The sequence below is a fragment of the Hyperoodon ampullatus genome (genome assembly GCF_949752795.1).
Source record: "Hyperoodon ampullatus genome assembly, chromosome: 15".
Lineage (NCBI taxonomy): Eukaryota > Metazoa > Chordata > Mammalia > Artiodactyla > Ziphiidae > Hyperoodon > Hyperoodon ampullatus.
Window position 1 is genome coordinate 54,129,652 of NC_136928.1, and position 128,194 is coordinate 54,257,845.

At 49.0% G+C, this 128,194-nt stretch overlaps 2 long non-coding RNA genes across 2 annotated transcripts; both read right to left on the minus strand.

The window, feature by feature from the left end:
* Nucleotides 1–9,246: 9,246 nt before the first annotated feature.
* LOC307064839 lies at nucleotides 9,247–10,304 on the minus strand. Its single transcript, XR_013811310.1, has 2 exons — nucleotides 10,270–10,304; nucleotides 9,247–9,482 (listed from the first exon to the last, which is right to left on the minus strand). It is a non-coding gene; the product is annotated as an uncharacterized lncRNA (long non-coding RNA).
* A 7,638-nt stretch (nucleotides 10,305–17,942) lies between these two features.
* LOC307064838 lies at nucleotides 17,943–120,523 on the minus strand. The gene is made up of 4 exons (XR_013811309.1): nucleotides 120,395–120,523; nucleotides 117,999–118,060; nucleotides 41,532–41,712; nucleotides 17,943–18,113 (listed from the first exon to the last, which is right to left on the minus strand). It is a non-coding gene; the product is annotated as an uncharacterized lncRNA (long non-coding RNA).
* Between the last annotated feature and the right edge of the window lie 7,671 nt (nucleotides 120,524–128,194).

Consider the following 128,194-nt stretch of genomic DNA (forward strand, 5'->3'; position numbering starts at 1 on the left):
AATCTTAAGTGAGACTGATTGCATTATCCATCTACCCCTGAACCAATCACTTGGCCAAGAGGATGGTGTACACCAATGGCCACTGGATCACACGCCCCCCTCTGGGTGGTGGTGAAGAGGCCCCATAAGAAATAGCTTCACCAAGAAGAGGGGTGGCTCCTCTAATAAAAATGGGAGCTATGACCAAGAAAAGAGAGAATGGTGCTGCGCAGGCAGACGGAAACAGCAGGCATCCCCTACACATAGTGTTGGGAGTTGAAGCTGGTGGGACATGTATTCAGTTAGGTTCAGTCATGGTGAGTGTTTCAATTAGGGTGAGTTAGCTGCTGTAACAAACAACCTCCAAATCTCAATGATTTAACACACCAGACTCACTCACATCACAGTCCAAAGCAGGGTGTTGAGGTGCTCTTCATGCAGTCATCTAGGGACCCTTGTTTTATTGCCTTCCTCATCCTCCAGGGATCTAGAGTCCTCCAGAGTTCTAGTTGCACAGATGGGGAAAAGGGGAGTGCACAGAAGTACATACAGGAAGTTTTTAGGGGTTAGGCCTGGAATTAGTATACATCACTCTGGCCGGATATCCATTGGTTGGAACTTGGTAACTGCACATACTAATTGCAAAAGAGGCTGGAAAATGTGCTCAGGAAGAAATGTACACAGAATTTGGTGAGTTCATAGTCTCTGCCAGATTGAGAGAGGGCCCCTCACAGGACCAAGGTGGGGTTTGGGAGGAGGTAAGGCAGGACGGAAGGGTGAGCTGGGCCTGGAACCGAAGGCTGCCAGCCTGTGCCCTCCAGGTTTTTCACCCTGGGCAGGTCACTCTCCCTCTCTGAGCCTCAGTCTCCCCATCTGTCAACTATAACCCCCTTTAAAACGCTATGCAAGCATTTTTTGCTTCTGTGATTTACCCCCTGCCTAAAGCCTCCATAGCCTTTCCCAGCAGAGTTTCTAAGATCTTATAACTCTGACCTCCCCTTTAACTTCACTACATCCCCCCATCCAAGTCCTTCTTTTCCCCCTTCTCTGCTTTATTTTTCTCCATAGCACCTATTATCACCTGATATACAAAGTGTTTTTCTCATTCATTCACCATCCCCCTGCATAATATAAGCTCCAAGAGGGCACAAATTTCTGTGTTTAGTTCACTGCTGTATCCCAAGTACCTAAAAGTGCTTGGCATATTGTACGTACTTAGTAAATATCTGCTGAATGAATGAAATTTAAAACTTTTCTCAGAAGAGAGGGTTGTCTAAAATTCATAACAGAGCAACACTGCCATCTGGTGCCAGACACTTGAATTGCAAGCACATAGTCTGGGTGGTTGCGGGGTGGGGGACAGAATCCAGGGACAAGACTTGTCAAATCAACCCTACTTCATTGCTTCAAACACCACGGTCTGACTTTGGGTGTTTGGATGGCTCAACAGGCCCATAGGGTCTGATTTTCTGTCCCATGCGTGCTTCCCTCCTGATCACTAGATGTGACCTCACTAACCATTCATAAGGTCCTCAGATGCACCAGGCACTCAATGCTTGCTCTGACACTGCTAAAATATGGGCAGTGCTATCTCTTCAGAAGACGAAAGATCAGAAAAAAAGATTCCAGTCCTGAGAGAGGATGAGAGAATACATGAGGTGAGACCAGTAAGAAGGACCAAAGGAAGAAGAAAAAGCCATTGGGAGAAGCCAGGACACTAGGCCCTACCTCAAACCTGACCTTGAATTCACTTTGGTTTCCTCATTTGTAAGATGATGGCGATGGACTAGATGAGCCCTAGCGCATACAGGTAGCCCAGCCCTAAAGTCCTTGAGAAGGCACAGAGAGGGTCATGGGTGGCTCCAATCTCTAGAGTTAACATCTAGAAAGAGAGGTAAGTGACTCGTCCCCTGGTCAGAAGCTGGTGTCCTCAGTTGGACACCAACTGGGGGTCTCCTCATTACTAGGCAATTGTCTCAGTGCTGTGGAGGGCCTCTCCTCTCCAGGGGAGGACCTGGCTGTTTAACCCACTTGCCCTCTCAGAACCTCACCCAGGCTTTGGCCCAGCCTTGGTGGGTGTGGCCCAGTGCCCTTAGTGTCATGGCAACCAGGAGCCCACTCCCTGCTCCCCCCTGGCCCCAACACACACACACCATGTTTTGTTTGCATTGCTCCTTTCAACAGCCTGAGGATTCAGTGCAGTTGATCTCTGATTTCCTTCAGCAAGGTTTGCTCCTCCAGTTCCCTCAGTTGGGTTGGCTGCCTTGGGGGATGAAGGGAAGTGGCTCTAGAGGGACTTCTGTCCCTCCTTCCATAGCCTTGCCCATCGGCGCGGAGCAGCCTAGGTGACTCTGCTGACATCCACGGACCTTTCCTTCTGGCTTCTGCCACAGCTCAGTCCAACCCAGATATATGGAGCACCTTCCAGGAGTGTGTGGGATTTTGAGATAGCTTGGGCCTCTGACGCCAAAGGGCTGCATGGGGGACACAGCACACGCAGTACAGCAAGCAAGCCATGACAGTGCATGTGTGAGCAAGTGTCAAAGCAGAGGGCTCAGGCTGAAGGGAGAGTGGACTGGGAAGTCTTCCTGGAGGAGGTAGGACTCCTATGGCCTTTTTTTTTTTTTAATAGTTTTTAAAATTGTTATTTATTTATTTATTCACCTATTTATTTATTTGGCTGCATTGGGTCTTTGTTGCTGCACACTGGCCTTCTCTAGTTGCGGCGAGCGGGGGCTACTCCTCGTCACAGTTTGCGGGCTTCTCATTGTGGTGGCTTCTCTTGTTGCAGAACATGGGCTCTAGGCATGCAGGCCTCAGTAGTTGTGGCACGAATAATCAGTAGTTGTGGCTCGCGAGCTCTAGAGCACAGCCTCAGTAGTTGCGGTGCACGGGCTTAGTTGCTCCGCGGCATGTGGGATCTTCCCGGACCAGGGCTCAAACCTGTGTGCCCTGCATTGGCAGGTGGATTCTTAACCACTGCGCCACCAGGGAAGTCCCTCCTATGGCCTTTAAGTTCAGAGAGTATCTGAGACCTTAGGAGCAACCACCTTGTTCCAGCAAACCTTAGCACCTAGAGTCAGGGGGAGGGACAACTGTGAGCATCCTCCCCCCTCCCCCCCCATGGGTGTTATCGAGATATAGTCCTGGCCACCTCATGACACTGGGGCATCTGGATGCCCAGAAAAATTTAGGGGCCCCACCATTCTCCTCCCTCCCTCCTCCTCCTCCTCTGCTTCCCCTACCACCACCAGAGACTCCTCTCCTCTTGGTTTATTCAGGGTCCCTGCTCTACCTACTGCCTTCTCTCCCTGTCTGTGCTCTGCTTCTGCTGCCCCTCCCATCTGGCAAGTCCTCCTACTTACTCCTAGGAGCTAATGGAATAATAGGCAGATCATCTGTAGTCAGCTCAGCATCACTACCACCCCACCTTAGGTCTCCTCTGTGGCACTGAGAGAGGCTGGGAACTACAATTCCCAGAATCCCCTTGATTGTATGGTTCCATCTCGGAAACACTAAGGAGAAGCTCTGGTCCAATATCTGTCATATTTGTAAGAAAAGGAGAGGTCATGATTAAATCTAAATGCAGATCAAGAGTTTTCTATGAAAATTTAGCAGCCAAACTGACATGTGCTATAAGTGTAAAATACATTCCAGATTTTGAAGACTTTGTACCCCCAAATGTAAAACACCTCATTAATAATTTGTATATTGGTTCCATGTATTTTTGATATACTGAGTTAAATAAAATACTAATTTTGCCTGTTTCTTTGTACTTTGTTAATGTACAAAAAAGCACTGAAATTCTTAAATTACGTATGTAGCTCACATATTTCTATTGGGAAGAGCTGGTTTAAAATGTGTGGAAAGTGGATGGAAAAAAAACACACAAAACACTGCATAGATGCATGAGACAATGAACAATGTCACAATGTTGAATGTGGATTAATGTCACACGAGAGAGATGCAGATGTCAAGAGTTAAGAGTTCAAAGGAGAAAAAGAGGTCCCCGAGGACTGCTGGGCAGGGAAGGGAGGTAGTGACGGCAGGACTGAGCCACACCCTAAAGTACAGGGAGGATGTGGACCAGGCAAGGGCGTGAGGCCATTCCAGGCAGTGGATTCAACATGCTAAGGGAGGAATAACTCAGGTATGGCAAGATGCAAAGGCCTTGGGGTCTCAAGCAAATGTGAAGGAAGGGTGATTGTTTCCACCTGTGTCTTCAGTCACCCCTCCATTCATTCCACCCTGTGGCTAGAGTGCTGGGGAGGGAGAGAGGCAGGCAGGAAGGTCCTGAGCTGTGTGCTGCGAACATGGGTACCATCACCTAGGGCACCAAAAGGGTCTTCGAACACCAGGTCACAGTGCAAACTCAAACCCAGATCCAAACACCTCCTCGGCTTTGTCTAGAGTGGGTTCCCTAAGGGACCAGGTTTTTCAGGGGTGCTGGGGTCAGGGTCCAAGCTCCAGCAGGGCAGGATGCTCTACCCAGGTCCCAACCCAAGCAGCCCCATGCCAAGAAGGTTCCTGGGGCGAGTCAGAGGGGAAACATGTGCTCCAGTCTGAGATGAACTTACTCCATCTAGGCAACATGGAGTTTGGTGGAATGAGGCCGTGGGGACAGAAACACGAAGCCCACGGCTTGAAAGTGCTTGCATTTGCATTTTGCAGAATTTCTGGCATGGCTGTCCCTGATCAGCAGCAAGATCTTTCTGAGAAAAGCTGGGACCTCTGTGGTCCTGGCCTGGTCCTTAGGGACTGGCCGCCTGGAGCCGGGGGAGGAGCTGGAGCTGAGTCCAAGTGGGATGTTGAGTCATTTCAGGAAGGGCCGCTGTGGTTTCCAGCCCAGGCCAGAAGATAGGCCCAGAGACTGGACCCAGAGGAGCGGAAAGGCCAGCCAGACCAGAGGGGGCGCCAGAGCGTCCATTGCAGCACAACCAAGATCAGGTAGCACGGTGGCCTCAAAAAAGCACTGATCCCCAAACCCTGAAAGTGCACTGCCTTGGACAGGCCTCCTTGTTGGGAGATCTTTGAAAACAGGAGAACTTTCCCACCATTGCCTCAAGGGACCTTCACTCTTGGTTCCAGAAAGAGGAAGCCTTAGCAGCTCAATAAACCCTTCCTAAGCACCTATCTGTTCCCCAACACTGAAGCAGGCACCACGGGGGAAATGAGAGGAAAAGGAGAAAAACTTTAAATCTCAGCGCAGAAAGAGCCTTAAGAGGTCACTTTAAAGCGACTTTCCAGGGACTTCCCTGAAGGTCAAGTGGTCAAGAATCCAGGCTTTCACTGCAGGGGGCACAGGTTCAATCCCTGGTCAGGGTGGGCAGTGGGGACTAAGATCCCGCATGCTATGTGGCATGGCAAAGAAAAAAAAAAGTGACTTCCTAAAGTAGAAATTCTTGCAACAGCATCCAGGGCAGCTCCATGTGGCCTTGGTGCTCTGAGAGCAAACAGTTTAACAAAATCGAAGACTTTGTAAGCAACCTTTGGAGGACTGGCCCAGTATAGGAAGGGGCACTAAAGCGTGCAGCCCAGACTGCAAGAGCCACAGAACCCTCAGCCAGGATGGCCGGTGACAGGGATGGCCAGGGTGATGGGGATGGCCAACTGTGCATGGGAATAGGTAGAGAAGGCCTCCTGGACAAGGGGACTGGAAGTGGGCCTTGAAGGACATGCAGGCTCTGGGGGTGGGAAGAAGAAAAGGGGATGCAAAATGGTTTAAAACATAAAAAAAGAGGAGGAGAAGGAGGAAGAGGAAGGGAAGGAACAGGAGAAGAAGTTGACAATAGTGATTTGAGAGGCAGCAGGAAGTTTTCCAGCCCCCGAATCTCTGTGGACTAAACTCTCACCATGAAATTTTCATGTGGGGGCAGATGGGGGGACGGACGACTAAGTTTTTCATTCTTTATTTTCATCTTTCAAAGTGAAGCTTTCCTTGCTGAGATAACATGTGAAATCCCTAACGGGACATCAGATGGTGACAATCAAATAACAGGCAGATAGGAACGGAATAAAGACAAACGCTGCCACTGTTTTGCCACCGGTTAGCCAGTTGGACCAGCGGCTAGTCATGTCCACAAAAACGCTATGGCAGTACGGAAGGGAGAGAGATTGGGTTGGTCCAGGGGGCAGGGTCGGTGTGGATCTCCACCTCATTGACTCAAGAAAACCCCGACTTTCTCCTTTCAGTCTCTATGAAGCTCAGCCCTCCAACCAAATCTCGAAGTGTAAAGAGAAGCAAGGTCTCTCCGAAGCGACGTGCTCTTGTTGGCCTGAACAGCTTCTGTGTGATCTCAATCTCCTTTCCAAAGGGCTCATAGGACAAAAGCCCTGAGAACGTTTCACAGCAAAATTGTTAAGTTCCTGGGCTCTGGAGTCAGGTGCCTGAGTCTGAGTCCTGGCTCTCCTGGCTGGATCTAAGACCTTGACCTCCATCTCTCTGAAGCCAAGTTTCCTCATTTGCAGCATGAGGCTGATAAGAGTACTTATTTCACAGGGTTGCCATGAAGGTTAAAATATATAATGCACTCGAAGTATGTGGAACAGCAGGCATTATGCTGGATAAATGTTGCTCTTAATATTCTCACAGATTTTCTGCAACCAACCAATACAAAGAATCCTTTGGGTGTTTCAAACAAAGACAGAGTCTACCCAACCAGGACAACAACTTTTAGCATCATTCTTCCATTTATTCACTTCTTACTTACTGAATACCTGCGATGAGCAGGATTTTATAAAGAGTATAAAGACACAAAGATAGTGTGGAGAGCTACCCTGTCTTGAAGGAATGTACAACTTAAGTAGGCACAATAAGACATGGTCTCAAGGCATGACACAGTGAACAGGGCTGTATGCTGAACTTACAAGGTCCCGTATCATTTAGGATTGGGTTAGGCTGCAAGTAACTGAAAACCCCAAATGATGGTGGCTTAACGAAGGTGAACATTTATTTTTCTTTGCTATAATTAAAGTCAGGAGGCAAGCAGTCTGGGCTGGTGTTTGTGGCTCAACAAACGTTAGGGTCCAGGCCACCCTCAACATACGGCTCTGCCCCGTCATCCGACATGTCCTTCAAGCTCCAGCCTGCTCATCCCATTCTTCATCTTCATCACCATCTTCCTCACCAGAGCCACACTTGCAGAGCACATACTATGTGCTAGGAACCATTCTAATCACGCTTCAAATTTCAATTCATGGACTCCTCACCCCAGCCCTATGACAGCAATATTATTTTTACTCCTGTTTACTGCTAAGAAAACTGTGGCACAAAAGGGTTTAAGTAACTTGCCCAAGGTCAGGCCCCTAGAAGGCAGGGCTAGGATTTCAACTCAGTCTGGCTCCAGAGTCCAGCTACGAGGAAGACGCTAAGAAGGGCATTCCCTGCCCTTTGATGACATTTTGGCCAGATCTTAGTCATATGGCTATATCCAACCACAAGGGAGGCAGGGAAATGTAGTCATCATTCAGGGCAGCAAAAACTGGGAGTTCTTTTACTAAGAAAGACAGGGACCGACTGCAGTCTGGGGTACGGATCCCCATAAATTCATCCTCTCTCCCACAGTGGGGCACCCCCAGCAATAATCCTGTATCACATGACCCCTTCCCTGCCCTTATCCAAGAGAGGCTGGTCAGAGTTCCTGAACTGGGACCAAGAGAGAGATTCTATCTTGCTGTATTGGACAATGGCATGTGCCCTCCAGGGCAGTGGGCAGAAGATTTCAGCCAGCTCTTCAAGGCTACAGTCTATAAAGAAAACACTTAAGTGGATGTTCTCAGAGAGAATGTTGCCCAAGCAATATTTCCAGCTGCCAATGCCAGGGCCCTCTGAGGTGCCACAGCACTCCTGCCGTTGGGTGCTATAAGACCCACCATATGCTTGTGATAAAAATCTCCTTGTTTGTTCCAGTGGATTTCTGACAATTTCCCAATTGTCATCAAAGAATTCTAACTCCATAACCAGGCAAGTGTGGTGAGTGCTACCAGCAGTGTCAACCAAAATGCTATGGAAGTATGGAGATTTGGCCCTGGGGGATCAGAGGAGGCTTCATAATCTGGGTTATTATTGTTGACTCATAAAGTGCTGACCACGTGCCAGACACTGTTCCACGTTACACAGTCTCACTTACTCTTCAAATACCCAGTGAGGCAGGTGTTACTATTATTATTATTATCCTCATTTTACAGATGAGTAAACCAAGGCACAGAAGGGTTAAGTAACCAAAAGCTCAAACAATAAAAGTAGTAGAACTGGGTCTTGTACACGGTCAGTCTGGCTCTAGCTTCCTTGTTCTACCTTTTGGGTTTGGGTGTTTGGTGCCTAGGCTGGGTCTTAAACAAAGGGTAGGACTGTGATCGGCAGAGGCAGCACTGTCCATGCCAAGCCGGAGGCACGTGGGAGCCACATCACGGAGTCAGTAAGGGCAAGGCTGACTCAGGAAATCTGGAAGAGTTGCAACACATGGGTTCTAATAAGCAAGAGTGGGCAACCAGGGGAGGAAGTGGGGTTGGGAGTTGATTCAAGGTGGGGACTGTGAATCTATGCTAAAGATTTTTGAGGACATTCTAGAGGTACTGGGGAGCCATCAAGAGTGTTGACATTGGGAAGTAACACGCTCTGGGCCCGGCTTGGGGATGACTGCCCGGGAGCTACACGACTGGAAGACTTTCAGGAGGCTCTTACAAAAAATGATCCAGTCCATGGGATTCTGAGAGGGATGGAGAAGGGACGATGGAGACGTGACCTCTGGGGTCTAGAAGCAGGACTTGGGGCCACCTGGGAGACCAGGGAGAGGGAGGTGCCAAAGGCAATTCCAGAGAGGTTCTGGGCCCACTGGTGGGGTGGGGTGGGGGACAAGGGGAGGATGAATTCGGGTTAGACAGCACGAGTTTGAGGTGCCTGTGGGACACCCTTGTGGAGAATCTTACAGGCAGACATGGAAGAGAAGTCAGGACTGGAGGGCTTCCCTGAGGGCGCAGTGGTTAAGAATCTGCCTGCCAATGCAGGGAACACGGGTTCGAGTCCTGGTATGGGAAGATGCCACATGCCACGGAGCAACTAAGCCCGTGCGCCACAACTATGGAGCCTGCACTCTAGAGCCTGTGAGCCACAACTACTGAGCCCGCACGCCACAACTATAGAAGCCCGCGTGCCTAGAGCCCATGCTCCACAACAAGAGAAGCCACTGCAATGAGAAGCCTGCGCACCACAACGAAGAGTAACCCCTGCTCGATGCAGCTAGAGAAAGCCTGCGCACAGCCAATAAATAAATAAATTAATTAGTTTATTTATTAATTAATTAAAAAAAAGAAGTCGGGCTTCCCTGGTGGCGCGGTGGTTGAGAGTCCACCTGCCGATGCAGGGGACGTGGGTTCGTGCCCCGGTCCGGGAAGATCCCACATGCCGCGGAGCAGCTGCGCCCGTGAGCCATGGCCGCTGAGCCTGCACGCCCAGAGCCTGTGCTCCGCAACGGGGGAGGCCACAACAGTGAGAGGCCCGCGTACTGCAAAAAAAAAAAAAAAAAAAAAGAAGTCAGGACTGGAGACACAGCTCTGAGGTCATCCACAGAGCGTGATTCCTGAAGCTGTAGGCACAGACAATACCCCAGGACAGAGACGCTTGTCTAGAACCTGGCGAGAGGCAGCAGAATGAGGCAGAGGAGATGAGAAGCAGCCAGCTCAGTGGTCTGAGGATAGTCAGGAAAGCGTGTGCCCTCGACGCCCAGAACAGGCTCTCCAGGAGGAAGGCAGGACCCTTGGCGCCAAGCAGGGTGGGGGTAGGAGGGCGGGAGGTGGCCCAGAGCTATGGCCTCCCCTGGGGGCCAGGCTTCCGCTTCCTGCAGGCCCAGCCCTGTTAGAGCTCCCGCAAGCCTTCCTGTTGCCCTGGAAATGGCTCCAGCACTGGGGCCCTGCAGAGTCCAGTTGTTCAGATTTATGATGGAAAATGGCCTCAGGGACTGGGGCAATTTACTGGTCACAAACAAATTCCAACTTGTCCATGAGCGTGCCTCATTCTGGTCCCCACACCCAGGCCTGTTCACACCTCTGGTAAGGAGTCAAGCCTGCCCGGAATATTAGCGTGTGGGCCGGGCTCTGCGGGGAGCAGCACTGCGTCTAAAGGAGGCCGGACAGCCCTCAGAGCCAGGCCTCTCTCCCCAGAGCATGACGGGGGGACGGGGGCTCCTGAGGGTGGGATCCCAGCACAGGGACCACTAAGCCATCTCCCCACTGCTTACATCCATCTCCTTCCCAGAGGAAGAGCCCACATTCCCCCGTCCCTCCCCTGCTTACCTCTGAGCCCATTCTCAGGCAGGCCTCCCTTCCAGGAAATGGGGTGTAGAGAGGGCCCAGCCCAGGGGAAAGCACCTGTTCACAGTCCAAACCTCCAGGCTGCCCAGGTGGAGGCGGAGGCAGGCGGGCAGGGCCAGCAGGCTTTGGAGGGACCGGGGCAGGACGGGAGGGGCGCCCTCAACTCCTTAAGTCGCTGGCCTTGCAGGCTAACGGGCAGCGCAAAGTATCCTCCCCAGGTTTACATTGTGTTTTGCTGTTTCTTCTCTCCTCTCTCATTAAAATCCCATTTCCCCGGCCATGCTGTCTCTACCAGTCTGTACGAATATGGAAGCAAGTGACCAGTTTCAAAACAACGCAGGCTTCTTCACGCTCTTGCCTGACGTTCACCTCCCTGGACTGCTGACTTCCCCCACCCTTGGCTCAGCCCCAGGCAAGCTTCTTTTCTTTGCTGTTCTCTTTTTTTGAAAATTGGGATTGGAGCCAGGATGAAGAAACAGATTGGGGATTCGACTGTTTCCATCGAGATGCCCGCCCTCCACCCCCTTCGCTGGAATCCACGCCGGGCAGAGTGCGGAAAGGCGCTTCCCGAAGGGAGACGTCACCCTCCTGCCTCCCGGCCCTCCGCCCTTGCACCCATCCCCACTGTGTGTGTGGGGGCTGCATCCCAAGATAGCTGATGAGGCAGATAAAGAAAGGTTAGATGTGTTCCAGTGCCCTCACCTGCCAGCCCTCACACAGACACCCTGGGACAAGGGTCCTTAGCCACCGTGGTGAAGGCCAAAATCACTCATCAGCCCCAACCCAGACCCCAGGTGGGTCGTGGGAGCAAAGGGGGTGGTGACCAGGGCTTGTGATGGGCAGGAAACCCAGTTCCTGCCCCAAGAAGGTTTTACAATGTGCAGCTAAAGAGATGAGATTGACAAACGTGAATCATTTAGAAACAGAATAAGATGTAGGATTTTAAAAGCTGAGGTTCTAGAGGCAAGTCCTATCCGTGTTTGCAGGGACCCGGTGGGCTCCAGGTAGGGCCCTGGAGGGGTTGAGAGCAGGGCAGGCCTGCACTGCTGCCGTAGCGGGCAGTGAATGAGGGAGGGCGGCTCGGGGAGGGAGGCTGTCATGACCACCCCGCACAGAGCCCCCAAGCACCCAGTTATGAGACTGTGTCTCAACACGGTGGCCAACCGTGACCTGCTATGGCTGAGGTGGGCCGGCTCCTCTCAGAGCCACTGGGGGAGGCTGAGGTTTGGGTTTTGTTTTGGGGAGAAGCTTAAACTTCAAGGAGGGTTATAAGCAGACACCTGACTTACCTACCCATGAGCCCCTCACCATGGTAGAGGCCCAGGGACGCCCAGAGGGGCGGGGACTAAAGGGGGACCGAATGCTGCCAGCACCAAGGGCCCCCTGCTGTCCCGGAGTGGGGATGGGTGATGTGAGCTTTCTTGGCTGGAGGAGGACGAGGAGATAAGTGGAGATAATGATCTCTGGGGTGGTGGAAGATGGCCTAGCAGATACTGAGTCCCACAGCCAGTTGCAGAAAGAACCCCAACCTCACTTCAAGCGACCCCAGAGGCCCTAGCATCCCTGATTAAAGAGCTCGGGTCCCCTCTTAACACCCCCATTGCCATCCCAAACTCAGCACAAAGCGCGACCAAGAAGGCTTGCTCCTGACACCCTTGACTGATCTCTCCAGAGCGGAGGCCAGAGGCCCTGGAATCACCCAGATGCACCCTGTCCAACGTGGCTCCCCTCTTCAAGCCTGCAAGGGCAGGAGCGGAAACCAAGAGCATGCCACCCAAGATAAAGGTTTCCGTCTGATTTTGCGGTTCTGCTGAAGTCGTGTTCCTAACTGTCCAAACAAACAGTTTTCAGCCTGGAGGCCAGGACGTGCCAAAACATGCCACTTCTATTTCCAGCACCAACTGGGTGCTACGGGCACAAACCCATTTTCTAAGTCACCGCCAGCACTAAACAGTGTCCAGTGGGCCTTGGTCGCCAGCAGGGAGGGCTGGCTACCAGCTGTGTGACCCTGCGCGTAAGGACATGAGGCAGGGCTGGGCAGTAGAACGTCCGCTGACAGGGAGGTGAGAATCCTGCCCTCCCAGCTGCACCATCACCCCCTGCTGACCTTGCTCAAGATGCTTTGTCCCACCAGGTCTTGGTTTCTACATCCATAAAATGGGAGAGGAGGGCTAGTACCATGGTTCTCAAAGTGTGTCCCCTTCAGCACAATCATCACTTGAGAACTTGTTAGAAATACAGATCCTCAGACCTCACCCCTATGAATCAGAACCTCTCAGGCAGGGCCCAGAAATCTGTGTGGGGTTTTTTGCTTTGTTTTTAAAATTTTATTCATTTATTTATTTTTGGCTGCGTTGGGTCTTCGTTGCTGCACGCGGGCTTTCTCTAGCTGCGGTGAGCCGGAGCTACTCTCCGTTGCGGTGCACGGGCCTCTCACTGCGGCAGTTTCTCTTGTTGCGGAGCATGGGCTCCAGGTGCGCAGGCCCCAGCAGTTGAGGCATGCGGGCTCAGTATTTGTGGCTCGCGGGCTCCAGAGCGCAGGCTCAGCAGCCGTGGTGCACAGGCCCAGCTGCCCTGCGGCATGTGGGATCCTCCCGGACCAGGGCTCAAACCCGTGTCCCCTGCATCGGCAGGCGGACTCCCAACCACTGTACCACCAGGGAAGTCCCCAGAAATCTGTGTTTTAACAAGCCTTCTAGGTGACTCTGATGCCAGCTAAAGTTGGGAGATCTATACATTTCTGTCCAGCTCTAATATCTAATGAGCTGTTTTCTTTTACCCAGAAGAACTATTTACCTCCCAGGTTAGGTTATACCCTTGAAAGAAGGACCAGCCCTTCTCTTGAGAGAGACTGAGCACTCAGCCTTGTCCCCAGCTCCAGCCTAGTCTGAAGTTGGCATCACCAGAGCTCTGGGCTCTGCAGGAACTCAGACCTTGGTCCTGCTGTGCTCTGGGAACTGGCCTGGGCTCAGGACTCTGGATTCTGGGTGTGGCCTGAGATATAATAGCCCAGAGGAACCAAGTTCAGCCCCTGTGGCTGTCACAGGGCAGCAGAATCTCATTTCCAGACAGACTACCAAGTCAGCTCCATCAGGAGAGTTGGAGGAGGCCAAGAGCTAAAAGGAGGGCTGTGCTAGCTCTGGGGATCACAGGCATTATAGTCAGAAACAAATTTTATTTCCTTGCCACCAGCCTTCACTCAGAAAATAACTCCAAGGAGAGCACCCCGCTATAGAGACACCAGCTATGTGTGTATACTTTCTCTGCAAGGAACTTCTAAATGCAAACAAGGCCTCTAGGCCCAGGAACGGTACTAAGAGGCATCCCTTCCTGGCTTAGATCCAAGCCTTAGATCTGTCCACAGGGACATCCTCAGACAACTGACTGTCCCAGCATGGTGGCCTTAGCTGAGTGGTCTTCAGGAGCTGGATTCCTGGGAAACACCAGCTCTGGGACTGGTGCAGGCCAGCTCACAGACTGATTGAAATTGAAGGGTAGACCCAGGAGGGCCGGGGCCCAGCCTGGACTCTAGGGGAACCCTGGGAGCTGGGCCCAGAAACAGAGGGCACAGTGAGCAGGGACAGGAATCTGAGACAGGAGCTGGACAGGCTAACAGACTATCATGGCCTAATAGGCCCCCTCGGCCTCTCTAGTACAGGAAAAATTTCGGGGGGGGGGGATTGGTGGCGTGGGGCAGGTGATGGGGCTGCTCTCTGGTGAGGATGCAGAGAGGTTGGCAAAGCCAGACCTTTGGTCCAGTCAGTAATATCTTCCTCCTTGGGCCCTGGGCCACTGAACCATAGGGCCCATTTCCACTGAAACACATTTCCTCCAAATTTCTAGAGCCTGTGATTAAGGTGACACAGTGAGTTACCAGCACTCAAGGAAGAGGCAAGGCTGGGAGAGGGAGGAGGGTGGGCCCGACTGACACATCTGTCACTAATCACAGGCCAAGGCTCAGACCAAAACTCATTTCGGACCCAGAGGCTCTGGGCCTGTTTTGGGAAAGTTGACTAATCCCGTAATCCTGCCCATCAGGCAATTTTTTCTGCCTGGCTTCCAAGTGGGAGTGGGAGAGAGCCCTGGGGGCAACTGTCCTGCTGAGGAATGTATTCTCTTAAAGGGGAAAAGCCACCTTAGTTAGGTTTTGTTTGTTCCACAGAGGCCTATGGTTTAGGAGTGTCAGTAGTTGGGCCTTGATGGCAGCGCCAGTGCCGGGTGGAGGCCAGCCCTCAATGCAGAGGACAAGGAAAGGGCGTGGGGAGCCCTGCAGGACCACTGCCGCCTCTCTGGGCCTGCTACTCAGACGTGGGCCAGGTCTAACAGCTCAGCCTGGCCAGGAAGCTATTACAAACGCAGACTCTCAGCCCCTGCACTGGTCCTGGAGCGGACACCTTCCTCCCTGGCCCGGGGCCACCTGGGGGATGGAAACAGCACCGCACCTTCCTCCAAGAACTGCCCTCTTCCCAGTCCAGACAACTCAGGTGGGAAATGACAAGTGTCCTCAGCTTGTCCACATCCCCCGTGCTGAGGAGACTCCTGTTCAGGGCAGAGACCCTCAAGGCAGCCATCTGGCACCCGTGCAGACTCGTGCACACACAAGCACACGTACACGCATGTAACCTCACCCCTGTCCCACAGTGAGTCCATGGCACCAAACCAGCAATACACAAATGATACAATTTAAGACCACGGCCTCCTCAAGTCACAAAGTAGCCAAGTTCCAGGCAGGTTGTGTGCAAACTAGATTTGTCCCCCTGATCGTATTTTCCCTTCAACTGATGTGATCACTTCAGAGATGTGTTCGCTTGGTGGTGGTGGGTGGGAGGTTTGAGATGAAAATATACATTTTTAAAAAATCACATTTGAAAAGGAAGGAATCCTTTTCAGATCATATAGACAAAAGAAAATAGTAGTCTCATGGTCATACCTCACCAGTACCTCAAGGCAGGGATCAGGGAGACCTCTGCTACTGCGAAACCCCAAGCTATTTCCTCCTGGTCTGTGTCCTCCAGCGAGGTGTGGGAAAGGAAAGGCATCTCCTAGGACACTTTTTTGGTAAACCACTTAAAGTCAACTTCGTCCTGTGAGTGTCCCGTTGTGACCCCTCGACACCCCCAGACCATCACACCTGGGTCTCTCACAGAGTGAGCAGGAATGAGCAACCAGCTGGCAATAAGCAGGCACTATCTCTTTAAGAGTGTGGCCTGAGAGTTTATTTACCAGGAGGTTTGTTTGGGTCTCAGTGGGAGGAAAGGAAGAAGATAAAATGGGTTGGGATACTAGAAAGACAGAAGACAAAAAAAAAAAAAAAAAAAAAAAAGAATGCAGAGAAAGCAAGATTAGAAAAACTAGGTCTAGAGGGAAAATTTATTTTTGCAACAAGGATTCCAGTTCCCCAGGGGCTGTTTCCACCGAGCAACTTAATCACCAAATGTGTAGGTTGGTCAAACACAAGTCACCGGGTGAGTCCGACTGAGGCAGCCTGAGCCTGGCTACTGGGAGCCACCTGCCCAGCTCAGGCTCTGGGCCCAGGGGCTGGCACTGCAGGTTGAAACGAGGACAGGGTGCGGGTAGCCTGGAGACAAACCCAGCAGCTGGGCCTGTGGGAGGGACAAAAGTTCCCAACCTGGGCTCTGGGGCACCCAGGATCCCTGCAACTGTTTGCATCTTTGTGTGGTGGACACACATGTGCTCTTGAGAGCCCACAGCCTTCACAGGCTCCCCTGATCTTTGGGACCAGCAAGAAGAGTCCAGTTGGGGTCAGGCCTGACTCAAGCCCCTTGTGATGTGAGGTAGGCCACTGGGACCCTCTGCTTTAGGTGTGCTGGTAAATCTGTTTCCCCAGAGCTGGGGAGCCGCTGAGGGTGACCAGGCAGAGAAGTGGTAAAATGAAAGCTGTCATTCCATGCGGAAAAGAGGGAGATTTTCTTTTCTTTTTTTTTTTTTTTAAAGCTGTGAATTTTTTTTTTTTAATTTTTATTTATTTATTTATGGCTGTGTTGGGTCTTCGTTTCTGTGCGAGGGCTTTCTCTAGTTGCGGCAAGTGGGGGCCACTCCTCATCGCAGTGCGTGGGCCTCTCACTATCGCGGCCTCTCTTGTTGCAGAGCACAGGCTCCAGACGCGCAGGCTCAGTAATTGTGGCTCACGGGGCTAGTTGCTCCGCGGCATGTGGGATCTTCCCAGACCAGGGCTCGAACCCGTGTCCCCTGCATTGGCAGGCAGATTCTCAACCACTGCTCCACCAGGGAAGCCCAAGAGGGAGATTTTCAGGTGGCTTTGCCAGAGGCCAGAGTCCAAAAATGGTTGACACTGAGTGAGCTTGTGGGACAGGGGGAACCCTGTAGGCTTGGACCCAGTCTCTGGTGAGACATTCTGGGTACAAAATAAGACTATCCACAAACAGGTTGGACACACAGCGCGCACATGTGCACTCACGCACAGATGCCATCCCCTTCCTCGCCCAGCCCTCCTGGACAGCAGGCTCCCTGCAGAAACGGATCTGCCCATGCTGGCTCTTTGAGGCCATGCCTCTGCAGGGAAGACAGCTGAGAGCTATGGGTCATGCTGAGGACACTATCCAGCCCCGCCTGGAGGGGCAGAGGCCACCAGGCCCTTCTCAGGGGACAGCTGGGCCCTGATGTTCCAGGAGAACTCCCAGAATTTGTCTTCATGTCATATTCTGAGGATTGGGGGACAGCCTCTAATTGGGATTATACCATCAAGCCTGCTTTAAACTCTAGCTGCACCGGCTCCAAAGCATGTTCCATCTCCTGGCAGTGGAGGTGAGGAGGAGGGGTGTATCGGGCAGTGACTGGGTCATGCCCAGGTCATGGGACTGGGCGGCCAACACCTCTGCCCCTTCACACCCCCCAGTCCCCCACAGACTCCAGCACCTAGAGTCCCCACTGCCACGTGTCACAGGCATAACTCCTTAAGTAGGGAAAAGTTGCAATTTGGGACCTCAAACCTCACTCACCAGGAAACTGGGTGATTACACTGCCTCAAAAACTCAAAGTGTTTGATTTCTCCTGGGGAAGCCAAGGGCAGTTTGCGTAAAAGTTTACTAGACTGCGCTTCTTGAGGGCAGGGGCTGTGCCACCGCCCCCCTCACAGAGCCCCATTGGCGCTGATGTCGAGCACACAGGCAACTTAATACGTGTGTTGGCTAAAAGGATGGGACGATGGGCAGGTGGACAGGCTATATCCAGTCTTCCATTTTGAGCCCTCCATGCCAGCCAGTTCAAAGGGAAGAGGCCAAAAGAGAGTGAAGCTGTCAGAGGGAGGCAGGGGACCCTCGGGTGTGTGCCCCTGGGGGAAGGAGAAGGGAACATCGACTGGTCAAATCAAAATCCCTACAGCCCCAGAAATCCCTGCAGGGCCTGGCAGGGACTAGGCTGCAGTGTCCACTTGCTCAAAACCTGCCTCAGGCTCCCATCCTCCTGCCCAGCTTTCAGGGTGCCCCTGTCAAGCCGCCTCTTGGTAAATAAACCTGCCTTTGTGTGTGTGTCCCGGAGGAGAGAGAATGGACTGGGGGTGGGGGAGAGGGTCTGTTTGTCAAAGTAGACCTCCTGAATGCTTTTAAGGGCCTGCAGTTTGGATGAGTAAATATTTTCCCTTTCGGATGAAAGGTGCAATCATCACCGTTTTTTAATTACTTTAATTAGAAAAGATTGCCTTAATCTTTTACTTATCTGTACTATTGTGGGAACTGCCGGAAAATGAAGTGCAGGGAAAACAGGTGGAGTTTGACCTTTGCTCTCAGCATCTTGAATTTCTTCTAGGCTGGTAATTACGAAGAATCAGGGGAAGTTCCTTGCAGAATCTAGGAAACGCAAACACACACACAATCGTGGATACGAGGGCACGCTGGCTCGCTCTCTCCCCTCCCCCCACACACAGGCACACTCTCACGCACGTGTGTGTACATGAGTGGAAGGGAAAATGGACCCCAACGGGGCAGACCAGAAAGTTCCAACTTTGAGAGCAGCGTTGCTCTCCGAGCCCTGAGATGTGGCTTAATGAGTTTCCCAGGGTGGCCTAAAATGATTAATTAAGCAGACAGCTCCTTACCCCCTCCCCAAACAACGGAAACCCAGTAACGGTCTGTTTGGGGAGGGAGCGGCAGGGGCCCCCTGACCCCAGGGGTGGCTGGGGACGTGATGTAAGAGCCAGGAGCCCAGATAAGGGACGATAGCAACGGCCTATAACGGCCACCAAGGCTCACCCTGCCCAAGCCCTGACTAAAGGGCCTCTCTCTGCTCCTGGCCTCTGGCCTCCTGCCCTGTGTCTGGGCACTGCCCAGGCCCAAGAGGACCCTTGGCAAAATGGCAGACTGGGGACAGTTGTCTCTGGCCTCTGTCCCTCCCACTCAGGAGCCCTCCTCCTGCCCATTTCTATCGTGCACCGTTCCTGGGCTCATAGCTGAACACTGGGAAGGGATTCTAGAGTCTGGCTGGGAGTCCAGACCCACAGGCGTGGAGCATGATGGAAAGGGATTCTAGAGTCTGGCTGGCAGTCCAGACCCACAGGCGTGGAGCATGATGGGAAGGGAAAGAGGAGAAGTGGATGGAAGGTTCCTTGAGGGCTTCCCTCTCAGACCACCCGTGTGTGTGGGGAAACTACTCTGTCCTTCAGAGCTGTCAGAGGGCCCCAAAGCCCAGCATCAGCCATTCACTGACTCAGCAAACACGTACTGAGCACTTCCGGTGTTTGGGATACAAGGGGTGAGCAGTGGTATAAAATGCAGACTCCCAGGCCCTAGCCACGGGGATCCAGATTTTGTTGCCTGAAGGGAGTCCTGGGATCCAGGTGATGCTTGTACACAAGCAGAGCTAGGCACTCAGGTGTCTAGCGGCACCTCCATTTTCTGCATCCATCACCAGGACAGGCTGCCTCCAGAACCTGGATGTTTCTCTTGGAAGGTGCCCCAAGGATTCAGCTGTGGTGCTGACGTTGTATTCTAACCTCTTTTCCACAGACAAGGGCATGGCCTTCCTTCCCAGACAGTCACATCCCCTGGGGACTGGGACAAGAGCGGGACAAAGGCTTCTCTGGAATAAGGAACACCCAGCTGGGGGTTTGCAGTCTGCCTTTGTAAACAGGCCTTGCAAAGGGGACAGGGGCTCCAAAGCAGGCCCAGACCGGGCCAGCCTGCAGGGTGGGAGGAGATGGAGGTGGAGGTGTGGGTCGGGCGGAGCCAGGAACAGTGTTTTCCTTTCTAAAACGCTCCGGGTGCTTGGATCGGATTTCCAGCCTTGTGTTTACAGCCGCGCGTCCATGACCGCGTCTGTCTGTACCTGTGTCTTTCTCCCCAGGTGTCTGTCTGTGTGTTTGCGTGTTCTATCTGAGTATCTGATCACACCTGTGGGCGATGGTCCCTCTGTGTCTGTAGGAGGCCTTCTGAGAAAAATGGCTCTGGCTTCCACTTGTGTGAGCTCTTCTGCCTCAAAACATGGCTAAAATAAACCTTGCTGAAAAAGCTTTAACAACAATTTTTTTTCCTGTCCCTGGCAGGGGCAATAACACCAGCGGGTCTCCACGGTCAATTTAGGAAGCTTGGGAAAACACTGCTTATAATTAAAAGTCTAGAAGGGCCTCAATTAGGGCAGTGTTTGCCCTGCCGGGCCCGTTCCCAAACCCCGCTCGGCAGCATTCCTCTCCTGGCTGGAAAAAGCCTTTGATTCGCACCAAATGTTCAGCGGTCACACTGGACCGGGCCTTGGCACTGCATCCCCTGCCAACTGCTCAGGGCACAGGCAGTCCTCTGCCCCAAGGCTGCTACCTGAGATCCCAGCCCTCCCCCTGCCCCCGACTTCTAGCCCCTCCGTCATCCTGAGCTCCTGAGGTCTGGAGGTGCAGACCCCCCTGGAGATGGAGCAGCCCGGCCCACACCGGCGTCGACTCCCTATCCAGGGTGGCAGTGCTCACCCTAAGAATTAAAAGCCGAACGTCAGGCCTATCTGAGGATGAGGCAGCTGTGTCAACGTGGAGAGAGGTGGTGTCAAGGCGCAGCAAGGGACACTCCAGTGCCCCTTCTTACTCCGCAGAGGCTGCCTGCATCTGAGCAGAAGCCGGCCTTGAGTGACCGCCACCTCAGGAAATGCAGCCAGAGGGCTCCAGACCGTTCTTCCAGGACCAGAAAATACAGGGCTTGGCAGAGAGGGTCAGGAAATAGCACAAGCCTCTGACCTCTTGAGTCCCTAAGGATTAAAGACAAGGATCTAACCGGGACGGGGCCCAGGGTGCCATGCCTGCCCCCTCCTTTTGGTGGAGGTGGGGCCTCCAAAGACAGAAACACGGGGGCCCGGGGTGTTGCCTCCTCCCTGAGGAAAGGCTCAGCCCCCTCAGCTGGGTGGGCGGGAAAGAGAAGTGCTGAGTCAGCTCCGGAGCAAGCGTCTTCTCCCTCCCAGGACACACTCTCTCACACTCACACACACACACACACACACACACACACACACACTCTGAGGCCACAAGTGGGCCCTTGGTGTCCCAGATCACAGCCACCCACACAAACTCACATTTCTGCACAGGCTCATACTGACACCCATTCACAATCACATACACGGCAACAGTCGGACACACAGCCACTGTAACAAAGGCTGGCAGGCCCCGGGCAGGACCAGGCTGCCTTCCGAGGTCCCTGAGTCCTTGGCAGCCCCCAGCACCCCTTGCGAGAGCAGAGGAATCATTGTGCAGGCAGATGGTCTGTGATGCAACGCCAAGGTCAGGTCCTCAACCCCACTGGCCCGCGCCCTGGGGGTGGGTGGGCGGGAGAGTTTGGGGAAATCTTGAAGAGGGCAGCCTAGGTGCCGGCCCCAGATCTGCTGATGCCCCAAAGAGAGGGCCTGGCCCCAGCAACAGGGAACGGCAGGGGAAGGGTTACAGGCTAACCAGAAAAAACAATTACTAACGGGAAAGGCAGCACATTCCAGCCCTGCTTAGCAGGGCCGCCAGGGCCGTGGGTGGTTCTTGGATTATGCATTTCCTTGAAAACAAAAAGGAAAGTTCAGGGCAGTTCAGCTGTGCCCTGAATCTCACTCTGGGGCCTTTGTCTCCAGCCCCCTCATAGCCCGCGTGACCGCGTGCTCACACACACACACACACACACACACACACACACACACACACACGGTCCCACTGGCCCAGCCAAATGTCCACTGGGAAAGTGGGAACATTAGTACCACTGAAAGCTTGCAAGAAAAGTGGGGAAAGGCTGGAAAGAACTGAAGCAAGAAAGGGGAAAGGGTAGGGAGTGGGGACCCCAGAGAACTCTCAGCGCCCGGAAGTCTCCATTCTGTGGGTACAGTTGTGGGGAATGTCTGTTGCTTCACTCAGCAAACCTATCTGGAGCCCCTGCTCTGTTCCAGACACCGTGCCAGGCACTGGGGTTATCCTCGAGGGCTTCCTGTCAGGAAGACCTGCTCTCCCATTTTCCCCACAGTGGTCTCTTCTACCCATTTCTACCTCAGATCCCAGCTCTCTCATCTATGAAATCTGGTCTCCTGACAGATTCTGATGATCGAATTCAGACTGAGAACTGCGCAGCTGATAAGGCTGAGAGGAGACCCTCCCAGGGTGGTTTACTTCTTAAGGAGCATGAAGATGGTGGCACCTCCCTGTGCAAGAACAGGAGGGGGCAGCCGTCTTGCCATAAACATGGGAACAGATCCAAATGGCCGCTGAGCCTGACTGGACATGTCCTTTCTCCCCGTCCTTCACCAAAGCCCTGTGAGGACACAGCTTCTCCACCATAAACGGGGAAACGGAGGCGTGAAGAGGGATCAAGCACCTCGCTCAAGCCCCAGCACAGGCTGCCTCCCCCCCGCTCCCTGGGATCTCTCTCCCCGCTCGGCTCTCTGAGTGGCACCTTTGAGGTCTTAGCTTAAACACTGTCCCTCTGAGAAGGCCTGTCTGACCACCCGTCTGAAGAAGTCTGCTCCGTATTGCCTCTTGTTCCCTTCCCCTTGGGAACGTGCTGATTTTGTATGTGCTTATCTGAGGTCTGTCTTCCTGGCCAGACTCTCACCTGGAGGGAAGGGCTTGCGTCCATTGTGTTCACCACCTATATCCAAGCTCCTGGGATAGGGCCAAGCACACAGTAGGTGCTCAATAAATGTTTGTGGAAGGAATAAAGAAATGAGTGGCTACACAGCTTGGGTAGGTGGAACCAGGTCAACGTCCAGGCCTCCCCGTAGATGTATGCCACTCTCCTCCATCGAACTCCCTCCAGAATGACAAAGTGAGCAGGAAGCTTGGGGCCTCTCCATTCCAGCCCTGGGCTGCATCGAAAACAGCCCAAACTTCAAAAAATAAAATCAGATTCCACAGCTGGGCCACATGTTGCTTCTGTTAGACCCAGATGCCTGGCATGTAGGGGTCCTGATGGGACCTCACCCAGAGGGAGGGCGGGGGGCACTGGCCCATGGGTTCCACCTGGACAAGCTCATTCATGTCTCTGCTCCACAGGCACTGACCAGGTGCTGAGCTGGGGTCTCACGTGTGGTGCCTGCCCTCAAGCTGCACCCAGGCTTTCCAGAAAGACAGTCAAAGAACCCTACTGGTGAACTGTGCTCAGACCCTGTGGAGAGTGAGATGATCTGGGGGCCACAGCTCTGCTGGGGACGTCAGGGACAAGGAGGTCGGGCGTGGGCTGAGAGAGGGGCTGACCAGCATGGGCGTGCCAGGGACAGGGAAGAGCATGTGCCAAGGCACAGAGGGAAGAGAGCGCCCACGTGGGCCTAGGTCACACCAGGAGTCCACTGGGCCTGCATCAGAAGGTTCAGGGAGGGGAGATGCCGGAGAAGGGGCTGGAGGAGGGATGGACCAGGTCACGGGGGGCAAGGTCACTGGGGGGCAAGCCCTGGCTCCTCAGGCGGACCCAAGGAGCCAGGGCTTTACTGGGTAGGCAGTGGAGAGCCCACCGGGGCTTTTAAAAGGGAAAGGGAAAAGACATAGGCAGCTTTGCATTTTAGAAGGCTCAAACTACCAGAAATTTGCAAAAGCCCTGGTGGGAAGTAAAAGTGGACAAGTTGGGAGTCTGTGGCTGTCACCCAGGCGAGCGCTGATGGCTGGGACTTGGGGCTGCAGGGTTAGAGGTGAAAGGGCAGATGTGAGAGGCGTTTAGGAGGGAGTGGGAGAGCCTTGCGACGAACTGACAGGAGGGAAAGAGGGCAAGGGTGCTGTCGAGGATGACCCCAGGGTTCTGGTCTGCTCAGCTGAGTGCAGGTGGGCAGGCAGGAATCCAGGGGGAGAGGATGATGTATCAGCCTTAGCCATGTATCTGGGGGCTGTTAGGGATGTGGGTCTGGAGGGGAAGGTGCTGGCCTGGAGCTCTGGAATTGTCTAAACCCAGACCTGGGTGTTGCCCAAGGAGAGGACCAGGCAGGAGGATTGAGCTGAGTGACAGAGGAGGGCTAAAGGCAGAGCTGCCCCTCCCTCTCGGCCAAATCAAATCCTAGCATCCTCTGAGATCCACTTCATGTCCTCCCACCCCATCCTATGTGTGAGAGACAGCATGTGGCAAAGACAGGCGGGAGGAAAGGAACTTGCACCAAGCCCGAGGGGCGGGATTAGGATGGGTGGAGGGCCTTGGATGGGGGAGCAAAGGTGCAGAGGTAGGATAAGGGGCCATGTTCCAGAACTGTAGGGGTCTCCCCAGCCCGGGCCTGGCCAAGGCTCCTGGGAGGCAGATGCTTAGAATGACCTGCCTTTGTTGCGGGGGACAGACCCCAGCCCACTCAGATGCAGTGGCCAGATGCTATGGGGGGCAGCCCTTCCTCGGGGGGCTGTTAGCCCAAGGCCTGCTGGGTCCAAGCCAGGGAGCTGGATCTCTGGTCTCTTGTTTCTCTCTACGTGGAGTCTCCACGGGCCGGGCACAGAGGTGACAGGGAGAAGTACGTGTCCGGAAACAGGAAACTTGAGCTGAGCATCGTTTTCCACTCCTTGTCCTTTCTGTGGTGTCGAAGAGAGGATTTTACTTCCTCGCATTCTACAGGCTGCACCCTAGCTTGTCCCAGCCAAGCGGGCCGTGGTCCTCAGGGATCTGTCACCAGCCCTCAGCTTCTCTCCCTGAGTCACTCCAGAGAGGTCAGCCGAGGCCTAGGACCCCAGCTGGCTCCCCGCTCCCTCTCTCCTCCCAGACCCCACTGCAATCCCACCTTTTACCTGGTCTCCCCCTCTTCAGCCAGGCACTCCCGGAAGAAGGCCCTGAGGACAGGGCTGTAAAGAACCCACATGGCAGCTGACAAGGCCAGCTTACCTCCCTTGGCTCTCCTAATGATGCTGCTGTTGCCAGTGGCCGGCTGCTAATGGTTCACCCTGTCCCACAAGCCTGTGCCCAGCCAACCTCAGATACCAGCAGATGGCCCATCCTCTTTGGTACCCTTGCCCATCCCCATCCATCTCTCCCTCATTTCTCTTTCTGATATTCCTTCCCCTCCCCGCTACTCAGCCTATGTGTGTATATGGGGCAGGGGGAGTGCCCCAAGCCTCGATTCTGGCCATCGAGGTGGAAATCATTGCAGTAATTAACAAGCCTCCTGGGCGGCGCTGGTGAGGGTGGAGAGGCGAGGAGACAACTAGGGCGGCTGAATCGTCTGGTGAGCCCCCTGCCTCCCACCCCTGACAAAGGCCAGTGCTTCCCAAGCCATGCTTGGGGTCAGAACAGAGAACGAGCCCCTTGTCCTTTGGAGGTGTCACAAGGCCTGGGATCCAGTGCATCCCTTGGGGCAAGAGAAATGGAGGCTCAGGGGGTCCAGTGGGGAGGGCCAACTCCCAGGCCAGAAATGGGTTTAGCCAGGGAGGTGGGTGCTGCAGAGATGCACCTAGGGGCCTGCTGAGTCACCACCAGCCCTTTCAAGGCACTGGTCTCCCACCCAAGATCCTGCCTTGGACAGCTGGGTCGGGGGGCCTGAAAGGGCCTAAACCACGCAGTCCGGAGGAGCTGGAGATGGGAAGCCAGCTGGCCCCCATTCTGCTTCCTCTGGAGCCACTCTGTCCTCAGCCCAGGCCTCCAGGTGTGGCCTGTCTCCCCCTTCTTAAGGCTCTAGCAACAGATTTCAAAAGTGGGAGCTCCCCGCTCCCAACTCAACTGCCCCCTCCCAGCGGTGGAATTAAGCACAGGAGAGTCATCTTCAAAACCTCTTCGCTGGGCTTCCCTGGTGGCGCAGTGGTTGAGAGTCCGCCTGCCGATGCAGGGGACATGGGTTCGTGCCCCGGTCTGGGAAGATCCCACATGCCGCGGAGCAGCTGGGTCCGTGAGCCATGGCCGCTGAGCCTGCACGTCCGGAGCCTGTGCTCCACAGTGGGAGAGGCCACAACAGTGAGAGGCCCGCGTACCGGAAAAAAAAAAAAAAAAAAAACAACCTCCTCGTCACCATGAGGCTGGCACCAAGGTCGCATGGGCTCTGCCACCCACCACCCCAAGCAGGACTTTGGGCTGGGCCAGGAGAAAGGGGAGGGGCCAGTAAATATTTATTGCTTTCGATTGAGATAAGCTAAAGTGGTGTGTGTGACAGCTTTTCCTCTGGCTCTGCTGGTGTGCTGTGAGTCTTCCTGCTTTTGGCCTCAGCTTCCTTCTCTGTAAAATGAGGATCTAGGATGAGATCTGTGGTCTTCAAACTCTGCTCTCAGAGCCCAAGCATTCTATAGGAAAGAATCAGGGCTAGAGCAACTCTGGTCTTATCAGTTGCGGACTGGGCTTCACCCCTAAGATTTCATGTACGGAATGAGTTCACAGCTGAGAAACATTCGATCACCTCCGGGCCAGGTGATACCTGTTTCTGTCCCAGCTTGAAGTTTCCAGAGACCGGCAGCACCACATCCACTGCAGGAGGGCCCGGGCTGCCTGGGGAGAGAGGAAGGACCCTAGAAGGATGAACCAAAGGGACTTAACTCCTCAAACCTTAGGTTGGGTACAGTACTGGACACATAAATACATATATATGTCCAGGACACAGAGGGACGAGGCTGCCTCAGGAGGGTCAGGGCAGACCCAGAGGAGAATGTGTACCCATGTTCACTCATACATGCTTATGTGCACACACACGCATACACACACGCATACACGTAGGCATAACACAGTTGACCCCTGCAGCCCTGCCTCCATGGCAAGGCTCCAGCTGGAGGAATTTCCTTCTGTCTCCCTCTGAGCCCTGCCCCACTCCCACTTACCTCCTCTTTGGACTCTTCAAGTTGACCTGGCTGAGCTCTGCCTGGAGATGAGGAAAATGTCTCTATCTGTTTTTCAAATATCTGGGGCTTGCTAAAGACCAACACTTTTTTTTTTTTAAAGTGTGTATAATTTGAGGGCAATTTGATCCATATGTTTCTGATTCTCTTGCACTTAAATCATCAAAATATTGATTTTTAAGAGCCATTTGATGTCTAAGGAACCTTTTTAATAAGCTTTTAAAACTCTTTAAACCCAGAGACTGGAGCCGGTGCCAGGGCCCAGGCTGGCTGCTGGCTGGTTGCAGCCCCTCCCCTGGGTTGTGATTACTTGGAGCGGAGTCTCACGTCCCCGCCGCAGGCCTCACCTCTGCCTGGACTCCCTGCCTCCCCCAGAACTAGCCAGGGGTTCCAGCTCCAGCTTCTTGCTATCCTGACAGAGCGGCTCACCCCCCTTTCTTTTCACAGACCTCACTCCTATTTCCTCAAAGCACCATTAAGACACAAACCAAGAGGAGCAAATAGGATTTTTCATTTTTAAAGCCTGCGTAATATTTTGCTGTAGAACTATGCTACAATTTATTTAACCAATCCCTACTGAAGAACATTTTGGTCATTTCCAGTTGTACACCTTACTGCACACTTCTGATTATTTCCTTTGGATATGTTTCTAGAAGTGAAAATACTGGGTCAAAGAGTACGCACGCCCTTAATGCTCTTTCCACACATGTTGCCACATCATTTTTCCGAAAGATTACACCAAGTTATACTGCCACAGGTCTCCCCTCCTGTACTCTTGAGAGGAACGCTCATTTTTATTCAAACAAAGCTGTCCCATTTGAACACAGAGAAGCTCTCTCACACAGCACAGATCCAAGAAGGCTCTAAAACCAGAAGGCCTGCGTTCGAATTCCAGTTCTGCTATTTACTAATTGGAAAAGTTACTTATTCTGTCTGTGCCTGTTTTCCCAACTATAATTTGGGGATAATGATGGCACCACCACATACGTTTATCATGGGGATTAAATGAGATCATGTATGTAAACTTAAATAACTTAGTGTCTGATATATAGTTGGTGGTGAATAAATGATGGCTAATATTATTACTATACCTTAGCTATTCCTTCAACCCAGAATGCCCTTCTCTTTCTCACCTGTTTTTTCTTTTGAATTTTATTTATTTTTGTATACAGCAGGTTCTTATTAGTTATCTATTTTATACATATTAGTGTACATGTCAATCCCAATCTCCCAATTCATCACACCACACCACCACTTTCCCCCCTGGGTGTCCATACGTTTGTTCTCTACATCTGTGTCTCTACTTCTGCCCTGCAAACCGGTTCATCTGTACCATTTTTCTAGGTTCCACATATATGCGTTAATATACGATATTTGTTTTTCTCTTTCTGACGTACTTCACTCTGTATGACAGTCTCTAGATCCATCCACATCTCTACCAATGACCCAATATCGTTCCTTTTTATGGCTGAGTAATATTCCGTTGTATATATGTACCACATCTTCCTTATCCATTTGTCTGTTGATGGGCATTTGGGTTGCTTCCATGACCTGGCTATTGTAAATAGTGCTGCAATGAACATTAGGGTGCATGTGTCTTTTTGAATTATGGTTTTCTCTGGGTATATGCCCAGCAGTGGGATTGCTGGGTCATATGGTAGTTCTATTTTTAGTTTTTTAAGGAACCTCCATACTGTTCTCCATAGTGGCTGTATCAATTTACATTCCCACCAACAGTGCAAGAGGGTTCCCTTTTCTCCACACCCTCTCCAGCATTTGTCGTTTGTAGATTTTCTGATGATGCCCATTCTAACCGGTGTGTCTTTCTCACCTTTTTGATGCCCTTTATTCCCCCACTCACCTTTTTTGATTCACTCACTACCCGGGTCATTACTTATCTCTACAGTTAGCTAAGTGCCATTTCAATTCAAATCAATTCAATTCCATCTCAAGAATTCTGGCATTGTGCAAGCCAAGGCCTTCGGAGCTGGGCAGAGACATAAAATAGACCATGTCTGAGGTACGGGCGAAGATGTGCTCTTTGAGATTTAGAGTGGCCCCCTCCCCAGCACACTCCATTCCTCATGCTTTGATCTCCTGTAATACTTTGTGTCCATAAGGTCATTATGGAAGAGACTATGTACGGCTCTCCATCACAACTTAACTGTGTGTATGTTTGCATGTGCATGCATGTTCTTGTACACACGTGTTTGCATGTGTGTGTTTCTGTGGGCACGTGTGTGGGTGTGCATGCTTGTGTGTGCGTGTGTGCTTAGAGTTTAAGTTCCTGGGGTGCAAAGATAACATGGTGAGTTTCCTCTGACTTTTCCACAGATCTTACCCAAGGCAAGGCACAAAGCTGCTATTCAAGAAACACACGAATGAATGAATGAATGAACAACCGAACGAACGAACGAACGAACGAACGAACCATAAACCCTAAGCTGGCACTCAGGCTGAGGATCTGGGAAGAGGGTTCCATTGGGAGTCAGGAGTTCTGTATCTGAAACGCGACAGGCCCTGTGTGACATGGGCAGGACTTGCCTTGCCTGTTCCTCCGTGTTCATCCCTGACAATTGCAGGGATTGGATTAGATAGTTCTTCCCAGTTCTGAGGACACTCTGAAGCCTCCATTCCCCAACAGGCTCTGTTCCCAATTGCCAGCCCCACTCAGTCCCTCCAGATGCAGACTTCATCAGACCCATGAAGGCCCCAGTCCAGCTTGGGGAGGGCCTCCTGCTGCCCTGCCTCATGGGGCTCAAGGATATTTTGTCTAAATTCTCCAGGAACAGAGAAAAAGCACAGAGGCTTTTGCTAAAACCCAATGAGCAGGTCTCTCTGAGGACAGGGATTAAGTCTGTCTCTGCTGATCTCCCCTCTAGTCGCCCCCCCTGTCTGGGAACCAGCTTTGGATTCTCTGGGGTTTATCCTCCCTCATATATGGTTCCACTCCCTTTGTGTTACCCTTGTGCCATTTTCAGCCATCCCTTGGGAGCGCCTCTGCAAAGAATCGATCCCCAAAGAACAAAGCAAATTTTGGTCCAGGCTGGTTCGAAATGAAGGCCCTCTTCCTTCGATAATTGCAATTTGGGAAAGAAATGAGACCCTCCTGACTCCCTGGCCTGGGGTAACTCTGCCAGACCTCTCACCAGACCTAAAAGACCATCTCCACTGGCGAGGAAGGGGACAGTCTCAGGGGCCCAGCTTCCCTTCATCCCAGCCCAGGACATTTCAGGCTCTGACGGAGCTGCTGGTGATGGGCTGGTGGCTTGACTCTGACAGGATTATCTGGATTTGGAAGGGTCTCTCAGGGGTCAGCAAGTCTGGGAGGATCGAGCCTAACTCCACACAGAAGAGGTAGGCAGAGGGGTCTCTATCTCTGAGTGACCCCTTCTGCCTCAGAACGGCCTCTGCTCAGGGAAAGAGGCCTGATGCCTCTCAAGGGTCTCACGCATCCCCCCCGCCACCTTACCTCCCAGATATCACTTTTGGGCTATAAGGTGCTACTTCTGTTGACAACACAACAACAGGAATGTGAGCTTTATGTAAAGAGTGGAGGATGCTTTTGAATAATTTATGTGATATTTTTAATCCAAGTTTTAAAAATCCTAATGTGCCAAAAACAGAGGAAACACTGACGCTTCAATATTCAAACTGAACAATCTTTTACTTTAAAAAAATAAAGCCTTGGAGTTCATAACCAATTGGCGGTCTCTCAGGAAGCCCCTTTAAAAAAAATTTTTTTTGGCCACGCAGCATGCAGGATCTTTGTTCCCCGATCAGGGATTGAACCCGGGCCCACGGCAGCGGAAGCGCCAAGTCCTAACCACTGGACCGCCAGGGAATTCCCAGAAAGCCCATTTTTAATGACCTTGATTTTGACTCACCTTACTTAGAATATACGACTTTTATGCCCCTCTTTTGTATACACACACACACACACACACACACGTGCACGCACGCAACACACTTGCTCTGTGATCCTGGGCAAGTTTCTCAATATCTCTGGGTCTCAGTTTACTAATTTATAAAATAAACATAATTTACATAATAAAAGATTGGATAACTATGTCCAAGTTCCCTTCCAACTCTTGAATTCTATGATATCAAGGGACTTCCGAGCATGCAAACTTACTGCAGCAGCTGTGTAGCAAGCAAACTATTTTGCCCTGGATAATCCTCAGGGCATCCCTCCAGCCATGGGCTGTGGATGGGTCAGAGCTGACTGAACTAGTGAGGGAGACAAAATACTGCTCATGCTTTCAAGAAACACCTCTGTGAGCTACCCGAGGGCAGCACCACATCTGCCTTGCTCACTGCTGAATTGCTGTCACCTAGCACAGGCTCCTGTACATAACAGCTACCCAAAACAGCCGTTGAATAAACAAGGGAATTAACTAACTACTTAATTAAGGCATGCATGCTGTCTCTTCCAGGATTCAAATAACTCTTTTCCCCCAAAATGCAAAAGTTTTTGTCACTAGAACACCTAACATGAATTTTTTTTCAGAGGATTCTAGACCAGATATTGGTAAATGGGTAACATATTAAAACAGATCCAAAGTAATTCCTATGAAAAGCCTCCTCCCCCAAATGTAACCTGTGATGATACAAGCAAACTGAGATTTATTGACCCACTGCACTCAGGTAGAATGTTATAGAGAGAATCCTGAAATGATGTCTCATTAGGAGAAGTGAGGCCATGGTTTTCATTTTTCTAGTAGAAGGTGGATATCAGAAGTAGAACTGGTATTTGGACTGATTATTTTCTTAAGGCAAAGGTCGGTTCAAGTGAGGTGAGGTGATGAGTGAAGAACAAAGTGTTACAGAAATCCAGACATGCTGTGGTGATAATTGCATAATTGATGGCAGAGGGGTACTGGTTCTTATCCTCCAGACCCTCCCGTTTATGGCCATTCTCTGGCCAAACCAAAGGGTCAGCCACAAAAGCAGCCTCTACATCACTGTCAGGATGCTAGGTGACATTGTCATCTCGGAAACAACAGTTTTGAGTTGGAGAAATCTGGCCTCCCTGTTCCGTTCATCAGGAGATGAGTTGTTGGATCATATGATGTGATTATACTTGTTCACCCACAGTCAAGACTCCAGAGAATCTACACTTGGCAACCACCATGAACATGGACATGAAAAGGGTGATGTTTAGGCTTTGTGGAATCCCAGGTTAAAAATCATGTCCTAGAGTCCATCTGGGTTTACCTTAGAGAGAAAGGTGGCCATCTGCTTCAGTTTCAAAATAGATTGTTATACCTAGTCAGTAATATTTATCCAGGTGTAACACAAAATGTTGACAATGGCACAGATAATTCCCTGGCTAGCTAATAGAAAATATAAAGCTATTTGATTGTCCATTTCCACTGGGCCAAAGAATTTAGATTTGTCCAATGAACCTCAAAAGCTATGGAAAATTATTTATAACATCAACTAAGGTTAATAGTACATTTCTGTCCTTCTTTTTCAATGATATAGCCCTCATTATAGAGATCACCATTTGGATGGTGCACATAAAAAGTGAATCAATATTTCTTCCAGGTAATTTTCTAGAATAGCTTATGTGACTTCATTTTGTAAGTTCCTAGAGGCATGCTTCAGTGAGACTGTTCCACAGAGGGTGTTGGGATCTTAAATACCTAAGCATTTCTAAGAAGTTAAGGCTTGCTTTCCACACAAAAAAATAGTCCTCTAGTGGGGCATAGACTGTGTTGAGGATGTAGGTGCCTAATGATAGAGCTGGATAATCTCTTGACACCTCTTATGGGTAGAACCAAAATAATAATAATAATAGGATTTCCCTGGTGGTGCAGTGGTTAAGAATCGGCCTGCCAATGCAGGGGACACAGGTTCGATCCCTGGTCCGGGAAGATCCCACATGCCGCGGAGCAACTAAACCCGTGTGCCACAACTACTGAGCCCACGTGCCACAACTACTGAAGCCCGTGCACACCTAGAGCCCATGCTCCACAACAAGAGAAGCTGCTGCAATGAGAAGCCTGCGCACTGCAACGAAGAGTAGCTCCCGCTCACCGCAACTAGAGAAAGCCCATGCACAGCAATGAAGACCCAATGCAGCCAAAAATAAATAAATAAATTTATAAAAATGATAATAATAATAATAAACATGATAATGACCAAAGACATTTTCTAAATAAAGCTTATGCTATGGAGAAGCAGCTATACTATCAGCAAACTATTGCCACAAAATAGCAAAGTAGAAAGAAATAGGCAAAAATTAAAGGAAGACTGTTAGACAAAGGAGAGTGTGTTCATTTGTGACTTCTCGCATCTGAGCGATCGTATTCTGAAGATCTGGAAGCACGTCTGTTTCATGCTTTCTTCTGCTTAATATGAAGGTCTCTGGTTAGAGTCTCCTTCTGAAGATCTTCTGCTTCGAGGGGATCCTTAAGCATCCTCACTGGGAAATTATTGTTCGTGATGGCCTTCCAGTTGCCAGGGGTGATTTGTGTTTCTCTAATTGGGAAGCATACATCCAAAAATCAAACCCTTGGAGTTTTACTGCTCTCCTAGGTATTAGCAGTAACTGATAATGTCTTTTTCCATCAGGGTCCAAGGGCTGCGTTTCTATGATGTTTCTTCCAAAAATGAAGTTTTAGTTTGTGCAGGCATGGAGTAGGAGGATGTTAATAATAAAACTGGCCTAGTGTATCGATCCCTTGCAGTATTTGGCTATTGCTGCTCCTAACAGGGTAGAGTCAAGGATTGGAGGTGATAGTCCTAGATGCTTGGGGAGGCCTGTGACTAACTTATGAGGAGAGAGTTGATGTACTCTCAAAGCAGTTCATCTTACTGTCATTAAGGCCAAGGGCAAGACTTTGGACCAGGGAAATTCAGTTGTTTCTGAAAGCTGGGCTACGTTTAATTTGAAAATTCCATTCATCCTTCTACTTTGCCTGAAGATTGGGTGTGGTATGGACAGAGGAATTTTCAGTAAGCAGCACTGTCTTCTTGCAGAACTCCTTAATGATCATCTTAGTAATTCGAGGAAACTCATTAACTACAGCAGTAGATGGGTCCCCTCCAGCAGGAAACGCAAAACTGAATGGCTTGTTCTGATGCTCTTCAACAAGGAAAGGTTTCAACAAATCTGAAAACAAACATGCCCCCAAAGCCAACAACAAACAAAAACAAAAACAGCAGGACATGTTCATATTCCATTAAAAAGGATAATTGTATGACATTCATTTGGAAGTTTTCTAATGGGCCTTGAGGTCTTGATTCCCAGGCATGCCCCACCTTTACTGTTTTGCCAAGATTATGTTGTTGGCAGCTGAGGTATGCACTAGAGCAGGGTTCAGTAAACAATAGCCCACAGGCCAATTCTGGCCCATGGACTTTTTTTGTAAATAAGGTTTTGCTGGGACACAGTCATGCCTATCTGGACCGTCTATCACTGCTTTTGCACCCCAACGGCAGAACTGAAGAGTTGCAACAGAAACCGTGTGTCCCAAAGAGCCTAAAACATTGACTATTTGGCCCTTTACAGAAAAAGTTTCTTGATTCCTGGTCTAAGGCACCATTATCATGGGCCATTTGGGTCATATTGTAAGTTCCCCAACCTGGCCACTGTAATTCCAGACTGTTCTTGGAGGGGTTCTGCCATATTGTAAAATATGCACAAGAACTTGGGTTACAATGAGACTCCTACAAAGAGTGGGCCTCCAGCCTAGTGGAGAAGCAGACTTAGATTGAGATGACCCCATGTAAGTTAATAACAGTTGGCCAAATGAGTTGCTTCTGCACCTCCTGTCTAGGGCTCCCAACCAGAGGGTAGCTATCTCCAGCTGCAGTCCCTCAGCAAAAGAGGTGTTTGGAAATTTTGTCTCCCACATCTACCCTCTGGGACACAAACTCAGGATGGAGGCAAACATTTTCAGATGGAGAGCCAAGCTGAAGTTCATCCTCTGAAGGTCACCAACCAAGCAAGACCTTAAACTGGTTGGTCCTTGGGGCTGGTTTTGGCCATTAACTTATTGGTACTCATCTGCTGACAATGCTATGGCCATTTTTTCCCCTTAGAGACAAAGGAAGTTTAGGACTAAACAGGACAAGACAAAGGTGAGATCAGATGAATAATGTCTAAATTGGAGAAAACCCTTGTTCAGTTAGAGAAAGTTGTTCTGATAGAAGGAAAACTGACTTTTATTGATTTAGTGCAGCACGGGAGAACACTATACTGACAATTCTTAAATGACATCTTGTTAGGAGAAATGAATGCATTTTATTTTACTCCTCCTTGTGGGGCTCAGAAGCTCCTAGAGCAGGATATCAGAATAGGACACACGCTTAGACTGGTTAATCTCTTAAGGTGAGGGTCAGTGTATAAAAGGCAAGGTTCTAAGCAAAAAAAGGAAGTCTTGTACTAGTCACCAGGTCTTCTGATGTTGCTACTACACAACTGATGTGAACTTCTGGTTTTTACTGCCAGTCATTCTATAGTGATAATGGCTGTCACTTCTTGAGCCAGACAATGTAGATGGTTTACCTCTGTGTAGCCTGTGCCAGACACTGTTCACATCCCATCTCATTTAAAGCTCACAACAACACTGTCAGGTTGGCATTATTCTTCCTTCCATTTGACAGAGGTGGAAACTGTAGCACTTGCCCAAAATGTAGCAGCTAGTAGGTGCCCAAGCCAAGTCTAGCTCTTTCTCTGCATCGGTGTCTCACTGCCTCTCCCGTGGGTGTGACCCCATGAACACTGAAGCCCTCATTCCCAGATTCCCCTTCTACTTGGTTTTCAAGTAGTGGAGATGCACCTCTGAAAGTCCCCATACCCAGCAGTCACACACCTTCACACTCAGAAGGCCTCTTCCCATTTCTCTCCCTCCTCACTCAAAGTTCAAAGATAAAGCCATGTAAAACAATAATCACTTAAAGGGCGCTCAATCTCATTAGTCAAGCAGGAAATGCAAACGAAAACCAAACCAAAAGGAGATACAATCAAACTCCCACCAGACAGAATAGTTCAAATGAAAAGCACTGATAATAGCAAGTATTGACAAGAATATGGAGCAGCTGGAACTCGTATAATGGCGGGAATGTAAATTGGTATAACTTCTTTAGAAACTGTTTAGCAGTGTCTGCTAAAACTAAACATATACCTTCCCAGATAGAGATCCAACAGAATTGGGTACATGTTCAAAATGCTCAAAATAGCGCTATTTCTAATAGCTAAAAACTAGGGATTACTCAAAATATCCATCAGTAGTAAAATGGATAAATATACTATATTCACAAAATGGAATACTATACAGCAGTGAGAATGAATGAACCACAACTCACATAACAACATGGATGAATATCAAACATAATATTGAACAAAGTTTTACACACAAGAATATATACCATATGATTTCATTTATAGGAAATACCAAAACTGTTTTGATCAGCATAATGGTTACCCTTGGCAGGGGGATATAAAGACTGGAAGGGGACAAAGAAAAGGGCTTCAGTAATGTTCTATTTCTTGATCTGGGTGCTGAACACAAGTGTGTTCCCTTTATGAAAATTAATTGAGCTCTACTCATAATTTGTACCCTATTCTGAATGCATATTATACTTAAAACTAAGAGCTTAAAACAGATGAAGGCGACTTCCCCAGCGGCCCAGTGGTTAAGACTCTGCGCTTCCACGGCAGGGGGCACGGGTTCAATCCCTGGTCGGGGAACTAAGATCCACAGGCTGCGCGGCACAGCCAAACAAACAAAAAGATAAAGGTATATAGCCTCTTCTTTCCATCCCACTCCATCCATCTTCACCCAATAAAGTCCATTTTCAAGGGGAAGGAGTTACAAATCCAGAGGTCCTGTGTCTGAAATGCCATGTTCATTGGTCCCTGGGATGGAGGTTCCCAGGTTCTAAATACCCTGCCCACCCCAGTGTGCAAAGTGTGCACACTCTACAGTGCACATTTTGGTCTTGCACCATGAAGATGACAGACTGGAAGTAAAGGGGCTTTAGAGCCAGATAGACTCCAGCTCTGCTACTTACCTATATGGGGCATTGGGCAAGTCCCTCCCTCTCTCCAAGCCCCTATTCCCTTATCTTCAAAGAGAACAGTAGCACATGCTGTTCGTTGTCTACCCCAAAATCATTCTTTCCCACTTCTTTGCTTCCCACTACAGCTGAGCACCCCAGTTGTGTGACTTCCTAGCCTCTCAGGTTGCTAGATCAAGAGCGTGTGACCCTTCGAAATGCAGCATGGCAGGGCACTTGTGTTCTTGGTTGGCACACTGTTGTACCAACCTGGAACTCTGACTCTGGACAACTGAAGGGAGACAGAGGCCCTGGGTGGCCTGAGAGGCTCAGGCCTCAGGCTCTCCTGAGGGGCTTGAGAGGCTCAGCTGCCTCCACTAGGATTGAGAGATGAGAGAGCTTTTTCCAGGCTGCAGGCCAAGTCCCAGAGGAGGATGAGGAACCAGGCCTATTCCATCCAACTGTGAGTTGTTCAGAAGTGCCTTCTTATGTCATTTTCAATAAGTATTTGTACAATGCCTACGAGTGTCAGGTACCCTACTGTGTGCTGGGGACACAGTGGTAGACAAGACAGATAGGTTTCCTGCCTATCAAATGGTCACAGCAGTTCAAATGAACACAGACTTCCCAACTTTCTAAATCACTGTGAGCATAACTGTCAGCATATTCTCACCTCTGTGTTTTGAAATCCATCAATAATCCAAGGACACTCCCAGAGTCCCTAGCTTGACGTTGCTCAAGATGAATTGTTTTGCAGGAAAGTGAATATTTATTGAGCATCATCTACGTGTAAGACTTGGTTCTATAAACATGAGGTCCATTTTCACCCCTCAGGAAGCTTAAATTCTGGGGTGGTTGGAAGGGGACAAATGTTTGATCTGAGTAACACAAGTTATCATGCCTGAAGGAACCATAGGGAAGGTCCAGAGCTGCTGCGTCTGCTTTGGGGATGAGGTGACCCTAAAGGTGGTAGGATTCCATCAGGCAGAAAAGGATAGGAGATGACCCACAAGGACAAGTTAAGGGGCAATGCCCAAATGGGGAAGAAAGCAAGCTGAGGATGGGGATAGGAGTCAAACTGGCCTAGAGACGTGGTTTGCAACCTGATCAGAAGACCTTAAATACTAAGCCAAAGAATTTGGACTGCATCTTATGGGCAAAGGGACACTTCAGGCCAGGAAGTAATGTGACAGACCCAGTGCTGTGGGAAGATTACTTTGACATCTGTGATGGAGATGATTAAGAGGGCGGAGACCCTGGAAGCAGCAAACTGAGGCCTGAGCAGCTTCAGAGCTTTCAGAGAGGGGTTCACACCCTCTGGGTTGGATTCCTGGCTCAGTTGCTCAGCTAAGACTGAGCAAATCCTGCTGTGGAAGACTGCTGGTTGCCTCTCAATATCCACTTCCCCCTCTCTCCTTTCTAAGAAAAATCTTGAGTTTGTCTGGGGCAGCAAAAGTCCCTGTTAAAAATATTCACCTCCTCCAAATCTAGCTGAAGATGTCCATATTTCTGGCCAATGAGGCATACAAAGAATTTTATAGTGGGGCTTCTGGAAAGGTTCTGTTTTCTTGATAAAAAGACACTGATCCAGCCAGCACAAATTTTTTCCTTACCCACTTCTTCCAGCCTGGAACTCAGTTGTGAAGCCTGGAAGTGGTGCAGCCATTTGTGACCATGAGGATAAAAGCTACCAGTCAAGGATGGCAGAGCAGGAAGATAGCAGGAGTCTTGATTCTTAATGACTTTCTTGAACAGCTGTACCAACCTGGACTGCCTATCTCTAGCCTTCCTATTATGTGAGAAAAATAACCGTTTAACTTGTTTAAGGTTTCTCTTAAGCAGCCAAATGTAATTCCTAACTGATATACATGGCTACCCTGAATGCCTCACTTTCTCCCTCTTTTCATGATCTCACAGCCTGGCACAGGAAAGGATTATCCATCTACCATGTGCTTTTCAGAAGCTGCCCACAAGAACAGCTGAAGAGGCCCTCAGTCTATACTGCCCCCTTGGTCCCAACTCTCTCAGACTTGCAGGGCCTCCCTAGCTTGCCTGGATCTTCCAGAGACCAGAAGGCAGTGCCAGCTGGGACAGCCCCAGGATATCTCCAGCTGTGAATCCAAGGCAAGAGTCCTAGACCAGCAGTCAGAAGTCCTGGGATGCCGGACCACCTCTGCTACTAATCAGGACATGACCTTGACCCAGTCACTCCCAATTCCTTTGGGCCTCGGTCACCCTATCTTTGGAATGTGGGGACTGAGTTAGGTCAAAGTTTTCAAAGTATGCATCAATTAGTTTGCATTTAACTGTAAATAATAAAAGCAAGCAAAAAATGAACAGCAAAAATCAAAAACAAAAAGATAGTGTATTCAAACAGGCTTAAACAATGAAGAAAGTTATCATCTGATAAAGTCCAGAGACAGGACCACTCCAGGGCTAGTATGGTCAGCTGCCCACCAATGTCGTCGGGCACTCTGCAGTTCTCCATGGATTAGCTTTGTCCTCGATCTGGCTTCCTTCAGGGGCACGGGATGGCTACCACAGTACCAGGCAGCACAACCAAGGCACACCCCTAGCCAAGAATGAAGTGAATCCATCTTTCTTGTGTTTGATTTTTAGGAGCAAGAAGTTTTTCCCACAAGGCCCTATCAGACTTCCTTTTACCGCTCATTGGCCAGAAGTGCCCCTTTCCAACCAATCACAGAAAAGGAAAGATGGGATCGCCATCTGGTCTGAATGTATTCTGGAGAGCCAACCATGACCAGTACAGAAAGGGAGCCCTCCTCTCTAAAGAAATACGACATGACCCCACGATACAGAGCAAATAAAAGCAGAGGACCTTGGAATGGAGTTAGGAATGGGAAGAAAGCTAGCCCCACTCCTACTGTCCTCAAAGTCCCAGTCCCAGAACCCTGGAGCCCTTAACACCAGTTTGAAAGCCACTGGGCTTGATCTCTAAGGCAGCTTCTCACTCCAACACCCCATGGGTCTCTGCTTCTATGATTAATGGCTCTAGCAGAATGGGGTCAATAAGAAAGGGGGAACTACCCACACTCCCTGAGGTCACCCTGAAGATGGGGCCAAAGGGCCTGGGGCTTCTTCTAGCCTGGTTGCAGCTAGGAAAACTCTATGGCTTGTGTGGTACACTGATCATAGTGACACACATTCATACAACCTTTTCCAGTTTGCAGGCACACATAATCTCATCCAGTCTAAGAAGCTGCCCTATAAGTAGTGTATGGCACAGATGGCTCTAAACTAGAGCCACAGAGGTGGGGAAACTGAGGCATAAAACAAGGAGGCCTTGGCTTGCAAAGCCAGGGTCTGGAAGAGCCTAGCTGGAACCATAGGCTGCCAATTTGGCCTAAGGGTGAGTGAGGCGCCTGGGAAATTGAGGATACAAGGAAAAAAAGACATAGGCATGACAGCAAGGCCCCAGATCATGGAGGCACAGGCTTGCTGGCTGGGTGACTGGGTCTCTCAGTGTCTCTGAGCCCCACTCCCCTCAGGGTCACTGGGAGGACGGGGAGAGCCCTGTGAAGGGTTGTTTAAAAGAGCTGTGGGATCTTCCAGGCTGAGGCTGCAGACAGCTTGGGGAGGACAAGCTCTGTTTCCTTACTTCAGACTATACCTGAAGGAAGACTGGGCCCAAACCACAGACTGCCAGCCTGTGCCTGGCCACCACCTCCTCCTGGGCACTTCCCCCACTCCCTGGAGGCAGACGGCTGTTGAGGGCGCTCCCCACAAGCCTGTTCATTAAAGATTTGCTCTGTCGAGCAGCAATCAAAATAAACAGACCAGCCTGAAAGCCAGGGAACTAAAAACCAATTAAGAGGGAATGGAGATGGAAGGAGGGGTGGAAGCAGGAGGGGAAAAGAGGCCGGGGCTTTCCAGAGACTCAGTTCCCATGGCAGCCAGCTTCCAAAATAGTCTGGGAATGAAAAATAATGAAAACCACAGCGGAGAGAAGAGCGATCCTGGCAGGAGAGTCCTGACCTCGGGATTGGCTAAATCCCCTTGCTCCTGGCTCCCAGAGGGCGCCTCGGTGGGTCAGAGCACCGGTGACCTGTCCCCCCACCCCCCCGCCCACACGTTCCTCTTTTCCTCTCAAGGCTGTGAATGGTGCAGACCCTCGCAGGCCCTGCTGCCAAGGCCCCAGGGTGAGGGAGCCACAGTCAACACCTGCCCCATGGGGAAACCGCGATGGAGGCGGGGAGGGCTAGGGACATGACCGGAAGGGGAAGTTCAGGGCACCAGGAGGTCTGCCAGCCTGGTTTCAGAGGGCTTCCTGGAGGAAGTGACATTCAGACTGAGATCTGAAGTAAGAGCTGGCCAAGAAATGAACGAAGGAAGAGAGAAGAGGAATAGAAAAGGCCCGGGAGTGAAGGAGCGGAAGAGAGAGAAACACCAGAAGCTGGGTAGGGCTGACAGTTATTGAGCTGGGCATGCTCTGTGGCAAGCTGAGTGCCTTCCAGGCACTGAATCCTGAGTGGTAAGAACCCCAGCAGGCTGCAACTCCCAGATTTTGTAAAGGTGGCGGAGCCTGGATCCCAGCCCACATCTGTGGACACTACACCTGCCCTCTTTCCCCTCTGCCTGGAGCCGGGCCTTCCGGGGAGCCCCCAGTTCCATGCCCCTTCCCCTACCCGGGTGACAGGGGAGCCCTGCATGGCGTTTCTAGCATCACTTCCTAATGATATCTCCGAGGAGGCCCCTCAGCCCACCAGGAGGCATCACCGGAGGCATCACCGTTTAACCATCTCCAGACCCCCTTGTGGTCTGGTTTCTGTTTCATTGGTGAGGCAACAGGAAAGCTGAGATCCTATTAAGCTGACTTGCAGTTGCCAAAAAGGAATAACGGCCAAAATTAAGTTAACCCTTTCACACTCCCTCGCTTCCTGAGCCACAGAAATAAGAGCCCTGAACCATATTACCATCAAGGGAAGCAACACCTCAGCCCCAGGGGAATGGGTTCCCAGGCCCAGAGGGCATAAGCAACGGTGTGATAATGGGCAGTGCCCTGCCCACCAGCACTTACTCAGTGGACGGGCGCCTAGTTGGGAAGCAGGACTGCGCTCACTGGACCTGGGTCTTCCAAACAGGAGGAGGCAAGGCGAAGGCTGTGGAGTTCAGTGGCAGCTCTTAGGCTCGGACTTTTCACTCTCTTTCCAAGAAGCCAAGCCAGCACCAAGTGGGAGCCCACTGGAAACGGGGTGCACCTGAGAAGGCAAAAGCACAGCCATCAGATCCCAACTTAGTGTCCTCTGAAGTCTCTGAGCAGGACAAGGGGAACGTGGGCCAAGGAAAGAGCACTGGACTCAATGTCCAGAAAGCTGGCTTTGAGCAGAGTACCTGTCCTGTCCTGGTGATGAATGAAGCATAGACTTTGTAATCAGAGCCCCCAGGCATCAACCTTAGCTCCATCATCTGGCAGCTGTGTGATCATGGGCAAATGACTCCTTCTGAGCCTTGGGTCTCCTCAACAGTAAATGGGCACAATAATACTGACCCCATAGGGAGGGTCTCTATAAGGGTGACAAAAGGTGCCAGAATGCCCAGTGTAAGCTGGGGGTGGAGAAGGAACTCACTAGCATTCCTTCCTCCCCTAAGCCTCAGCTTCACCAACTATTAAATGGGATACCAACTCTCCTAGGTTAAGTGTGCAAAGCACTCGGAAAACTGAAAGGCCTATGGATTCGTGCAAGGGGCCTCCGGCTGGGGAAGATGCTGAATCACTCCCTTTCCAGCCCACACTACCCTCAGCATTTCTCTCACCTGCCATCAGCCATAAGGCCTTCCTTATCCTGCAAAGCCCCTTCCTGGGTGGCCTTGAGGAGTCTCTGTGGCCACAGAGTTAAAAGAACATTTATGGGGCAAATATCAGAAACTCACAGCAAGTATAAGAAATTGGGATTATGATGCACCCCCGCTCCCTGGCTTCCCACTTATTGTTGAAGGAGATGAGGCCCAGGCACAGAAGGTGACCCTCCTGAAGTCATAGCTTGTAAGTGCCTGGGTTTGGAACCCCAGGGCTGTTCCACTCCAAGGCCAGTGCTCCTGCCCCATTCACACCCCCAGTTCACTGGCTGAATGACTCCCAGGCCTGAGGGGCCTGTCCAGGGCCAGCACAGGAGCCTCCTGAGACCTGGGGTGGGTCCCTCCGCCTGTGGGTGCTGAGAGTGGTCACCCTTCGGCCAACGGGAGAGAGTGACATGCTGAGTTACCACCGGCTGCCTCGCTGGCCGAGGGCTGCCCGGAAGTAGCCCACAACGTGATGGGAAGGACAGCCTGCCCGGGAGGTGGTGACACTCAGCCCTGGGTTTGAATCTGCACCCAGATGTGCAAACCTGCACAACCCTGAACCTCTCCGGCTCTCAGTCACCTCAGCAGTACATCTGTAAATCCAGGAAAAACGCGCCCCATCTCACAGGCTGCGGGAAGATTGGAATGAGATGACTGACAGGTGTTGAAAACCAGCAAACCTTGTTGTCTTTTGTAATTAGCACACTCATTATTTGTTTGTGTTTCTAAGCAGCAGATTCACTAAGTGGGTTAAACAGCTTCTCACTCCCCACTCCTTGGGCCTCCCCATCCTGTTGACACTAGTCCTGCTTTGTGCGCCAACAGTGAGAAGAGGAACCCAGGCCCGAGTCAGAACATCCTGGGGGAGCAGTCGACTGCTTATCTCAAGGGCTGGCTGTGCTGACCCTGAGACAAACCGAGCCGGGAGAAGCCAAGTGTGGTTCCTCCATCAGACGCTCATAAATCAATAAGATGACGCGTCAGGTCAATAGCCACCTGACACATTTGTGTGGGGCACGGGGCTCGCCCTTTACAGATAGACTCCTAGGAGCATCACATCACAGCCCTGTGATGGAGCAGGGACTGACTTATTTCCTCCCTTCCTCCCTCCCTCCCCGGCTTCCTTCCTTCCCTCAGATTTCCACCTTTGATCCACAACGCCACATTTCCAGGCAGTCCCAGGGCCGTGCCGGGGGAGGAGGGACTGCTGGCCTCAGGGCCCCCGTCCTGGGCAGGCAGGAAGGGCCCAGCCACCTGAGAGGACCCAGGGGGACTGACCCAGTCAGAGCAGCAAAGGGAACACAGCAGGGGCAGAGATCTGGGGCTCAGAGAAGGCGTTTGCTTGGAGATTTGGGGCACCAGGCCAAGTAGGGAAGCCCTTCTGCCTGGATGTCCATGAAGGAACGTTTCCCAGCCAGCCCCACAGATCCACACCTCTAAAGCTAATGCCAGAGGCTCCCGCAGCAAGGCCTGGGGCACCAGAGGCGCACAGTCAAGGAGTTATCAAACCAAACCAACCAGGCAGTCAGATGAAAAGGCAGCCCCCTCCAACATCAGAGGAAAGCAGGGGAAGCCCCCAGACAGCTGGGCCAGGTCTTGAGGAAGCAGCAGGGAGTCAGAGAAAGCCCAGAGCAGCTGAGAGGGGGGCTCTGGCCCCGAGAAGCTGGATTCAGGGGCTGAGGGGAAGCCCCTCATCCTGGGGGCCTCTGAGGAACACATGTCCCCTAGGCTCTAGGTGGCTGCACTCCCATGTCCCCGGGGGCCACAGAGAGATATGCTCAGCCACTGGGCTCAAGGGGACCCTGTGTTTCTCACGGGTCATCCATTCAACCCTCACAGCCAACCCCATGAGGCAGGAATCATCATGCCCAGTTAAATCTAAAGAATCTGCAGCTCAGAGAGGTTAACTAACTCACTCTGACTCACACAGTGTCCTTGTCAGGTTCATCTGGCCGCAAAGACCCTACATACTTACTGTTTGACGGGTTAAAATCATTAACCAGTGGCTGCTCCCAGCCTCCCTCTTCCCCTCTCCTGCTAAAGGGACTCTGGCTGACCCACCTCCTGGCCTCTCCTTCCCACCCTTGAAGTCATCCCTGCCGGGGAAGGTGGTTCCCTGGGCCTTTGAAAAGCAGAAATTGGAAGAAAAGGGGAAAGGAGAGAAAGGTCCAAGAGGCACTGGGTGGCTTTGAGGTGGAATTATGGGGAGAGGAGAAAGGTATGTCCTGGGGAGGCACAGAGGTGGAGAGATGTGTGGGCTCAGAAGTATCCGCTTCCGTGACTGAGAAATCCAAGGACAGAACTGAAGTTCTAGTGACGTCATGTTTGGCTTCTGAACTCTGTTCTCTTGAACCAACACCACTGAGGCTGGCCCCCATGAATCACAGATGTGGAAGCATCTCATTTGTAAGGAGAGAGGAGGAAAGGAAAGGGAATTGGGACTGAGGCAAAGCAGAGACCAGCCTCCTCTCACAGTATCTTTGCTTTCTTTTGTATGGTGTTCTCCTCTGTGCACTCACCACTTGCTTTGTTCACTTTTAGTTTCTGCTCCGGTATGACTTCGGTTAGCACACAGCCCACCACGGCCACCTGCAGCATCTCTTCAGTGCTTTTCTAGAATGATGACAGTTCTGTTTGCGTCCTCACTGTGAACTATTTCATTGTACTCATGTTTCCTGGTTCAAAAATCATTTTCCCACAATTAGGTCTCTTTTTACTGTTTTATTTATCTTTAAAGCTTAACCTTCAGCTGTTCTTTTTTTAAAAAAATTATTTATTTTATTTATTTATTTTTGGCTGTGTTGGGTCTTCATTGCTGTGTGCGGGCTTTCTCTAGTTGCGGTGAACGAGGTGTCACTCCTTGCTGCGGTGCGTGGGCTTCTCATTGCAGTGGCTTCTCTCGTGGTGGAGCACGGGCTCTAGGTGCACAGGCTTCAGTAGTTGCAGCACATGGGCTCAGTAGTTGTGGCTCGCGGGCTCTAGAGCGCAGGCTCAGTAGTTGTGGCGCATGGGCTCAGTTGCTCCACGGCATGTGGGATCTTCCCGGACCAGGGCTCGAACCCGTGTCCCCTGCATTGGCAGGAGGATTCTTAACCACTGCGCCACCAGGGAAGCCCCCTTCAGCAGTTCTTGATGCATCATTGTGGTCTCGTGTTTTGTAGCTCCATTATCAAGTCTAGGGCTTGTGAATCTATAGAACTGTATGTTGATCCTTCAAAAATTCACAAATATAACTGGTTTATTGAAGAGTCTTAACTTAGTGGGAAATAAACACAAAAATGGTTTTATGTCTTCTATCCTACCCTATCTATACTATGACAAATTCCTTTTCTCATTGGTTAAAGGCTCCCTTAACTATAACTTGGTCCAACCCAACGATAACTTGGTCCAACCCATACATTTTAGTCTCCTTGAGTTTCCAGGACAATCTGGTTCTGTTCATCAAGACAAATTTCTGCTTATTGGTTTTTTTCTTCTCCTCCCTTTCCCAGGACAGGCCAGAGCTGTAGCCCCAGTTAGTTGCAATGGAGAAGGGATCTGATCTGATCTTCACACACTTTCCCCCACCTCCTCCTAGGTCCAGGTCATCCAGTGTTTGGGACAAAGAGAAGGAGGTGGAAAAGGGCACACATCTTCTAACCCAGTCAGGCTGAAGGCAACCAGGTTGGTTGCCCCTGCTAATTATTTAGTTAAGCCAAATGACCTCTGGCGCCTCCAGTGAGGCAGGCATCCACGGGCTGGCTCTCCCAGGGGATGCATGTCTGGGCTCTTCAGAAGGCCGGGCAAGAAGCAAAGGGCCATTTGCTGCTGGTACTTCTCACTCAGCAGGCAGCCTGCTGCGGGGGAAGGAGGGGGCAGGCGGTGGGGCTGGGGACGGGGGGTGGGGAGGAGATAGGAGGAAGGGAGAAAGGGGAAGACAGGAGGGGGTAACAGTAAAGAACTCAAGACCAGCTGCCTTATCCTTATCCGGCATCCACTAAACGCACAGGAAGCTCGGGAACCCTGGCTTTGCCAAATAGCGGGAGAGCCGCTGCTCCGTCTCCACTCTGCCAGCCAGCCCTCTCTCCTGCTCGCGTCACACCGTGGCGGACCAGAAACTCCCTTCTCCCATTTTGTGGGCCCCTTCAAAATATAAAAAGGCCTTTGCAAGCACCTCCAAAAGATTTTTTTTTTAACTTTCTGCAAAGAGATTTAAATGTGGGCAAATGATTTTTGAACCATCCAGGAGACATAAATAATGGGTCCTTTAAGAAAGGATCTCTTGGATAGAGAACAGACTTGTGGTTGCCAAGGTGGGTGGGTGAGGGATGGACTGGGAGTTTGGGATTAGAAGATGCAAACTATTATATATACAATGAACAAACAACAAGGTCCTACTGTGTAGCACAGGGAACTATATTCGATATCCTGTGATAAACCATAATGGAAAAGAATATGAAAAAGAATGTATATATATGTATAACTGAATCACTTTGCTGTACAGCAGAAATTAACACAACATTGTAAAAATCAACTATACTTCAATTAAAAAAAAAGTAATGGGCCTCTTGGTGTCCCCCTTTTTTGGCTTTAAGGAAGAGAAAGGACTCCCTTTCCGTCTCCATTAGAAGGGGAAGAATAGCCTCTCCCTTTATGAGAGCTGCGTACTTCCCCCAAAGCCACCAACTCCCAGCTTTCTCCCAGCCCTCTTCTACCAATCGAGGGGTTGGGACTTCCACCCAGGGGCCCAGGCAACTGCAGGAGTTCCATCTGTATAAGGTGAATGTGCCTGCATACAGGAAATGGTGTGCGAGACACGACTGTCAACCAAGTTGCAGAGCAGATGGCTTTGCCCAAAGAGGTATGTGCTGAATCCCGTTGGCATTTTAAACTGGCAGGCCAATTATTTGTTTCTGTCTGGACTGAATGTGCCTTCATGAGGGGCTGTGGATAACTGTGATCACATGAAACTGTCAGACAAGCTCATCTGGACAACCTAGGGGCAGGTCAGAGTGAATTATCGTGCTTCACAGTACTTTTGAAGAAAGGCAGCTTTACTGCTTTTATGTAGATACAGTAATGGGAACCAGGTGTGACCAGGAGAGGTCCTTGGGGAACTGCTTCAAGGACCAGCTAAGAATGAGTTGTAGCCAGCAAAGCAGTTGTTTATATGTGAATGATCTGACTTTAAATGTCTTGTGTGAATGTCTCTCCTAACATCGTTGTCTATCTTTTTGTACTTCCATGAAGAAAGGGTGGCTAAGCAAAGATTAACTTCTTCCCAGCAACATCCAAATTATTCCGAACCTCAGATGACCACCTCCCGAAAATCAAAGATGTTTGCCTGAGTTGGCAGCTCATGAGGAAGCTTGCGTTTCACAGCAGGAAGAGGAGTTTAGCCAAAATTTCCACATGAGACAACTTTGATCCCAGCCCTAACCCATCTCAAAACGAGTATCTCCAGACTTGGGTGCTTAGTAATACAAGATGAACTTAGCTGAGTTGAAATATCAAGAGGAGAAAGAGGGAAAGCTGAAGGCTCCCCTATGGGACCAGACCTGGACCAGATCCAGAAAAAGGTATTGACATCGTGAATCATTCAATTCAGTGACTACTCTGTATCTGATTCTTTTGGGGGTGATGCTATGATGAACAAGCCATGGTCCACGTCCTCCAGGAAAATTGAATCTTGTAATTGAGAAGGGACATCCGTAATAACAGTGGCACAAGGCAAAGTGAAGGAAATGCAACAGGACAGAAATAAACAGCATTCCACAGTGGGGCTGAAGAACCACAAGAGGCCCTATGAAGGAGAAAACGTTTGAGGTCAGCTTTAAAGCTAAGTTTTTATTAAAAAAAAAACTAAACTGATAACGGACACATGAATGAGTATAATTAGAGCACAATTATTTGAAGAACAGTTTGGCAATATCTCCTACAGTTGAGGATATGCATTCCATCACCCAGCAATTACAGATCCAGGTATATATGGTCGAAAACTCTCACACATGGGCTAGAGGAGACACACACAAAGATATTCAATACCACTTTCCATGTAATGTCAAAAAACTAGAAATGACCTAAATGTCCACTAATAGATAAAAGGATGAATAAATGGAGGTATATTCATACAATGGAAAACTATACAGAGGTTGAAGTGAATGTTCTAGAGCTTCATGTATCAATATGGAAAAATTAGAAAATTTTGTTCAAAGCATTTAAGGATATCTCTGATCAATCACTAGGCTGACCCAGCAGAGACTTCAATGGCTGCATATACAGGAAATACGGCTTTTATAGAATTAGTCCAGCAAAGTCACTAAACAAGCCAATAGCAACAGCAAACAACAAACCCTTCAAGGAAAGGAGAATCTGATTTCCAGACTTGCCATGTTACATCATCTACGCCTAGACACATCATAGCCAAACTGTCAAAAGATAAGAAGAGAATCTTGAACACAGCAAGAGAAAAAACAGACAAACAAAACTCATCATATACAAGAGACTGTCAATCAAGAATTTTCTATCCAGCAGGACTATCCTTCAGAAATGAAGGAGAAATTAAGACATTCCCAGATAAACAAATACAACAGAAGTCACAATAAATGTACATGAGCCAACCTAGCCAGAGATTGTTAAATTGGATGTTTTTAATCTAGCTATATGCTATTTATAAGAGACACACTAAAATATATGGACCCAGAAAGTGTGAAGTAAAGGAATGAAATTAAAATATAACAAAAAGTAATCACTGAAAGAAAGCTGGTATAGTAATATCAATATCAGATAAATAGATTTTTTTTTTTTTTTTTTTTTTTTTTTTTGCGGTACATGGGCCTCTCACTGTTGTGGCCTCTCCCGTTGCAGAGCACAGGCTCCAGACGCACAGGCTCAGCGGCCACGGCCCATGGGCCCAGCCACTCTGCAGCATGCGGGATCCTCCCGGACCGGGGCACAAACCTTTGTCCCCTGCATCGGCAGGCGGACTCTCAACCACTGCACCACCAGGGAAGCCCTCAGATAAAATAGATTTTAAGGCAAAAGGCATAATTAGGAATAAAGAGGATCGATACGTAATAATGAAAGGAAATTTACTAGGAAAGATTTAAGATTTTTTAATGTGTAGACACCTAACAACATGACTTCAAAATATATAAACTGTGACAGAATTACAAAAAAGGAACCAACGTTTCTACAATCATAGCAGATCTCTCTATAACTGAGAGAGCAAAGAGATACTATTAGTAATGATTTAAATTAACAATCTTAACCTAATGGACAAAAATAGAACACTTTACTCAGTCATTATATTATTTGTTTTTTTCTTGGAATACTTATAAAGATTGACCATGTATTATGCACAAACTAGAAATTAGAAATTGACAGCAAGAAATAACTTTTAAGACATTATTTTGTAAATTGATAAGCACATTCCTAAATAACTCAAGTGTTAAAAAAGGAATTATAATGGAAATGAGAAAATCTTTAGAACCTAACAATAATTAACATAACAACATTTCTAAATTTCTTGATGCATCTATAGGGATGTTAGAGAGAAAATCTGCATTTTCACTTATGGCTTATGTAAGAAAAGTAACGGCTATGACTTAGAGTTAATTGTCCAGCTCAAGTTAGGGAGGAGGGAAACAACAAAGTAAACCCAAATAATGAAGAAGGAAAGAAATAATAAGGATGAGGACAGAGATTAATGAAATAGAAAATGGACATAGCAAGCAACAATGAAACCAAAAACCTGGTTCTCTGAAAAGACTGATAAAGTAGACAAATCTCTGGCAAAGCCGATCAATGTAAAAAGAGTGAAGGTACAAATGAACACTGGTGGAGCCAAGCTGCCACACCAACCATGAACACCCATCTTGAGAATGTTATGTACTTTCTGTTAAAATAGCTTTCTATCTTGTTTAAGCCATTGTCGCTTTGAATGTCTGTTTCTTGCAATCAAACCTAATCCTAACCAACACAGAGGGCTCATCCAGGCCTGGGCTGAATCTGGGCATCCCAACTAGGCTGGGCAGGATGGAGGATGGTGGGAGACAGTGATCAGGCAAAGGAGGGGTGGCAGCTCAGGCGGTAGCCAAGTTGGGTTGAGGTGGCAGCTGGGACAGTGGCCGGCAGGACAAGCGGTAACCATAGTATGTGGCAGACTGCCAAGCCTGCTTCCAGTAGCCTCCTGGCTTCCCAGGTGAGCTCACCCCTGAGCTGACTCTTGGGGCCCAGACCCACTGGGCAGGTCTGGTTCCTCTGGGACAGAGGCCATATACCAGACTTTTACTTGCAAGTCTCAGGAAGCCAGACTCAAACTGGTTTAAACAATAAAGACAATGTATTCACTCATTTAGCTTAGTTCAATTCAATGGCTCAAACTACGATTCCAAAGACCCACCACGTTGGCCCCACATGGTCCCATGCTACCCACCCTCCAACAGCTCTACATTCTTCTCTGGTGAGAGAAAAATAGCTTCAGCAGTCCCATACCTCCCGTCCATACCCCACACCATCCAGGGAGAAAGATTTCCTTTCCTAGGACCTCAGTCTAGTGGTTAGTGCTCTCTCATTGGCCAAAATTAGGTCACGTGCCTTTCTCTAAGCCAATCAACTTGCTGATTGACTTCAGCCAATCAGGACTCACCACTGGAGCTGCTGCTAAGCTGAGTGACCTGGACAATTTACTGAGCCTTACTCTCCTCATGTTTCATAGAGGATGTTAATAATACCTAACTTGTAGTGTTTTCGGACATTATAAATAAAATCAGAATTTAGCCAGCACAGTGCACGATACTCTCTGCATTTGATCAATGGTAGCCATTAATAGATATTAGCACTGGGACTTCCCTGGTGGTCCAGAGGTCAAGACTCTGTGCTCCCATTGCAGGGGGCCCGGGTTCGATTCCTGGTCAGGGAACTAGATCCCGCATGCCGCAACTAAAGATCCCACACTCGGCAATGAAGATCCCATGTGCCTCAACTAAGACCCAGCACAGCCAAATAAATAAATATATATATATTTAAAATAGCTATTAGCACTAATACTAAAAACTGGGGCTCCATTCTCAAACCTGGAGTGAGAAAGTTGGGCTAGGGGTTTCAGTTTGAAATAAGTGTCAATCTGGAGCTTGTTCCTGAGAAGAGGGACTGGTACCAACACTAAACTTGACCCCCAGCCCTAGGAGGTAAACTGAGGCAGTATGCCCATAGTACAGCTGAAAGCGCAGGGATCCAGGGAGGTCCACAGTTCCCCCTGACCCTCAGCAACCCCAAGAATAAAGAGGCAGAGGTGACTCTGCCCAAACATGACTCTCCTCCCATTTTGTGACCTCCCTGGGGATCATGCAGGCCCCTGGGGTGGGGCTGTCCCATTAAATGGCCACATTCAAAGTGGGAGGAGCAGAAAGGCTGCAGATCCCCGCTCTGGCTCAGCTCATGGTGGGTGACAGGGTCATATGCCCTGACAGGCCTTTACCCAGGGAGAAAAATCTTTCTAATAGCCCAGAAGAATGCCCTAATCTGACATCTCGTTTAGCAGATTATTGGGCCTGGCTTTGATCTCTACTGGGCATAATGAGTGCACCTCTTGGGCCAATCAGCAGTCACTAATTAGCAGAGTGGCCTGCAGCTGGGCCTGCCCGGGAATGGGGCCCTCGGCTTGCGAATTGGGAGTTGAGGGTGAAGTTTGTGAGCAAGTCAGACCCGGAGTGAAGCTACGGGATAGATCTGGGTCACCAGGACCAGCTCCCGGGTCTCTCTGGGAAAGTGCTCTAAGCTGGGCCTTCACATGACACATGTGATACACCAGGGACTGGGCAGCGAGCAACGGCCCCCACTCCCTGCAGTGCATCACCCGACAGTGAGAATACAGCACCGACTCAGCACAAAACAGACGTGTGTGACACCATAGCACAGCACCAGGATGTGCAGGCAGACAGCAGAAACCACCTGGTTCTGCACCTGGCTCTCTCCTAGAAGGTCAGACCCTGCCTCTCTGACTTATTGACTCTTGACTCCCATTTCTCTCTCTTCTTGGGTCCCCAGCATCCACGCATGTGGATGGGAGCTGACAGGCAAGAGAGTTGGTTTTGGGTCTTGTGGTTTCATCATCTCTAAGAGTAGCGGGACTCAGTCCTGCGTTAGGATTGGGGTTTCAACAGGGACGTGACTGGGAACACAGATGAGGAGGAACCACGCTGGTGTTCCTGGGTCAGAGGGCCTGGCAGCACAGGGCAGGGGCGCATGCTATAGGCTTAGCATAGGAAGAGGTGGATTTATATGCCATCCTCTGCCATTCACTAAATAGCCACGTGACCTTCGGGTAAGTCCCCTTAACTTCTCTGCGCTTTGTCCTTTGTGTCAGGACAAGGTTATTTTTCCACATGGTGGTTGCAGTATGGGCTATACTTAGTTTTTTAATAAAACCACAATACAGAATTACTGAATACATGTATTTTAAGTGTTCAGAATTATTAATAAATTTCTAAATCAGTCAAACTAAACATTAGATTTATTTTAATTTCAAAATTAATAAACAGATAAAACATTAAGTAAAACTTTTATTTATAGACATATAAACATTAAACTTAATATTAATTCAGAATAAATCATTAGGAGACAAACATTTTTAAATAAATAATAATTATTATTCAAAGGATAAACAAGAAATGTAATTAACTATGAAAATTAAATATTATTTGATCTTTTTAGTACAATCCTGAAAAAAAAATTGTGTCATTGTTAAGTCAAGCACATTTGTGTGCAAATTTTCCCCATTGCCGTGAAAGCTCTTTCTGATTCTACACCATTCAGGGGAACAGTGAGGAGAGAGTTATAACTAACACCAAATTCTTCTTTTGATATCATCATAATGGGAAAAAAAAATCTATCTCTTGTTTAATAAATTTTTAATTTTTAATTTGTTAATAACTTTTTGTTTCTTTCTGGCAGAAATGGGCAGAGACTGAGGCCTTTTTATTGATAGTAAGCATTCACTTTCATTTTTTTTAACGAAAGCCTCCTTTACTCTCATCAGGTATAGAAGGAGACTCCCACACCATTGGCTGTATCCCTTTCAATGCTCTTGTGCTCTTTGAAGTAGAACTAGAGCTTCAGAAGAAGCTTTGCTGTGTTGATTAGCATTTTCTTTCTCCTCTTGAGAATTGGGGAAATGTAAAAAAAATGCTTTCTAAATGAGTGTCCCTTTGTTCTATTTGGAATTTTAATGTAACATAGAACTCTCTGGGTGGTTTCAAGGCAAATTACTCTGATTTTAGATTTTTTTAAAAATATGAACTAATAGTATTACACTAAAAAACAATTGGTGTGTGATACATTAAAAACCCACACAGAAAGACTAATAAAAACTGGCTTTGTCCCGCGCACAGCAACAAAGACCCAATGCAGCCAAAAATAAATAAATTAAATTAATTAATTTTTTAAAAACCCCACAAAAACATGGCTTGTTCCAAATAGATGGTTTCCAAATCTTTTCTACTGTCAGGATCCTTTATTGAGGGACCTGAATGTAGAAAACCAGCAAAAGCAGGTGTCCTGGAACCAAGTGGATGCAAGGGCTCAGAGCCACTCCCCCTCCCTCACACCCCCTCCCTCACACCCCCTCCCTCACACCCCCTACACACACTCACACACATTAGCATGACGAAGGGGATAACGGCCAAAACGCCCCAGTGGATAGTAGCCCAACATTTTCGGGGGTCTTTAGACCTCTATCTAGGACCTTTCCACCCCTGAACCTTGATGAGCAGGCATGTCCTGTCTCATTCACTCCAGCCAGATGGCTGGTGCCATCTTCTTCCAGGCCTCACAGCCCTTCCTAGTTTCCAGGGTTCAGATTTTACGAGAATTGCTAGTTCTCTCATCATCCTCATCACCTGATCCTCTCCTCCGTCCTCTATCACTGTCATCACCTCAATCACTCCTTGCTCCTTGCCCCGCCCCCTGCAGCCTTCCAGCTCCTCAATGGCACAGATGGCCCTAAGAAGGCACATCCATGGACACTCACACACACATACACACACCATCCACAAGTCTGCAAAAGACCTCCTGGAGCTCCTGACTTAGAGATGAGAGAAGGGCTTGGCAGCCCTGCTTGGCTCCCTCCATCTGCCCTTGTGCACTTATTTATTTATTCAACTCATTCTTTTTTTTTTTTTTTTTTTTTTTTTTGCGGTACGCGGGCCTCTGTTGTGGCCTCTCCCGCTGTGCAGCACAGGCTCCAGACGCACAGGCCCAGCAGCCACGGCTCACGGGCCCAGCCGCTCCGCGGCATGTGGGATCCTCCCGGACTGGTGCACGAACCCGTGTCCCCTGCATCGGCAGGCGGACTCTCAACCACTGCGCCACCAGGGAAGCCCTCAACTCATTCTTTTGATAAAAGTTTATTAAGCACCACTCTATACCAGCTGCTGTGCTAGGTTCTGGGATTACAGTGGTGAGAGAGACAAACAAGGTTCCTGTCCTCGCGGAGCTTACAGTCTACTCAGGGAGATGAACATTAAAGAAATAATCATTCAACAGAAATACTTGATAACAATGGTGTAAGAATGTCTTCCACTCCCTGTGGTCCTACTGCACTGCCTGCAGGCACACATGGAGAGAGATCTAAGGGCCTTTAGGGTACCAACTCACTCAGCTCCTACCTTCAGGAAGTTTTGACAGCCTGAGAAGCCTTGCAAAGGAGTCCAGCTGTTCCAGCAGGTCCTCCTGGGCCACAGGAAAGACGTGGACAGTGGCCAGGTCCACTAGGCCCCTCCCCAGCCCTGCTTCCTGACTCGGGGCATCCTCAGGGCCAGGGGGAGACAGGGGCTCTCCCTCACCCCACACCCACAGACAAATGTCAGCAGCACCAAAATGGATCCAAGTTTTGTGGGGCCTGAAACTTATACAACTTAGAGAGCCGTCTTTAAGAAACCAAAAACAAAATACAAAAGTAGGGTAAAAGTGAAAATTTATTTCTTTAAAATGCTTCTCATTCTTTTCTAGAAGTCCCATCACTCACTCATTTTTTAAAAAGCTGCCAAATACACAAAAAACAGAAAAATAATATTTTAATAAATTCACTCACTGACATCCTCTACATTTTGGGCTGTATGTTCTCTTTGACTGCCTAATCATATAGCAGTGATTTCATGATTTGGCACTTTCTATATAGAGTATAGAATGGTCTTTCCTCCTAATATAGTTGATCGAATTATGCACTTTGTTATTCAGAATTTAGAAACGTTTATTTCAGCTTCTCAACCAATGTCATGTGAATTTTTAGGACTGTTGTCAGTTGGGTAAATCCTTAACAAGTTTCATATATAAGCTGTAAGAGTAAAAGAACTTTCCACAGACTAGCCTCTGGCTCTGTACATTTCAAATCTTTTTTCCCTACCACTTCCCACAGCTTCCTGTCCTGAGAGCCATAGGACACGTTCTCACTGCATCACACCAGGTGAGTCAACACCACGGGAAGTAGTTGAATTCCTGGAAACCATTCCTCCCCCAATAACTGTAACGAGACACAGAAGTGACCAAGAGCCACATTCATGAAACACTATATACATATACTGCATCCCACATAAACACCCGCCCATTCGCCCACGCTAAACGCATCCCCAACTCAAGTTTCCCTAAGCTGGATCCCAAAAATGCCCACAGCTATTCCAACACCACCTGACAGGAGGGAAAATGTGACAGAGGGAAAGTCAGGGGGAAAAGAAACAGCAGCCTTCAATGACTGTGGTCGAAATAACACACTTTTGCAAGTTTTTACAAAAATATGAGATCACGTGAAAGCATCGCCAGGGCCCCTCTAGAGGCCTTGGAAGGACCCAACAAATGAGGGGCCCAGTAAGGCTCTGCAAAGGGGGAGCAGCCCTTGGAGATGAAAGAGGTGAGGAGAAGGGTAATTACTGAGGCGGGGGCTTCAGGCTGCGGCTGCTGGCACTATTATCTTAACAAGTTAAATTAGCCCCAGATAAACCTGTACCTAATAAACCTGGGCTGCTCGTGCCTGGAGCCTCCAGAAGGAAGGAGGACTTCAAAGCCCAAGGCCGGGTCATCAGAGGCAGTTGTCTCCCCCAGGCCCCAGGCCCCAGGCCCCAGGCCTGTCCATGGGCTGTAGGCCAAGACAGGGCCTGAATCCTGCCCTCACATGCCCAGCACCCAGCTCACACAGGAGCACCCCACAGAATTCTGTACCCAGATACACCTTTGCTGCCCCTCCCCACAACGTTTTCATACCCAGCACCCCATCAGACAGGCTTCCTGGACTGTCAGGGAGCCCGGGACTGGGGTCCCCTCAGGGCCTCCTTGTCGGGGGTGGGATGGGGCAGGCGAGGAAATGCAGAAGGCCCTTCCCTCCTATTCTCCACTCACAGGGTGGGAGTCACAGTGTGGAGGGGGCACTGGCTGCCACCTTCCTTTTTTTTTCTTTTAACTTCACTGAGGAATAATGGACACATAATGGTATATATTTAAAGTGCACAACGTGATGGTTTGATATATGTATACATTGTGGAATGATTATTAAGATCAAGATAATTAACACATCCATCATTTCACAGTTAACACAGTTACCTTTTTGTGTGTGTGGTGAGAATGCTTAAGGTCTACTCTCTGCAACGTTCAAGTCTCTAATACCGTACTATTAACTAGAGTCACCAGGCTCTACGTTAGATCCTCAGAACTTACTCTTCTTACAACTGAAAGTTTGTACTCTTTGACCTTCGTCACCCCATTTTCCCCTCCCCCAACAGAATGGCAACCACCATTCTATTCTTGCTCCTGTGAAATCCAGCCTTTCTTCTTTAACGCCCATGCCAGCACCGGGGGCCGAGGCTCTGCAGACCTGGAATGCTCTCCTGCCCTTCCTCTTCTGTTAGCCCATGTATCTCTTCCATCCAAGGAGCAGGGACCAGACAGCGGACAAGATGCTGACTCCGTGGTTCAGAGAAGAGTTAAGTACTGAGCCCAAGATCATGCCAATCTCACAAGATACAGGCTGGAGAAGGGGGTGATGTCACCCACTGGCCCCAGCCTCCACCCAGGACAAGTGGGAAACCATGGGGGTGACAGGCTCAGAACCTTCCAGGGCTGAAGGGCTGGCCAAAGTCCTGACTTGCCTCACGCAGGCGCTGGGGCCCAGAGACCTGCCCCATAGCCCTGGCTCCTAGGCTTCAGGGCAGCACAAAGCCCCAGGTTTTGCCAACGAGCTTGGCTGATCAGCAAAGGGTCTTCAAAGAACACCAAGTTGGGAGTCAAGGCCATGGGTTCGAATTCCAGGTTTCAGGAGTTTGGGGAAAGTGAGGGGAAATAATGGCCACAAAGGTCCTTGGATGGTTAGGTGAGAGGGGTCATCATCCTGAGTAACAAGAGCCATGAGCAAGCGGATCGGCCAGAACCAGCTGGGAGTGGGCCAGGTCTTTGAGGCTCTTCCGCTCAGGAAAACCCTGTTCTTCGTCCTGAGCCAGAGGGGGAAGGAAAACAGGAAACACATGTCCTGTAGGGGAGGCTGAGCACCCAGCCCCGAGAAGCCTGCAGGGAGGACCTGCCCCCTAGATGAGAGTTTCCCAGCCCCACCTGGGGACCCAGCCCTGACCAGCCTTGAGGAAGAAACATGCTCATCAAGCCTATATCGATACAAAGCGCCCAGAGCTGCTAGGCCGACATCTGCGTTCTCACTCACAAACCTCTGTGCAGCCTTGGGCCAGGAGCTCGGCCACTCTGATCCTCACCTTCTTCCCCTATCAAATGGAAGCGATTGACGCTGCCTCCCTGTCTGCCTTGCCTGCCTAGCTGGCTTTGGAAATGACAAAGCACCACACCACACACATGGGAATACTGTTAGGAATCCCAGAGGGCTTCCTCCCTACCTATCCTTCAAGTCTCAGCCTCCAGGCCTCAGCCTCCAGGAAGCCTTCCCTGGTTGTCCCAAAGGGGCATGTGATCCCCTCTGGCCTTCACCGTTTACCCCTCTTTGAGGGGCCTGACACATACTCTGCATCAGACAAAGGTAGTGACATCTGGTCATCCTATGCATAGATCATGAGCAGCTTGAAGCCCAGCCAGCCCTGTTACCCTTCGTGTCATCCTCGGGAGCCAGCAGGTGTGTAAGAAGCCCTGGTTGGAGGCACAAGGCCTGGGTCAGATGATAAGTCATCCCTGCCCTCCATCCCGCCCACACCGCTCCCCCTTGATCCAGTCTTGACCAGCGGGGACTTGGGATTTTATCAGCACAGTCACCAGGGAGAGCAGCCCAGAAAATCCCAGGGGATCCCTGTGAGATCCCTCCTGGCTGCCTTTGGCCTGGACGGGAGGAGCCCCAGGAAGCTATCTGCCCACACCCTCCTCAGACCCACACTGCAGGCCCGGCTCACGGCGCTCTGTGTCTCTAAAGGCCAGAGGCTGGTGTGGTTTGAGGGGCTCTGAGAAGGAGGCTGCCTGAAGTGTGAGGCCACGGTGTGAGCATGGAGTGCATCTGCCTGTGTTGTTCCCTAGTGAGTGTCCACGTGTGTTCCCTCTGTTCCTCTTCAGCAGCCCCCTCAGAACCTGGCCTGGCCATGGTGACCAGCAAGTGGCTTGGGGAAGGGTGGGGCCTGCTAGGGAGCAAGGAGGCCAGGTTGCTGGGTCAGCCCTCCCTAGAGAGTGGGGGCCGGGAGAGACGGCCACCACAAACCAGTGCTCCCCCTTGCACCGTGCAGGGTCATCATCTCCTGGCCACTCTTGCATCTGGGAAGACCGGAAGACTGGTTCTCATGGCAGGAATGTGAGCTATCACATCCTGGCCAAGGTGGTTAAGAGAGTTGCCTTCTCATGTGACAACATGGATGAATCTTGAAGACGTTATGATAAGTGAAATAAGCCAGTCACAGAAGGACCAATATGGCATAATTCCATTTATATAAAATATCTAAAACAGTCAAACTCATAGAAACAGAGAACAGAATGGTGGTTGCCAGGGGCTGGGAGGGAGGGATAATGGGGAGTTGCTGTTCAGGGGTATAAAGTTTCAGTTATGCAAGATGAATAAGCTCTAGAGATCTGCTGTACACCATTTTGCCTGTAGTTAACAACACTGTATTGTGCATTTGAAAATCTGTTGAGGGTAGATCCCATGCTAAGTGTTCTTACCACAATAAATAAAGATTTAAATTAAAAAAAAAAAAAGAGAGAGTTGCCTTCTCTATTCCTTCCCTGTCTGCCTGCAGGATGCAGAGAACCCCGAGGCCATGAGGGAGGGCACAGCATTGATGCAAGGAGCCTGGATCCCTGAATCACCACACAGAAGGCTCCCTGCTGGCCAGGAACATCCACCTTGAATGGTTATGATTGAGAATTAAAGTCTGTTGTGCTCAGCTATTGACATTTGGGGATTTATTCGTTTCATCAACAAACATTATCCTAATTCAGTTGCCTTAGAGGAGCAAGATTGCAAAGAAAAAAATGAGCTCGACACCCCAGATCTGCCTCCCTAGACCCCATTTTGAACTTGGAACATGATCTGAGCCCACACCCTCAGTCTTACCCATTGGTTCGGCTCCAGTTGGGGGGAATGCTTTGAGTTCAAAAACTGAGAGCAGAACTGTCCATTTCTCACTCATCTTCTGGCTCCACATCATCAATCCGGCCTCTCTCAAGCCCCACCTATCCCAGGCCCCTCCAATTTGGCATCCTGACTGGACCCTCTCTGGATTCCAACCTCTGGCATTGTGTCCTGGTTAGTACAAGGTCTCACCACTCACCTTGGACCCTCCCCAGGGTCACAGTTCCTACACTTACTTGGTGCCCTCACTCTGGCCCCTTCCTTCCTCAGAGGCTGCTATGAAAGTCCAGAGGCCAGATCAGGCCCATGATGTCTACAGCAGGCTCACAGTATGGCGAATGCCTCTGTGCTAAGGGCCTTCTGTGCCTCGACCTAATCAATATTCACAACAACCCTCTGAGGTAGGTAGACACCTAGATCACCATCCTGATTCTGCACTAGGGTGTTACAATTCCCATTTTACAGATGAGAAAGCCAAGGCATGAAGTGGTAAGTCACTCATTCTAGGGTATGTAGCTCATACATGGTAGAGCCAGGCCTATAATCCAAGTCATCTAGAATCTGGAGCCCACACTCTGACATCACCAAAGGCCAAACTAAGGCCCCTGGGTTGGTAATGTGAGGTGGCCCTGGGACATTCTACTGAGTCTTCCTAGAGAAGATGGCATTTGGGGTCAAGTCACACAAGCTCACTGCGCCTGGTTGTCCTTCCAAGGTTCTGCCAGTTGCTCAGGGGTGTGTGTGTGTGTGTGTGTGTGTGTGTGTGTGTGTGTGTAAAATCTACATAGGCTTGGACATGGAAATACGACAAAGAAGGGCTTTAGAGCAGTGCTAGCCAATAGAAATGAGACACAAGCCACAGGTGCAAGCCATGTGTATCATTTAAAATTTTCTAATTGCTACATTATAAACATGAAATTAAATTTAATAAATTATTTTATCCACTATAGAATATTGTCATTTCAATATGTAATCAATGTGGAAAATTATGAATGAGATCTCTTGCACTCTTCTGTGCTAAGCCTTCAAAGTCCAGTTTGTATTCACCATGAAGAACACATCTCAGCTCAGTGTAGCTACATCTCAAGCGATCAAGAGCCACAAGTGGCTGGTGGCCGCTGTCTCGGACAGCATAGCTCTGGAGAGGGTCTGGGCTTGGGAGGTCCAGCTGACCCTAGGAACAAGGCTCTAGGACATGCTGGGCCTCCCAGGCCCTGAAGGGCACACATGCTTAGGCCCAGCTTAGCAGAGAGCTACACAAGTCTGGAAGTAGCACGCAAGGCAGTAACTCCTACAAAAACACAAACCGCTATGTGTTAGGATTCAGGGAAAGCAGCGGATGGTTTTAATTTGCTGCAAAATCGGCATGTGTTTGTACTGTCCTATTTACAGTAGGTCCACTAAGGAGGCTTGTAAACAACTCAAGGAGCGTCAAGGAGTCCAGCACTCCATGCAGCCGTTCTGCGTTCCCTGATTACCCCAGATCCCCGCCTTACAAGCAAGTGCAGATTAAACCCAGAATGTTTTCACGACCAAGGAGTATGGTCTATGAAATGTGACTGGAAAGAAATCTGAGCGAAAAGCCAGGTTGGGAAATTGTTGCCAGCTGTGGTATGTGGGAGCCAGGGATGGGGATGGGACCCCAAAAGGAAGCCCTGAGTCCTGCCATGTATCATCTGGGGTCTATGTCTAACCCCGGAGGTACCACCCAAGAGAGAAGTCTCAAAAACTCAAGTTAGCCTGCAGAATGAGTCTGAAATTATCTGTCAGAATCAGTGGTGGCCTGGCCTGGGACTTGTGTGCTCATACAGGTTCCCTCACTTACAAGGGCCTGTGCCCAGAAGGGCCCCCATGCTTGGTTTAATGCTCTGCTGTTGCCATCTAGAAATTCTTATTAGTTTTGGAACCAGGGTATTTTCATTTTGCACTGGGCCCACAAATTATGGAGCTGATCCTGAATGGAGGCCGCTGCAGGAAACAAGAAGTCCCTTCTGCCTGAGGTCCCCTGCTGGGGAGGGGCTCAGCATTCTTGTGACCTTTCCAGGGACCAGTCCCCTGGTCCAGCCCCTTCAACTGTGCATAGAGAGACCATCTGGAGGAAAGGCAGAGCCGGCCTGACAAGGGCTGCCTAAGACCGCCCTGGAGAACAGCACCAGGATGTTGTGTATTTTCCAAAGTTCGATTCACAATGGTCTCTTTTCATTTAAAGAAAATACCACAACCATTTCCTAGCAAAGGTTAAGTCTTTACACTTTAAAAAAAAAAAGTGTTTTTTAACCTGCCAAGGAATGTGCTTTTTTAAGCTTGCTCCCTGCCTTTCCTGAAGTTGAGGTTCCCTCCCCCTCACAGGGGGAGAGCCCAGGGGTCCTATGAGAGCAGTGAACGGCCGAGCAGTCACTGCCCCTAAAAGCAGGTCAGGGGAGGGGCAGAGGGCAGACGCACTGGGAGCCAGTGTTGGGTGGCCATCCCCTGACTTACCCAGAGCCAGCCAATCAGGACAGGAGCCCCTGAGGCCCAAAGTCCATCAAAGTCTCTTATTGTAGAATCTGTAGGATCTGTATTAAAGTCTCCTTTCTCACTGTTGACATTAGTTTCTCTCTCTCTCTCCCTGATTAATTTGAGCAGAGGCTTATTAATTTTACTGGTCTTTTCATAAGATCAACTTTGTGGATTCTTTCTATTGTTTGCTTGTTTTAAATTTCATTAATTTATGCTCACATCTTCATTATCTCTATCATCCTACTTTCTTTGGATTTAGTTTGCTTTGGGTGTCGTTTATTTTTCTAACTTCTTGAGCTGGATATTTAAATCATTGATTTTCAGGGGCTTCCCTGGGGGCGCAGTGGTTAAGAATCCGCCTGCCAATGCAGGAGATACGGGTTCGAGCCTTGGTCCGGGAAGATCCCACATGCCACAGAGCAACTAAGCCTGTGCGCCACAACTGCTGAGCCTGTGCTCTAGAGCCCAGCCCGTGAGCCACAATTACTGAAGCCTGTGCGCCTAAAGCCCACGCTCCACAATAAGAGAAGCCACCACAATGAGAAACCCATGCACCCCAACAAAGAGTAGCCCTCGCTCGCGGCAACTAGAGAAAGCCGCGCACAGCAACAAAGACCCAACGCAGCCAAAAATAAATAAATTTACAATAAATAAATAATTGATTTTCAGCCTTATTTTTCTACTATAAGCATTTGAGGCTATACATCTTCGAAGTCTGGCTTTAACTGCATCCTTCATGTTTTGCAATGTAGTCTTTTTATCAGCATTCAGTTCAAAGTTCTAATTTCTATTGTGTTTTCTTCTTTAACCATCAGTTATATAAAAAAATATTGTTTAATTTCCAAACATTTGAGGATTTTCTAATTGTCTTTTCTGTTGCTGGTTTTTAAGCTTAATTCCAGTGTAGTCAGTGAGTATATTCATTTCAGTCATTTGAAACTTGTTGAGATGTGCTTTATGGCCTCACATAGGGCCAATTTTTGTAAATGTTCCATTTGCACTTGCAAAAAATGTATATTTGAAGTTGTTGGAAACTATGTTCTACATATATCAATTAATTCAAGTTTGTTAATCATCTTGTTCAAATCTGTATCCTTACTGGGTACTTTTTCTGCTTGATTTATACACCTCTCACTGAAGGAGGTATATAAAGTCTCCCACATATATGACTGTGGATTTTTTATTTCTCCTTTTAGTTCTGTCATTTTTGCTTTGTTTACTTTGAGGTAATATTATTAGATTCATACAACTTTACAATTGTTTTAGCTTTCTGGTTAATTGAACCTTGTTTTATTGTGAAGTATCACTAACGCTAGCAGTGTTTTTTTGTCTTAAAATCTATTTCATTTGATATAACTATAGCTACCCCAACTCTCTTTGTACAGTGTATTTTATCATTTTTTTCTTCCAATCTTTCTGTATACTTATATTTAAAACCTATCTCTTGTAAGCAGGATATAGTTTTGTTTTGTTTTGTCATTTGCTCTGACAATTACATATTTTAAGTGGAGTATTTAATCCTTCTTTGTTTATTTTAATTACTGTTATATCGGGCTTTAATCTACCATCTTATTTGCTTTATACTCATCCTGCCTGTTGTGATCCTTTCTTGCCTCCTTTTGAATTGATTCAATGTTTTTATAGTGCCATTTGACTCACTCTTTTGAGAGTAATACACTTTGCTGTTTTTGCTTTTTTTTTTTTTTTTAAATGTGATATGGTTGCAACATCTGTCTTTGACTAATCAAAGTCTGCTACAAAATAAGTATGCCTACCACTTCTTGGACAATGCAAGGACCTCAGAGTGCTTTAACTCTACCACCATCCTCCAACAGATGCTATCATCATATGTTATTTCAGATATTTTAATTCACCATACATTTAAAACCCCACAAGATATCATCATTGTTGTAACTATAGTCAATATTCATTTACATTCACACATGTATTCAGCTTTTCTATTGTTCTTCCTTCCTTCCTGCATCTCCCAGATTACATTTGAGTTTATTTTCCATCTGCCTAAAGAACACCCTTTAGTATTTCCTTTGGTGTGGGTCAGCTGGTGATGAGATTTAGCAAGTGTTGTTTTTCTAAAAGTATATTTACTTCCTCTTTATTTTGGAAGGATCTCTGTGCTTCCATAGACTTCCACTTGGTAGTTATTCTCTTTCAGGGCTTTGCAGGTATTACAGTATTGTCTTTTGGCTTCCATTGTTTCACTTGAGAAGTCAATTGTCAGTCTTCTGTGTCTTTTCTCTCTGCCTGCTTTTAAGATTGTATCTTTGCTGTTTGCTCTTCAGCATACAGTCAATGTCCCTGGAAGGCGTGAGAAGAAATCTGGGAGGTGGGTAGGAAGGGGTGCTTCTGTGACCTCAGATCCTTCATACAGGCCAAGGGAAGCCCTAAGAGATAGTCACCACATACCTAGGATGGTGGCCCCCAGAACTTGGGTCTTCCCCGAGGAGGGTCTTGGGTCTGATCACTGAAGAGCAGGATAATAACTCCAGGGTTGTGTAGAAGAAGATGGAAGAAAAGGAGAGAGTAGGGGAGGGAAGATGCCAGCTGAGCCATTTTAAACCAACCACAGTGTTGAGTGAGGACCTTGACACCTAAACCCCACAGACAATGAATGAAGTCACATCACAACACTAGAAATTCAGTCCCATGAGGGCAGTGATTTTTAGCCCTCAAACAAAACCCCCAGGACTTCCCACATGGAGCAGTGGCTAAGAATCCGCCTGCCAATGAAGGAGACATGGGTTTGATCCCTGGTCTGGGAAGATCCCACATGCCACAGAGCAACTAAGCCCGTGTGCCACAACTACTGAGTCCCCGCTCTAGAGCCCGTGTGCCACAACTACTTAAGCCCGCGAGCCTAGAGCCCGTGCTCTGCAACAAGAGAAGCCACCGCAATGAGAAGCCCACATACCACAACCAAGAGTAGCCCCTGCTCACTGCAACTACAGAAAGCCTGTGTGCAGCAACAAAGATCCAACGCATCCAAAAATAAAAATAAATAAATATCTTTAAATTTTTTAAAATAAAAAGATGTATCAAAAAAAGTGTAAATTAAAAAAAAATGTTAAAAAAAACCCTAACTACACGATCAGCCTTTCTGGATCCTCCCTGGTAACCCCCTACCCAGCCCTTATAACACACATTAGGAGAGAAGCCTGTAGCCTCTAATTTCACCTCATGCCTGGCCTTTGGGTGAGTATGTTGCAGTAACACGTGTGGGTATGTATACAGATAGCTAATAGTGATTAGTCATATAGTAATTAGTTTAGAAAATGTTTTTATTGTAAAGGAGAGTAAAACTCTTTGATACAATATTCAGAAGCTGTGCCTTTCCTGCCGTGTCAAATCCTAAGGCTGCCAGTAGAACGATACCAACCACAGCAGTGGCAGATAAAAGGCTCTTAGCACAGCCAGCTTCTTTAGCAGAATACACTGGCTGAGAGTCCCACCCACTATTTCCAGTCTCCAGACAAGCCTGTGCTCTAGCAAACAGCAAAGAAATAGAGCTATGAAACCATGCCTACTAAACAATGTATTCTAAGTCTAACCTTGGGAAATTAGAGAAACTAAGAGTTCCTAGGCTGCAGGCCCTAAGAAGAAAGGGAGCAGCTGGTATGGAACCACATGGGACTGAAAATGGTTTGGAACAAGAGGAGGACCAGAAGAAAGATACTGCCTGAAACCTGGGCTAGAACAGGGACTGGAACATTCCTTCCTCAATCCCTCATTGGGGAGGAATTGGAAATTAACATCAGACACATACCCCTGTATTGTCTGAGATTGCAGTGCCTAACTGTTTAGGAAACCGTATATAGTTTATCTGTACTATAGGGTAGGTTTTCCCGACAAGTCCCTTCTGCTACCATTACTAAGTGGTGAGTAAAGACCCCCTTTCCTCCAGACATGGTTTAGGAGACACAGGTGGGCCTGCCTAACCATCTCAGGTGAAGACCCTAGGTCTGGAGTGGGAAGCCATGTCAGCAGCCACCAGCTCAGGGCAGAGGGCCAGGACCCAGCCCACTCCCATCTGGGGTCCCTGGGCTATGCCACACAACATGTGGGCCATAGGTTTTGTTTCTTCTCTTTTTTTTTTTTTTTTTTTTTTTTTTTTTTTTTTTTTTTTTTTTTTTTTTGTGGTATGCGGGCCTCTCACTGTTGTGGCCTCTCCCGTTGCGGAGCACAGGCTCCGGATGCGCAGGCTCAGCAGCCATGGCTCACGGGCCCAGCCGCTCCGCGGCATATGGGATCCTCCCAGACCGGGGCACGAACCCGTATCCCCTGCATCGGCAGGCGGACTCTCAACCACTGCGCCACCAGGGAGGCCCTGTTTCTTCTCTTAAACTGGTCTTTCCTTGTTTCCAGAAAAAGATAAACACACCCTGAAAACTCATCTGCTGATCATTAAAGGGGAAAAAAGAGACTCAAAGGATCCTGATCTCCATCTTGCAAATGGCCAGAAAGGTGTCAGTTGAAATGAATAATCATTTCTGGTTTAGAGGAGAGGCTACGTTTCTCTGGCTTGTCCAGGCAGTTCCGGTGCTCTCAGGCCATGATAGCCTGGCCTGGAAAAGCTGGACTCTTCTCCTCCCTGCCCCCTGTCCCGAGGAAGATCAGGGTCCCACACCTCAGAGTACTACCAGTGTTGGCTTCTAAGCGCGTGAAAGATGCCATCCAGACCTCTCCTGGTGGCCCTTGCAGGGCAGTGAGGACTCTGAAAGGCCCCCAGCCAAACCCTGGCCTCTGGCAACATCCTCTCCTCTTGGCCCCAAAGAGCAGAAGGGCAGCCGAGGGGAAGCAGAAACCAACCGTCGGTTTTTCTGCAACTGCTTTGATTTTTTGTTTTTCCAAGAAGAAAACACTCAGCCCCGATCCCGGGGGAAGCAGGGAGGACAGAAGTGAAGGCTATTTCTGAGCCTTCTACCTCCCCCAAAGGAAGGGTGGGAACAGTGCAAAGAGTCCAGCCCTGGCTTCCTGGAATCAAGCATGTGGGCAGCCTTTTGCAGTCTGCAACTATGCTTCAATCACTTTATCTCCTTTGGGGGCCTCGCAGTAACCCTGGTAGGTGAGAGTGGAAAGTTGTTATTCCCACTTGACTAGTGAGGAAATCAAGGCTCTGGAGTGGTAACTAACTTCTGAGAAATAGATGAAGTTGGAAGCCAAAGGCAGGTCCTCTGCTTGCAAAGCTCCTGCCTCATCCACCACCTGAGTGTGCCTCTCTGGACTTTGCCCCTTCCACACCCCTGTGCCCAGGCCCTGAAGGCCAGCATCCCAGAAAAGACCTCACTTAGAGAGAAAAGAATCAATTCCCTGTTCCAGCCCTGCCGCCATCTGGCTGTGCAGCCTTGGACACATCCCTGAGCCCTCTGGGCCCCAGTTTCTTCATCTGCAAGTGGTGATAACAGTCCTCTCCTTGCCCACCTCTATCGAGTGACGGGAGGATTAAATAACGTACCTATGTGAAATGGCTTTGCAAATTCTAGCATATTCTATCAGTATGGGGCTGATGAGTATAACCTTCGTGATAGGAAAGAGCAGAAAGTCTCCCGGCCTCAAATTCTCTCCCTCTCCTCCCTTAATGGGCAATCCAGCTTCCAGTGAGTCTCTTCTCTTATTAAAGGGCAGATCCACCTGGGAAGGCACACACTGCTAACCATTATCAGTCATGAGTTTCTCAGAGTAACTGAGTTTATCAGCCATCCAGGGCTCGGGGGAAAGCTACAGCAGATGGTGTCCAGTGCCTACCTTGGTAAAAACCACATGGGAGATGGTCACAATGGTGTCTCCAGGCCTGGGGGGCTCTTTTTCAGTTCTGCACACTGTGGGTTCTGAGAAAGGGGCGGACTGAGAATAGGAAAGATCTCGCCTCCTCCTCAAATCCCCACCCCACTCACATACCCCACGCAGAGATGCCCAGGCCTCAGCCGGGGCAGGAAGTGTTCCTGGGACCAGGGCCCTCCTCCCTGACCACCCAGCCCCCAGCAAAGACACCCTATGGGGGCAGGGCAGTGTGTGACCCCTCAGACCCACCCTTCCACAGGAGCCCAGCTGGGAGCAAGGAGACTCAGCTTATCCCCCCAGGTGCTCCCCCATTCCTGTCCTCCACCTGCCCGGGGACACAAGCCAGATGGACTCACCCCTGTGCCCATTCTGGGCTGCACCCTTTTCTGCTGCAACTGTAGGGGGTGGCCCAGGCCTGCTAGAGACAGAAGCAGCAGAGGGCAGGGGTGGAGTCCCACCTGGGTCACTCTCCCCACCCCTTTCTGTGCCCCCGTCCCACCTCCAGGAGCCTCTCCTCGCTTCCCAAAGTCCCCAGTGCCTTCCTGCAGCCCTGGCTCTAGTGATCACGAGGGACTCATTATACCGAGGTCTTCTCAGCTTAATGTGGGACCTTCCCAACATCCATGTTCAGCCAGAAGGCGTGGGGTTCTAATGGTGGGATATCAGGCATCTTGAAAGCGGGGTGAGATGAAGTGATGGGAGAGAGCCCTTCCCACTGCCTGCACGTCCACTGGGTGTGACAACCTGCACCGGTTGTAAACTCAGCCCAGCCTGGTGGCCCCAGCACCCAGGAACGGAGTGCCCTGCAGCCTATAAATGAACAAAACGTGGCCGAGCAAGAATGTGCCCGAAGGGTTGGGGGAGGGGGCGCCCAGCTCCTTTACATGTAGGGTGGATGCGGGCACCTTGTCAGATGGCCGCTCACTAATTCACAGCTCCTTCGCCCAGGATCACCCACTGAGACCCCACCGAGCCCCACCCATCTGAAAGAGGAAGAAATAAAAGAAGGCAACGGTGAGGAAACCACTTTGTAGCTCTTTAATAACTGTTTTGCTAGGTTCTGTTTATTCTGTTCAAAGTATGTTATAAAAATATTCTGTAATTAAGGGAAGAAAAAAAAAACAGGAAAGTCCTTTTAAAAACAGGTTTGAGGTAAAGAACAGGTTGATGCTATCAGCTTGGGGAAAACACCTCCTGCGGAGACATCCATGGGTGTCTGTGTGCGCTCGCTGGGAGAGGGCCGGTGATGGTGAGGCCAAGGGGACACAGAGCCCCGGGTCTGCTTCAGTGCTGGAGCAGGAAGACAGAGTGGCTCACACCAAGGTCAACCTACGACACACAGCTTTTCCCCCTGGGGATCTGGGCTTCACAAGCACTTCACCCCACAGCTCATCCAGCCCTGCACATGGAGCCTGGGTCAGTGACCCAAGCTGTCCTTTCAGCCTCTGCAGGAGACCCTCGGTCTTTCAGCTCCCACCGCTCTCTTCAAGATGTCTGGCGATTCAGGGCGAGGCGGGGGGACTACTGATGTGACTTTGTGTTGATGGAAAAGCAGCCGAGTCCTGTGGTAGATCCTATTCTTATCTTCAACTCCTCTCTCTCCCTTCCTGAAAGAGGGTGATACATCCCTGCTCGTGGCCATGGGACTTGCAGCAACTTCTATGGGAGGACCATCCTTTCCCACCCCACTGATATGGCCACCGTGTGACCTGCCTTGGCCAGTGGCACATGAGGGCAGATGACATGTGCCATGTCCAAGCAGATGCGTTAAGAAACCAGTGTTGGTTTCCACCAGCCTCTTACTCTTTTCCCCTGCCCTGAGAAGGGCATGTCCCACAGTGGGGTCCCAGACTAAGAAGACATGTGGGGCAGAGCCCAGCCAACTGCAGCCATTAACAAGTAATGTGAATGCAAAATAAAATGCTGCGTTTGAAGACGTGGAGATGCAGGCTGTTTGTTACTGAGGCCTTACCTAGCCAGAGCTGACTGGTACAAGCCTTGTCTTCCTCCAAATCCTCCAAAGTAGTAGCTCTGGTCCACTTGCCTAAAGTCCATGGCCAGAGAATCCCACTCTGCTTTCTTTGTCTCGGGTAGGGTCCTCACCTCACCCATGATCCCCTAAGGTCCAACTGTGACTCTCATCTGGTGCCCAGTACAGGTGGTCTGCCCTGTGACTGTCAGCGATAGGGCACTTTACTCTTGTTGCCACAAACCCTCTGGTAAGCTTCCCAGTCACACTCTCAGCTAACTTCCAGGCTCCTTTGGGCTCATGTGGACACTTCCAGAGCCTATGCACACAGCACAGACACCAAGGCAGCTGGAGAAAGCTGACCTCGGGCCCTACCTCTGCCTAACCACACGGTGCCTCCACATTTACTCTGATGTGGCCACCCACAGCTTGGTGCAGGGGGAAGACCTCCTTTAACACCCCATGAGGCAGCGTAATGCCCCTCTACCCTCAGCATCCCCTAAACCAGACCTGAATAGGGCCAGGATAGAAGAAAGCAGAGCACACACTTCTCACCCCCTGACACACTCGTACAAAGATTCCTCCATAATCCCTGGGCTTGGAAGGAGGGGCCCTCCACTTCCTCTTTGTCCTCACCTGAGCCTTCCCCACCTGGGGAGAGGTAAACTCTGTTATCTAATCCACCAAGCCTGACCTGAATATGCTAAAGAAGGATCTGTTAGCCATCCCTCTATTTCCACAAAGCCCGGATTTCCACCCCATTGTTTCAATAATGAGGTCAAGAAAGTCAGCTTGAGCCCCAAAGATGACCGTTTCTCCCACCCCTTCCCTGTGGCAATGTCTGATGGCTCATCTTCTGAAGTGAAAGATGCAAGAAATTATGACTGAAAGGGTGATATTTAAAAGAGATCAGTTTTTGTACTATGTGTTTTAACCAAAAAAAAATTTTTTTAAAGAAATCAGTTCAAACTCAATATATTTTGCCAATTACGTTTCCCCCTTACATCACCTAGACCCATTTGCAGAGAAGATAAGAAGTAAGGTCAGTACCTAAATATCCACTTCTCTTAAATGTTACTTCTTGTGGTATTCCTGTTTTCTCCTTCTTTGGGATTCTTAGAGCTATCACTATCTACATTCTTCTGAGGAAGTGTCCACTGCATAGACACTTCACCACCAGCCAGCCTGCTGGGTTAGCACTTAAGAGTGGCCCTATCCATCTCATATGACTCTCCGGCCCCAGACTCCAATAAAATCCCCTAGAGTCTCCTTGCCACAGACACATGGAACTCAAGAGACTTGACATATACACTAATATGCTCGGTGTCATTCAGGAATTGGGTTGGCTGCATAGAACAGAAAACCCAAATAACAGTGGCTTAAACAAAATAGGGCTCATTTTTCTCTCACATAATAAGAAGATCAAAGGTTGGAAATTCAGGACAGTCTAGCATCCCCACGATGTTGTCCAGGTCCCAGGCTCATTCCAGCTTTCTCCTCTGCTACCTTAGGGTATGACTTTTACATTAATGATTACAAAATAGTTGCTGGAGTCACTACCATCACACCCACCCTCCAGGCAAGAGGGAGGGTCAAGGGCTCTTGTGTGCACACTGGCTGAATGTCCCCCACCTTTAAAGGAGCTTTCATGGAAGCCCAATCCAACTTCTGCTTCCATCTCATTATTCAGCACTGCATACATGGCTACCCCTAGCTTCAAATGATGCTGAAAAATGTAGTATTTTAGCTGGGCTAATTGCCAACTCCCCAAAGAGTCCAGATGCTATATAGTAAGGAAGAAGAGGAAAGGGGAGAGTTGGTCAGGAACTGGCAGCCCCTGTCACTCATTCCTAATACCAATGTTCCATTGAGAGCTCCTGAGGCTGACGTATCATTTGTGTCTCCTTTCTGCCCCCTTAGATGATAAACCTCTTTGCAAACAGAGACTAAATGTTATTCTTTTTTGGTACTGTCCCTTTCCCCACTCCAACCTTTCAATCCTATTGTCCCAGCTCAATAAATGCAAATTTTTAAAAAGAAAAAGAAATGACTCACTATTAACTATATACACCTTGTGGCATTTCCCATTACTTACTTGAATCACTATTCTTTTGTCATTTTACATTTCCTAAGTGTATGTAGTAACTCCTTAACTCAGTTGTAAACTCCTAAGAGTCGGGAAGTGCCCCAATCCATTGACCTTCGTGCCAGGAGTGCTTTCAAGGACTGTGAGACTATAGGACCAGGGTTTTAGTGGTTATCAGTAACCACAACAATAGTAATTTGATCTCTTTGTGATGCTTAAGAGTTTACACAAGCTACTTCGGCCTCATTATCTCATAGGTCTTTTACATAACTCTTTTAAGTGAGTAGGGTTGCTGTAATTATGCCTTCTTTACAGATGATGAAACGGAGGCTAAGTGAAGGTACACGACTTGCCCAAGAGCATGCAGTGAGTATTTAGTCTAGAACTTAAGTGGAGGTCTTTTGACTTCAAGTCTGGCACTCTTCCATCAAACTTTTGGCCTTAATTCCCTCACTTTCAAAATGAAGAAATTAATTTAGGTGATTTCTCATACACTGCTGTCCAATAGAAATAGAATGTGTGCCACATATGTAATTTTACACTTTCTAGTATTTTTTTTTAAGTAAAAAGCAATGGGGACTTCCCTCATTGTCCAGTGGTTAAGACTCTATGCTTCCACTGCAGGGAGCACGGGTTCAATCCCTGGTTGGGGAACTAAGATCCCGCATGCTGCAAGGCGGGGCCAAAAAAAAAAAAGTTTTAAAAAATGATGAAATTAATTTTAATAATAAAACTTTAATCCCAAATATTATAATTTCAATATGAAATCATGATAAAATTATTAACTAGACATTTTACATTCCTTTTTTTTTAAGTCTTTGAAATTCAGTGTGTTTATTATATTTTCAGCACATCTCAGTTTAGACTAAGCACATTTCAGGTGCTCAAAAGCCACACATGTCCAGTGGCCACCGTGTTGGAAAGTTCAGCTTTAATGTTTGAAGGGTAAATTTAAAATTAAGCTCTGAAATTTCATATTTCATTACCAATAATTTTATAATTATTTTCTATACATTCTTGCAATAAAGAACTGTGTCTCCAGCAAACATGGGGTGGGGGGGGGGGGCGGAGAGCCGCTCTGCTTAGATCCATCACAAAGCACCACTGCCATCTGGTGGCAGCCTCCTGAATTGCAAGCAAATTCCCCAAGACGACGAAATAGTTAATTCAGGTTCTAGGAATGTGCTTTTCAAAGCATGTTCTACTGACCGAATATGATTTACCATGGAAGCTTCTTAAAAATACACATTGCTGGACCCCACTGACTCAGAATCTCCAGGAGAGATCACAAACACCATATGCATACTAGAATTTGAGAATCGTTGATCTAAAGAACATGCCTACTTAATGCAACCATAGAAAGTTCAGTGGCAACAAATGTCAGAGGGGGAGCTCATTTTTCCGTGATGCTGCTCTTATATTTTGAAGACCACTGCTTTCCCTTTGTAGTCTGCTGGGTTCTAAGGAGTTGTGTTGTTGTTTCTAAACAGAAAAAACACCCTACTCACCCAACACACACAGAAAGTTGATAAGAATCCATAATCTAATCACGTTAAAAAGACTTAAGGAAAGAGGTTTATATACCACCCCCCTCTCATGCAACCCTGTTAAGATATATATATATATATATATATATATATATATATATATATATATATATATATATATATCTATCTATCTCAAGGCTGCACACAAGCCAGCCTCTCCCTCTCCTCCTGCTCCTGCTCTGCTCACACCCTGTGATCCAGCTCAAGGCCCTCCCCTGCCTGAGACTTTGCAAGTGCTGTTCCCTCTATCTGGAACAGCATTTCCCCATCCCCCAGGCTCAATGACAACTCACCCCTCAGGATGCAGCCTGGGTGGGCATCACCTACTGAGAAGCCCTCCAAGCCCCGGGCTAGGTGCCCCCCACTTTTCCTCCCAAAGTTTCCTGCACAGTCGTTGTCTGTGTTTGACTTCCCCACAGAAATGTCAGCTCCTAGAGGGTGAGGGCATGTCTCTTTTCTCTGTATCTCTACAACTAGCAAAAACCCTGCCACAAAGCAGCATTTAAAAATATTTGCCAAGTAAATAAACGTCTTCTATGGCAACAAGTAGTTAGTCTGATTTTAAAAATAATAACCATGGTGCTAATGTGTCTGGCAGAGACTAACAAGGTGGCCCTCCCTCAGTAAATGCATTTCACAGGCATCTTCTGAAGGCATCATGGTGATCAGTGACCACAGTGGACCTTGGGGCCTGTAACTAACTGAGCAGGAGACTGTGTTTGCGGGGGTGGAGGCGGACACCCATGAGGCAGTGAGACAGGGAGGGGCGCGGGGAGAGGGTAAGAACAGAGTAACCTGGGAATGTCCTCACCACCTCCCAGGAAGGGAGCCATTTCCCCAGAGGACAGAGGCCTGTCACATCTCGCCCAGTTAATCTGACAGAAGCCAGCTGCAGCGCTGGCTGGGCCTGCCCCTGCAAAGGCGTGCTCAGGCTGGGAACCAGAGACTGCTGTTTGCCCCCAGGGACAGGGGCACGGAGGGAGGGAAATTGACTTGTCTCCCGGATTTATTTGTCAATTCCTAGCTGCACCATTTGATGTGGTTTCCAAGAGGCATGCCGTTGAAATCTGCCCCCTCCCTCCGCCTCCCCACCCCCTCCCCCCGAACCTCACTAAGCTTGTGATGCATCATCCCCCAGGCAGGTGGGTGAGGCTCAAAGCCAGCCCCACAGGGAAGACTGCGTGCAGGCAGGGGGCTGGAAAGGGTGTCCACAGTGCAGAGGGGCTCACAGCCCCCAGCTCAGGCTTATGAGCAGGGTTGAGAAGCTGGTGGGACAGCGTGCTCAGGAGGCCTGGGTGGGACGAGGCAGGGTACACATCGGGACAAGTCTTACTTTTCTGCTTCAACTTCCCAGCTACGAAAAGGAGAAAACGGGGACTGCTGATGGCCCTTCATAAGGCTGTGCCAGAAGATCGAATGTGACAAGAACAGGAAGGTGCTGTGACAAGTAAAGGGCACCCACAGCCGATGGGAACTCAAACGTGGGGGGCATTCCGAATGGACAACGGTGTGGATCTCCAAGAGCCGGGTTTAAGCCACTACGATGTTCTACTTTATGCTTTCCCAATTTTCCATGTTTCCTACAATTAGTATAACTGAGTTTTATGACCAGGGAAACACCAGAATAAACAAAAGATGGGAAGTTTGTGGACCAGAGAGGGAGCATGTGCCTAAACTTGCATCCTGTAGGAGGCAAGCCCTTGGGGCTGAATCCCAACAAGCAGGGTGGTTACAGGGTGGAGGGAGAAAGGGGGTCCTCCCTCCACCTCTGTTGAGCCAGGTAGGAGCTCCCACATGGAGGGAGAGGGTAGAGACTTCAGGGTAAGGGGCAGGGTTGCTTTCTTAGGTAAATGTAGCCACAGACCCCAGCCGGAGGTAACAGGAGTCAGGCCCCACAATTCTCCATTATTAACCCACCTTCAGCCTTTGCAGGATCAGTATAGGCATCCTCTATTTAGCTGGTATGCTGGGAGCCGAGTGGCTCCCAATTCCCCAGACCCTCTCTGAGGAGAGACTCCACCCCTTTCCAAGACGGAGGAGGGAGTGAGACAGCGTAAGACAAGGGGAGTTGACTGCAGGGGTCAGGCGGCCTTGATGCTCTTCACACACACACATACCCTGGCCCTAGCACCCTAGGAATGTGTGTGTGTGTGTGTGTGTGTGTGTGTGTGCGCGCGCGCACACGCGCGCAGCCCGGGTAGGGTTATAAGCTGAGGGTGCAGGCTGGGTCCAGTACACCCTGATCCCGAGGAGGCAGGAAAGGCTGCTCCAGAGCACAGAGGCCCATCCGAGGCCCCAGGCCAGCTGCCCTGGCCCCTCACCACAGCCTGGGGCTCCCCTGCTCACCCCCGTCGACCCTCTGGAGAAGAAGCTAATGAGGAAAAAAACGTTCAAAGGTCTCAAAGTGGGCAGCAAGCCAGGGGCCTGGCAATCCTCAAACTGACAAGACATAGACACACACGCCAAGATGCCTGCCCTTGGAGATTCCAGGAGAACCAGCCCAAATCCTGTCACTCATACCTGCCCAATACAGTTCTGCCTCCCGGCACTGGCTTCCACTGAAAAGTTCAGCAGGCAGATAGCATCCCTGCCCCACGTTCTCAGCCCCACTTCCACACGGACAGGCTCGAAGCCCGGGATCCACCCCTTTCCATTACTCCCCCAGCAAAAACTCACTCGCACAAGGCCAGTGCCTATGGAGCGAACCCCACTGAAGGTCGGGGTGGTGGAGGGCTTCACGACCCCCTGTGGCTCTGTAAAGGCCTCCCAGCCTTTACATTTTCTAGTCTCATCCCCTCAAGCCCACCTCCACAGAAATGAATTCTCTTCACTTCATTTCACAGACTTTTTTTTTCCCCCTCCATCCCAACCCTGCTCCCTGCTTCTCTTTCCACTGCAAAGACCCACCCTCCCCCTTGGTGGAACCCTGGGCTGGGCCCCTTCCCCAGGCCCTGCCCCTCAGCTCCATGGAAACATTAGCAGAAGCTCTGAAATCTGTCAGTCGTTTTCTCTCCCTCCTTCCCCCACCCCCTCACACACACCCGCACGCTCCGGCCCCTACAAGCCACCCCTAGAAAGGAAGAGTTCCAGTCAACTTCCAGTCCTGGACGTTCCAGGGCCCAGACCAAGGAATCCTTTCTCTTTGCACTCTCCTCAGGTGCAAACCCTTAGGGACACCAGAAAAGTCAGTAGGCAAGACAAAACATATTTTAATGCAATACTTTTAAACACCAAAACTAATGCAAAATATCCACGGTGGATGAATGAAATACCAGATTTTTCAATAAAGACAGGATCCATATTACTGATTTTTCCTTTTGCCTCAGGCTCCAACACAGTGGAGCCCGGCACTGCGTTGACTGTACATCGAGATGAGACCATCGCAAACAGAAAGGTACTCCTCAAAGGTGCCAAGAGGATGACAGTACACGCAGCTCAGAGTAGATTTAAGGAGACTCTGCAACCAGCCAGATGATGAGTTTTGCAGAGGCTTGAGCAGTCTGTGCAGCAACACCCATGAAGGAAAAGAGCCCCCAGAGCATCTAGAACCTGAAAAAGCCAGCTGGCCAGACGAGGGCTACACACTCCAGCTTCCTGGGAAGGGAGAGGCAGAGGGGTAAAGGGACAGACATGAGGCTGGGGAAGGGGACAGGGAGGGAGAGAAGCAGGGCCTGCCTGCATAACTCGGGCTGGGCTGGGCCTGATAAGACACTAAGTGCTCCTGTCAAACACCAGGGCCACCTCCATCTCCCCCAGGGTCACCAGGACGCCTCCAGGAAAGAACACCTGGCTCTGGAGACCCCTTTACAGAAGGGGTGGGCACCAGAGGCTGGGCAGGCTATGAGTCCAGGGGACCCTGACCTAGGAGCCCATGTGGTAGGCCAGGGCCCAGGAGTATAGGAGCCTCAGGGCCCTGCCTGCACAGGGATCCCATCACCATGCCTGCCAGAGAGGTTCCCTTCTCCCAGCTTGGAAAGAAATTCACAGCAGCTCATGACTCTGCCTCTTGAAGACTGAACTCATCTTCGTCTCCAGAAGGGAAGCCTGTGTCTGCTCAGCCAGACCACAGAAGAGAGTGGACTCCTGCCCCCAACACCCCAGGACCTTCCCAAGGCCAGGAGCTGCCCCAAGCCCCAGGCTAGGGCCAGTTTCCAGGATGTTCTCGCTGCTTTACCTCACAATTATAGGAAGCACTGGGCTCAGAATGGCTGAAGGAGGCCGTAGTTCCAGCCTACAGAGGCAGGGGAACAGAGGGGAGGGACAGGGTGGAGTCACGGCCCCAGCCCGACTGCGCCATCAAGCCTGCATCAAGCCTGGGGGGGCCAGGGTAGGGGCAGCTGAGCCAGTGTCCACCCACTGAGGAGGCCAGGCAGCCCTGCCCAGGTGATGCAGTGAGGACAGTTCCAGCTGCTGCTTCTGGAGCTCTGTCTGCCCCAGGGGTCTGGGCTGTGCCTACATTCACACTGACTCACTCAACAAACACAGGTACCCACTATGTGCTAGGCACCGGGCCCGTGCAGGCTAGGCTGTGTGCGCACTCATGCTGAGTTGTACACATACAAACTCAGGCTGGACGGTGTCCCACACCCTCTATAATGACTGGATGGAGTTCACACTCATGTCCACGCCCAGCCTGGGCCACACTGACATTCACATGGCCGTGTTCATGCTCAAGGGCTCCCTTGGACTTGCCTCTGGCCCCCTGGGGTGACACCTGTCCCCAGCGACAGATGCCACTTTTCGGTTCCAGGTGGATAAGACACCCAGAGGCCTGTTGCAGGGGTCAGGACAACAATGGGCAGGGTGATGAAGGAGGGGCTGGGGCCTGGATTGGCTCGGGGCCTGGCCTCTGTCTCCCAGGCCCATTTGGTTCCGTTGGCCAGCTGGGGAGGACAGGCTGACAGTGTTCTCCGGTCAGGGGAATCCAAACACAGCAACAAGACCTGAAGAGCGTCCAAGAGTCACAAAACGTGAAGTAGAGTTAGTTCTGCCACCTTTGACCCCACTCATCCCCAGGCTTCGCCACCCCGAACACCCACTGCCTCCACTCTGCCCTGCTCTCCCAGCCTCCATCCCCACCTACCACGTGACCTGACCACCTGGCCAGTCTTTCAGCAGGTCGCTGTCTGCCTCAAGAATCTTCAGTAGCTCCCCACTGCCTAAGGATGAACTCTGGCTGGCATTCAAAGCCCTCTGTGGACAGGAGTTTTAACTCCCCCTTCTCTCCCCCCGGACTCCCTCTGGACCCGTGACAGCACTTTCACACCATAAAGGCCTTGCCCTTTTCCATCTCTGCCCCTTTTGCAAAGCCCTCTCCTCTTCCTGAAATGACCTCTTTCCCTCCACATCCTCCCCACCCTTCACGGCCCAGGTAAACCCACACCCCGAGAAGACTTCCCTGATGACTACAGTCCCCAGGGACCACTCCTCTGCCGCTTCTCTGTACCATATGCTACCCCCCAAGCACTGCAGGCCTCCCTCACCCTTAGCCCACTCTAGCCGCACAAGTCTGTGTGACTGACCGCCCCTGGAAGGTGTGTGCCTAGCCAGCCAAGCTCCTTCCCCCAAGGGCAGCCACTGCGGCCGGTGCTCCGCACTCCCAGTCTGGCCATGGCCTGCTCTGCTGGGCAGGGACCCGCACACATTCCTTCAGAATTAAACTAGGTCTTGCTGGCTCCAGGCTCCCCAGCATGACACTGATCCTGTTTGCTTCTAGAAGTAGCTTTTTGCCCTCCCCAGGCAGTGAGGCCCACTGGGTTCCAAAGGAAAGTTCTCTGGTCTCCAGGGGCAGAGAGCTCAACAGCCACAGGGGAGGGTGAAGGGTTACATGTGGGCCATTTGGAAACCTGAGGCAAGACCTAAGACTCAACCCTCAGCCAGCTAGTGCCTGGTGTACAACCTGCCATTCATCTGGAGGGCACACACGTGTGCAGGCACACACAAACACACAGGTGAGCAAGCACATGGTCTCAGACACAGGCATACATATCACCATATACCCCCCCACACAAACATGCACGTATGTACACATATGCACAGATAGGAGTACATGTGTAAACACGGAGACGCGCGCACACAAACACACAAGTAAATGCAGACCTGCACAGACACACGCATACACAAGCACACACATACACACACACACACGCACACCACACACCCTGCTGCTGGTGGGCTGGGTGGTCCAGCCATCTCTGATGGGGCCGAATCTCTGGCAAAAAGCCCATCCCTCCTCTCCCCAGAGCAGGTCAGGAAGGGCCAAGACCTGATTTGAAGCATGGCCAGATCATTTTTCACAGCTCACCTTCAAACAGCCTCAGCCCCAAGAGATCGCACACTTTTTAGCACAGACAAAATAAAAGCGTTCCGATCATCCTGCCCCAACCTGTGGCCCAGTGTAGGGACAGAAACAGACCCTACGGGAGGGAGAGAAGGAGTGGACACACCAGATGCCACACATCTCTGGGCTTCTGGAACACGGTGGCTGCAGGGGTCCACGTCTGCCCGTTGGATAGCAACATGGGAAGGGCCTCACTGTCCCCTCGGAAAGGTCTGCTCAGTACTTGGGTGCTGTCTGCCTGCCAGTCTTGGAACTGAGGACGAGGGGGTCCTGCCTTCTGGAACAGCAGGAGGGGGAAGAAGCAGAGGAGAAGTTGGGGGAAGTGCTCATCCACAATCCCACAGCCCAGCAGGGCCAGCCAGGGGCCAGGGCACCAGGCAAGTAGCTGCAGGGCAGCAGTGACGCGTGTAGTACAGGCTCTGACGGTGCAGAGCCAAGCAAACGGCTGCACTCCCAGCCGGGGAGTCACACGGGCCCGGGTCCCAGTGTCGCTCTGCCTTATGAGAACTGGACGTGGGACTTGGGGCAGGCCACCTGACCTCAGTCTGTGTTTGCACACTTGTGAAATGAGGATGATATCCACCTTCCAGGGTGGCTGTAGGATGGAGCGTGGTGGGCTAGGGGAGAGAGAGCAGCGCAAGCACTGGTTTGAACTGCAATTTGACTGAGTCAGACCTTTGGCATTTGGGGAGCCAAGACTTAGGAGTTGAAAACTCAACCTGGGGAGAATGCAGGGGAGTGGTGGTCTCTCTGTCTCTGGGATGTGGACCCTAAACGATTCGTGCACTTCTCTGGTAGAATCTGAGGTGGCTGAGAAGCTTCACCCCCTCTACTCTCCCCACGACAAGCCTAGTTCTCAGAAGCCCCCAAGGGTCTCTCACAGGGGAACCCGGCAGAGAGGAGGACAGGCAAGCCATGAGGACACCGCCGTGCTCCTAGCTCACAGAGCTCACCCGAGGGCTGCAGTTCCCCTTCCCTCGGCCCCCAGACAGCCGCCCTGGCCCCCACTGGCCCCCACTGGCGCCTCTATGACTCTGGGCTTCCCTGACTCCTTTCCCTCTTCCTTCTCTTCTCCCAACCTCCCCTGCAAAAGCCAGCCCCTGAATGGGGATATCGGGAACCAGATGCCCTGTGCTCAAGGCAATGAGGTATGCAACGAGATAGAGCTTTCTAGCAGAGGTGGGTGGGCTCCAGAAGCCCCTGGGGCAGTGAGGAGGATCGTGTGGTCATGCCAGCTTTGGCCACCAGGCTCCCAGACAGTTCCTGGATGGTCAGAACAGGGATAATTCAAGACCACTCCTCATATTTCCCTCTATAGATTGGAGAGCCTTTGAAAGTAGATTCTATCAATGTTAGAAGGAATATGGTCATTACAAGACCAAGAGAAGCCATAGCCACATGACCAGCCCAGTCTAAAAGGTTGTTGGAGTCACATGACCTGCCCCCCATCCTTCAACTTAATCCATGAAAGTGTGACAGTCACATGACCTGGCTCAGACTCAGTCAATATGGCTAACTGGGCTTCCCCAGTGGCGCAGTGGTTAAGAATCCGCCTGCCAATGCAGGGGACACAGGTTTTGAGCCCTGGTCTGGGAAGATCCCACATGCCGCAGAGCAACCAAGCCCGTGCGCCACAACTACTGAGCCTGTGCTCTAGGGCCTGCAAGCCACAACTACTGAGCCCAAGTGCCACAACTAGTGAAGCCCACACGCCTAGAGCCTGTGCTCTGCAACAAGAGAAGCCACCGCAATCAGAAGCCCACGCACCGCAACAAAGAGTAGCCCCCGCTTGCCGCAACTAGAGAAAGCCCGCACGCAGCAACGAAGACCCAACGCAGCCAAAAATTTTTTAATTTAAAAAAAAGAGGTGGGGCTTCCCTGGTGGCTCAGTGGTTGAGAGTCCACTTGCCAATGCAGGGGACACGGGTTCATGCCCCGGTCCAGGAAGATCCCACATGCCGTGGAGCAGCTGGGCCCATGAGTCATGGCTGCTGAGCCTGCGCGTCTGGAACGTGTGCTCCACAACGGGAGAGGCCACAACAGTGAGAGGTCCACGTACCGCAAAAAAAAAATTAAATTAAATTTTAAAAAAGAGGTTATTAAGTGAAAATGAGGTTCTTAGGGTGAGCCCTAATCCAATCTGACTGGTGTCATATAAGAGGAGATCTGGACACACAGAGGGACACCAGGGGTGCCTGCACAGAGTAAAGGCTGTGGGAAGAGGCCACAAGAAGGGTGGCCACCTGCGAGACAAGGAGAGAGGCCTCAAAGGAAACATAACCTGTTAACACCTTGCTCTTGGACTTCTAGCCTCCAGAGCCATGAAAAAATACATTTCTGTTGTTTAAGCCACCCGGTCAGTGGTATTTTGTTACGGCAACCTGAGCTAATACATCCCCTTCCTTAGTTACTGTAACCATCCCATTGCCTCATCCCCAAGATAGAATTAGGGCTTCCCTCAAGATAAACCCCTTGGGATGGGGAACCATCCAATGGCCCTGATAATGCAGACTAACACACCCTTGACCTGTACACAGAAGATCCCAACTTCACCTTGGACAAGCCCTAGGGTGGATTCCCCACCATAGGCTACAGTCCTTTAACAATCCCAGTACAGGCTGATCTGGAAATGCCACCCACCCAACACCAAACAAAGGCACTGAGGAGGATCTGCCCCGTGGCCCTGTGTAGAGAACTCAGGCTGCCCCCTGCCCCCATGAGGCGGGCCACGCACAAAGCCCTCTGTTCACGTGGCACCCAAGCCCCCATGATGGGAGAAGAGGCCTGGGGAGGTTGGGGCTTAGGGAAGCCACGTCCACCTCCCCTCCAGCCATGCAGGGAAAGTGTCCTGGAGAAGAGAGGGGTCGCAGTCTCCATAGAGGGAGGGTGTTGGAGGCTCCACAGCAGCCATCAGGGTAGACTTCTCCCTTGGCAGGCCCAGGGCCCATGATTCTTTTAGGGGCTCCCCAAAATGTTTTCTTTTAAAATCAGGAATTTAAAAAATATATAATAATAATGAATATATAATAATGAATCCAGCCTCAATTATATTCACCTTTATACCAGCACAGTCTGAATATTATTTATTTAGAATAAAGTATAATTTTAAAAATTTTTTATGGAGGAAGAAGCCCACAAAAGCAAAGGAGCTCTGGGTGCGGCGGGTGTTCAGTGCTGGGGTCTGGACAAGCGTGGAGGCTTGCTGCTTCTCTCCTCCTCTTTTTCTATTGCTCCTGTAACGTCACTATACACTTAGTGACTTAAAGCCACACAGAGTTATCATTTTACAGGTCTGGAGGTCAGAAGTCCAAAATGTATTTCACGGCGCTAAAATCAAGGTGTTGGCAAGAAAGTGCTCCTTCTGGAGACTCTCAGGAGAGCCTGTTTCATTGCCTCCTCCAGCTTCCAGAGGCTGCCGCCATTGCTTGATTCCAAGGCCTCTTCCTCCATCTTCCAAGCCAGCAAAGGTGGGCTGAGCCCTCACATGTACCCACTCTGGCTCTGAACTTCCTGCACCCTCTTCCACTCATGAAGACCCTATAATCACATTGGCCCCCCCAGATAGTCCGGAATGATCCCCCATCTCAAGCACCTCTGCAATGTAAGGTGACATATTCGCAGGTTCCAGGGAGTAGGACACAGACATCTATGAGAGCCGTGATTGCGCCTACCGTAGTCTTTACAGCAAGACAATCATAAAATATAATTTATACTACTCTCTTATGGAGGAAAGGGCCCACGAAGGCAGAATTACGTAGACGCACGGAAGTCGTCGTGTGGCTTTGGGAGCTCTGGGTGCAGCGGGTGTTGGGGCTCGGGGTCTGAACTAGTGTGGGGACTTGCTGCCTCTGTCCTTCTCAAGGGTCTAAAATGTAAGCCCATCGGGACAGGCTGCCCCCGAGCAGGTCCCAGAACCTCACTCCCCCTCCCCCAAAGCTGATACAACAACATCCATCCTCACATCCACGTAGCCAAACCCACCCTGGATGCCACTGGGCAAAGCAAGAGTGGTCAGCTCAGAGAGGAGGGTGGGCCTCGAGCCAGGGTCGCCACAGGGGCTCTGCCGGGGGCTGTGGCTGCACCGGCGTCTCCCCATGCACTGGAGAAGGGCTTGCCAGCACGTCCCGGTCAAAGACCCTGTCCATGTGGAGCACACAGCTCCTTCCATCCAGGTTCGAATCAGCCTGCCTGGCTGCACTCAGCTGGTTGCAATTGCAGCCCCATTGGGCTGGGGTTTCACTTTAAACATTGATTTATGGCAAACACAAGGTTGCCTGAAATCCACTCAAATTCCTCCTCCGTGAAGCAACAGTTCTGGGAGGGGAAGAGGGGCTCTGGCACCCTAACGTGGGGTGGGGAGCATCCACAGAGCTGGGGTTCCCTGCACAAGGAAGCATCCCCAGGGAGCACAGCCACCCCTCAGCGGGCTGGGAGGAGGCTTCCTTGGAGAAATGACGTAGTCACGCAGTGGAATTCTACATAGCGTAGAAAATAAGCGAGCCAGAGTCACACGTGTCCGCGTGCTGGAATCCCTAAACATATTGAGAGGCAAAAACTGACTGCACAAGAATACATATTAGAATGATATTATTTATACAGAGTTTCAAAGCATGCAAAACAATTCTGTAAATACTTCAAGAAAACATGCATATGTAGTAAAAAGTTAAAGAAATTTGTGATGCCAAATACTGGATAGTAATTACTTCTTGGGCAGGAGGGGAATGCAGTGGAAGGGAACTGTGTTTGGGTGGTGCTCATGGAGGCCTTCGACTGGATTTGTAATTGTATTTCGGAAACCGGTTTGTGGCTACATGAGTGTGCATTATATCCCTATTCATTCTGGTATTTTCAGGAGAATGAGGCCTGAAGAGGGTGGAGGATGAAAGAAAAATGTCCAGTTTCACATCCACCATCCCCCAGATCCAAAGACCCAAGGAGCTTTCCCGATGACTCACCCTCACAGCTCAGCCTGGGTCCCTCACTTCACTCCTCTGCCGCCCAGGGATGAGGGCGGGAGGGGCTGGTGAGGTACTCAGAAGAGACCCCTGGCTGCCCCGAAGCGGGGTGCGGGCACTCAGTGGGGGTGACAGCGAGCTCCTTGAGGCCCCCAGTGTGCTCGAGGCCGGCGGGAGGAAGTGCACCCCAGGACCCCTGCCTGAGGTCCCAGAGCCCCACTGTCGCCCTGTAAGCTGATTCTCCCAGACGGCCCAACCCTCACAGCCCTAGGCCTTCCCGTCCCTCCACACAGGCCTCATAGGAAAAGCGGGGGCCCCTGGAGCTGTTCAGGCCCAGAACCCAGGCCGGGGCCACAGCTGCAGCCACAAAGCCCAAAGCTACCCAGAGGGCCTGGGGTATGGCCGTCTCCCCCTTGTGCTCCTCCAAGAGCTCGGAGACCGGGCCTGGGCCTGCTCCTTCCTGCCTGCAGCAGAGAACTGGTGACTGAGTGTGTCCTAGCTAAAGGCTCGCCCTCCAACATGCCAGCCTGGTCCGGCCCGGGGCCCAGCTGCTCCCTGTGATGTCGCCAAAGGGCTGCATCTTAAAACCTTAAACATTCAGAGACAGTGAAAGGACTTGGAAAAGTGGTCACTGTGGGGCAGCTCTGGGGGAGGGTGGGGCAGGGCCGGGCTGTAGAAGATGCTGGGCTGGGAGATGGGGCTCCAGCCTCCAGGCCCCAGCAGCCCTCAGCCTGCAGGCGCCCTCGCTCCCAGGATGAAGCCGCAGCAAGAGTGTTCCCTTGCCCCGGGGCTCTCCTGCCTGCCTTGTTCTCTGCTTGTGGCCTGCTCCCTGCTGCCAGGGAGCTGGTCTTGCTCATTTATTCAACGAAGACATGCTAAGCACCTACGATGTGCCTTGTGCCTTGCTGGACACTCGGGAGTCAGGGGTGAAGCAAGAGTCCCATCCGTGCTCTGAAAGACGCGTCAAATGGAGCTACGGCAGCAGCTGGCAGCAGTCATTGTCAGAGAACTTGGAGGCTGGATGGAGGCTACAGGCCAACGAGACAGACCCATCTACAGACAAGGGACTAACTCCCAGGAGGTGACATCACTGGCCAAGGTCACAAGCTAATAAAGTGCAGAGCTGGGACCCAAGCTCTTTCCCTGCCACTAGGTGATCCCAGAAGCCTCAGTGACCGTGAAACCAACATAAGTGTCCCTCCCAAGTTTGGTGTCACTGCCGGGCTGTCCCTGGGGACTCAGGCTGAGCCCAAGAACAGCTTCTGGGGACAAGACTGGGGCTCTGGGTCCTGCTTCCCCCTCCCCCTGGAGGCTACACAGGGGCTGAAGCAGAGGCCACAATCGCAACGCCCCATCTCAGGCCAAAAGCTGCCCTCCCCCTTCCTTACAACCTAGGAAAATGGGGAAAAACCTAGAGATGTCTGGCTGTTTCCCCCAAACCCATTGATTCTCCAGTATTCCCCTTCTCCGGAGGAGGTACCACATCCCCCCCATTGCACGAACCCTGGAAGCCGTCCTTGACATCCATCTGTCACCTGCATGGATAAGGCATCCTGACCCAGGATGGCCACTGCCCGCCCTCCCTGCCCAGGCTCCCCAGAGGGGTCTTCCACAGGACAACGCTCAGCAAAAAAACAGGGGTCTATCCCTCCCTGGAGACCAAGCAAACCTATGCTACCCCAGGACAGTGTAGGCTAAACATCCGGCTCTCAGGAAACGGGCTGTGTCCAGATTTTAGCAAAGAGCATGAGCCCTCACAGCACCTGATGGGATTCCCCAGTTAGCTGAGGGCCGAAGGCCTGGACGTCGCCATGTACATCCCCGAACACCCACAACACAAGCTCCCCGGCATTTCACACCAGCAGAGGGGCAACCGAGCCATGACTGGCCAGCAGACGTGTTTTGCTTGGCCCACACCATGTTTTAAGCTGGACTTGGTTGCCAACATGTAACATTAGGAGAGTCCACATAAAAGTCCAGATGTGAAAATAGAAGAACTGGCTTCACTGGGCTGGCATTCCAAACATGGTAACCCTTTCCTGCTGTGAAGGGGTCACCCCTGTGGACAGAGCATGTGCTCCAGGGAGCCTCAGGGCCACCCCTCCCCGCTGCCCCCAACCCTGGGGCCCTCTCCTCCTCTCCTTACATTACCTCCTGGGTCCCTGCAGGCAGTGGGGCTTGTGGATCCTCAGTTTAGGACCTGAGAACAATTTTGCTGATGGGAAAATATGCCTTTGTGATGCATATGTTCACCGGGATGGCCCTTTCCCTGGACTGCAGCGGCCAAGGTGGGAGGTGAGCACGCCAGTTAGGGAAGAGAGCCTGGGTGGGGAGCAACCCCAAAGGCCACAGCGAGGAAGGACAGCCTTGCCACACAGCCGACAGTCAAGCAGGGAGGAGAGGCTGGTGAGCCCGACCGTCAGACGGCTGTGCTGGTTAGAGCCAGAAAGGCAATGGATGGTTGAACCTGGTGAGGGCTGTGAGCTGGTGCTTTTCTTCTTAGATTCTAAAGTAAGCCTCTTTCCAGAGTACACCCCTCGCTCCTTCTGCCCCCCACCCCGAAACTCAAAGCTCCCCACTTCTCCCTAGTCACAGGCCCACAGGAGAGGGAAGGAAGGCCTGAGCCTGCTCCTGAGATTTCCAAGACAGAGGTGGCTGGGAGGCTCACTTACCACTGAGGGTCGGCCACCGGCCTAGGAACGAATTCAACTGCAAGAAGGAGTTTACAATCCCAGGGTGGGGCTTCCCTGGTGGCGCAGTGGTTGAGAGTCCGCCTGCCGATGCAGGGGACACGGGTTCGTGCCCCGGTCTGGGAAGATCCCACATGCTGCAGAGCGGCTGGGCCCGTGAGCCATGGTTGCTGGGCTTGCACGTCCGGAGCCTGTGCTCCGCAACGGGAGAGGCCACAACAGTGAGAGGCCCGCGTACCGCAAAAAAAAAAAAAAAAATCCCAGGGTGACTGGAAGGAGGGACGACAGCAGAAGCAGGAGGAAGGGAGGGGCTCTGAGGGTGGGGGCCAAGGAAACACACGCTCCCAGGGCATGAGGAAGGGGCAGGGAGGCCTACTCTGAGGACAGGGCATTCCACGGAGACCTTCAGATCAAAAGGGCAAATCCCAACTTTTCAAATGCCTCCCCACTGTCCTACCCTCAAGTCTGTCCAAGTTGAATTGTCACTGGAAACCAGAGGACTGAGCTGATTGACATCCTTCTGCTCCTGGCCTTGAATACACCCCTGCCGAGGGGAAGAGCAGGCCCCGAAGTCAAATTTGCTCAGGTCACAGGGAGACAAAGGGATGACCATGAATGTCACCTGGCCAGAGAAACCATGAGACAAATGGACGGCTTCCCCTGACCACCCCAATTCACAGTCAGGTTACGGGTGCCAGAAAAAATCACCGTTGGAAAGCCCAGGTCCATAAAAATAAGCTTTCAGGCAAAGCACAATTGTACATTTCTCTATGTTTATATAAATATCGACTGACGTATCATTCGACAGGCACCAGAGGTTTAATGAAATCTTATTGGCGGAAAACTCAAGAGGGAAGAACTCCAATATTTTCCTGCAGATTGGGACAAAGCAGCCAAGATTTGGTCTGAGCTGTGAGAAGACATCTGTTTCGAGTAATGAGTGTGAGGGTTCCTCGAGCATGAGGTTTGGGAACCACTGTCCTAATTAATATGCCATTACTACTGCTGGGTCATTTAGGGGTGACATAAAGGACATCTGCCATCAGGGCCACCTCCTCCATGGCAGTTGGCCATGGGCATCCATGGATGCTTTCCCAGCTGTGGGAGGGGTCTACGTGGAGACTTCTGGACTCTCCTGCCCAATGCAGACTGGTTCACTGACGGGCCAGGGTCAGAGTGACAAACTATGGGATGAGATTGAGGACCACAGAGTCCACCAGGCCCTTCCCCAGCCCAAGTCAGCACCTCTTTTCCCTTCTGGCAGAGCCCAAGCACTCAGTCTGACTCCTGACCCCCACCCTGGTGGGGACATGCCCCTCACATCCTCCTGCCACTGTTTGGTTCCTTTTCCCAGGAATCTGCTTGTGCAGCAGGCAATGACTTCTCAAGCTCCCTCCTTTCTTACAGCACCCCCGAAACAAGCCCACAGAGCATCCTTTTCACTCTGAAGGTTTACTGTCAATACTGAAGAAAAACAGAGTGGGAATGATAAAATTAACAACCACAGGGAAGGGATGCCCAGGCCTTCCTCTGCAGTTTTATAGTTACAGTCCTTGGCCGGACAGTGTTAATGTTCCTTTTGCCCTGAAGCCAATCATCCTCCCTTTTAACCTTGGTCCCCCACCCCTCCTTCCTCCAAACTCCTCCTCCAGGCGTTTTAACCGCCAACAACTTACTTTCCCCAACTTTGATTTATCTCTACCAGAGGGAATGCAAAGTTACATCCACCCCCACCCCCACCCAATACCTTTTAAACAAGTAACCCAAACACACCCGGGCAGAACTCTTAGATTCAGGGGTAAACACTCAAAGCCACTCAGTCCCAGACAGACAGAGGCACAAAGACACACATCCATATACTCAAAGCACGGGCCCACACACTCCCTCCCTCTGTCCACTCAGGACAGACCCACAGACACGGTCAGGCACACACACCAGAAGCCTGCCCTGCCCTGTGAGCCATTTGGAATATCTTTTGAGGAAAAACACTCTGTTCCAAAGAAGGCTCCTGACACGGCCTTTTTTTTTCCCCCCCAGAGCGGCTGGATAAATTGCTTTTGTGCAAAAATAAACACAAGTGAACTGCATTAGCTGAGTGAGTGACACATTAGTTACAGATGCGGGGCCTGTCAGAACACTGAGGGAACAGCTTTTATTGGGAAGAACTGAGAGACTCATAAATAACCGGTTGGCAATCTCGCATAAACATTTGTGCATTCACATAAACACCGCCTACCACAAACGCTGGCCTGGCCGCCAGCTCGGCCTGGAAGAGCCCTCTCCCCCTGTCCTCAGAGGAAAACCAGGCCGGAAGATGGGGGAAGGGTCACAGGCGCCTTTTCTCCAATAGTCCCAAGTCGGAGGGAGGGATCCCAGCTCCATCCTAAATGTCTGCCAGAAAATGAGGGTCGAGGCCCAGCCACAATAAGACAAGAGGTCTGCTTTCTTCTATCTACATAGAAGAACAGGACGGAGTAGGGGATGTTATTGCACTGGGGACTGCGTTATTAAATAAAGCCAAGTAAGGAATTGAAAAAGAAAATGCCTTGGAAATGACTCCCGGATGCAACTCCAGTGGTTCCCGTTGGAATCATGGAGAAAGTGGAATGAGGGCAGCGCCACCCTTGCTCCAAGGACAGAGTCCACAGAAGTTGGCACCAGCCTTATCCAACCATCAGGGCTTCCTCCCATTGGCTGTTGGGGATGCCCTTGCCTTGGGCCCTGGGGTTCTCTACTCTGAGTCGAACACCTCAGAGCCACACGGAGCTGATCCCATAAAGAAGGCAAAGCAGGCCATGTGAGCTGACAGGAGGCTGTCCCCTCTGCTTCTCCTGGGGTACCCTCATATGCCATACCTGCCGCAAGCAAAATCCACTCTCTAGAAAGCAGCTGATATACTTATTTGCCCAGAGGTATGAGTAATAGTCAATGGCTGTGTGTTTCATTCTTACTCCTCTCCCTCCTCTCTGTCACAAATGCTTAAGGGACAAAGTATGAAGTAGTAGGATTTAAAGCAAATGGCTAACACTCAACATTTTTGTTAAATTTTTGAATCAGCCAAGAGGGGAGAAGAGTTGGGATCTCTTCAGGAAAGAGAAAGGAGAGAATGCTCACTGGCCCCAAGATCACATCACAATGATTAGCTTCAAAACCAGCTCCATCCTCCCACAGCTCAATAACTTTCCATTGGTCGTCCACTTCCCACCATATAAAAGGCCCAAATCCTTGGACTGAGCGGCCTTTTCCTTTATCCATCACCTTTCTTGATCTACTCCCACTCCACCCTTCAACCTGATTTCCCTCACTGCCCTTCAGACACCTTGGGGTCCAGCCCAACTGAATTCACTCCTCTCCTCTTCATCCACACATTACAATCTTGCACTTTCCCTTACATCAATCCCTCTTCCAAGAAGGCCTTTTCCTTCTAGTTCTGGGGGTCTAGATCCAACCCATCCTTCCAGACTCAACTCAAAAGCTACTTCATCTCTCCCTCCTTTGAACTCTGGGAGAACTTTTCAGTACCTTGTTGTTGGCTTTCCTTCTTGTTCTAAGTTATTTGTACATCTGGCCCATCTCCCTGGAGATTTTTAAATCTCAGATCTGTGTCATTAATTTCCCAGGTTTCCCTCCCTCCCAAACCCTAGCCAATGTCTGGGAAATGGTAGGTGTGTTACATCCATAAAGGGTGATCATGATGGTGTCTGGATTCATGGTCATGACGGTGATGGGGATGTGATGGTGGGGTTGGAAGGAGGGAGATGGTAGGGGTGACGGAAACTAGCCAACAAATCTTCCCCTGGGCAGCCTCCCTTTGGGCTTTCATTTTGCTGTTCCACAACAAGCAGAGCTGTTGTTGCTTCGGAAGAGAAATTAAGATGCCAGGCAGGTACAGACAGCCAAGCACCATAGCTCTATTGAGTCAACCTCGGCCGTCTAGGCCTTTTCTTGCCATCAATAAATGGAATGCTTTATAAGAAGAGACAAAGCACAGCCCTAGATAGAAATATTGAAGGCTCTTTGGCCAGGACATCCCTCAGGAGAGAACACAGTGTAGTCATAATTTATTGCATTCAATATTTTTGCTTCCAATCTTATTTTTATAAACATTATTTCTTAGGCTGCAGCTTAAACACAGATGGAAAAGATTCCGGCTTTGTAATAAGAGAAGGTTTATGGCACACCAGCCCACTGCTCTGTGTTTTTGTGTGGGTAAATGCACATTATCATGTCCTTAGGTGGGGCAGGGAGATGCCTTTATTATGTGTTTGGACTTTGATCCAACAATTCTGCCTTCATCTCTCCCCTTGGCCAGGGCCTCCAGATGCTCCCAAGGGGAGGAAGTGACAAACACCATAGTGGGGCAAAGGGGAGGAGGTATGGAGCAGCCTTTGAAGTGCATGCCTGTCTCTGGCTGGATCTGCCATTCCTTGGGTCTTCAAAGGGCCTCGACCCAGGGACAGGGCCTAGACCCCAATGGGTAGAGGAGAAAGGAAGTGAACACTATGGTGCTATATATATGAGTGTGTGGTGTGATTGCATTGTCTTTGGGTGTGGGAGGGGCATTTAGAAAACTGAGCTCATACTGCCCGTAATGCCTCGTGAGCCCCTCTTCCCTCTGCAGGATATTCACGGGTAGGTTCATGTCAACGAACATTCTTAAAAACACGATTTGGCTTACGATGTTCATAGACTGGCTGTACTAAGGTTTGTTTAACCAACCTCATCTGGGTGGGGAAGAGGGAGAGAGAGCAGGAGAGGAGGGAAGGGGGAGGGCTATGGCGAGATCTAAGGAGGAAAAAGGAGAAAGGGAGAGGGAGTCAGAGAAGAAGGGTGGGAGGAAGCATTGCACAGACCAGAGCAGGGGGTCGGGCACGTCTTGGCCCAAGGTGTGGCCTCCACGCATCCACAGATGCACTGCCGGTGGGCAGTGGACCTAACGGAGCTTGGGCAGGCAGCCTGGAAGACGTGCCATCCTGCCCCTCCTTTCTTTCCTCCCAGGGTTAGTTTTCAGCCGGCTCTGAGGAACCTTGGGAGTGTGTGTCAGGAAACACTGGGGACTTTGGGCTGATGGGGGAGAGAGGAGGAAGGAGCAATGGGTACATTCAGCTGGAAGGGTTGGTGGAAAGTGAATAAGGGAGGGGAGAACTGGGGAGGGGCCTGCGGGGCCTTGGGAAGGGTCATCGGTCCTGCCTGCCAGGCTTCTGGGGGAGTCCATGAGGAGGACCAGCCGTGTGAAGTGAAATGTTACGAGAGGCCGTCCACAAGGGTCTCCGTCCACAGACGGCCTGTCGTTGGAGCTCTGGGGGAGGGGAACGACCCCCTAGTTGCCTGGCAGAAATGGTGTCTTCGCTGTTTACCGTACAGACAATTCTACCGCGCACAAGTAGAGCCATCTACTTGTGCCATCCTTGGAGGATCCCCGAGTGTTCAAACAGGCCAGAGGAAATGGTAACCCACACCTAGAAAGCCTTCTGCCTTCCCTGGGCTCAGTCATTTCTGCTCTGCTGGTGACTGTCACACCTGCCCCAGGGGCTTGGCCAGGGATTGAGAGCTTTGAAACAGGAGTGGGTGAAGAATCTGCTTCAGGCAGCCACCAGCTTTAGGAAGCTAGTGCCTACTACCTGGGCTGCTTGAGAAACCTGGCCCAGGTGCCCAGCACAACAGACCAAGAAACTGAATTTGGCAAACAGTTACAAGCAGGCGTGGAGGGCATGCTGGGTTCTGGCTGCCTCCCCTCCTGGGGGGAACTAAGCGCGCTTGCCCGCCCCCTAACTCTAGGAGTTTTGGTGAGCCATCTGTCACTCACATGGCTTCCCAAACCCCACCCCTAAAAACAAAGTGTGAGCACTGTATCTCTGCCCTTGGACTCCCCAGTTGTGAGAGCTAATGCATTCTCTTTCTGCTTAAGCCTGTTTGAATTGGTCTTTTGTCACCTAAGGCTAACAATGTCTCAATGGATACACCAGGCTAATGACTATGAAATATGTTTCAAACCGAGGAACTAAGTCAGGGTGAGAATGAGTCTTCCAAGGGTCAGGGTTCCGCAGAAGTTCAGGAGAGAGGCACACCTCTGCCAGACCTGTACCAGATGGTCGGAAGCAGCAATCACACATGTACGCACACACACAATTAAAGAACACACAGATGCCTCTGCCCTTGGGATCCAGCACTCAGCATGAGCACAGGTGATCTCTAACCCTGGACACCCACTCTCCTGGGTAACACCGTTCAGGACCCAGGGAAATGCTTCTCCACATCATTCGTGTTAAGTCCTTGAATCAAAAGGAGACTGTCTAATTGCTATAACAATGTGTGGGTCGTGTTGCTACTGACATCAGAGACGGACCCTGCTCTGGAGTGTAGGGATAACTGAAGGGTAGAGGCACTTAGGTAAGAGAAAAGACAGACTGATTTATCGAATCCTTCCTCTCAGATAGCAAGAATGCAGTAGAAGTAGCATGTCTCAATAGCGGCAAACATGCATTTTCTTGCTTCTCTTTGTGGTTCCAGAGGTGCCCATAAATTAGCACAGCAGTTGTTACAATTGTACGGGCAGCTGAGGAACATTTTCCAGTATAAATAATTCATATTTCTCCTACAGTTGTACATATGCAGGTCAAGATGTAACATGCGGTGCGATACTCTTCACGTTGGCAACTAAACAGATATGGAACAACCCTAGAACTGTGAATGATTTTATTTTTATAAAACTATTTACTAAGATTTAACTAAATTTTCAAAACTTAAATTAAAATTCAGCTTTAAATAGTTCATTAAAATTTTTGCATGTATTAGATAAAATGTAATAGCTATACTATTAGTTATATTTGCCTTTTAATTTTAATAGATAAATTTGAATATTAAAAAAGTTTAAAACTTATGCAGAAAGGAATGTGAACCTTTGATCTCACAATTTAATTTTCATTTTTAATTAAAATATCAGGAATTTTTTTTTACAGTTTCAGTTATCTATTGCTGTATAGCAAGTCCTAAAACTTAGTAGCTTAAAATAAATTATTTTTCTCTCTCACAGTTCTGTGGATTCGCTGGCTCAGTGGTCACTTGGAGCGGGGTGGGGAGGCATCTCTTGTATGGTTGTAGTTGGTGACAAGGTCTAAAGTCAAATGCAGGTTCAGCTGGACTGTATGTCCAAGATGGCAGCATCTTTACTCACATATCCAGTGCTCAGCTGGGGTGGCTGGAACAAGTGGAGTCTGTCTGACTCTACTGCTTTCTACTGTGACCTGTCCACATGGCTAGCTTGGCCTCCTCAGAGCGTGGTAGTCTCAGAGGAATCAGACTTCTTACAAGATGGCTGGCTTATTCCAGAATGAGCATCCTAAGAGACCAAGGCAGAGAAGCCAAAAGGCTTCCTGTCACCTGTCCTCAGAAATCATGCAGCACCACTGTCGCTGCTTTCTACTGGCTAACAGTGAGTCACAGGGACAGCCCAGATTCAAGATAGAGGACTACACAAGGTCATGCATACCGGAGGTATGGCTCACTGGGAGTTAGCTCTCAAGACCACCACAGTCTGCTCTCTGGGCCCTAATGAATCACGCCCCTCACACTTAAAAAAGACACTCACTGTCTGAGACCCCCCAAAGTCTCATCCATGAATGAGACTCATCAGGCTTACCCAGGGCCTCAACATCTACTTCAGGTCCGCTGCAGAGGAGGGCCCTCGGGTGTGGGTGCTTAGGGATGCTTCCTCTTGATTTGAGGATCTGTGAGCTGAAGAGACACGTTGTCTTCCTCCCCAAACCCAACACACCACAAGGAGGTCAGCACAGGTCAACTGCAATAGACACTCTCATTCAGAAAGGATGAGAAAGTTGCACAGAGCAATTCCGCAATCAAGTCAGTTCCTTTATTAGGGTCTGGTCCTGCTCTCTGGGGGTGGTTGTCTGTGGCTCTCGGCTCCACACTCTGAATTAGCCTTCCTTTTCCAGAAGAAATGGTCAGTGTCTGCAACCAAATGCACTTCTTAGCCTGCTTCCTGCCCATAAAAAAGGTCTCTTCATTTGGAACTGTCTCTGTCCCTTTCAATCCAAGCTGAAAAAATTCTTTTAAAGATCTGTGGGTTTCTTACATATCAAATTATAACCTACTCCTTTAGACAAAAGGCACACCCTCAATTATCTCCAAAAAGGCCCTTCCTACCTTAAGCCACCTGTGAGGTTACTGTGGGATTCTTAGTCCTGCTCTCCAGCGGAGAGGACCCAAGAGGTACACCTTTGGCCTTCTTAGAAGCCCTTTTGTCTATCCAAGGGATCTAAAGACACACCCTTAAATATTTCTAAAGGGTCTTAACAGCCACATTCATGACTCTGCATGAAAACACATTTTTCTGGCAGCACCCTGGATGTTCTCTTTGCCCTGAGACCATTTCTTACTTTTCCAGCCTTATGCTGGCTGGGACAATAGACCTGGCTCCTTAGATTTCCTATATTCTGCTCCAAAGTTTCTTTAGTTCCTCTCTACCTTTTCCTGTTTTATCAGAGTCAGCTGGAAGAAGCCAATGAGCACTTTCAACATTCTGCTTGGAAATCACCTCAGCCAGATCACAAGGTCATTAGGCACCCTTTCTATTTTGCCCATTCTCTCATAATCCTGAGTGACTATCTCAGGTCCCCTCTTCTCCAGCCTCCAATAAGTTTCCCTACTGTTTTGAGCCGTTAGAAACTCCTCAACACTCTTCAGCTTCTGCTCTCCAACTGTCCCAAAGTAAACCACAGGCTTAAGGCTTTTTGTTACATCACTCACTTAACAGCACTCAGGTACCTAAGTCTCCAAAGAAGGCCCCAATGAACAAGACCTCCTGAAATGTATGCCCTGTGTGGTCTCCCCCTCACTGAATCTGGCCTGACCTGTGACTCATGCTAACACATGAAATGCACTGGATATACATGGCACAAGTTTTGGATGTGGCCTTTAAGGGGACTGGCAGTTTCCTCTGCCTCTTTTTTGGAATACTCCCTTCTGGGAGTCCTGAGTTGCCATCTGGGAAGTCCAGCTACCCTACTGGAGAAACCACATGGAGAGAGACAGGCACAGAGATTATATGGAAAGAAGGAAAGGACCAGCTGTGCCAGCATCCCAGTTGAGTCTCTTGATGACTCTAGCCCCACTCACCACCCAGGCACAAGCACGTGAGAATTCCCAAGCAAAGCAGCAGAAGAGATGTTCAGCTAAGCCCAAGCAACCCAGAGAACCATGAAAGATAATAAAATAGTGATTGTTTTAAACCACCAAGCTTTGGAGTGTTTTGTTACACAGTAATAGGTAACTGAAACCACTCTGAATACAAGCACATTTTATATTTAATCCTTTAGGTCATTAGTGTCACTAGAACACAAATTATGAGTTCTCTATTATAAAAGCATGATTACTGGGCTTCCCTGGTGGTGCAGTGGTTGAGAGTCCACCTGCTGATGCAGGGGACACGGGTGCGTGCCCTGGTCCGGGAAGATCCCACATGCCGTGGAGCGGCTAGGCCCGTGAGCCATGGCCCGTGAGCCATGGCCGCTGAGCCTGCGCATCTGGAGCCTGTGCTCCGCAACGGGAGAGGCCACAACAGTGAGAGGCCCGCGTACCGCAAAAAAAAAAAAAGAAAGCATGATTACTAATTTTGCTGAAATTAAGGCCAGAAAATAAATTTTAAAGAATAAATATATACTAATTTATGAATCATAAATGTTGTTATAAATGTCTTTATTATTCATTCAAACATCACTGGTCCATCAACAGAACCCCTGATGTGCTCAAAAATAATTCAATTCAGTGGTCTTCAATATTTTGCAAACTTCCAGTCATATAAAAATCATAACTTTACGTGTCTTTTCAGTTTTATCATTTTGAAGATAAACTTCCCAAGGTTGAAGGATAAAACAGATTTTAATTAACAGTTTGTTAGTTGGACTTAGAACTTTGAAATATTTAGACATATGGTCTGTGGGCCTCCATTTTACCTTTCCCCAGGAGTGGATATCACTAGAACCAATGAAATAGGTGCCTGACCAAGGTGGGGGCCAGAAGAGATGCTGGGCACTTTCAGGGCTGGAAGGGACACCTGAGCCACCACACCAGCAAAGACAGAGAGGAGCACTGAGGTGGGCTGGGATGTTGAGAAGCCCGCTTGCCCCGCCACTGCTCCACTGGCCATACCCAAATGTCATGGCATGGCCTGGGACCAGGTGTGGGAACATCCCCAGAGTCATCCTAAAACCTGACTTGCGCTGGAGAGCATCACATCCTCCTGAAGCCCCCAGGTCAGGGCCCAGGGCCTAGTGTCGCACTCAGAGGAGTCTGTAGTCAAACAGTCAGTCTCCTACTGATGAGTAACTGAGATCTATGTCTTCCACAGGGACTTATTTCCACAGTTTCAAATGTGCTTCTTTTCCCTAATAGTTTTCTTCCAAGTATAAGTTCTGAAAAGCCCTAATCTTTTCTTTGCAAAATTAAGGTGAAAAGGATTTGTCCCTATTTAGTCAAAAGTGTAGAGTGGGGGAGAAGAGAAAGGGGCATGCGGAGCTTGGACTGAGATGGTAACAGCCACAGCTTTTTTTCCTTTTTTTTTTTTAATCTTTATGAGGACTTTTTAAAAATTTAACATCTTTATTGCAGTATAATTACTTTACAATGGTGTGTTAGTTTCTGCTGTATAACAAAGTGAATCAGCTATACATATACATATATCCCCATATCTCCTCCCTCTTGCATCTCCCTCCCACCCTCCCTATCCCATCCTTCTAGGCAGTCACAAAGCACCGAGCTGATCTCCCTGTGCTATGCGGCTGCTTCCCACTAGCTATCTATTTTACATTTGGTAGTGTATATATGTCCATGCCACTCTCTCACTTCGTCCCAGCTTACCCTTCCCCCTCCCTGTGTCCTCAAGTCCATTCTCTACGTCTGCATCTTTATTCCTGTCCTGCCCCTAGGTTCTTCAGGACTTTTTTTTTTTTTTTTTTTAGATTCCATATATATGTGTTAGCGTACGGTATTTATCTCTTTCTGACTTACTTTCCTCTGTATGACAGACTCTAGGTCCATGCACCTCACTATAAATAACTCAATTTCGTTTCTTTTTATGGCTGAGTAATATTCCATTGTATATATGTGCCACATCAGTGCAAGAGGGTTCCCTCTTCTCCACACGCTCTGCAGCATTTATTGTTTCTAGATTTTTTTTTTTTTTTTTGCAGTACGCAGGCCTCTCACTGTTGTGGCCTCTCCCGTTGCGGAGCACAGGCTCCAGACGCGCAGGCTCAGCGGCAATGGCTCATGAGCCCAGCCGCTCCGCGGCATGTGGCATCTTCCTGGACCAGGGCACGAACCCGTGTCCCTTGCATCGGCAGGCGGACTCTCAACCACTGTGCCACCAGGGAAGCCCTCTAGATTTTTTTGATTATGGCCATTCTGACCAGTGTGAGGTGATACCTCATGGTGGTTTTGATTTGCATTTCTCTAATGATTAGTGACGTTGAGCATCCTTTCATGTGTTTGTTGGCAATCTGTATATCTTCTTTGGAGAAATGTCTATTTAGGTCGTCTGTCCATTTTTGGATTGGGTCGTTTGTTTTTTTGATATCGAGCTGCACAAGCTGCTTGTATATTTTGGAGATTAATCCTTTGTCAGTCGCTTCGTTTGCAAATATCTTCTCCCATTCTGAGGGTTGTCTTTTCATCTTGTTTATTGTTTCCTTTGCTGTGCAAAAGCTTTGAAGTTTCATCAGCCACAGCTTCTCGAAGGCCAGGGAAGCCGAGACGTGTGCGTAACCAGGCTCACGTGTAGGTCTCAGTTCTGCAAGGCTATGCAGGTCGATGATCTGGATCTTAAGATGGCACAATGTCTGGGGCTCGTGTGCAGCTCTCTGCCTGCCTGAGTTTTCTTCTTACTGGACCAGGGGGTCACTGGGAGTGAGACTCTCAGAACTGTCTAGGAGAGCAGCTGGTGGTGATGGCTGACCATTCTACTGGAGGTCCAAGCTCACAGCTCTGGTGTGGAAGGGGCACTGCCTGGGATTGGGCCCTCACTCTGACCCTTTCTAACCTGGGGGCCTCAGGCAAATTACTTAATCCCTTTTTACCATGGTCTCCTAATGGATAAAATGGGGATGATGATGATGAAGATGAAGATGATGATAGTTGCTGGGAGGATTAAATGAGTAACAGGTAAAGTGCTAAGAACAGAGCCTGGCTCACAGGAAGTGCCTATGTTAACATTTGCCAATAGAGAGAACAGTCCAGGAGAAAAATGGGGTAAACACAGATTTGCATGAGGGTTGTTTCTCAGTTAAATGCAAATTCATTAAGGAGGGGTGTTCAGATCTTTTCAGGCCAGAAGTCTTCATGTGTCTCAGAGCTGGGGCCCTGACCAGAGCAGAGGTGTCTTCCAAGTCACAGCCACACAACCGCCAAAGTATTTTCAAAAAGGTGTCTTTGGGTCTGGATTAAAATTGTAGTCTGTCACCCAGAGCAAGGATGCCTGCATCTCTGGTTTGTCCTGAATTTCCATAACTTGTGCACTTAGGGAGCTTTAGTCTTCCCCCCACGGAGGTTCATCCTGTGACACGCTGAAATTAGAGTCGGAGTTAAGACTTGAGGTTGAAGATTCACGGGGTGACTTCAGGCACATCCCTTCCCATCTCAGAGACTCAAGTTTTCTAGCTTATAAAATGAAGTGGCTGGACTAGATAATTTCAAAGCCCCCAGTTCACTCTAACATTCTGGGACATGGAGCCTCACTACCCGCCCAAGCCTGGCCCTGGGTCAAAGCCCACGTTGGGAGCAGTGTCCACTCAGCCAGGGGCTGTGGAAGGCCATTGAGGTGGCCCCTTGAGCTTGGTTGAGCTGCCTTGCCCTCCCCTTCATGCAGAGACCTCTCCTCCAGGTCCCAGGATGCCCAAGGGATTTCCCGATTGGGCCCACCTCAAAGCTTGGTCCAACTGGGGGACACCTGGCCCTGGGGATGGAGATGAGGAACAAGAGCCAGACTTGGGCAAACACAGAGAAATTGAGACCATCAGCCAGGGGCAGTATCCTGCACTCACAAAGGACAAGGGGGTGGGAAGAGGCCAGGGGTCCTAAAATCGCAGGCGAGGCCAGGGGTCCTAAAATCTCAGGCAAGGCCAAAACTTGATTTAGCTCCTGGAGATGAAGGCAAGTCTGGCCTCCTCCCCAAAACCATGCTGAGCCCCCAAAAGAGTGGGAGTTGTGAACCCAACATTCACTACAGCAGGTGGCAAGACTGGAGCCATATGAAAGTCCACTCAGGAGAATAAACACTATCACGTTAGGCCAGTTAGTCAGAAAGCTAGACAGTTCTGCACGGTTCAGCACGCGTGCGGTGGGGATTCCATGCCTCGTGACGTGTCCTGTGGAAGTGCATCTACCTGTGTGTAGGAGGTTTCTTCACATCTGTAGGAAAGTCTGTGATGGGCCTGGGGTGTCTGTGAGAAAAACAACAGAATAGCTAGCTGGTGGTTACCTACGTAGCTTCTGAGGCCAGACTGACTGAGCTTGAATCCCAAGTTTACCCATTATTAGCTTTGTGACCTTGAGCTGTCACCTCTATGTAACTCAATTCACCCATCTGTTAATTGGGATAAATAACAATACCTACTTCATGAAGTTGTTGTAACCCTCTTGTATAGCGTTAGAACAATGCCTACTGTGTAGGAAATTTCCAATAGATTATAATTACCATGCATGACAGTATATCCACATCGACAAATATAGATTCAACTGTTTCTACATAAAGGTTTAAGGGTGTCTGTATGTCTTTGAGTATGAATATGTACACATATGTGTCTCTCTATATTTGCTTAGATGGCCGAGACCTTTCTGTGCGTCCACTGATAATAACGGCTGGCATTTATTTTGTGCTCACTATGTCAGGCAGTACCCCCAAGAGTTCTACAGGTATTCATGTGGAAACACATGTGAATGTGAACGGCTGAACACGTTTCCAGACACATGCCAGTGAGTACCTGTGAGTGTGGGGTGTCAGCCCTGCCCGATGAGACCCCCTTCCTGAGTGAGCTGTGTGAGAGATGAAGACTCACACCATGGCCTGCCTGCCCACAGCACTGGATTGGGGGCAGTAAATTACACCCACCACCCACTCCCTTTCCCAGGCTCTGAGTTAGCTTGAATCGCCTGTATCGTCTTTCTTCCAATAGGAAAGGGCAAACAGGAGCCTGGAGAGAAGCCCACCAATCACAGCCTTCCTTTCATCCTATGCCTGCCTTGGTCTTGCCTTGGCCCCGGGGAGCTCAGGAAGGATTCCCACTTGGCTGGGCCATCTTTCCATAGTGTGTACCGTTTTTATGCTGAGTGGCATCTACTTCTGACTCACTGTGTATCCTGCCCGAAAGGGCAGAGTCTAACACGACCAAGATAGTGAATTATCCTCGTGGAGAAAGCCTTCACATTTTAGCTGTTATGTTTCCTTTGGTTCCATTATCCAATGCTGGTAACATTTCAAGCATAAAAGGATATTTGAAAATTTATGAATGTGCTTTCCTTTCTTGCCTTTATGAATACATGACCTTCATCTTCCTTGGCCCGAGACATCCATCTCTCCCTGGGGAGAGACTAGGATGGAGGTTTGACATAGAAAGCACAAAAGAAAAATGCTGTAATGTTTGGCATCTGACATGCAAAATATGATTATGCGGTAGGTCAAAAGTCTTCTAAACCAGGCTATTCTCTTGAGAGCATATTTTCTGGATGCCTTCATCTCTCTCTTTGGGTGTGATCATGGCATTTTATGTAATGGATGCCCAGGCAAGAAGAGGAAGTCCCATCTGCTTTGCTCCAAAAAGGGAACCCTGGTGAGGCCCCTGTCCCAGTCTCCCAGGCTGCTCTGAACCCACCTGGCCTCTGCCTCTGACGCCAAGGCTCCGGGTAAGGCAGAGGAGCCTCGGGAGTTCAGCTTCACAGGCCAACTGCAGTTCCCACACTCCTGGCTACCAAGCTGTGAGCCCGCAGTGTGGCCAGGGTCACGGCTGCACAACAAGGAGATGCCACAGGAAGGGAGGGGGCACTGCTGGGTCAGTGGGAGGCCCTGTGGGAGTTTAGCCAGGAGAATCCAGTGGGTTGGGCAGCTGGGGGCACCACAGGGGCTCTGGCCAGACCAGGAGGGACCAGACCACGAGTTACAGACTCAGCTTCAAGTACAATCCGTGGCCAGCAGGCAGAAGGAATCTTGCTGGGAAACCAGAGGACGCCACACCACAGGATCCCAACACCTCGCTCCTACCCGATGTCACATAAGCTGCTCTTGCCCATCCACACACCTCGACCTCATCTTCGTGGCAGGAGCTTAGGAAGGCAATCTGAAAACTGAACACTTTTCTCTAAGAGAAACAAACATCACTTAACAGGACAGGCTAAACTGTTGGGTCCCCTGACATTTAAATCAGGTTGAACATTTCATTGTTTTTCTCACTACTCATCAGATAGGGGTTGGGGGAAAGGCCAGATTAGTTACATAATAAAGAAATTACTTTTTATTTTGCACAGATGAAGTGTGAGTGAAATTTTCAACCCTACTGCACACACAAAAATAGGCAACCCTGCCCTGCCCCCACTGAAGTGCCAGCTGGCCTGTCCAACTAAAGACAACGATCCTGGCAGAGGACAAGTCCTGGCCTCCTCCAGGTGGTGTGGGACAGGTCCTGGCAGAGGCATCCCTCCCGCCCAAGCGCTCACATCAACCTTCTTGGGCTCACACACAACGGGTCCCTTCCCCCTGCCCTATTTGTGCTTTTTTGAGGGAAAGAACAAGGTTTTAATTCTCTTTCCAGGCCCTTCCCGTCCAGGCATTTGGGCTCCTAGCCCTGGCCGCTGTCTCAGAGGCCTTTCCGATCCCTCCTCCTTCCCCCGGGAGGTGGGAATGTGGGGTGTGAATTGAGTGAGGTCCAAGGTGTCTGGGAGGAGGGGCGGGGGTGGAGAGCAGCCCACGCAGAGGGCGATGCTGCCACCTACTGGAGTCCTGGGGAGAGACAGCCCAGCTGGGGAACCATGTTCCACTGGCCCAGGGTGGACAACCTCAGAATCCTGCCTTCGAATGATTCGTTTTCCATTTTCCAGAACAGTATCTCACCTATTCCTCCATTTGGTCATCTGGTTTGCTGGCTGGAGCAATATCATTCGTCCCATTTTATGGATGAGTAAACTGGTACTCAGGAAAGAGCAGAATGTCCTCTGACATCACATGACTGAGGATGGCTTGAAGGCAACATTTAATCTCAAGCCTCCCGGCCAAGAACTGAGTCCCCAACTCAGTGGTCAGACTAAGGTGTCCTGGGAAACGAGAGGGGCCCCATTAGGAACAAGGCTGATAGGGTCACCCCCAACATCCAGGGAGATAGTGTGAGGGAAAGGGGGCATCTACATCCTCCTGCTGGGACTAAGGCACCAGGCAGTAATAACGACCCTGTAGTAGCTCAGGGCCTGATATATGTCCACAGTGATACGTTTTCTAAGGATTCACACACACATTAGCACACAGATCATTTCAGCTGCTCTGGTACCATCTTCTGAAATGCCACAGAGTAGGCTGGCTGCCGGGACCAACGCCTGTCCTGATTAATTGGGCTCCTCCATATCTCAGAGGACCCATCCCACCTGCATGGTCCTGTTCAGAGTTCTCAGTCTTATGGCCTCCCTGGCTCCCCATTCTCTAGGATCTGGATCCCAGCTCTGCCCTGTGGCTGGTGGGAAGGACTCCCCAAGTCACAGGCTGTCCACCAGAATCGCCCACACTTGGCCTTCCTAGGCCCTGGGACACCTGCATCTCAGACCAGCTGACAAAGGCACCCAGACGTTGAACAGACTTGGCCCTACCACGTCCCAGGTCCCCACGGCAGAGTCGGTTTCCCCAGGCCCTGTTTTCCAGCAAGAAGGACGCTAGCCCCTCTCAGCCTTGTCTTGCTGTGAATAACTGCCAAGTGGGGAGAGGGTGTACGGTTCAGAGCCAGGGCTGGAGTCGGAGCCCCAATGGCCTTCAAAGGCACCACCCTCAGGTAGCCACACCAGCCCTCCATCTCAAAACCACAGCACTAATAGAAACTTCTCTGAGGTGGCTTAGGGGGCAAATTATGAAGCCATGGAAACACAATTGAAGAAAAAGACTATTGAACTGATCTCAGGATAGGCAATGACTTTCCGGGCAAAGAAGAGCTCATACAGGGAAAGACATGGCTTAAAACGTTGGAACTTCTGTACATCAAAAATATCTCAGGGCTTCCCTGGTGGCGCAGTGGTTGGGAGTCCGCCTGCCGATGCAGGGGACACGGGTTCATGTCCCAGTCTGGGAAGATCCCACATGCCGCGGAGCGGCTGGGCCCGTGAGCCATGGCCGCTGAGCCTGTGCATCCGGAGCCTGTGCTCCGCAACGGGAGAGGCCACAACAGTGAGAGGGCCACGTACCGCAAAAAAAAAAAAAAAAAAAAAAAAAAAAAAAAAACCTCAAAATAAAAGGCCTCAGAGGAAGTTTTCTACACCCTTAACATGTTTCTTCCACCTACGTCTTTTAGTGTCCTTGCTGTTTTTTGTTGGGAACATTAGGTTGTGCTTTTATATATTAAAGGAAACGTTTACTTATTTTGAACTCTTTGAACTTTGAAACTTTGAGTGTATTACGTACTGACTAAAAAAGAAACAGATGGCATTTTAAAGATAAATCAGACAAAATACTTAATAATTGAGTCTATGTGAACAGTTGATGAATGAAAATTTAATATTAAAAAAATTCCTGGGAATTCCCTGGCGGTCCAGTGGTTAGGACTCTTTGCTTTCACTGCTGGGGCCTGGGTTCAATCCCTGGTCAGGGAACTAAAATCCCACACGCTGTGCAGCATGGCCACAAAAAACAAAAAAACAAAACAAAACAAAAATTCCCGAGGGCCCTTCTGCCCCAGCCCTCAGCGCAGACAGCAGGGAAAGGCCGACTGTGAAAGTGACTAAGTTTGCCTCTAGCAGCCCCACCCTCTGCTTTCTGCTCCCCTGTCCCGCTTCCAAGCACCCCTCTTTCCCAAAGCCGCCCTGCACCCTCCCTCCCTCTTTCCCCACCCTCACAACCCGCTCTCAAGATGGGCTTTGCTTGACTCACGCGTGCTGAGGGGCTGAGGAGGGCCTGACAGACCGCCGCCCACTCGGGGAAGCACTAAGGAGCAGGAGGAAAGCTGCAGCCATCGAGGTCGGACATCATTTTAGGTTCTGACATCAACCCTGCAGGCCAAGCCCACTGCTAAGCAGCTGATACATGGCAAATCGCGGCTTTCTGGCACTGGTGTGGGCGTTAAGGAAGAGTTAAGGGGCTTCCCTGGTGGCGCGGTGGTTAAGAATCAGCCTGCCAGTGCAGGGAACACGGGTTCGATCCCTGGTCCGGGAAGATCCCACATGCCGCGGAGCAACTAAGCCCGTGTGCCACAACTATTGAGCCTGCGCTCTAGAGCCCGCGAGTCACAGTTACTGAGCCTGCGCTCTAGAGCCCGCGAGCCACAACTACTGAAGCCCGTGCGCCTAGAGCCCGTGCTCCGCAACAAGAGAAGCCACCGCAATGAGAAGCCCGCGCACTGCAACAAAGAGTAGCCCCCACTCTCCACAACTGGAGAAAGCCTGCGTGCAGCAACAAACACCCAACTCAGCCAATAAATAAATAAATTTATATTAAAAAAAAAAGAGTTAAAAGTTTGTCGCGGTGATGTTGTTTTTTGATGACAATCTCGAAAAGGCCTGAGCCCTGGGGTAGAGCCCTGGATGAGTCCTTATATAGGAAACAGGTGATAAGAGATCCAGCTCCCAAGGGCCAGCATGCTAGGAGTCATTTTCCCAAATGGCAGGCGCAGCCAGAGGGCGGATGGGGACCTTTTCTGTGCCCTGGCTACAGCACGGGGCTGACAGGCAGATGACTGAGGGCCATCCCTCCCCATGAGCCCAGACCTTCACTGGACAAAACAGTCTGTAGGATAGGAAAAGCACCTCTTCTCTGTCCAAGCCCCAAACCCGCACCCACCATGAGGGAGCAAGTCCACTTTTCCCTATGTGTTTCCTGCACACTGGGAGATGATTTGCGCCAGAGTCCCATTAGTCCCAGGACAGAAGTCCCCGCCCCTCCTCCTGACAGCGGCACTCAACCGTCACCCTCACTGCCAAGACTCTGCATTGGCCCAAGCCTCCTCCTCTCCAGACCTCCTGTCCCTCTCTCCCCTCTCTCTTCTTGGCCTGCCAGAGTCTGGGAAAGGCAGAAAGCTCTGGACAGGCCCTAGTTGCCCTGCAGGCTGCAGATAAAACAAGGCTCAGTGGCTGGACCTGCGGCTGGTCCTGTGGCGGGTCTTGTGGCTGCCCTGCTAGGGCTCCACTCCTAGGGGGAGCCCCCTATGGCAGAGCCACAGCGCCACCTGGTGTACAGGGCCATCTGCGCAACTAGGCCGGAGCCTGCCCAAAGACAGACGACACCTCCTGGATGCCTCTTCCTTAACTATTTCACTGTCTAGTCACTGGGGGTCTTCCCTAGATCCCAGGAGAGCCCCATCCTGAGGGCTGATGGATGACTGTCAAGCTGAGGTCCCAGCCACATCTCTGACACACACAGCCCCATACACATAGCAAAACACACAGAAAGGGCCTGGGCTTCTGTGTCAGGTGGAGTGGATCACTCCCGTCTCCTCTGGTTGGTGTATGTCTGAGCTCAGGCAATTACATAATCTCATGAGCCTCAGTGCCCTGCCTCTAAAATGGGAGCAATAAAAAGGCTGCTGAGGAACAGATTAGGTAATAAAGGTCCTACAGCAGCCACTGGCTCATTGCAAGTGTGCAAGAAATAATGGTTTCCTTTCCCTTCTGCCTGGGCTCGGTGTCTGGGAAACCTAGACTTACCCAAAGGCAGGGCCAAAGGTATTGCCAACACCCAAAGTCTAGGATGGGAAATGTTTCTATCTCAGCTCCTCCAAAAAGCCATTCCAAGCTACTCCACCAACTGCTATCTCCCTCTCTGAACACCTTCAGTTGAGGGTGACCAACCCACCTCATTTGCCAGGGAATGAGGGATTTTCAGGAAGTAAGGGACCTTTGGCGCTAAAACTGGGGTGTTCCAGGCCAGCTTGGATGCACTGGTCACCTAGTCCTTATCTTTCCACACAGTCCGGTTCTAGGGCTTCACAGAATTGCGGGCTGTAGCCCAGGAATCTGCGTTGTAACATTCCCCAGGTGATTCTTATAAACACCAAGTCACTGCCCCGACTCTCTGTGCTTTCTCTTCAGCTTCTGGTGGGAACACTACTCTTCAACTAGATGGGAAGCCACCTGAGGCACAGCACACACCTTGGAAAGACTCCAGAGAACTTTGTAAAAACCAGGCTCCACACCTGAATCTGCAAAGTAAACCAGCAGCAACGAGGCCCACGTTCTCCACTCATCTTTAGCGTTTGCACCCATGTGTTGCTCCTCTATTATCTTCCACTCATTCATTCATTAATTGTTGAGTGCCTATTAGCTCAGCACAGGAGGAACTAATATTCTAATGGTGGGAGATAAGCAACTGCCACTTACATAACACAGTAATTTTTTAAATTTTTTTAATTTAATTTTATTTATTTTTTTATACAGCAGGTCCCTATTAGTCATCAGTTATATACACATCAGTGTATACATGTCAATCCCAATCGCCCAATTCATCACACCACCATCCCCACCCCCTGTTCCCCCCTTGGTGTCCATATGTTTGTTCTCTATATCTGTGTCTCAATTTCTGCCCTGCAAACAGGTTCATCTGTACCATTTTTCTAGGTTCCACATATATGCGTTAATATACGATATTTGTTTTTCTCTTTCTGACGTACTTCACTCTGTATGACAGTCTCTAGATCCATCCACGTCTCTACAAATGACCCAGTTTCGTTCCTTTTTATGGCTGAGTAATAGTCCATTGTATATATGTACCACATCTTCTTTATCCATTTGTCTGTCGATGGACATTTAGGTTGCTTCCATGTCCTGGCTATTTTAAATAGTGCTGCAATGAACATTGGGGTGCATGTGTCTTTTTGAATTAGTTTTCTCTGGGTATATGCCCAGTAGTGGGATTGCTGGATCATATGGTAATTCTATTTTTAGTTTTTTAAGGAACCTCCATACTGTTCTCCATAGTGGCTGTATCAATTTCCATACCCACCAACAGTGCAAGAGGGTTCCCCTTTCTCCACACCCTCTCCAGCATTTGTTGTTTGTAGATTTTCTGATGATGCCCATTCTAACTGGTGTGAGGTGATACCTAACCGCAGTTTTGATTTGCATTTCTCTAATAATTAGTGATGTTGAGCAGCTTTTCATGTGCTTCTTGGCCATCTGTATGTCTTCTTTGGAGAAATGTCTATTTAGGTCTTCTGCCCATCTTTGGATTGGGTTATTTGTTTTTTAATATTGAGCTGCATGAGCTGTTTATATATTTTGGAGATTAATCCTTTGTCCGTTGATTCGTTTGCAAATATTTTCTCCCATTCTGAGGGTTGTCTTTTCATCTTGTTAATGGTTTCCTTTGCTGTGCAAAAGCTTTGAAGTTTCATTAGGACCCATTTGTTTATTTTTGTTTTTATTTCCATTACTCTAGGAGGTGGATCAAAAAAGATCTTGCTGGGGGCTTCCCTGGTGGCGCAGTGGTTGAGAGTCCACCTGCCGATGCAGGGGACGTGGGTTCGTGCCCCGGTCCGGGAAGATCCCACATGCCACGGAGCGGCTGGACCCGTGAGCCATGGCCCGTGAGCCATGGCCGCTGAGCCGGCGCGTCTGGAGCCTGTGCTCTGCAACAGGAGAGGCCGCAACAGTGAGAGGCCCACGTACCGCAAAAAAAAAAAAAAAGATCTTGCTGTGATTTATGTCAAAGAGTGTTCTTCCTATGTTTTCCTCTAAGAGTTTTATAGTGTCTGGTCTTACATTTAGGTCTCTAATCCATTTTGAGTTTATTTTTGTGTATGGCTTTAGGGAGTGTTCTAATTTCATTCTTTTACATGTAGCTGTCCAGTTTTCCCAGCACCACTTATTGAAGAGACTGTCTTTTCTCCATTGTATATTCTTGCCTCCTTTGTCATAGATTAGTTGACCATAGCTGCATGGGTTTATCTCTGGGCTTTCTATCTTGTTCCATTGATCTATGTTTCTGTTTTTGTGCCACTACCATATTGTCTTAATTACTGTAGCTTTGTAGTAAGTGTCTGAAGTCAGGGAGTCTGATTACTCCAGCTCCGTTTTTTTCCCTCAAGACTGCTTTGGCTATTCGGGGTCTTTTGTGTCTCCATACAAATTTTAAGATTTTTTGTTCTAGTTCCGTAAAAAACGCCCTTGGTAATTTGATAGGGATTGCATTGAATCTGTAGATTGCTTTGGGTAGTAGAGTCATTTTCACAATATTGATTCTTCCAATCTAAGAACATGGTATATCTCTCCATCTGTTGGTATCATCTTTAATTTCTTTCATCAGTGTCTTATAGTTTTCTGCATACAGGTCTTTTGTCTCCCTAGGTACGTTTATTCCTAGGTATTTTATTCTTCTTGTTGCAGTGGTAAATGGGAGTGTTTCCTTAATTTCTCTTTCAGATTTCTCATCATTAGTGTATAGGAATGCAAGAGATTTCTGTGTATTAATTTTGTATCCTGCAACTTTACCAAATTCATTGATTAGCTCTAGTAGTTTTCTGGTGGCATCTTTAGGATTCTCTATGAATAGTATCATGTCATCTGCAAACATTGACAGTTTTACTTCGTCTTTCTCAATTTGTATTCCTTTTATTTCTTTTTATTCTCTGATTGTCGTGCCTAGGACTTCCAAAACTATGTTGAATAATAGTGGTGAGAGTGGACATCCTTGTCTTGTTCCTGATCTTAGAGGCAATGTTTTCAGTTTTTCACCATTGAGAATGATGTTTGATGTGGGCCTGTCGTATATGGCCTTTATTATGTTGAGGTGGGTTCCCTTTATGACCACTTTCTGGAGAGTTTTTATCATAAGTGGGTGTTAAATTTTGTCATAAGCTTTTTCTGCATCTATTGAGATGATCATATGGTTTTTATTCTTCAATTTGCTAATATGGTTTATCACATTGATTGATTTACGTATATTGAAGAATCCTTGCATCCCTGAGATAAATCCCACTTGATCATGGTGTATGATCCTTTTAATGTGTTGTTGGATTCTGTTTGCTAGTATTTTGTTGAGGATTTTTGCATCTATATTCATCAGTGATATTGGTCTGTAATTTTCTTTTTTTGTAGTATCTTTGTGTGGTTTTGGTATCAGGGTGATGGTGGCCTCATAGAATGAGTTTGGGAGTGTTCCTTCCTCTGCAATTTTTTGGAAGAGTTTGAGAAGGATGGGTGTTAGCTCTTCTCTAAATGTTTGATAGAATTCACCTGTGAAGCCATCTGGTCCTGGACGTTTGTTTGTTGGAAGATTTTTAATCACAGTTTCAATTTCATTACTTGTGATTGGCCTGTTCATATTTTCTATTTCTTCCTGGTTCAGTCTTGGAAGGTTATACCTTTCTAAGAATTTGTCCATTTCTTCCAGGTTTTCCATTTTATTGGCATAGAGTTGCTTGTAGTAGTCTCTTAGGATGCTTTGTGTTTCTGCAGTGTCTGTTGTAACTTCTCCTTTTTCATTTCTAATTTTATTTATTTGAGTCCTCTCCCTCTTTTTCTTGATGAGTCTGGCTAATGGTTTATCAATTTTGTTTATCTTCTCAAAGAACCAGCTTTTAGTTTTATTGATCTTTGCTATTGTTTTCTTTGTTTCTATTTCATTTATTTCTGCTCTGATCTTTATGATTTCTTTCCTTCTGTGAACTTCGGGTTTTGTTTGTTCTTCTTTCTCTAGTCCTTTAGGTGTAAGGTTAGACTGTTTATTTGAGATTTTTCTTGTTTCTTGAGGTAGGCTTGTATAGCTATAAACTTCCCTCTTAGAACTGCTTTTGCTGCATCCCATAGGTTTTGGATCAGCGTGTTTTCACTGTCATTTGTCTCTAGGTATTTTTTGATTTCCTCTTTGATTTCTTCAGTGATCTCTTGGTTATTTAGTAACGTATTGTTTAGCCTCCATGTGTTTGTGTTGTTTATGTTTTTTCCCTGTAATTCATTTCTAATCTCATAGCGTTGTGGTCAGAAAAGATGCTTGATATGATTTCAGTTTTATTAAATTTACTGTGGCTTGATTTGTGACCCAAGATGTGATCTATCCTGCAGGATGTTCCGTGTGCACTTGAGAAGAAAGTGTAATCTGCTGTTTTTGGATGGAATGTCCTATAAATATCAATTAATTCTATCTGGTCTATTGTGTCATTTAAAGCTTCTGTTTCCTTATTTATTTTCATTTTGGATTATCTGTCCATTGGTGTAAGTGAGGTGTTAAAGTGCCCCACCATTATTGTGTTGCTGTCGATTTCCTCTTTTATAGCTGTTAGCAGTTGCCTTATGTATTGAGGTGCTCCTATGTTGTGTGCATGTATATTTATAATTGTTGTATATTCTTCTTGGATTGATCCCTTGATCATTATGTAGTGTCCTTCCTTGTCTCTTGTAACATTCTTTCTTTCGTTGCGGAGCACAGGCTCTGGACGCGCAGGCTCAGCGGCCATGACTCACAGGCCCAGCCACTCCGCGGCATGTGGGATCTTCCCGGACCGGGGCATGAACCCGTGTCCCCTGCATCGGCAGGCGGACTCTCAACCACTGTGCCACCAGGGAAGCCCCCGAAGCTAGCCTTTTAGAATCAGAGACTCAAACACTTGCCGACCTCTTTATCTCCCTGCTTCGCATTAAATGTAGCCTTTGTTCTCCCCGGCCAAATAGCTCAACTAGAAAGATATCTGGGAGCTGCAGGAAGCTCTGGATTTATATTCTTTATGTTTCTAAACAGAAAGAAAAAAAGACTCTTCCCAGACAGCTCAAGATAGAAACATCCCATGGAAGGACTCTGGTAGGTTTTGAGTCACATGCCCATCTCTGAAAGGGGAAATAGGAGCTGGGAAGATAATTACAAAATCTACCGTACAATGTCTCTTTTCTGAAAACAGAACTAAGAATCGTAGCATTAAAAGAGATCTTAGAAGCCTCACCAACTCCCCAACCAATGCAAGATTCTCTTCTACTACATTACAGCTTCAGCTTAATCACTTTTAAAGTTGGGAAACACGCTCCTTCACCAGTCAACCCATCCCATTTCTCAACACTGCTAATCATTTTAAAAGTAAATTTGCTTCCTTGTCATCATCGCCCACGGGCTATAGTTTTTTTGGGGTTTTTTGGTTTGTTTTTTAATATTTGCTTATTTATTAATTTGGCTGCCCCAGGTCTTCATTGCAGCATGCAGGATCTAGTTCCCTGACCAGGGATGGAACCCAGGCCCCCTGCATAGGGAGCATGGAGTCTTAACCACTGGACCACCAGGGAAGTCGCCATGGGCTGGAGTTCTAAGTTCATGTTCTTCCCTCTAGGTCAATACTGAATATGTCTACTCCTTTCATGAGTATCTGAAAGCAAGTCATATAACCCTCTTCAGCCCACTCTTCTCTGGGATCCATATTCCTTGGAGTTTCAACTGTAGTCATCATGGATGGCTTAGTGTTATGGGAAGTAAGAGGGGCATCTGGATCATTAAGGTCAGGGGTTGTCAAGGATTCTGTGGGGAAAGGCAGGAAACCAACAGAAGAGGGGAACGATCCTCACCCCACCAGGCTCACCCCCAGCATGAACTCCACCCCAGCTGCCTGCCTCTGCTCCCAAGGGGCCCACCAGACAGCAAGGAGCATAGAAACACCTAAAGAGAATTCAGTTTTACAGTTTATGTCAAAAAGAAGAAAACAATAGATAGGAGAAGATAAAAATAAATTTAGAAGAAAAAAGGGAAAGAAGGCTAAGAGGAAATGAATGAAAAGACTAGGTATGGAGAGAAGGGTATAATGAAAGTTTTAAAGAGAAGGAATCAACTCATTAACCAGAGTATTTAAAAGAATGTAACAGTTAAGGGGCTTCCCTGGTGGTGCAGTGGTTAAGAATCTGCCTGCCAATGCAGGGGACACGGGTTCAAGCCCTGGTCTGGGAAGATCCCACATGCCACAGAGCAACTAAGCCCGTGTGCCACAACTACTGAGTCTGCTCTCTAGAAGCCACCAGCCACAACTACTGAGCCCACGTGCCACAACTACTGAAGCCTGCATGCCTAGAGCCCGTGCTCTGCAACAAAAGAAGCCACTGCAGTGAGAAGCCCATGCACTGCGACGAAGAGTGGCCCCTGCTCGCCACAACTAGAGAAAGCCCGCGCACAGCAACGAAGACCCAACACAGCCAAAAATAAATAAATATTTTTTTAAAAAAAGAGAACATAACAGTCCTAAACATGTATACAGCCAATAACAGAGCTTCCAGCAACATGAAGGAGGAAAAGATAGAACTAAAAGAGAAAAACCTATCACTGCAGTTGGTTATTTTCATGCCCTTCTCTCAGTGACAGACAGAACAAGCAGGCAGAAAAATCAACGGTATAGAAGGCTTGAAGAGCCCTATAAACCGACTTGATATAATTGACATTGACAGAACACACTGTCCAGCAACAGCACAGTATACATTCTCTTCCAGTGCATCAGAATCAGATGAAAAGCAGGAAGACAATAAAGAAAAACCAATGAAACCCAAAACTGGATATTTGAAAAGATAAATAAAAGTGGAAAACATCTTCTGAGACTGATCGGGGCTGGGGCGGGGGGGAACCATAAATTACCAATATCAGAAATTAGAGGGGACAGCACTACAGATCCTAAAGACAAGAAGGGAATATTATAATAACTTTATGCTAATAAATTCAATAACTTTAACGAAATACACAAATTTCTTGAAAGACACAAAGTACCAAAGCTCACTCAAGAATAAATAGGTAATCTGCATAGCCCCCAAATTTATTAAAGAAATTCAATTTGTAGGGTTTTAAAGAGAAAACTTCCTACAAAGAAAACTGCAGGCCCACAGTGCTTCACCAGTGAATCCTGCCAAATATTTAAGGAAGAAATAATACAACATTTCAACACTGAAAACAACAAAACATTGCTTAAAGAAATTAAAGCCCTAAATAAGTGGAGACATGTATAACTTGCTTATAGAATCAGAAGAGTCAATATTGTTAAGGAGGCAATTCTCCTCAAATTGATCAATACATTCAACAGAATTCTTGTAAAAATCCCAGGATATTTTCATAGAAATTGGCAAACTGACCCTAAAGTTTATTTATATATATACATATATATATATATAGTGTTATGTGTGGATTACTATAATCATATAATTGAATCATGATTCATATAAATTATACGATTATAGTAACCCACACATAACACCACACTGACATATAGCTCAACAGAATAGAATGAGAGTCCAACAAAAGACCCACACAGCTAAGGTCAATTCATTTTTGACAATGTGTCAAGGCAATTCAATCAGGAAAGGATAGGCTTTTCAACAAATGGTGCCAGAATTGGATATCCATATACAAAAAAAGAAAAATTTAGACCTCTAACTCACATCATATACAAAAGTTAACTCCTAAATGTAAGAGCTAAAACATAGAATAAAATCTTGGTGACATTGAGTTAGGCAAAAATTTCTTAGATATAACACCAAAAGTACCATCCATAATGGAAAAAATTGTATAAATTGAACTTTATCAAAATTTAAAAGTTTGCTTTTCAACAGACACCATTAAGAAAATGAAAATTCAAACCACAAACTGGGAGAAATTATTTACAAAGCATATATCCAACATAGGAATTATATCTAGAATAGACAAAAACTCTTATAACTCAATAATGAAAAGACAAACAACCCAATAAAAAACAGACAAAAGATTTGAATGGACAATTCACCAAAGAAGATATCTGAATATCTAATAACCACTAGAAAAGCTACTCAGCATCATTCAGGCAGTTCATTGTATGTCAAATACTTTTTTTAAAAAGCTGTAAAATAAAAAAAAACTAATTGGTCACCTTTGGGAGTTGTTAGAGCATCAATTCATTATTCTAAAGACTAGGAGAAAAAGGAAGAGTCCAGGAATATTACCTGGTCTTTTCTATGTGAATTGTTCTTTAGGAAAACCAAACAGTCGGTGGAAAAAGGGGGGTTTTAAGAATGACAGTTATAAATACAGAAGGAATAATTGAATTAGAAAACCCTTGTTGAGTAATCCTTAATACAATAATAAATCTAGACAAGGAGCATCAACAGATGTTAAAACCATTAGGTTAGAGGCTGATGTGGCATTTTATAATGGATGGACCAGGCTGACCACATCTGAAATCACCAGTAAAATTAACATCAGTAAAAGTGAAACAACCAGTCATTATGTACTTTCTCTCTTGTGATACAATAGTATATAGTACCACCTACAATCTATTTTTGCAAAAAGAAAAAAATTGAATCTTAATATTACCAAGCTTCCAGATCTAATTGTCAGGGGGGACTGAAGAACTTGTGAAAGGATTCCTTGAGGATGGAATTAGCCAAATTCTGTGGGAAATTCTATAGATCAATAAATATCAAAAAAGGGAGTGGGTAATTGGTAAGAAATTTAAAAGATATATTGATCGAATGTAATGTATGGACCTTGTTTGGATCTCGATTCAAACCAACCAACCATAAAAATATCTTTCAGAGATAAGTGTGGACATTTGAACACAGACGAGGTGTTAGATGATGCAGAGTTTCTATTATTACTCTTGTTAGGTGTACTAATGGTACTATGGTTATGCTCTTTTTAAAAGTGGTTACCTGTTGGGTATACATACTGAGGTATTTACAAGTTAAATTAAACCATAGCTGGGGTTTCCTTTAAAATAATCTGGTGACAGTGCTAGGGTAGGGGAGAATGTTGTGGGAACGAGATAGATGAAATAACGTTGACAATTCTTGAAAGTAGTGATGGATGGATACAGGGTGGTTAAATATACTATTTTCTCTACTTTGGGTATGTTTGAAATTTTCCATAACAAAGAACTGGAGTTTTGTTTTGTTGAATTTTAAATGGGCTGTGTTCACCCAGATCACAGCCCTCAGGCTGACTTCAACATGGGTATTCCCTACCTTGATCCACACAGTCAACGTAGGTCACAAATGAGAGAAATAAGTCAGGGGTTAAGAAAACAGCAAAGCAAGCAGCTGGTACCCACCTCTGCGAGGATTAATGGAGAGTGGTAGGACCACGGCAAACAAAAGATCACTTGCCCATCCAAAGGGGGCAGCCAATGTTGCCATGCGGGAGTAAGGCCCGAGATGGCCAAGTCTCCTAATTTTTCATTAGAAACTTGAAATCTAGGCATTTCAGTAAAACCTCCCAATATGCAGGCAAATGATTTAAAATTTTTTAAACACTTGCAAGTCAGTGCTAGAAAGCCAAACAAAACCTGTCTGGAGGCTAGATTTGTTCCACAGACTGTTGTTTTGCCATCTCTGACACCACACCATGTAATGCATTATAGAGTAATGCATTAATAATTGGCTGACATTCTTAACAGTTGAATCACACGGCCAGGACAACTGAGGCTGTGCTTATCCGAAATGCCCAAATCCTTTATATGCAAACAGCTGTCAAGCCAGGCACGCCCCACATTGAACTCAGAACTGAACACAGGCTTACAGTTATCTCCATCAAATTGCATCTTGTCATTTGTCAGAAACATTTGTCCCTGGATTGGCTCCACTCTTCCTCCAAATTCTACTGAATTTGCACTCCCTTCCAGCTTTGTATCACACACAGTTTTAATGAGCCCATCCAAAGCCATCTACAAAGCTAATGTCAACCTGTGTGCATAGTTCAATAGAGTTCAACGGATTTCAACGGGTAGGTTAGGCTTGTCTCCTGCTAGACGTCTACAGCTGTTTAGCTATAACTTCAACCTACCTTCTGGGTTCATCCACCTCATATTTACCCGTCTTCCTCCTTGAAGCCACCATACGTTGCATATAGGCCTAATCCACTAGTTTTGTGGTGACAGGAATGCCACCTCCTTACACCTGTATATGGAGTACTTTATGGTTTTTATAGCATGTTCCCATAACTTTCTGACTTGATCTTTATCACCCATCACAACCTTTAAAAATCCTATCAACCTCACATTAAGACATTGATCTACAAATCTGCCAGTGGTCTATTTGTTTGTTTATAATCCACTAATAATCTATGCTGTGATTTCCAGATTAAATAGAGCAAGGGCAACTCTTGATAATTTAGCTTCTTACCTTCCCACTTCACCATCTCACCAAAAAAGAGTTCTCCAAACCACCACCATTCCAGCAATAACCTATAGGGACAGAAACAATATTTAAGAGGAAGAATGTTCTAGCCATGAGAGTTGACAGAAAGTGGAATGCATCCTCTTGTGAAGAAATGACATTTTGATGCTAGAACTTTTCAAACAGGAGCTAGGGTTTTGCAGAAGGGATATTCCAACATGGATAGGGAGTTGGGCAGAATGATCTTTCATTCATGCATTTCTGTCCACGTGAGGAAACTGTTCCGTGCTCAGCTCTTGGCTGAGCTCTTGGAAGTATCTTACCGGTTCTTGCAGTGATAACCTCTCAAGGTGAAAAACATACACTTGGCAAGTGTGACTGTTTTTATGCTTTGTACATTTTAAAATTAATTCCCTTTTAAAAAGCAGTTTTCAGCAAATGTTTTTAAAATGCCAACCTTTTCTCCATTGTTCAAAATTGGGAAGAATCCATACAATGGAATATTATTCAGCCATAAAAAAGAAATGAAGCACCCATACAAGGTAGGATGTGGATGAATGTTGAAAACATTAGGGTAACTGAAAGAAGCCAGTCACAAAAGACCACATATTACATGATTCCATTCATATGAAAGTCCAGAATAGGTAAATGTAGATACAGAAAGTAGATCAGTGGTTATTTAGGGGTGGGGTGAGGTGATAGCTGAAGGATACAGGATTTCCTATTGAGTTGATGAAAATGTTCTAAAATTGACTGTGGTGATGGTTGCACATATCTGTGAATGTACTAAAATCCGTTGAATTGTACATTTTAAATGGGTGAATTGTAGGGTATATGAATTATATCTCGATAAACCTGTTTTTTTAAAAAAAATAAGCAAACTTTTTTTGGGGGGGGGGTTGGGGATAGATGTTTGCTTCCAGGCTGGCTAGATTTCTAAAGGGGAGCACTCAACCATCTGCTGAGGATGAGCCTGTGAGCGAAGAAAAGATCCGGTTCAGCGAGGAACTGGCAGCCAGGCTGGGTGAGGTGGAAGGATTTTCTCACATTTCAGGAGGCATGGGGCTCCCCTTTCGGAATCTGGGGCTGGGATTAGCAGCCGAGGAGACAGACAAGAGCTCCACCTTCCACCCACTTCCTCCGAGCTTTCTAGGTCTTGCTTCTCACCGCTCCTGGTAGTATTTCCATCCCAGGAGTTAACTCCTAGCACGCCCATAAAAACAGCTGAAACCACTCTTTCGGAAGAACACGTCCGGGAGGCCTCTCATCACAACTAAGCCTGCTCCCTACTTCGCCCCACCTTCTGAGGACGTGGGGCATCCGTCCACCCCCTGACAAAGCGGCCCCCCTGCCTCAGAATAATCGCGTGCTGGAAGATTTCAAAACGCAGCTGGCAGATTTCCTGCTCCCCGGGGGGGACTTCTGAACCTGGGGTGTGCGGCAGGCAGGAAAGGATATCCCTAGAAAACGTCTGTTCTCCCGTCTGCCAGAGAATTCCACCACTCCTGACTGACACCGGGGAGCAGGGGCACAGATGGGGGGAGGGAAACGCCCAGGCAGTTTTCCCAAACTCTGCAAATCCGCCCAGGGAGGCCTGGAGGCCTGGGTAAGGGAGAAGGGCCCGCGGTCTAGGGGTTCTGCAGATCGGGGGGAGGCGGCAACGACCAGTTATCAGCGTTGAGTTGGTCACAAAGATCGTTCGGTTTTGGTAAGGATGTGACGGAAGAACCCGAACGAACTTTTTGGCCAAACCATAGTTAAAAAGGAGGAGAGTGAGTGCTGCACTTGAGGCCCTGCGCTGGGCCTCGGGCCCCAGCTCGCGGGAGTGGTCGCCCCGCTCGGGCCCCGACAGCCAACGCGCACCACGCCGCTCCCGGCCCTGGGTGAGGGGCAGCAGCAGGGAACCGGCGCCGGGAACTCGGGCCCGCCCCGTAGAAAGGGCGCCTGGAATTTTCGATGACGAGGCCCAGGTAGGGCCCCATCACCGGTGCAGCGCCCCGGGACTTCCCGTCCTCATCCCCGGTACCGGGACCCGGGACTGGGTGCCGTTAAAGGAAATGCCTAGGAAGAGGGAGCAGCAGGTAAACGTCCGGGTTCGGGCGGCTGGATGGTGCAGTGCGCGGGGGCAACAAGTAGCTTGGAAAGCGAGTGAGGCGCCAAGGAGAGCGGCTTCCTGCCTGCAGCGAAGCAGGACGTGCCAGCAGAGCAGTGAGAGACAGGAACTGAGGAGACTAAAGAGAGTCTGACTCGTTCCCTTGAGCAAGGGGGTAAAAGGGGGGTGCGGGTATCCAAAAGGGTCATGCTCCAGGTGAGGCTCGAACTCACAACCTCGGCATTGCTCTGCATGTACTGCTGTATAAGTACCGCGCGCTAACCGATTGCGCCACTGGAGCTCCGCTTACCCCCGCCTCGCGATGGCTCTATCAGGGTTCACCCGGGCCCTGTGCGGGCCTTCGCGGAGCATGCGCACCCGCGGCTTGCGGCTAGGCGAGAACGAGCCGGGGCTCCGAGACCCCGCAGCTTCCGGTCCGGCGGTCCCCGGCCTAGTGTACGAGGGAAGGCTGCGAAGGTCTCCCTCCGGGAGGGCGGGGCCCTTTGGCGGGACCTTGAAAAGAGCACAGCCCGCCTCCTTGGGTAGCGCGGGAGGAGGAGCCCGGGCGCTGCGGTCTGAAACCACCTCCGCGTCCTCATTGTGGAGCTTCGCCTCCCAGGAGCAGGTCGCGCGAGAAGAAGGCCTAATCCAGGAGCCGGGCTGCGGCCGGGGGGCGGGCCTTGTTCCGAGGGGTGGGGCCGAGAGGGGCGGCCTCGGCTCCTGGGCAGCAGATGCCCCGGGCTGTCGCCTCTGCCCCGCGCCCACGCGTGACCAGTGAGATGGAGGAGCCCACCCCCCTACCCCCCGCGCCGCCCTGGAAGTTGACAGGAGCGGGAAAACCCGTGAATGAGCAAAGCCCGCGCCTGCCGGTGGGGACAGGCAGGGAGCGCCTGCCGGTGGGGACAGGCAGGGAGCGCCTGCCGTTGGGGACAGGCAGGGAGCGCCTGGGCCGGGGTGGCGACCGAGCTTCCAAGACCGGACCGGGCAGAGATTTAACCGTCAGACCCTTGTCCTGCCCCGAAGGCTTTCTGCTGCCCCTTCTTACATCCTGAGCGGGGTGCTCGGATCGTGTCCAACCACGGGCATTGTGGGGACACGGTGATAGCCCAGGCCTTCGAGAGGGTGCAGGCTAAGCTCCACGTGTTTTGTTGGGCCACGACGTGTACGTTTTGTTTAATTTTAAAGCGAGTTCCTAATATTTAAAAACAAGAGGTCCCCTACAAATATCTGGGTATCCATTTCTTTTTTTAAAACCAGAAAGTGTAAACCGTACCCAGGGCCGAATTATGACTGTCCTGTGCCTTACGCACTTTTGTCTTCGTGGGCCCCTTTGTCCATCAAAACAACAACAAAAAATTTTTTTAATTATATTTTGCTACTACAAACCACAAATATAATCCAGGATGGATTTATTGTTACATTCATTATTATCTTTTTTTCTGATTTCAAAAAAAATTAAGATGTAAACATTTGGGGGGGCTCTAGGCACCGTGCCTACGGGCCTTCACTGATAACTCTGCTAGGAACCTGCAGCCCTCTGGGAGGGGAGCTGCAGCCTCCTCCACAAAATGCCCCCCTCCTCCCTCCCTCTCTTCCTCTGGGGTTGCATCAGTCGATTGTCTCCTGGGCCTCTGTTGGCATGTTGGTCACCCGGTTCGGTGACCTCTGCTTTCCTGGGAGAGCCAGAAGAGCAAACAACAGAGCACCATGTCAATAGATTTCGGAACCAGCATGAGCATGTGATGGGGGCAGAATAAAGATCATGCATCGTCACCTTGATGGTGACTAGCCCACGTTAACAGGTTGTGTTCGGGTGATGAGGTCGAGAGTACGACTGTAGAAGAGCCTTGAAATTGGAGCAGAAGACATTAGAGAGATCAGGCAGATGATGAGACAGGCACAGGTTCTGTTTAAGGCAGAGGCCTCCTGAAGGTGGTGTTTTCAGGAAGTTCATTGCTTTGTATAGACTGGGCTGTGCACCCAGAGAAAGGAGATAGGCGAGCCTCTCCTGGTGGTTTTTAAACTGTGAGAGACAGACATCCAGAGCAAGAGCTCAGAAGGGGGATGGTCAACACCCTTGCAAGATCCCATCAGGTACCAGGCAGATGGTGGGATGCAGAGCTGTTTACAACACGCCAGGATTAGGGCTCCTTGGAGCATGCTTTGGCAAGTCCTTGGTAAATCAAGGGCAGCAGAGAGTGAGCCTTTGAAATAAGTCCCTCCCAAAAGATGGAACAAGTTCTAAAAGTAAATGCATGATTTGCCCCCAGGTGGGAATAATTTTTCCTCCTAAATTGAAAGGGGTTAATTTCCTGAAAGACAAGAAAGTAAGTTGTAGACTCATACACAGCGTCTTCTCAAATCCAGTAGCATCTGCCGAGTCTGCTCTTTCTCCCTCCTGAATCCCTCAGGTAGAATCTGCCTGGTGAACTATAAGCAGCAAAAATGGCCTCTGGTGGTCCAGCTTCCCTTCCCACTCTCCGGTTTCATGGATCTACTCCTTAACAGTATTGGTTCAGCAGATACTGACTGACCCTGGTTGCATGGGAAGGGAAGGCAGCACCTGATACAGCCTTTGGGAACTAAAATAGCTTAGTCCCCAAGGAAATTGGGGCTCTAAGGGAGGAGTGAGGGCAATGTTGAACCTAGAGGGGGCAGTGTCAGAATCTCTGCCACCAGAGAGATTTTTCAGCAAGAACAAGTATACTGAGACCTTCAAATCACTTAACCTCATACACACTCACCCTGAAGAGCAATGAACTAAGAGTCTGAGGCCCTCCCTGGCCCTGTGACCTTAAGTAAATCTCTTACCCTTTCTGGGCCTCAGTTTCCTCATTTATAAACTGAGGGATCTAGACCAGATAAGAGCTTTCTAGCTTAACTGGAGAATGCCTTTTACCATGTGTACTCTTGATAACAACTTGCAATTATTTAAGCATTTAATAATTTGTGTGATGTGTAATAAGGAAGTGATTTTTAAAATAAAACTTATTTTAGATATATGTATAATGTTAAAATAATCTTGAGTAATACCCATACTGTAATAAGACTAGTCTCAACCTTCTTCCATTTACCATGTAATGCAAAATGTTTAATTTACTTTAATTATGTAAGGGAAAATCATGCTTTGTTAACAATAGCTTTTAAAAGAACATATATCATATTGGTCTTAGGACAAATGTATATTAAAATGTATGAAATTTAATGACTCATTGTAGCATCAAAAATAGACACAAACTGCTTTCCTAAATGAATGTTTAGAATTTGTGCTTTTTGCACTTTAAAAAACTGGTTTATCTTTATTCCTTTCATGGTTTTGTGTCTAAATGATGAGCTAAAACAGAAGGGTTCTGGCTTCTATATGTAAGCACCATTCTGCAAATAACATGAAGCGGGTATGGTTGGTCTTCACCCTAATAATGAAAGACCAAATTGGATATAATGATCACTATATTTTCTCTTTTTGGCTTTTGTTTCTGACATATAAGATATTTTGATCAGCAGAATGCAATTTGCACATTTAGTAAATGACTATCATCTTGAACCAAATTTGTAGAATTTTCAGTATATGGTCTTCTTTTACTTTATTTCAGCAAACTTTTTATGCGTTTAGCCAGCGTTCCATTATGGTTATATATGAAGCAGTGTATGACTTTTAAAAGTTGCTGTAGAGGAGTCACAAGTCACCTAGGATCCACCTCTTCAGCTGAGTCATACGCACACTTCTTGTATGCAGGGACCACTGCAGGTGCTGGTCAACAGGCTCTGAGACGCTCCCAAAGTGATCCCATGTTGATGGGGCAAGAGGTTGTCTGAAGAATTATTTTAATTATTACTTTTCTAAGTAGAAATTGAAAAGATACTCTGCCACCTGTAACAGTGAAGACCGTCTTGAATGTCTTTCAGAACTCCTAGGATTCGGCAGTGTCTAAGGTCCCTTCCTATCCTAATAGTCCATGATCCTCACCAGCACCACGTGGAGAAATGACCCTTTATTTTCCCTTAGGAGGAGAAAGATGTGTAGGTCTTAAGGCCCAAGCTCTAGGAATCTGTGATGCAGATTTGAACCAATTACACATAGGAGAGGAACATGATGATACTTTGGGAATCAGATTCCCTTCACTCTGGACTGAAGCTGAAATGAAGACATGGTGAGAGACTGTCAGAGGAGACAAAGCCTTAAAGATTGGTAACATTCGGTGTTGAGGAGAGTGTGAGGAAATGGGCACTGTTCAGGGTTTTTGTTTGTTTGTTTGTTTTTAAGTCCGTTTAGTAGAATCTATCCAATATATGACCTTTGACCCAGCAGTTCCACTTCTAGGAATCTCTCCTATAGAGACACTGTACGTGGGAACAAGTGTACCGTAGGAACAAATAGACTGTATTTCATCAAACCTAAGTTGCCGTAACCTGTAAAATGTGCCATTACTTTATGTAGCGTTAAGAAAGATGCTGCCATTTTAACAAGGACACTGTGCTTGCATGTCAGACTTACTTTATGCTTATTAAAAGAGCTCTTTTAGACAGACTCAGATGTACATTTTTTAAATCGTATACTACCCTTGAGAACTATTGCTTTGGGTTCGGCTTTTCAGCCCCTTAGTTTCTGCCACCTACAAACCGGCCAGCGCTTCAAGGGGGAATCAGGCTGCCGCGCTCACCTCAGTGCCCTTGTCTTCTGCCTGAATCTTGGCCTCTGCACACCTGGGCTGTCTTCAAGCAGGTTTGTTTGTGTGTATTTGTTGTGTCTCTGGCTACTATCCGTGGGAATACTATCGTCTACGTGACCACACACTTCATCCTCCCAACAGGGACATTTCTGAGAGCGAGGGGCGTAGGGGTGGGTGGCTGTAATAATACGGGCTCAACGGGCATGACTAGTGACTACAGCGGCCCGCCAGGAGCACGGGACTGCCCTAACCACAGCCGCCTTCGTACCGCTATCAGTACATGAAACATAAACAGGAACCACTCCCGGTTAAACGTCGTTTAGTTATGAGGACGTTGACGGGGTGTGCGCCTGTTGTGAACTTGGTGCTTCTTCAGCTCCAAGTACACCGTCTCTGCCCTGCCCTGCGATCGTGCCAGCCAGCACCACGCTCGCGCCGCGTCAGGGAAAGGCGTCCTCAGAACACTGAAGGGCCTTCCCTCCCTCTTGCCAGGGCTTTTCTTCCGGCTTCTACTGCACAGCTGCCGGCGGGAGGCTTCCGGTCAGACTCGGCCATCACGGGTTCCTGCTCGCCAGCCCCGGCCTGCAGCTCCTCAGCAAACTTCTCCCATCACGCCCCCACCCCTGAGTTCTGAGCCTCAGCTGTGGCAGGGAGCGAGGGCCCTTTCCAAGTTGATCCTTGCGTGGGTTTTCTGTGTCATCTCTGGAGGTGGTGGCTGCTCCCTTTATCCGTTATTCCTGTGTCCCTTAGAGTCCCGTTGACCCCTCTTAGTAGGTAGTCCCCGTTAACTGGTTGTGAACACAGTTCTTCATGTTGAATTTTCCCTGTTCAAAGTACTGGTGTGGTTTCTGCCTCCTGACTGGATCCTGGCTGGATCCTAATTATTTCTTTCACTTGTCATATGAGAACAAAATCTTTCAAGGAATATGGAGAACGTGGGGGTAGGTGGGTAAAAAATAACGCACTTACACAGCGCTTACCACGTGCCAGGCACTGTTTTAAGAACTTTACACCTTATTCACTAATTTAATCCTCATGCCAACCCTATGAAGTAAGTAGTAGTAGTATTTTCTTTTACAGATGAGGAAACTGAGGCACAGGGAGATTACCTAAATAAGTGGTAGGGCCAGTTTTCAAATACAGATTGTAAGACTCAGGAGTCCATGCCCTCAACACTCTAGAGTACAGTGCTCAGTTTGCCTTGGAGAAAGAGACCCATGAGGGGTCACCCTCAAGAGAGGCACTAATCAGGGCTCGCAGAGACCCCACATGATGGTGGCCAAAGTGTTCTAACTTGAAATATGGGAAAGACCAGATAGAACTACGACCCCTAGAGAGATGAAAACTGGGATCCAGGTACGCTGGGGCGCCCAAATAAATGCCCAAAGCCCTCCTGCTAAGAAGATGGGGTAGTTCCTCTGTCAGTTCTGGCGACAGTTGAATCCAAACCTACTGGACCAGGTACAGGATGACAGGTCTTAGAGACTAAGCACAGATAATGATGGGGTCTTCCCTTTGAGAGGAGGAAGGAAGAGCCTTAGCAGAGGCACCTATGGAACTCTGGAGTTTCAGTGACATTCAGGGCTTTCCTTGGGTCAAAATTTTGGAGTGAGTAGGAAAACTCACCCTGTGCAGTTGAAGAAAGATAAGGAACTGGAGTAAAACAACCTTTGTTCATATCTCTGTTTAGCCAACAACTGACTGAGTGGCTTCAATAATATTTCTTTACATGTATACACCGCAGTTGCTTAGCCGTTCTCCTATTAATGGACATCTTGGGTTATTTCCTGTTTGGAGCTATTATAAACAAAGCTGCTAGGAGCACTCTTGTACAAGTCTTTTTGTTTTAATTTCTTTTCAGTAAATACAGGAGTGGGACTGCTGGGTCATAAGATAGGTTTTTGTATAGCTTTTTAAAAGCATTTTTAAATTGTGATAAAATATACATAACAGGGCTTCCCTGGTGGCGCAGTGGTTGAGAGTCCATCTGCCGATGCAGGGGACACGGGTTCGTGTCCCGGCCGGGAAGATCCCACATGCCGCGGAGCGGCTGGGCCCGTGAGCCATGGCCGCTGAGCCTGCGCGTCCGGAACCTGTGCTCCGCAACGGGAAAGGCAACAACAGTGAGAGGCCCGCATACCGCAAAAAAAAAAAAACCATATATATATATATATATATATATGTATGTATATAAAATAACCACTAGACACATAGGACTAGAAGGTAGAGGGGGGAATGTGTCAAAGAAAACTTAGTCAAAAGTCAGGTGTAGTAGACATGGTTCACTACCTTCCAAGCATCATTTCCCAACTCCCAGTCATGAGCCAGAGTTTTATGTGAATATCCCACCCCACCCCCATGGCCACAGACTTTGGGGGAAGCCAACTCTGCCTCCAGCTTCAAGTACAAATCTTAATTTGAATAAATCAATCAGAATATCACTCCCTTCACTCCAGTAATTGGTTCAGGTTGGGGCATGTGGAACTTGTATTGCCAGTAAACACACCTGGTTCTCACTTGGGGGCAATTTTGCCCCCCAGGGACATTTGGCAATGTCTGGAGACATTTTTGGTTGTCCCAACTGGGGGAGAGATACTGGCATCTAGTGGGGAGAAGCCATGAATATGCTAAACATCCTACAATGCAAAGGACAGCCCCCTACAAAAATTATCCACCCAAAATGTCAGTGGTGCCAAGGTTGAGAACCCCTCATCTAAAAGAAAAGCTATGGATAGTTTCCATCTCTTGACCCCTCAGGGAATCAGCCTTGGGATGAAGCTGATGCTGCAGTTAGCAGATCTGAGGAACAGAAAGAACCAGGGTCTATTATGACACCACTAGTTCACAAGCTCATTCTTCCTCTGGGTATCCAGTTATATAAGTCTTTAACTTTCTCTTGGTTAAGCCGTTGTTTAACTGGGGCCTCTCTTATTTGCACCCATGAGCACCTTGATAAACTAGAATGGAGATAATTTATGTAACACAGCAGGTTGGGCTAACAGAAACCTTTAGAACTACATTCTAAGCAGAGAATACACATTCACAAAAATTGACCATAGACTAAGCTGCAAAGGAAATCTTAACACACCCCCACCCAAAAATAATACACAGACCATCTTCACTCACCACAATGCAATAAAATTAGAAATAATAAACAAAACAAAATGATAGCTGAACAAAAATCAAAACAAAAAAAAACCCTCAAACAAACCAGATGTCTAGAAAATTTAAAACAGACTTGTAAATAGTACAAGATAAAGAGATAGCAGGGCCAGAACCCAGATTTTCAAATAACCAGTACAGTTCATGATCTAGCCCTTTTATTCATGTTTGTTCTTAAACATTTGCTTAATTATATGAAAGGGAGGGAAAGTGGGACAGAGAGACAGACAGAGACAGACCAAGGTGAGCTGGGATAGGGATCGGCTGGAGAAACTAGT